The 143,802-nt window shown below is 46.9% G+C and overlaps 1 protein-coding gene and 1 long non-coding RNA gene across 22 annotated transcripts; one reads left to right on the top strand and one right to left on the bottom strand.

The window, feature by feature from the left end:
* The first annotated feature begins 26,687 nt into the window (after positions 1 to 26,687).
* Positions 26,688 to 125,257, top strand: LOC128104724 (uncharacterized). Of its 21 annotated transcripts, XR_008216071.1 has the most exons (14): positions 68,068 to 71,304; positions 73,814 to 73,898; positions 77,783 to 78,017; positions 83,139 to 83,443; positions 84,341 to 84,500; positions 87,474 to 87,816; positions 101,737 to 101,880; positions 102,229 to 102,355; positions 106,422 to 107,691; positions 111,825 to 111,960; positions 113,761 to 113,944; positions 114,787 to 114,883; positions 117,853 to 117,916; positions 121,139 to 125,257. It is a non-coding gene; the product is annotated as an uncharacterized LOC128104724 (long non-coding RNA). The 21 variants fall into 21 exon arrangements; XR_008216066.1 differs by lacking the exons at positions 68,068 to 71,304; positions 73,814 to 73,898; positions 77,783 to 78,017 and adding an exon at positions 54,390 to 54,741 and having other exon boundaries at positions 121,139 to 121,756; positions 121,850 to 125,257; XR_008216065.1 differs by lacking the exons at positions 68,068 to 71,304; positions 73,814 to 73,898; positions 77,783 to 78,017 and adding exons at positions 54,394 to 54,741; positions 117,431 to 117,574 and having other exon boundaries at positions 113,761 to 114,104.
* Positions 39,551 to 54,230, bottom strand: Sall1 (spalt like transcription factor 1). The gene is made up of 3 exons (XM_052729735.1): positions 53,735 to 54,230; positions 41,558 to 44,982; positions 39,551 to 40,397 (listed from the first exon to the last, which is right to left on the bottom strand). Exons 1-3 carry the CDS (start codon positions 53,808 to 53,810, stop codon positions 39,957 to 39,959), a joined length of 3,942 nt encoding a protein of 1,313 aa, XP_052585695.1. The 5' UTR covers positions 53,811 to 54,230; the 3' UTR covers positions 39,551 to 39,956.
* Positions 125,258 to 143,802: the final 18,545 nt, after the last annotated feature.

Below are 143,802 nucleotides of genomic sequence, written 5' to 3'. Positions count from 1 at the left end.
TAAACCAATGTAAACTGGGATAACAAAGTCCCCTTGTTAAGCATGTAAGATGTCAAAACTTTGCCTTCAAAGGACTCTTATTCAAAAACATATCAAAAGAACAAATGTTGAAGGATGAAGACATGAAGCCCAGGATAGGCGCTCCAGCCCAGGACAGCAGGAGAGGGAAGAGGCCACGGACAGCTGTGTTGGAGGCTTGGTCATGGTTGGGGTGGGGTGGAGCAGTGGTATGGGCAGCTCTAGGAGGGATGTCTCTTGAAAAAAAGTGGGACTGACACGTTAACTGACAGATGTGACCGGGTGTAAAATTGGATTGAAAGCTTTTGTACAGAGCTACTGGGGGGTGTGGGAAGAGTCACCCAGTCTAAGAAAGCTAAGCAAAGAGACTCAGCAATCAGCAAAGAACGACACTCACAGAGGCCAAGAATAATATTTTCCCACTCGTAACAGCAAAAAATTGACAATACAGCTCTAATGAGAAGCTAGAAGGAGGGAGATGGTGGGGTGGGGCGGGACGTCACAGCCTCTCACTTGTTTCTATTTAGAAATAATAACATGAAAGTGTTGTGTATTAAAACCAAGCGATCAGAACCCAAGCGTTATCACTGAGGGAACAAGCCATAAGAAGTTGCTAAGGGACTGATGGTATGTAGCTGCTTCAGAAGCTGCCATTCGGGGCCTGGAAGGGTAGCAAGGACCTGCTCTCTGCTCCAAATGTGTCCTGATATTACTCAACTACATATTAACCAATGCTTACAGATTATTTCGATGCAATTTTTTTTAATGAGTTGAAATACAATCAACCTAGAACAAAACCATTGGCTTTTTGCTAGAAACTGCTGTTTGTCCAGATCCCTGAGACTGAGCCTGTGTTCCGCTGCACGTTAAGAAAAGTGAGATGGCAGAGGGAGCATACACAGCATCTCATGGGCAGAAGGAAGGTCGGCGTTTATTCAGACCCCTAAATCCCAGGGCTTGTTCAGGGTTGGCTGGGAGTCAGACCTCCTAGCCCAGGACTTGTGGGAACAGCGAGGCAAGGACTTTGATGGGATGAATTCTGAGGAATCTTGGGGTGCACGCTCAGTGATACTTCCTTGAAGGCTTGATGTGTCTTTGGGAAAGTTCCTGGAATAAACCATCTGTGTGCGATATCTCTACCTGAGGTGCATTGGCCCACATTTGAGAATAAAAGAAGCGTTATAATAAAGTGTTATTAATGGACTTGTTGACTACACTCTGATGATTGTTAGATTTAAAAACCTTGGTGACATAAGCCTTGTTGGACTTATTGCTCATTATATGACAGAGACAGAGACAGAGAAAGAGAAAATAAGAAACTTTAAACATAGTCGGGCGGTGGTGGCGCACGCCTTTAATCCCAGCACTCGGGAGGCAGAGCCAGGCGGATCTCTGTGAGTTCAAGGCCAGCCTGGTCTACAGTGCGAGATCCAGGAAAGGCACAAAGCTACACAGAGAAACCCTGTCTCGAAAAACAAAACAAAAAAAAAAAAACAAAAATACAAAAAAAAAAACTTTAAATATGTCCTTTATGAAAACCTACATTTTTAAAGTTCACTAAAAAAACACTGAATGGTGGGGGCTGGGGAGATGGTCAGTGGTTAAGAGCACTGGCTGCTCTTCCAGAGGACCGGGTTCAATTTCCAGCACCCATGTGGCAGCTCACAACTGTCTGTAACTCCAGTTCCAAGGGCTCTGATGCCAATGCACATAAAATAAAGTTAAATAAATAAATGAATAGTATGCTATACTATATTCAAAACAAAACAAGAAACACTGAATGGAGGAAACTATGCAATGGAAGACAAAGGCTGCCATGTGGCTCCCCACACTTAACACGCACCAGACTAAAGAGCCGGGATACCAGCCACACCGGGGCTCCTGTGGCCCACAGCTGGCAGCCCCTGCTTTCTCAGGCCCTGCTTGCCTGATGAATGCTCACAGTCCTGCTTTTAAAGTCCTTGCAGCTGGAGGAGGTTGTGGGGAGGGAGGGACAGTCTTTCTCCCACACAAACTTTTCTGTTGAACTGAACCAGGTCATTTCTTTTTTAGAACCAATCTATGACCTAAATTCTCCCACCTGTGTCTTTAGAGGCACACACCCTCCTCTCCCCTGTCCCCAGAGCAAGCCTCCAAGGTCCCCACCTGCCCACCCCATCTCCCTTCTCTCCCAGACTATGTGGACCAGGATAAAACCATAAGTCTGGGGGACTTTTAAGCCAGCTCTAACAATCAATGAGGCGGGGGTGGGTGGGCAGGGGTAGGGGGTTCCAAAGAGTCTCAACCACCAATCTCTAGGCTCCTTTTTTTTCTCCCTCAGTTTGGCTCTAGGTTGAGAGGCTAATAGAAGATGTTTCAAAAGTACAAGGGCTGGAGGGAAAGGGTCTGGAGGAGCTCAGATGCCCTCTACCATTGCATAAAATAACAAAATGATTTTTTTTTACACAGTGTCTCCTACACCAAGCAGGCCTTATACTCCTCCAGCCTGTACCTTGGAGTGTTGGAATTACAGTGTGCAACACCACACTTGGTTTTATGCAGTGCTAGAGATCAATCCCAGGGCTTCCTGAGCACTAAGCAAGCACTCTACCCACTGAGCCACATCCCCAGCCCTAAAACCTTGATGGAAAAGCAGCCATGTTTGCATTGGGAGGATGGACCAGGGTGAGCAGAAACAGTAAATCTGTTGCTTTGGGTGGTGCTACTATGGCCTGGAAGTCCCCACAGGGCGGTGGTGACTCCTCACCTCCTCGTCCCCGCCCCCACCCCCCACCCCATTCCCAGAACAAGACAGGAGATTTGTTACTGCTGATGTGTGGCCTGTCCCAATGAAGGGGGCTTTTCATTAACAAAGTAGCGGCCGGTGTCATCTTCCCTTGGGTCAGAATCATTCACTATTTGCACAATGTGTTATTATTGTATTTTTAATTGAAATGTAAATTCTGGGAACACTCTGACCCAATTTACTCGCAGGGAAAAAAGGGCAAAATTCTCATTTTCAAGGTTCCAGAAAGGCAAGTTAATGTTAGTAATGATTAAGCTCCTCTTCCTCCCCTGCAATGGGGTGGGGGCCGGATGGGACCTTCTTACCCAGGCACAATAGTAACATTACCCCATCCTCTGGCTGCATTTGATCGGGAAGGTAGCCGACTTGCAAGGGAGGGGAGCTCGCATATTTCCCCCAGCCACCCGTTCTGGGGTTCACACCTGGGCCAGGGGAATGGCCAGGGTATGTAGATGCAGTTTCAGGTTTTAAATGACAGCGATGATTGATGCATGATTAAACGATTGATTTAGAGGGGAGATCATTGTTCCATTTATTTCACAGAAACTCTCTTTGTAAAGACAGAGCCAAACGGAGACAGGGTGGCTCAGGGACTCGGACCGTCCACACACATCACACACTCACACTCCTGGCTAGAGTTTCTAGAACTTACTCTAGAGCTCCAAGTCAATGAGCGTTTGCAGCAGAGTTGTCTTGCACAGGGAAAGGAGAACCCACTAGTAGGCAGCAACAGCTGAGTGCCTACTAAGTGCCAAGTCTTGGAGACTGATGGAAAGAAAACACGAAGCAAGTGCTGTTGTGTTTCTACCAAAAAGTTTTAGTGGCCGGCCGCTCAAAGCTCACTTACGCAGGGAGATGTTCCACCCCCACCCGACTAGCTCTCTGCGCTTGCTCTTGGTCCTTTTGATATCTTCCTCATGGTGTTGATGATTACTGCTGGAAATTATTGTACTGGTTGACTACACGTCTCTTCCATGGCTCCATTCCCATTAGATGTTACGGGATCTCCAGGTGCCTGTCCCTGACTGCTAGGTTTCTGCATGGTATTGTCAAGCCATAGGCACCTGGCACCCCATGGCAACTAACAAATATGTCTCAGTCAGAGGGCACACGTGTCCAGGTGGTACAGAGTTCGTCTGGCTCAGAAACTTGCCGCATCCTCTACTGTGTCATCGTGTCCACACACCTACTGTGTGTCACGGGGTGAAGAAACACAGGCTTGACCGAAGGACAGTGAGAGACAGAGAAGGTCCAGGCTTTGTTGTAACGTTCCGGACTAGGGCTCTCAGTGAGGATGGTCCCTCCTTCCCGTCACCACAGGACACTTGGAATACCTGGAGACGGTTCCGGGTCTACAGCCGGGGAGTGCTGCAGTTGACATTCAAGAGCAGGAGACAGGAGCTCAGGTAATTACCTGACAGTTCACAGCATGGCTCCAAATGAGCCATCCTGCTTTAAGTGGCCACAATGCTAAGGTCAAGACACGGATTCAGATGGGCATGGTACACGGAGTTCATTGCAGAGCCAAAGCTGGAATGATGGGCACCCAGGCCTTCAGTGTGGGTGGGCATTGCTGAAGAGGTGGGTGAGAAGCCTCACAAGGTGGAACTCCAATGTGAACAAGAATGGGGTTTCTAGACTGCCTAGCCCTCTCAGTTGTCAACCGAGGTAGCCCAACTCTGGTAGGCACTCCTTTGTCCACCCATTATCTTGGAGGAGAATGGTGACCCTGGCCATATGATCAGCTAAAAGCCTTTGTTTAAGGAGAAGGTCCAAGTCCCTTGTTAGAAAATCACTTTGGAATGAGGGGGCCTCATTCTTTCCCCAGCGGTAGAGGAAAATGGGTCTGTGCTACTTCAGTGGGGTCACATATACCATCTAGAAAGAACCGTCTCCGACCCCCATCTTAGCATGGATCCACCTCTTTGCTGAAGGACAGGGAAGTAGGAGAGAGAAGAGCCACTGACTCTTTTGTGTTGCTCAATAAAGTTCTTTGTGAATTCCTACAACAAAATGAAGACAAATTAAGACAAATACAAGTCAAGAGATTGATGGATGACACCAAGCAGCAGACGGGACCCTGAGACTTTAAGCAGGAGAGACTTGCCCAAGCCAACAAAAGGCAGCTGAGCACTGTCTGCTGCTATTGGATGATGACCCAGATCAGATCTTCCAGGCAGAGTGTGTGGTTTTCTTTTTAAAGTAACTTGGCATTTTAGACCCTCTTCTTATAGCACATGGACCAGACAGCTGTTCAAGGCAGGAGTGTGATGGGGGGGGATGAGGCAAGAAAGAGGTGTGGAAGGTCTGGATCTCCTCCTTCGCAGGGCTCAGGGCTCCGATGCTGTGTGTTCACAAGACAGGAGCTGAGGTCAAGCTAAAATTGCATCTGCCTGCTGGTAAGAGGACCCTCGGGAGTGAAAGGAAGGACATGTCTGGGTCCCCGTTAAGGCTCACTTCCATTATCAGATGTCTCCATCCACATAGGTTAGGACACAAGACCCTCTTTTTGTAGACACTGAAGACAAAACAGAACTTTCTCTGTAGGCTAGAATCCATCCATTCGTGGATAAGCCAGTTGGCAACAGACCTCAGTCCTATGGGAATATGTGATGAAAGGCTAGTCCTGCCACCCAGGAGCTCATAACCTAGCTGAAGCGGGGTACACATATGTCAAATAGCCCCATTGGTCCACAGGGACAAAGTGACTCCCATGGAGAAGTTAGAGAGCCTGTGGGAGGAGCTGACACCTGTTCCTTCAAGGGCCTTCTTGAAGGCCATGCAGGATTTTCTGGGCCTGTCTTGAGGAACATGCTAAGAAGCAATTATGCTTCAGGTTAAGATGAGGCAGGGAAGAGCCAGCTCCAGCTCTCCAAGCACCTTCAGAACAATAAACTCCCATGGGCAGAGAAGCACTTCAGACCAGCACCTCCTGGTTCAGGACTGTGTCCCACAAGACTGTGGCCTTTCCCATAAAAACTGCTTCAGGGAATGAGACCACTGCCAACCCAGCCACTAGATCAGAGGTGGGGAGGCCTCCTGGCTTCCTCCATTTCTGTCATGTGCTCATCCCTGCTGACCATCTACGATCTCTGCTTCCGGTTACCTCCATCTGCTGTGAAGCCCTGCCTCAGGTTTCTGCCATCTCCTGCCAGATAGCCCTCTCTGTGTCCTAGCTCATCTCCTGCTGCCAGCCTCGATTCTTTCCAGTGTAATCTCCCAAGAGGAGCTTTCTGAAGAGTTAGTCCAATGGTTAAAGAAGCTAGCAGGTAGCCGGGCGGTGGTGGCGCGCGCCTTTAATCCCAGCACTCGGGAGGCAGAGCCAGGCGGATCTCTGTGAGTTCGAGGCCAGCTACAGAGCAAGATCCAGGAAAGGTGCCAAAGCTAAAAAAAAAAAAAAAGAAAGAAAGAAAGAAAGAAAAGAAAAGAAGCTAGCGGTTATTTCGCACTTACTGTGTGCCTGGTTTCAGTATGAACATGTCACCTCCCCTAGCCTTGCAGCTACCCTTTGGCATGAGTACAACTGAACAGATAAGAGCTTAGAAACTTAAGAAGGAGAGACATCCACTAGCCAACGTGAGCAGGCTTTCAGCGAGATAGGTGTCATCTTAGTTAGGGTTTCTATTGCTGTGAAGAGACACCATGACCATGGTAACTCTTAAAAGGGAAAACATTTAATTTGGGTGGCGTATAGTTTCAGAGGTTCAGTCCATTATCATCATGGCAGGTGGCATGCATGCAGACATGGTGCTGGAGAAGGAGCTGAGAGTTCTACATCTTTATCCACAGGCAACAGGAAGTGAACTGTGTTACTGGGCGTAGCTTGAGCTTAGGAGACCTCAAAGCCCATCTCCACAGTGACACACATTCTTCAACAAGGCTATACCTACTCCAACAAAGCCATACCTCTGTGGTGATACTTTACTTGTGCTGAAAGGTGGTGATATTTTATTTGTATGTTAATAAACAAAGCATGCCTGGAGATTAAGGGGGAAAAGGCCAGCCATTTTTAAGTAAACATAGAAGTCAGGCAGTGGTAGCACACACCCTTCATCCGATCACGTGGCAGGCAGGGTCTCTGTGTGTTCAAGGACACACTAGGGAACAGCCAAGCGTGGTAACACATGCCTTTAATCCCAGTACCAACCATAGAGACCTGGAGGTCTGTACAGACAGGCAGTGACAAGGAAGTGAGGTAGCTGGGCTAAGAGCCAATGAGAGGGCAGAACAGCAAGGCAATAAAAGCCTGGGTAGACAGGGAAGCTATGGCGGCGTGGTGAGGTAAGGTTAGCTGGTGGCTCTCACTATTTCACTGATCTCTCTAAGGCTTTCACCTTTATATTTGACTCTGTGTTTTTTATTTAATAAGACCACACAGAAATTCAGCTACATACCTCCTAATAGTACCACTCCCTATGAGCTTATGCATGCCAATTACATTCTAACGACAGGTATCTTGAACCTCTAGTGCCTGTGGCCAGATTCTTAGCTACTATCTACTACTACTGCCACGCTGACAATTTTTCCATTCCAATCTCAGTTCCTAGACATCTCACCCTCCATCTTCCCCCACTGCCCACCATTTTCATGGCCAGGCACCAACCAGTCTAAAGCAGCAGGAGGGACAAACCATGTTCTCAAAGGAGCAGACCAGCCTGGGACACCAACCTTCCCCCACCTGCCTCTTATCACTGTGCTTTAAGGCTTAAGGAAAACCCAGCCTCTCCCACATTTCTCCTGATAAGCATGCTGCCTGGGGGCCACTGCAACCTGCCAGGTCTCTGTCACCAGACTTATCTGGCATTGCAATTGTCTTGATGCACTTGCTAAAACTCATTGTGGGTTTCGCAAACACAGGTGCTTTGGCTTTCCTTTTGCTTAGCACTGGACGGCAGATGGAGGGTCCCCGGTAACTGATTGTTGAGTTGAAGCACACCGCTCTGAGTCATGGCTGGTGAGAATGTGTGTTCAACTGAAAGGTTCGGAGACTGTTCAAAAGTGGGCGTAGCAAGTGGGGAAGGGAGAGGAGGTGAAAATACACGGGTGGATGAATGTGTGGAATGGACTGAATCCTAGCTTCCAAGGTGCTGTTAGTATTAGAAGATGGGACCTTTATGGGTATTTGGTTAGATCACAAGTGTGGAGAGATCATAAATGGAACTAATGTCCTTAAAAGAGAGGCCAGAGAACCCCTTTATCCCTGCGACCATGTGATAACATGGCCAAAAGCTTCTATCTGTGGGCCAGGAAGTAAATCCTCACCAGACACCAACCCTGCTGGTGTTTTAACCCTGCCCGTTCAGCCTCTAGACCTGTGATCAATAAATTTCTGTTAGTAAGCCATGAATCTATGGTACTTCCTTACAGCACTTGAACAGACTAAAACAGTGTCCCTAAAACATCACCAGCTAAGCCACTCACTTAGAATCAGGCTTGCTTGGGGGACTCTATGTCCCAAAGGCTGCAAAGAGACAGTGGAATTCAGGGCTCCTGGATTTAAGCCTGGCATCCCAACCACAGTTCATCACGAGTGTGCCGCTGTCACACAGCATTCGGGACCGCAGGCAAGGCTGACAGTCGCTGTGTGGTACCAAGTCACTTAGTATTTCCTGTCCTCTGTAAGGCTTGGCATCCTAGCCTGCCGTGAGCTAGCTGTGTGACCTCAGGCGTGTTCCTCAACCTTTGTGTACCTCAGCATCCTCGTCTCAAAGTATAGACAATAAAAAAATAGCTACTCTTTGGAGTGTCCTTTACTACAAGATGAAAGCATATTAAAGAAAGAGCCTAATATTGTCATTACATGCAATATCATGGCACATATAGAGGGCTTTTGTTGGTGTTCTGAGAACTTCCTGATGACTCCTCCAATTAGCAGAGAGCTTCCTAGAAATTCCAAGTGTAGAATAAAAAGTCAGGAAGTTCTATATGCAAGAAGCTGTGTCTGCTCACAGATCTATAGCCCAGGAATTAAACCCAATCTTCTAGCATGGAGACAATGGGGGGGGGGGGGCGGGAGGGGGGCTTGTTTTCTTGCTGCAAGTTCAGGAATCATTGGAGACCCGCCATCTTGGGCAGAAGGCAAGCTCAACACTGGGTAACCCAGGATTAAATACCATCAATAGCTTGTGACAGGCACTTCCTGAGCGGCTCACCCCGGTCAAATAGCAGCAATCATTAAATATATGAGGTCCGCTCAATTTAATCTCTTTTCATATAGATTGATTGGATCAGCGGACTAACAGAACCAGGAGACAATTGACATTTCTGCATCCTTTTCAGACAAGCTGGAGCGGGGAGGAGGCAGGGAGACCTGTCCTGGGAACCCACCCCAGCTGTACCCTATGCAGTTCTCACCTGTGGCAGACTCAAAGCTTTATAGCTCAGGGGCCCCAGGCTTGGGGACATTCAAAGGGACAGGAGCCTAACGCATGTGCTGCTGTCTCTGACCTGACAGGGGTACCATTACACTCTCCTCTCCTCTCATGTCCTCTCCCCACCAGAACTGGATTGCTCAAATAACAAATGATGTGTAGAGGACCAGACAACCCTGAAAGCCAACAGCCTGAGAAGTCCCCTCTAACCACGTCTATAGCAACTAACACATGATCTTGGTGTCAGCCTGAAATAGACTGTGGGGCTCTGGCAGGCTACAGAAAAGTTTCTTAGCTGGCCAGTGTGGCTCATGCCTGTAATCTCATTGGTTAATAAACTGAGACAGAAGGATTGGTGATGCTTATAGCCAGAGCTAAAGTATGAGATTCTATTCAAATGAATTTTGAAAAAAGATTCTTGAGCTAGAATATGCCCAAGAAGACATAGGGTGGTAGAGTTTGACGAGAGAGGCTTGGTGGGGCAGGAGAAGATGGGTTAGAGGATCCCAGACAAACTCCATTCCTTACCTTCACGTTGGGCAGCCACACAGCTTCTTGTCTATGACTTAGCTGTGCTCAAATGTCTCACAGCTGGAAAGGATGTATTCCCTGGGCCACTTCTGAAGGCTTGTCTTGGGTGATACAGAGATATTCAGCCTCTGAGCCCTGAATCACACAGCGAGGAAATGATTCTCTGGTTTTCAGTTTTTGCTGAATCCCATGGAAATGAGCAGAAAGGCCCTGCTCGGTTCTAGTCGGTCTTTAACACGGGCGCTTCCCCAAACTTTCTCCGTGTGTGTTTCACAAAGAGAGAGTAGACCTCACCAGGCGATGGTCTCTGGCTAGAATTTCAGGATTCCATTATTTTCTCAGAGCTGACTTTCAGATTGTCTTCTTTTTGTAGCAAAGAAGGGACAAAGTCAATGTATGCGAATACCACACCCTTTCTTCTGGGGGGAACACTTGTTAAAGTTAAAAGAAATGCATTTACTTAGAAGCATGATGCAGGGGTTCTCAACCTGTGGGTCATGACCCTGGGGGGGTCCAACAACCCTTTCATAGGGATCACCTAAGATCCTCTGTGTAGCAGATATTTAACCACAATTCATAACAGTAGTAAATACACAGTTATGAAGTAGCAACGAGATAATTTTATGTTGGGGTCACCACACCATGAGGAACTATGTTGAAGGGTCACAGCATTAGGAAGGTTGGGAACCACTGCATTAGGGCCTTGTTGCTCAGTGACAGAGTGCTTGCCTGACGTGTCTAAGGCTCTAGGTTTGACCCCTGCACTTGGAGAAAAGAAACCTACTACATAACTGGTTGTTGTACATGCTCTGAGTTCTTTGGAAACACCTGAGGTCTGGGAATCACGGGTGGGAACTCCTCTCTGTTTCATAGTCAGTTGTTTGATTGGATGATTCAAATGGAAAACTTCCCAAACGCAAGAAAACGGTCAGCCTGAGGAGGGTTTGGAGACCCGTTGCTATCTTTCTTGTGCTCAGTTTCCCAGTCTTTAAAATGGGCGGATGTTGGGTAAGACTACCTCTCATCTCTATAACTCTATGCATCTGATGGTCTAGCCTCATCAAACCGTATGACTACCATGTCCTGGACCCCAGCCTCACTTCTCCCTTACTGAGCCCCAAACCTCAAACACATCCCTCTCAGACTAGTCCCAGCCTCTTCCCTTCCATGTCTCCTTGTCCCAGTCCTGGCCTCGTAGACCATTCTTGAAGTTGGATCCAGTCCTGCTGAGACAACATACCACGTTCTGTGAGAGCTGCCACGGTCTGTCTCCTCCATTGCTGCCTCCTGCTGCTACGGCTACCACCCTTCCCTTGCGTCCACCTCTTAGGCCAGCCAAGCACTTTTGCTCACCCTGTTAGGGATTCTCTCTCTCAGCATCGCCTCTTCTGTGAGGTTTTTCTCCATCAGCTCCCATCTTTAGGCTGAGACAGGCCTCACTCTGTTGAGCTCCTGGGCCACCGTGGTTTTGCTTTTATTGGATGGCGTCATATGTGAGTGTTTGGCTCCCACACAGGACTCCCAGCTTCCTTGTGTGCTCAGTGGTTAGCACAGGGACCAGCACGGAGTAGGTTCTCAAGAAATACATGACAAATCCCTGAATGACCTCTCGAACTATTTACCTTATAACTCTAGGTGGCTTTGGCGCGCTCTCTCCCCGCTCACTTCATGGTCTTTCTCATGGCATCTCAGGGTCTTCACGGGCCACTACCTTGTGAGGACATGTGAATTCATCATCTAGTCTCATACTGTATTAGCGACTTTTGCATCACTGTGACAAAGGACCTGGCCGAGGTGACAAGGGAGGAAAGATTTCTGCTGGTTCCTCATGGCAGTCTCAGTCCAGCATGGCACAAAAGGATAGGGTACAGCGGCTCTGTCTATGGAGTGGGAGTCAGAGGCAAATCAGGAAGCAGAGATGGTACCAGAACCAGGGTTGGTGTAACCTTTAAACCCTTACCTCTAGTGACTTATCACCTCCCCCACTAGACCCCACCTCCTAAAGGCTCCCCAACCTGCCCAGCTGGGGAGCAAGTCTTCAAAGCAGGAGCCTGAGAGGGACAGTCAGATTCAAACCAAAGCAGTGTTCCTTCCAGGAGGCCCTGGGCTTCTGCCTCCCCTCCCCCACTCCCCTCTGGGCAAACAGCAGTCTTCCAAAGAGACTCCCTCTTCAGGAGCTCTGACAGAGCTTCTCAAAGCCCCTGGAACTCCACCAGTTCTATTTTATGCCTTCCTCTGTCCGGCGCATTTCACCGCTGTTAGGTCTTCCACACCAGCCATATCGCGCCGTGCACCAGATCCAGTGATATGTGGAGGAAAGAAATGTCTATTTTAGTCTCAAGAAAAATCATGTGATTTTGCTTAAGTTCAATTTTAAAACATGGAATATGACTGAACTTAATGTTAGTACTTAGGAAAAATGTTCACAGTAATTATAGATGAGGATACATATATGCAATTTATTTCAAATTTAGTAATACAAAAAAAAAATTCTGGATCCAAACGTAACTATTTATAACTTGGCCAGGAGAACTCTGAGACTCCCAGTTATTTCCCCAGAATAGGGTATTCTTCATGTATCTTATTTGAGCAATAATGCATGACAGAGCATGAATTATGGCATATTAATTCTCACCTAGTGTGCTATTAGGCTAACGCTGACGGCCGAAGCTGTCAGTGCAACTAGGCATGAATTAATATCTAATATTCCCCTGCTGAAATGTCTTATTGAGATTATTTTATTAGGAAAGGTTATTCCTTTAGAAATACTTTTGTATGCTAGTTGGGAAAGGGGCTCTTGGCCGGGGGGGAAGCTTCACAGCTTCCAACAGTCATTTCTGAAATTTGTGGCATCTCCGAAAACTATCTCTAGTGACATATATATATCATCTTTGGGAAGCTGTCTCTAGCTGGGTGCAGTAGAGGCCCACAGGAACAGGAAATGGACACCATCTCGTGCCTTAGTTTGAGCTGAGACACAGTGGTAGAGTGCCCACCTAGAACTCACAAAGCCGTAGGTTCCATCTCTAGCACGGAGAGAAGAAAAACGGTGAAAGTAAACTCAGCCTTGTGGTCGTGAGCACAGCACAGCCTGGTGCAAATGTAAGAAGATGCCAGCAACGTTTCCAGCATCATCGAGGATGCCACTGTGGCGTGACGTAATGGGAACCAGCAAGATCTGCATCTGAGGGACCGGGTTCGAATCCTGACTCTACCATTTCCTAATAGCATCACAGGGGCCCAAGTAATTTAGCCCTCTCTGGTCCATACTTCTTCTGCAAAACCATGGAGGGAACTTTGGGTAGCCCCCTGCCTCACAGGCCTGGTGTGATACAAGAGCTTCAGTTATCTGCAGTTCTGCAGTCTCCCCACCCAAATATTCCCTGTTGCAATCATCCCTCCCACCCTCTCTCCTGCCCTCCCTCCTGACCTACCTCCTTTTCTCTCCTCCTCCTCCTCCCTGCCCTCCTCTGTTGTGGATGAACTCGACAGCCTTGTAAGCATCCCCGTCCCATTCCTTTGCACATACACTGAAGTAGCAGAAGGTCCCCACAGAAGCCAAGAGGGTACCAGCTCCTGGCATTGACAGCAACAAGGTGAAAAGTAAACCTCTACGTTTTATACATCACCTGTTCTCAGGTATTGTGTAATAGCAACAGGAAAAAGGACCTCCTGTCGGCATGCTCCTTCAACGTGAGTGTTTTAGGTTAGGTATTTGTTATTCAGTTGGTGATGGAACTGAGTAGTCAAATGAATCTGTAGGAAGGAAAGAGAAGCACTTGGGAGCGTATTTCCCTAGTATGAATTTAGTAGTTCAAAATATCAGTAGATGGGTTCATCCCTCTGAGCCATAAGCTTTGTTTAAAAATTGCTGTGTGGCCTTGAGCAAGAGTCTTCCCCTCTCTGGGCAGGTCATCTGGGTTGGGACCGCCCATATATGACATACACAAATAAATCATGCCCCGTGGTGATTGGAGACTAATAGCATCTTTAGTGGTCTTCTCCAGGCCTACAGCAGTGGTCACCTCCAGATGTGCTAATCACGGACTCTGCAAGCTGCCCAGTCCACCTGGCACAGCACCTCCCACTAAATCCTCACTGAGATGCCTTGCGGCAATGCCCGTCGTACAGAGTTACCCACTGAACCCTCCTCACTAGGCATATTGTCGGGTTTAAAACGTATGGAGCTAGCTTCCTACAGCAAACGAGGGAAGGCTTGGAGTGTCTGATCTTTGGAGCCCTAGAAATCTTTCTATTCCTCCCACAGCTGGAAAGGATCCTAGTTGCGAAACAAGGGCAGTCTTTGTGTGTCACACAGTCCAGGCCCTCGGCTTTAGAGCGGTTCTCTGCCCACACGTGGACAAACGCTGAGAGGTGCTGTTGCCCACGTGTGCATCACACCTCTTCACTTCGGTGTTTGCAGTTTGCACAGCTCTCATTGGCATGTGAGCACACTCCAGAGAGGTGCCTGGAGGGAACAGCCGTGCTGAAGGCTGGGGAGTGGTCATGGGCTGAATGCTGCTCCAAGGGCCACCTGCCTCACATGGTGAGCTGACCTGGAGCCTATGATCTCCAACAAGTCCTTGAGGCCCTTTCACTTGGAACCTCCATCTCAGTTCTGGGTTCTCTGGGGGGACTTCCTGTTTGACTCTGGAGTTGCCAGTCTGTGTTTACTTACCTCAGTAAAGAGCAAGGGAATCCGGTGTCCTTTCTGGATGTCTGGGGGCTGGCAGGAGTCTGAGCTTTATCCATCCTTGTTCTGGCTCCACAGGAAGCTAAAAGAGCTGCAAGCTCAAGAGCCATGACAAGGCAGAGCTCAGTCACAGATATCTCTAAATGTCCTCCTAACCTCAGTGACCTGGTCTTTACCTGTGAGATAGGGTTTGGTTCGGTTCTGGTCTTTAACGTACCCACTGGTGCCTCAGACATGCGCTCTTCGACACAGTCCAGAACAGAGCCATGGGTATAGCTTGACTTACAAAACAAATTCCTGGGAGGCCAGGAACTGCTGTGTGGCAAAGGAGGTTACTGTTCATTTATCCTCAGTACAAGACATTTGCTGATTAGCTGGCACAGCAGCCTTCCCAGGTACACCTGTTAGAGCTTTCTAACTTGCTGTGACTGAGTAGAGTGAAGTAAGAAAACCCATTGTAGAGATGGTATTGCTGAGGCCAGAGAATCAAACTTTAAGGAAATGGCAGGACTATGGAATCTTCTACACTTGTGGAAATTTGGGAACTAGGAAGTTGGTCTCATGCTTTTGCAAGGCACACTCAGCTGAAGTGCTTGTGATGATCCAGGAAGGCCAAAAATCTTTGTAGGAGAATGGCATCCACACCATCACCCAGGACCTCAGAAGAAGACAGACTTGGACATTTAGCACATGGGAGTTGAAAAACGCACTTTTAAAAAGTCCTTCCTTTGGCATGGCATTTTTCTGGTGGTGTTTTTGCTTTGTTAAAATTCCTTGTCCAAGCTTTAATCCCAGCACTCAGGAGGCAGAGGCAAGTGGATCTCTGTGAGTTCGAGGTCAGCCTGGTCCACAGAGCAAGTTCAGGACAGGCTCCAAAGTTACCCAGAGAAATCCTGTCTCAAAAAACAAAAACAAAACAAGACAAAAATGTCTTGTCCACTCATGCACACCAATTCCAAGGCTGGCCCTAAGGGGAGTAGCTAGAGCTTACCAACTGTTAGACTACCTTCTCAAGGAGGTACCATGTATAAAGTATGGGCCTGGGTTTAGTTCTTGCCTCTAAATGGAGAATGTCAATGTCTCCTTCTTGCCTGTCCGGAAGGTACTGGGATTCCAGGCCTGAGCCTCCTTGGTGGTATGCATACCCTCCTGTAAACAGCTGGGCCCTCCTTGGCAGCTGCTGCCGATTAGTAAATTACAAGGTCAAGATTAAAAAAGAAATGACTAAAGAATAAAACCTTTAGTTAGGCAATTTGAAGTCAGGCTGCCACAATGAACACCTGTTGAGAAAGCCCATTATGAGGAGCCAGGACTCTGGGTGGAAAGAGCACTGTGAATTAATTTTGATTGCCTCACAGAACTTTGCATAACAAATGATCTCCGATGGGGGTGTCCAGGGACTTGAGCTTGGGGGAGGGGGGCAGATTTCACTTTTAGCAAGGTAACATAAGCTCTGCTAGGACATTAAAATCTACCATTGACTGCCCTTGTCTGTATCCCTCTGTTTGAAACAGATTGTGCATGCTAAGGTTACCATGTATTATGCTTCTGGGGAAAAAGAGTAACAATTGATATCAAAATCTTTTCAAAGAAGTTGAGAAAGCATGAGGTCAGAGACTCGTGACTCCCAGATTGTTAAATCATTTATTTATGTCTGTGTCTGTGTAAATGGAGCTTGGGGGATATGCTGTGTGTTTTAAGCAGCCTGCGTTTTATTTTTCAAACACACCATACACACACACACACACACACACACACCCCTAATACTTTTTTGTAAGACAGGAATAGTGTAATAGATTTGCTAAAAGCAGATTCGCTTGCTGTTCGGTGACCTTTGTGCTTTGTAATGTCATCAGAAATGAAAAATAAAAGTTAGGCATTAGCAACGTTGAGGTACTGTGGACTAGATCGTGGGGGTGGAGCAGTGGATGCACTGAATATTAAGCAGTTTCATTCTTTCCTGAAAAGAAAGAGACTTCAACTAAAAGACATGGTGTTCTACCTGTCTGCCAGCCCCTGATTAAATCTAGAAGCAGGCATCCCATCTGTTTGCCCAAATGAAGAGTGCAATATTCTACTAACGACTTTCTATTATCGTTCAACTTAAAGGTTTCTCGGGAAAGCGATCCTCGGTTCATTTGAAGTTTGTCTGCCACACAAAAGGAAGTTCCCGAAAGCCTAATGCTGTTCAGCTAATCGGCAGCACATAAGCAGCTGGTGAGTCGGCTGTGCGCTGTGTTCTCAATACCTGATCGCTACTATCACAGGGATGCTCATGGCGGTAGACCCCCATTTGTTGTGAGTCAGAAAACCTAGAAATAGCTCAAGGACAAGGCACAACTAAGAATATAACACAAATTAAATTAAAACTACTGTAAATTTCTGTCTCACCACAGTCCAAATGGCTGGCCTCATGAAAATAACAAATGCTGTTGAGGGGCCTGGGGGAGGAATCCTTAGACACTCCTGGTGGCATTGTGAATTGGTGCAGTCCCTATGGAAATCAGTACAAAGGCTCCTTAAAAAACTTAAAATAGATCTGTCACATAACCCAGTTATTCCACACCTGGAGACAGTACCGGAAGGAATCTAAGTCAGTGTTTCATTGAGATAGTTGTGCGTCCATGTTTGTGGCTACTTTCTCCTCAACAACCAAGATATAGAACCAGCCTTGGTGCCCACCACCAGATGAAGGGATGAAGAAAGGGTGAAGAACACAATAGAGCTTCTGACCCAGCCATAAAGAACAAAACTATGTCATCTGCAAGAAAACGGACGGAACTGGAGGTCATTGTGTTAAGTGAAGAAAGCCAGACTCTACTTTCTCGAATATGCATAATCCAGATTAAAAAAAAAGACATTAAAGTAGGAAGAGGGTTGTTTGGAAAGAGGAAGAGGACCGAAGTACATGATATATGTGTGTGAAAATGTCATAGTGAAACCCAATGTTTTGTACAATGAATAAACACCAATAAAAAGTAATAAATTAAAAAAAAAAACCTATAAGCCAAGTCTTGATTTTTTTTCTCTAGGATTTATTTCTGTGACTAGGGATGTTTAAAGTTACCGTGTTGAGTTGTATGACAGTATTTTTCCCACTATCATATACCTTTTTACTAAATGAATCAAATCTGTTTTTTCAAACGGTTGCAGCTTAGCCTCCAAGTGTGAGCATCACACACACGTTCCCCACCCACACTTCCAAGCCCCAAGGGGGTGAAAGTTTGAAGTTGGGTTGTTCCTCATTCTTGCCTTTTATAATCGAAACGATGGGATAACCCAGCTGAGGGCAAATCTACCCAGCTTGCTTGCAAATGCTCTCCCCCTGAGCACCTGCTTGGAAAAAGAATTCCAATTTCGGTACAGTTCGGAAAGTCTTTGGGGGTTCCTCGGCTATATTAGATAATTGAATATAGCTTTCTCTAGTTGGAAAAAATATCTCACACATGCAACTTCCCCCGAACTCCCAACTCCCTCAGCACACTAGTCAATTCTATGACAAAGTTAATCTGGAGCGTGACTTATGGAGCCCCAGTGGGAGGTCACTGGGGCCGGTAAATATGTAAACAGGGCTTTTTCAGTTTCCGTTTCGCATGAATACAAAATAAACTGCGGCCCTCCGCACGCTGGAAAGTTCTTCCTTAAAGTTAATAAAATCTGTCAACTTCCATAAAGGCCGAGAGGAAGGGGGTCCACAGGTGCAGCCGGTCGGCCGAGGCTGGGGAAGTCGGGGCAGCTAATACAAAGCCCTGGGCACCGCGCGCCTCTTCCCATCAATTCTCATCAAGCGTTATTAGTCATCTGCCGCCTCGGAGGTGCGTCCGCGCTCGCCCCGCAGAAGCGACAATGACATTTGGCCGCGCTGCAGGTGCGGCTGTGTGTGGCCGCGGCCGAGTGGGGCCGCCTTTGTGGCGTTCCGGTCCTTTGATCTGGGCACAAAGGGCGGCGGAGCTGCAGCCCCCAGCTTTCTGCTCGCAGCTCCGCCCGCGCGGGAGGGGACGAGCCAGGAGGAGTGGCAGGCTGAGAGAAGGGGCCTCGGGAGGGGGGAATCCATAATATTTATTTCAACAATAGCTTCAAATCTTTTTAAACATCATAAGAACACGGCTCATTAAGCCCACAACAGCCTTGAAATTGTATTATAAAACCGCAAAACAGAAATCAATACATTTGCTAGAAAGGAGGTAATGAAATATATTGAGTTGCCTGAGAAGTGGTTTGTATGAATCATAATATTATTATGTGCGCATCAATTCCATTCCAATACTTAAAGTTAACCAGCTAGCGAAGAGCACCCTGAACCCTCGTTAAACAAACTCTCTGTTACTCCCCAGGCCGGCGCATCCTGTAATAACCGAGGGAGGAGGCCAGATCAATGTTGCCCACCCTGGGCTTCAGCTGCGCAGCTCTATTGCTTCCTGGCCTGATCAATACTGGCTCACAATGGCCGGGGGAAAGCCGGGGGCAGGCCCGGAGCTTCAAGCTGGAGCTTCCATCCAGAGCAACATCGCCGCCGCCAGCTTCTGCGAAGGGGGCTCTGGCCAGCTGCTCAGCCCCTCCCAATCGAGGCTGCAGCTTCCCTCCGGCGCACCCCTCTGGTCAGGAGCTCCTAGTGTCTAGGCTTCCTCTACCCTACTAAGTGAGACCATTTCCAGTGGCCCCAGCACCTGACACTTAACTATGCAAGGGGTGACCTCTAATTTGTTTTTTGGTTTTTATTCTACTTGCTTTCCGTTTGCAAATAGATATCGGTTTCTTCCTTCCAGGGGGCGAATTGAAACTTGATGCGTTTTATCCTTTCTTCTTACTATTTCTCCCAAACAGGACCCGATTCTGAAATGTGGTCTACAGGAGACTGGAAATCATGGAGGGTAAATCACTGGAAATCATGGTTAGAGGGTTTGTGGCACTTAAAGCTTATGCAAGTTGAGGAGGAGGTTCTCTGAAAGAAAAACTATTTGGCTTTTCCAAACTTAAAAAATGGGTCTTAGGGAGGCCTCCAAGGATGGAGGCCTTACACCTCCTTTGGGAACTTCACTCAATTGACAGCCAAAACCCACGGGAAAAAAATGTCGTATACACGTATACACGCAACTCCAAACTGCCTCCAATCATGGTCACCCAGAGACAATTGTTGGAGTAGGAAGATCAGAAAGTGCTCAGCTCAGCCCAGCTAGCCAGTCAGAGGGTCCTCTGAGTCTGTAAGATAGGGTTCCTCCTTGTCCACCCCCTGGCTCCACTTGTGGCCCTCGCTCTGTGCATTTGAACCAAATGTTGAAGCAGGAAGAACTGTGGAGTCCTGGGACACTGGTCACTTTGTGGACACAGCCACACATAAATGTGTTTGCGTGGACACACACACACACAGAGACAAACCCTCACCCGTGCATAGATGCATACACCCATCCAAGTCCAAGTTCTGGGACAGACTTTTGCCTCAGCAAACACCTCAAAGTACAGCTGGACTGGACGGTCCCAAACAGTGGTTCCCTGCCTCTCCAAGACATTTGGCTATGTTTGGGGATATTTTGGATTGGCGTCACCTGGAAGAAAGGGAACAATTGGTTTCTATCAGGCCAGGGAGAGGTACTACTAGTCATACACAGGGCAGCCCCTCCCAACACCCCTACCTCAAATGACAAAGATGTTGAGAGGTGGAAGTCTAGCCTAAGGCTGTACCCCACTGTTTCTTTTCATAGTTCACAATGTTATGGTTACTGTTTCAACCCCAGTGGCTTTGACATTCTATCCAGAGAAGGGGTAAGTGAGGCTGAGACCCTGCTCTCCTCTCTCCCGTGGCTGGGAAACAAGCTTTGTGTTTCAGCCTCCATCGCTAACCACCTAGAGCCATTGTCCTCACGTTTGCCTGTGGCTCCAGCGGGGGGCCCTTGCTTGGGTCAGGGACTCTTGTGCACAATCTCTCTCAGATTTTGCCTTTAGAATGTCACTCTAACACAGCTGTTAGTGCCCAGCTTTGCCAGGGGCTGGCTGTGGGGGTCGCTGTCCACAGCTAGCCCAGAATCACAGAGGAGTCAGACATGGAGGCTCATTTTGTCTCCCTACCCCTCCCCTTATTCTTCTTCCCCAACCTCCTTTTCCTTTCTTTTCCCTCCCAGTGGCCTGCTGTCTCCTCACGCCCCTCCCCCACTGCCTGCTGTCTCACGCCCCTCCCCCACTGCTTATCCCAGAATTGATCACCCCTGCCATCTTGCCTGCTTCTAGAGACAGGCTTTGCAATAACCCCAGTTTTTGCTCTCCCTGGCTGAGAAAGAACAGTGCTCATCCAGTCAGCATGACCACCATGTCTTTGCTTGAAAAGGGAGGGCCATACCTACCACACAATCCCACTTACACACAATTAGATGACTGAGGCCAGTGCTGGCCACCCATTGACCAGGCAGATGGCCACCTGACCCATGACTGAGCCACCTCAGAGCCCCCAAACTGGTTTATTTTGGACACAGAACACTAAGTCAGAACCCTGTATTTCTGCATGAGCTAAAAACTTACATAAAATGTCCTGACTGTTTTGAGAGCCAAACTAGAAAATAATTGGTTCTGGGTGGTTTTTGTTTGTTTGTTTGTTTGTTTTTTCAGATTTTCTTAAATTATTTTTAAAAAATTTGTTCTCACATCAGGCGTGCACCCGAGGAATGAACCAAGAAGAAAAATGTAGTGATACAAAACTCTACTCACTGTGGTGCAGAAATGCCTATGAAAAATTAGCCCTGATGATTTCATTTTGAAACTTCAGAGGAAGAAGTTCAGTGACAAGAAAGAAAAATTGCCCAGGCCTAACATATTAAACTAACTTAAACAAAATAACTCAATCATCCCGTGAGTTAGGATTTGCCATAATTTGGTTTATGGAACGAATATTGAGTAAGAAAGTCAAAATGATTTCTTTCTCTGTAAATTTTTTTGGGGTTTGTTTATAAATGCAGAGATTCCATCATAAAATATATGAGTTTTCTTTAAACCAAGCATGCAAAACATTAGGAATTCCTCCAAAATGGCAAGCAATTTATTCTTGTTTACTCTATTTATTGCCTCCAGGGTGTCCATAAAGTCTGGAAACACAGGCAAATATAAACAATGTGATCAAGGACATCTTTTGTCATAAAAAGCAGCTAATAATATCTAGATCCCCAAGCCTTACGGTCATCTTTGATTATCTCTGTCATATAGAGGGTGAATGTGAAAATCCAATTCACATTTCCCAGGTTATATTCAGATACACAGTCTAATTGAGAGTAAATATGTCTTCCTCTACATAATAATGAATTCCACTTGTGCAAAGTTTTCTGGAGGGCAGCGCAAATTGAAAATGAGTAGTGCAGAAGATAGTTTCTTAAAGTGAAGAATGTTCTCGAGAATTTATCGGTTTCTGAGGTGGTTTTCACAGTTTCTTAAATCAAGACACGACATGATGAGTTAATAATGATGAAGACGAGGGTGGCAGTTCAAGTTCCTTGGGCTCTGTTGCATGGCAGATGCTCAGCTACGAACTTGACGTGGTCCATCTCAGTGGAAACTCCTGCCTGGTCTGCTGGGGTCGGGGATGTCTTTAGGCACACCACAGAACACAGCAACGCTCTTGTTCTGTTTAAGTGAGTCTAGGCCTGGGTACTCACTATGGATGAAGTATGCCGGATGGTGAAGAATATACAAAGGCAAAAGTCTTCAGGCTGTGTGACATTGATTACAATGTTCTTTCTTCCTCACTTCCCTTAGTGCCAGGCAAAATTTCTACAGGAGCAAAAACATCCCAGGATGAAATTCCTATCAACTCCATTGTTGGGGAAGCTCTCTTAGTTTCCAAGATGCCAAACTCACACATCCAGTCATCCAAAGGTAAGAAAAATGCTCACCACTGGGGCTGACTGGTCTGCTGGGAGGGTCAGAGACACCAAAATTACTTGAAAGGTATCTTTGGGGTAGTCTGGTGGTGGTGGTGGCACACGCCTTCAGTCCCAGCACTGCAGAGGGAGAGGCAGGCAGATCTCTGGGAGTTCTAGGCCAGCCTGGTTTACAGAGTGAGTTCCAGGACAGCCAGGACTACAAAGGGAATCCCTGTCTCGAAAACAAAAACAAAAGATAGAGAAGAAATCTTGGGAGCCACATTTGAAGTTCTGAATCAGAGTTGGGACATCAGATTGGTGACTTACTCCTCGGGTGTTTGATATGATTTCTAATTTTTGAGGGTAATGGTAAAGTAGTCTCCATGTGTTGCCATGATATCTGAGGGACAGACAAATGTGCTTTAAGTTTTGTTGAATTAGTGATGATACTGATTGTAGTAATAAGTCAGGACTTACGGAGTTAGAGTCAGTAGTCTGTGCTGGGAAGTATGCTTGTCCCCATTTTAAAGCATGACTCATCCCCTCAGCCCCCGTTCTTGCCACTGGCTCCATACTCTCCTACTGCACACCAAACCATCTGAATCTGAGCTTCAGCTGAATGTAAGCAAATCTTGTTTGCCACACTGCCTAAGTTTATAATAGCCTACACACACACACACACACACACACACACACACACACACACACACACACACACACACACACGTTGGGAGGGCCTGGGTCCCAGTACCACCATGCTTCGGGACATCTGTGTTTGCTGATGTGTGTGTGTATGTCTTGCCAATAAGAGAAAGACTGGCTTTTCTTTTACACCCCTGCAAATCTTGGAAGTATTCAAACTATCATTTTCAGCAACTGAAGCAGTATTTTAACAGAAAGTTGCAAAGAAAAGAGTATTTGGGTACCAAAAGTTGGGACTGAGAGCCGAAGGAGTAGTATGATGGTAGCTCTCATCTAAAAGAGAACCAACTCCCATCCATCTCTGCAGCTCCTGCGCTAACTTCATAGCCAACATTCTCGTTCAGGCCCTAATTGCTGGTTTTAACTGTCCCCCAGTCGCACAGCTCTGGCTTTCTGGCTCTAGGCTGCCTCTTTGCACCCTCCCCTTCTCCGAGGCATGGGTCATTAGCTGATGTAACTTGCTGGATGGCTTCTGTTCATACAGCAGCCTCTCCTGACTGCTCTCCACAGGGCTGCGGCTCTGGAGAGGAGGCAGGTAAAATGCGGAGGCAAAGCTGCCCATAAGCAGTGCTTCAGAGTGTTCTCTCCTCACCCGTGAGAGCAGAGAATGCACCCCCACGGCTGAAGCCCACTTCTTCTGGTTTTGCTGAGTTTGACAGCTCAGACCTGACACCTCCTTAGGAAGGCTACTGTAGGTTTAATACTTTCACTATTTGAAATGCAATTCCAAATATTTCCGAGTTACACTCCACTCACAATCAATCTAGAAAAGAACGTGAGCCCATGGGAGGGGACAGCAGACACTCCTTCTGTGTCTAGATCTTCCGTGGTGAGTGTGGAGACATCATAAATTGTCTCTATACCAATTTTCTCTGCAAAGGTCAGGCAAAGTCTCAAAGATTTAAAACTGGGGGAAAGGGCATGTGGATTTCTTAACTGAGGAAGGAGGCTGTTCCAGTGTCTGCATACTAGGGTGGGGTTCCCAGTACCTCCAGGCCCTGCTAAAGTTATCAAAGATCTAATCTCCTCTCCTTAAGAAAAGATTTGGGTTGGGGGTGGGGGACTGGATTCCAAACACCCACCTTTAACCAAAACCTCTTTTGGAATTCTGAAACTCTAGTTCTGTAAGGACCAGATCCCTTCTCTGCCTCAGGCAGAAAATGTTTCCTGGGTTCAGGTAATTTTCTCAGGGTTTGCGACACCGACTCTGTGTCTTGGTGTTTACAGGAAACCATGGGTCCAAAAGGAAGAGCTCCAGGAATGTTGCAAGTCCTCCCTGAAACTTCATAGTTATAAGACATCTTCAGGCTGAGGATGTGGCTCCCTGGTAGACTGCCTTTCTAGCACCCTAGCCTTGGTTCCTAGCACAGCCAAGCAAGCCCACAAGCAAGCTGACTGCTTCCACTTTCGGGCGCTCGGTGGAAGTTAACCAACTGTTTTTCCAAGTTCTTGGAGCAGTCACCCAGTTTCCTGAGACCTGGTTGTGAGGCAGAATCCCGGGGCAAAGTCCTACAGGCTGATGGCAGAATGCTAATTGGAGTTTTGAGTGGCTGTTGAATATTAACCTGACACTGTCCTGGACAGTAAGTTTCTGGCCTGTACTGTTGACTTTGAGCTGGGCAGTCCCTTTTGACGCCCTGTGTCTCGGGAGGCTGGGCAGCATCCAGGTTCTACCCTGTACTCATGTCCTCTCTAGTCATGACAACCAAAGACGTCTCTGGGTGTCTCCAGTGTCTCTTCTGGGGCCAATGTTACTAGTTGAAAACTGCTGCTCTCATCAAGGGGAAAAGCCATGTATTAGCTATTTCTGCTCCACTTGAGAGGGGACTCCTGCAAAAGAGTGCCTTTCTGAACATAAAGTAAAAGGGGAAAAAATAATGTATTTTCACCTTGTAACAAAATGTTAAGCAGCCATTAAAAACGCTTTAAAGACACTTTCTAGGCTCTAGAATATGCCCACCCTGTGATGTGAAGCAGGGCATGAGAATGTGCGTGCCACCTGTATTCTGTCCAGTGTCCACATCTGAAAACACTAAAAACGTCCCCAAAGGTAAAAGCACAAAAATTAAAGCCGTAGTCATTTCTGGGCAGCAGGATAATGTAGTATGTACTTTCTTACTTAAGCTTTGTTTTTTTCCAAACTATTTACCTGAGTCTTGCATTGCCCATCAGACTAGCCCAGGCTGGGAAGCTTCACACTGCCATCCTCTGCTCTAAGTCTGGCTTTCTTCCACGCCGGAAGCAACCCCTTTCCTATTCCTGTTACCGACCATCCTACTCATTAAACACTCACATCATCTGCTTCACTCCGGGGCTAAGGTTCCAAGGTCAGAATTGTTTACATACACCTTGCTTCTCAGACCGAGCACTCACTCACACACTCAGCCCTGACCCCAGCACTGCACTAAGGGCGGGGAAATTCATCGATGGAGAAGTAGGTGGAGTCCCTGTCCTTAGGAAGAAGACAGGAAACCAATAAACAAATACAATAAACATATACAATGAGGCAAGACAACTGGTCATCCAAGGCCCCTCTAGGGAAGTCGTTTCTGAACTCGCAGCAAAGAACAAGTTGAAGAGTGGAAAGACTTGGGGGAACAAATTGACGAAGCCTGAAGCTGCAGTTTTGCAGACAAAGAGGAGAGCTGTGAGGAGTGGCGTTGAGGCGTGGGTGTGGGTAGGGATTGAGGGTTGCCAAGGGGCAAGAGGCAGCTTCCAGTCTCCTGCGTCAGGCCTGGGTCTAACCACAGAGGTGGCAGAGGTAAATCAGACTTTGGAGCCCGGGGCCCTGGGATCTGTCTTCAAAGTGATTCTGGGATACTAGAAAATTGTATACCTAAAGCAGAGAGACCAACGTGCCAGACCTGTGTTTCATTAGCGGCATCTCAAGTGGTCTGATGGCTGGCAAAGTATGAGAAGAGTTGGTCTCGACCAGTACATTGTACTTCACAAGGGAGTATGGACAGGAGCTAGGCATAATGGGACATACCTGTAATCCACCATACTTGAGACCTAGGAGGATCTCAAATTCAAGGTCAATCTGAGGAGTACAGTGAGACTGTTTCAAAAAACTATCTACACCTAGAGGGGATGGGTACTATGTGATTTTATTTAGTGATAAGAGATAACTGAGGCCGGGCGGTGGTGGCGCATGCCTTTAATCCCAGCACTCGGGAGGCAGAGGCATGTGGATCTCTATGCGTTCAAGGCCAGCCTGGGCTACAGAGTGAGTTCCAGGATAGGCTCCAAAGCTACACAGAGAGACCCTGTCTTGGGAAAAAAATAAAATAAAAAAAGATAACCGAACAACAAAGGATCTGATTATACCATCATTTTTTCTCTGGGATGAAGGAGCCATGATATAGAAGACAAGTGTAGCTATGGTTGAGTACATGGCTCTTCTCCGTGGACTGAATGGTGGCTCTTCTCCGTGGACTGAATGAAGTACGGCCGTGGACCGCCACCTTAGAATCTAGACATGGCTTTACAAAGATTCATCTCGGGGCAATAGATAAGGCATTTTTTTTTTCCTTTTTTTGTCTTTAGTTGTTTTGTTTTTTAAAGAAAGGAAAGTTCCTTATTAAAATAGGTATTTATTTGTGAGTGTGGTGGTTCACACCTTTAATCCCAGGATTCAGAAGACAGAGGTAAGCTTACCTCTGTGAGTTTAGACCAGCCTGGCCTATGTAGTGAGTTCTAGAACAGTCAGAGCTACATAGTGAGATCCTGTCTTGAAAGAGAGAGACAGGCCGGGCGGTGGTGGCGCACGCCTTTAATCCCAGCACTCGGGAGGCAGAGCCAGGCGGATCTCTGTGAGTTCGAGGCCAGCCTGGACTACCAAGTGAGTCCCAGGAAAGGCGCAAAGCTACGCAGAGAAACCCTGTCTCGAAAAACCAAAAAAAAAAAAAAAAGAAAGAGAGAGACAGACAGACAGAGAAAGGAAGGAAGGAAAGAAGGAAGGAAGGGAGGAAGGAAGGAAGAAAGGAAGGAAGAAATGAAGGAAGGGAAAGCTATTTATAAATATTTACTATGCTGGGTTAGTGCTCCACATTTTTAAAAATACATGTATATCTTGGGGCTGCTGCTCAGCAGATAAATACAATTGCCACCAATCCTGAGTTCGATCCCCTGACTCCACTTGGTGAAAGGAAAGAGGTGACCTCTGACCCTCTGACCCTTTGACCTCCACACTCCCGCTCACCTATGCTCACCCACTCTCACCGCCCCTTTCCCAACAATAAATACGTTTTAAAATCGCTCTGCCTTGCCCCCTCGTGAATCTGGCTTCTCCCTTTTTTATGCTCTAGCTTGTGCTGATTTCAGGACAGACCCTGCCTCCTTCCAGTTCTCAGGGAAAAGGCCACAGTGCGGTGCACCTTTGTCTACCCTGCAGGGCTCCCTACTCAAGCACGTCCTTCAGCTGACCTGTGGCCCCTGACGGCCTTGTCCTTGGAGCTGGTGAAGCTGTTATTTCTAGCAGCCCTCTCTAATCCTCGAGTAAACGTTTTGTTTCCTCCAGAGTGTTACAGAAAGACCAAGAGTTAGGAAAGGCCCCATCTCCATCAGCATTCTGCTGTGAAAGGAAGCTAAATGTGGGTCCAACAGGGCCAAGAACAGAAGCAGGGTGGACACCTCCAAGTTTCCCCCATGTTGGTCAAGCCCCCTGACCCACGGACTTTCTCAGCTTTGTGTCACCACTCTTCAAGGAGGGGCAGAAAGGAATGACTCGCTAAATTTTCTCTGAGGGACAAGAACTGTGTTCTTTTGGGGCCTGCATTGTCACTGAGAAGTTTTCTGCGGAAGGAAGGCTCCCAGTTCAGGGCATGGCCTTTGAAGGCGCAGTGTCTGGTCTCACGGCTGGCCCTGCTCTGTGCTGAAGGTGCAGAATGCCAGCGTCTTGCAGCGGCCTCCAGGGTCTCCAGCATTCATCCCTGCTGGAGCAGCAGCTCCTTAAGAAGCAACTTGGAGCCTGGAGGGCTACTCCTGTGGGCAGTCTGCAGGACTGGAGTCAACAGGAGCCAGCTTGGCTTTGTGGCTGATGTTTCCCTGCGCAGCAGACAATGCCCCGGGCAGGGGAGGTGCTGGATATTTGTCATACCAGGACTGAGAAGGCTTTCATGAGCGCCTTCCCTGAGTGTGGCCATACTCCAGTGTCCTTTGCACTCTTCTGGACTCTTCTCTGCACTCTTCCGGCTTACACAGTGACCTCCGCTGTGTCGTGAGCACCAGGGAGCAGTTCTCATGCCTGCCAAGCTGCCTGGCATTGAGAAAGTGTTTAATGGTTTACTAATTGTCTCAGTCTGTTTTCTGTCGCTATAGGAGAATTCCTGAGACCGGGCATTTTATAAAGAAAAAGGGTTGACCTCAAATAATGGCTCAACAGGCTTGGAAGGTGCCCCTCTCTGCCTGGCTGTCAAGGGAGGGCCTCGTGGTAGAAAGGGGAAGTGAGGTCAGGAAGCAGGAGAAAGCTGAGGAAGCCACACTTCTCTCTCTCTCTCTCTCTCTCTCTCTCTCTCTCTCTCTCTCTCTCTCTCTCTCTCTCTCTTTCTGAAACCTGCTTTTGTGCAGCTAACCCATTCTCGAGGGAACTGCACCCATCCCTTCATGAAGGCAAATTCCCCAACACTCCAATGCCTCACAAAGGTCTCAGGCCCCCCAGGATCTCTCAAAACCTTCACGGGGACTGGGTCAACATTTTCGACGAGGACAAACCACTCTCAAACTTCAGCCTAAACTTTTTACTATTTGATGACGGGAGGTGAGAGGTGAGGACAGAGGGAAGCCGGGAGTCAGGAGTGGGAGGGGAGTTGTGGGTAGAATCTGCTCCCTTCAGTGTGAGCATGAGGATCCCTGGTACAGGGCTCGCCTAGCCTGTGAAAGGCCCCGGGCCTGAGCTCTGCACCATAGAACACAGTTCTTTCTGGATTACTTAACGCCCTTCTGCGGGGAGCTAACCTGTTTATGTCTTTGTTGTGATTGAGTCTGAAGCGAACCTGCTAAAGATGATACAAGTTTCTTGCCATAGGAAAGACACAACTTCTGGAATAGGTACTCTCTGGTTGTAAATACCAGGCTTGGAGAGCGGAATCTCAGATTTATTCATATTTGTTAATGTATTATTTGTGTAAAACAATGACTTCCATTTAAACACTTCCATACATGATAGATACGCTCCACTTTGATTCTATTTACCCTCTGTTGCTCTCTTTTGTTCCCGCCTCTCCTCCCATTGATCTCTTTCTGCTTTCATTCATGTCTTTAAGATAAATCTAGATCACTCATGCAAGACAGCTCATACAGTATTTGTCTAAGTCTGGTTTATTTTGCCTAATATGATTATCTACATTTTCATCCATTTTCCTTCGAATGACATTCTTTCATTCTTCTTCATGGTTGAACGGTATTCTATTGAATATATCTACCACATTTTATTTATCCTTTCTCCTAGTCTGAAAAATCCAGGATATAATTCTCTTTAAAAATATATTATTATGTGAGCAAGGGGCTGTGCATGCCGTGGTGAGGTCAAAGGACAACTCTGTGGCGTCAGTTCTTTCCTCCCACCTTTACACGGGTTCTGGGGATTAAACTCAGGTGAGCAGGCTCACACACCAAATGCCTTCACCTGGTGAACCATCTCCCCAGCCTAAATCCTGAATAGAATGATTCTCCGCTGTTTACTCAGCCGCTCCAGACAGATCTTAGAAAAGTGTCAGTTCCCCAGGCCTCGTCTCTTCATCTGTGGGGAGGTGTGGCACTACCGTGTGTCCCTTCCCCTTCGGCAGAGTTAGAGGGACAGCTTTGGAAAGCACAGCCTTGGGGCGGGGGGGGGGGGGGGGGCAGGATGATCCCCACAGAAGGCCTGGCTTCAGGAATCCTGTTGTTTTTGAACATCTCCAGGGAGAACTCCCTTCTGCAGGAAGGTCCTGTCTGGTTCCTCCCGAGGGTACCTCATGCTACCAAGGGCCTTGGTGATGTGTTGGGCAAGCTACTTGGACAGCTTGGGAGGAACTGTAGGAGTCCCCCGTAGGAGAGAGAAGCCCTTAGCTCCCTCTGCCACGGTTGTTGAGATGTGGGAAGGAGACAACACTCAACTGACTGGAAAAAAAAAATCCCTGGAAACTAGAGCGTTGGAATGAGACCTTCAAGTTTTAAGTGCTGGCGAGGCTTTCACATTTGTTAGCCAGGCGACAGGCGCCAAGGGAAACACGCACTGAGTGAGTGGCGGGAGTCTGCAGGCTGCGGCTGCCTCCCCAGGAGCTTTTGCAGCTCCGAACACACTGCTTGTTGGGTTGGTGGAATCTGCTGGAAGTCCCCCAGGGCCCCTTCCCCTTGGGCTTTTTCCCTCAGGTCCTCTTGGAGTCTCACCTGGGCTACTGTGATGGGCAACTGGTAGTTGTGCCCAGGGCTGTATGTAGAAATAAGGTCTTTCCAGGTGGGATCAAGTGAAGAGGAGGTCTAGATGCTGCAACATGGTGGGCGTCCTCACAAGAGAAGTGGATAAACACGAGGAAAGGAGACAGTGTGAAGACAGCAAAGGCTTGCTATGTGCAGGCTGTTGAGGCAGAGGTTGAAAGGCTGTATCTGCAAGCCCTGAGGTGCCGAGCCTTTCAGGCAACAGCAGATGCTAGGACAGGCAGAGTAAATTCTCCCCCAGAGAGGGTACAGCTCTGCCAATGTGACTTCAGACCACAAGTCTCCAAACCAAGACAGACCCTCTGCTGTTTCATCTCCTGTCAGGCTCAGGTGGGCGAGCCGTGGGTGGATATAGCTTGCCATCCCTGAAACATCCTGATTGGTGCTTTTACTGGGGGGGTGGGGCGAAGAGGAGAGCAGGCCCTCAGGAATGAGGTCCTTGCTGGGCTGTTGGAGGATGTCTGTCATATCTGCTTCTGCAATGGCTGCCATCCTGCCCACTGTGGCCACACAATCTTGGACTTCCAGCTCCTGGAACCGCAAACCAAAGGAGTTTGATAAACCTCCAGTCTTACTGTTTCGCATTCTTTTGTCCGAGATCAAGGGTCAGTGTTGGACTGTAAGGGCTTGCCTCACACCCTGACCCCCAAACATGCTTTCAGTTTCCGATAGTCTGTTGTAGCGACGGAAACCAGATCAAGACACCCATCCTGGCAATCTTCTCAGGCCCTGTCATGCCCCCATAACACATCTCTTCAAGGGACCTATACTGTCAGAATCCCCAAATTTCCTAAATGCGAATGCCTCCTCTAAGCACATCCTTGATTTTCCAGGAATGTTCAAATCTAGCTTTGTGCAAATGAGAACGTGTGGATTGCAGTGACTGTTTTTACACAGAGTCGAGACACAGCAGCTGCTCATGCCTGCAAATGTTCCCCTCCCAGTGACAGCAACTTGTAATGACTAGATGGCGTGTAGCCTGAAAATACACAGAAAAAGAGGAGTGTGCCAGCAGGTAAAACCCCACACACACATTTGTAGCTAGCTGGAAGGATCATTTCCTATGGAATGTATCTCTAAATTTGAGTCAGGTCTCTGTGAGTAGGTAATAATTATCACATGCAAAAAGCACCCCTGGACCCTGAAGGAAGATGCTGGAATTAGGGGGAGAAAGGGTTTACCCAAGCCGTCCTGGCTGACCTGGAACCCAGGATCCTACTGCCTCAATCTCCAGCCTTCTGGAATTTCAAGCTTGCACCACCACACCCAGCTGAGCCCCTGTTCTTTCAGTCTCCACTGTGACACTCAGATAGGAAGTTGCTTCCTCAGGCGGGTGTTTAGAGGACAGGTCATTTGCCTGTGGGTCCGAGAGAGGGCTCTTAGCAGGAAAAGTGAATGTCAGACAAGGGCACTGACTTATGACGTAACTCTGAGCCTGAGGCCTAGCCAGGGAGGGACAGGTAGCAGGTTCCTAGGGAAGATGTGTGACAAGGTGATAACAGCTCAGTCTTTAAGACTCTGTAAGTGCTCTGGGGCCAGGCAGGGTTCTGTTGTTGCTTATCAAACGTGTGTCCTTAGGCATTTAGCAAACCTCTCTTTTCGTTAGTCTCCTTATCCACCAAACAGACGCTCCCACTGTACCTCATCATGTGGGTGTTTCAGATTCGAAGAGTTAATTCAAGTAAAGTATCTAGGTTGGTGACATTTTGTGCTACTAAACACATCTTACAGAGTGAGGTGGCTTGTCAAGGATGTTGAGAAATCATTTCCAAAATCAACAGCATAAAACACTCAGGTGCCTGTGGCTGAGACTTGGCTGATGCAGGGCTGGCTTGGCGAGAGAAGGCTCCTCCAAGCAACCTTTTCCTTCTTTCTGAGGCTAGCTGGTCGCAAGATCACATGCAGAAATATGTCATGTCCTGAGACCCAGGCTTGGGACCAGCACACAGCATCTGCCTTCTCTCTGCCAAAGTGAGTTCCTTGATGAAACTTGGAGGCCGCTGTGGGCAAGAAGCCCAGCAAAGGGAAGGGAGGCAGAGAGGGAGAGATGATCCGGTGCTGACTCCTGTGGTAACTTGCTTGTCCTTTAAGAAAGGCTGTGCTGAGAAGCCAGGCTGAGAGGGTGTGTTCTGACCTTGAGTCTTCCAACTGACTTCGGTATCACGTCTGCCCTCAGACTGTAAAGGGTTAAATCTAAGAAAGTGAGGCGCTGGACCTTAGACAAACTTCTATGCAGTCAAACAAGTTCCTTGCTGGTCAGTCTCAGCTCTGGAGACCAGGCAAGTGGACAGATGGGGTGGTACATTCCTGAGAGCCCAGCTTTTGCAGGCCAAGGCATACATTTTGGCAGTTTGAGACCAGCCTAGGCTACATAGCAAGACCTTATTTCAGAAGAACCAAAGGGGAAAAGAGCAATTTAAGTGACTGTTGCTGTGTTAGAATCCTATGTGCTGGAGTCCTCACACAACCTCTTGGAGCAGTGTTTCCTTTCCCTTCCTCCTTTCTGCTGTGCTGGGGATCTGAACCCAGGGCCTAGTGCAAGCTAGGCAAGTCCTCTACCATAGAGTCACCAGCCCAGCCCCCCCCTGAGGAGTTGTTCCTAAGGACTCTTCCCAGCATGCCTTCTGACGACTCTGCTCTTAGGCCATGGTAAACTCCACACTGAGTACTGTGACTGGGATGCTTAGAAATGGCAGGATTTGGGAGGGATGTTATCTTAGTTACCCAAGAGCTGGGCCCAATTACCAATGGGGGAGGGGTCTTAAAGGGACAGTGCGGCGTGCTGTGTAATTAAGCGTTCCCACTCACAGTTTTTGTTTCCTCTTTTGCATTAGTGTGTGTTTAAGGAGAAATCCTCTCCACAACAGAATGCTATTAAAACCCTCCAGTGGAAGCAGCCTGGGCAAGAAGAACACACACCACAAGGCAGTACTGGGAGCCCAGCTGATGGCCTCCTTCTCAGGGACAGGAGCGGCTAGAAAATGCTACCTAATGGATGAGTGTCCTCAAGAGAGCTTAGGTACCCGGACCATCTGCCTGTGCCTTCGTCGTCTCTCTGTCCCAGCCCGGTTCTGCCTGTCCTTGTTCTACCGCGTCAACTGAAAATCAGACAGGAGACCTTCCTTGGTGACCTTCCAACTTCTGTTCCTTTGCTTCCCCCTCCTAACGGTCTCCCTGTGTAACACGGGAATGGCCTGTAAGTAGTGATCCTCCTGTCTCAGTCTTTCGGGTTCTGGGATTGTAGGCATGTATTACTTAACTATACCCTGGAAAACTGTTTATTCTTTAAACAGGAGGTCACTCTGCAGCTGGCCTGGAACTTACAGTGATCCTCCTGTCTCTGCCCTCTGGGTGTTCTAATTACAGGACATTCACCACCATGCTTGGCCCTTGAACTTTTTTTTGTGTGTGCTAACAACCACACTAACAGATGCGACGTTGGGCACACCTGTGTGCACATGGACACACAGGTGAGACCTAAGCTTCAGGAGACAGTCACATTCGAACAGAGCGCTGGGGAGGGCCTGTGGTACTGATGTCGCCACGTCCTGAATCACAAGCCAGGCTGAGAAACCCTGGTGATTTCAAGTGTGTGTGGTGCCTGGTAAGGAAGTAGGGATGAGGCCTCAATAAAACCTTCCAAGACCCACAGACTCCGTGGACGGCAAGTGGCAGCAGTGTAGAAGAAAATGTAGCTGAGGGGCAGAGCAGGGCACGCTCAGGTTGTTTGATTTGGGGCGTGTCACTGGCTTGGGCACTTCAGCTGTTCACCAGTTTCTCCTGTGCAGGATTCTAAGGCTGTTGGGGAAAACCGAAGCTTGCGTTTCCCATTCCTTTGGGCATGAATCCACTGGAGCTTTAAAAGGGGACTCACCTAAATCACTGAATAAGGAACTGGAGACACTTCATCACAGGAGGCTGTGACAGTAGCAGGAGTCTGGAGGGACCAACGGCTTGATGAGGGCTGTCTAAGCTTGTACAATGCAGGATGGGGAAACCAAACCACTGTCGGGTCAACACCCCAGAATGCCCAGGCAGGCTCTCAAGCTAGGGCGGCTCTAGCTCTCCTGTTAGTCCAGCTGGCCGCTGGGTTTCTGTTTGTTGTTGTTGTTGTTGTTGTTGTTTGTTTGTTTTGGCCTGCATGTCTGTGTGAGGGTGTCGGATCCCCTAGAACTGAAGCTGTGGGCTGCCAGAAGAGCAAGCAGTGTTCTTAGCTGCTGAGCCATCTCTCCAGCCCCCAAGTCACTGCTTTTGGGACCTCAGTTTTGCCATCTGTCAAATGGATTTTTGTGACTCACATACAAGATAGACACTTAGAAAAGCCCAAAGTTTGGGATGCAGAAGGAGAACTACAGGCCCATCGGGTCAGCCTTTCTTTTCCTGTTGTGAACATCAGGAATTAGGTGGCCACAGTTACAATCTCCCCCATGTTCACAGGGGCCATCTAGGCCTCCTACCAAAGGGAGCCATGATTATGATCTGTGTGACTCCAGTCTCTCATCCATGCCCTGACAGACTGCTGTGTCAGGATTTAGCTATGCTTCCTGAGGCTGGGTGAGGTCCACTCTGCCTCCAACAGAGAGAGACTTCTGTGGGACTTCCAGCTTTGTGATTTGTGCATCTGCAAAGCCCTCCACAAAAACCGAAATAAACGGTTGATCCCGGAGTTGCCCTCCTGGAGGAAAAGGGAGGGCCCCACACAGAGGAGCGCCTGTTCCTGGGGGTGTCTATAAGGGCTCCTCACATTCAGCACCTCAGTGTCCTGATTCGCAGAGGGCCCAGCCAAGCCAACACATCATCTACCAGTCTATTCAACTTGAGCTCAGATGGATGCAGAAACCCAGGGAAGCCAAATCATATGTTTAAACAGTTGAGAGGAAACCAGACACAGCAAGGATCTAGGGCCCTGGATTTAGCCCGGGTGAATTTTCCTTCTCTGGGATTTCCTGTCCCTTTTCTGGATGTTTCTATCCACCCCATGTTCCTTGGCAGTTGGTTTAAAGGCCATCAGCTCGGCGGTGAAAGAACGTCTTACACAGACTTGGGCTTAGCTGTTAAAATATCAGCCACTGCTGAATTGTGTGGATCCAAAGCTAGGTTTATAGACATAAGCTCTCAGCCTCTGTCAATCTCGTCTTTCAGTGGAAAACGACCAAACTTTAAGACTAAGCTTAAAAAGCGCATACACACCCAACAGGCACTCAGGGGGCAAGCCACAGGGACAGGAGGACTGCTTAGGGAGACAAAAAAAGAGATGGATCCTTAAGGAATGTAAAATAAGTGCTTCCAAAAGAAGGCCTCCTGCAACGTTCTTAGACTGTAGTTAAAATTTAACAATTTTTTAAAATGTAAATTATCTGGCATTTTCAACTGCACAGGACGTGGTGGGGGAGACGAGGAGGAAGGGACAGTGGGTTAGGATTAGATAATTTACTTAGTGCTAAAATTCCAGGACGTTTATGTTGATCTGGGCCTGCATGTTGTTACTCTTGAGCTCAAATCTAAATCGTTATCTTCCTATTACAGTTGAGAGGACATTTTTCTACTCAGTCGTTTTTACAGTTGTAATTTTTAGCCCTCTTTCATCAGACCGAGCTGGCTAGATTGGCACTTCTTAGCACCGAGATGAAAATATCGGCAGGGCCCAGTGGGTCCTATTTTGTTTACTCTAACAGTACAGCCTTTGATCTCAACATATTTCCTGGGGTCTGGACCAGATGACCTCATTCCTGTCTTATCCTCTCCCACTTTTCCGTGGATCTCAGATTGCTGCCTTACGGAGGGTCCCCTTGAAACTCCCTTGACGCTGCTTTCCCCGTTGTTACCCCTCTGTCGTCTGTTTCATCCGGGGTGGAGTGTGTCACTCCTAGCAGAGAGCCCATGGCTTTGTTTTTTCCAACAGAACTGCGAAGTTCGAACAGAGTGGGAGCTCTTTGCCTTTTCTCTTTTAGACTTCTCTTCCTTGACATTCTCAACACGCCAAAAACAATAAGCAAATAACCTACTGCTAGAAGTCTATGTGAACTGCAAATCATCTCAGACTTTCTGTTTGAACGCTTTTAAAAAGCAAATATATAACTTAAAAATGTCGTTGCCTCCTCACGCCCTAACAGCGGTTTATAACTCTGAACTGGGAAGTGAGGATGTGAACAGCCAAAGCCCCAAGCTCGCTTCGGTTTATCTCCAGTAGATCTGCAAGGCCCCTTTTTCCATATCCCTGCCCCCTCCTCGCAGACCCCCTACTTGAGGATCTTTAGGTATTCTTCCGCCAGCATGGGTGGTAACTTCTTTTCCTTCCCAGGTCCCTGTCAATCATCAACTGCTTTTCCAAGGGTGTTTTCCAGGAAGGGAGGCCCTTATTGGGGGAGGAGAGGAAGCAGGACAGGGAAAGGGGTGGAAGGAATCATACAGGAAGAGAAGGGAAAGACAGTGACACAGCGGTCAAGAAGCATAAACAAGTCCTTAAAGTTGGTAAATTTTGGGCCATTGGCACCAGTGAATTTTTAGGGATCTTCACAACTCACATTTTTTTTTTTTAAAAAAAGTCACCAAAGTGAGTATATTTAGTTTTAAAATTTTGTGAACTTAATTGTAGTTCCAGTCTGCAACCACCCTTCTTAGTTCAGCCAACCTGGTTCCAAACTAGCATGCTGTCCTGCAAGGGAAAAGGAGGCTCGGTGGCAGAACCGGAGATGGGCAAGGCACATTTGCATCTTCTGCCGGAACCCACCCACTTGCTCTATGAGTATCAAAGGCCAAGCTTGTTTATCTCTGGGCTCCGCGCTTTCTGGGTTTGGAATGGACTTGGAGAGGAATGGGCAGGTAGTGATCGATACATTAGAATGATAATCAGTCGATACACAGATAGGTCTGGACAAAAGGCAGGAGGAGGGGCACAGAGACACCGGGACCGCGACTCTATCATGGGGGCCTAGGTGTCCTTCGAAAACCTGGCTGAACCCAAAGTTACTATAGTTCGCCTTAACTTGCAGAAAACGCTGTAAGGGAGGTTGGAGGGATAGAGAAAAGCGCCCGCCCCTGCCCCCTCGCGGAAACGGCCTCGCAGCCCCCTGGGAAGCGCGCGGCCAGCGAGACTTGGGGACCCGGGCGGCCTGCGGCAACCTAGGAGCGCGCGGGCCCAGCTGCCGCGCGGTGGCCGGGGATGGTGGCCGAGGCGCTGTCACTGCCTGGCCCCTCGCGGTGGCCGCAGCCCAGGGATCGCCCCGACATCCCCAGGCTTCGAGCGGGAGCCCGGAGCGCTGCCCCAACACTGCATGCGAGACCAGAGAGACCGTAGCCTCTCAGCAACCGAGGAGCGTCTGGCCTCTTCATCCGGTGCTCACTCTTGGGAGAAATAACTGTCGCAGGCAGGGTGGCAGGAAAAGACTCCGAAGGTGAACGGGAACCAAGGCATCTGCACTGTACCCCCACTCCGCCCACTCCCTCTAGTTTGGGGGCCCCATCCCGCGACGTCAGATCCAAAGGCAGGGGCTTTCCCGAACTCCCGGCTGGACGCTGAGGCTGAGTTGGCGCTCGAACCACGCCCTCGTGGCTTTGGAGTCTAAGGACAAATCTTGGGTAGGAGCGGCAGGGGTCAGGGTAGCCTTGGAATGGCCCAGGCCTGATGGGAGCTGCTGCTCGGAGTCCTCACCGGGGCACAACCAGGTTCAGTGAAATTCATCACCTCCCTGAGACAAAGGGTTCATCGACCCCTGTGCAGACAACTTCTATACTGTGTCTACTGCTCACCCGAAAATTGTGTACAGAAAACATGCCCCCAGAACAAAAGACAGAAAGGAAGAACTCAGGTGAACTTGGATGGTGAAATGTTTCAAGTTGTTCCTACAGATCTGAATTATACTTTTTTCCTTTTAAATATGCATGTGCTTTTAAATGCCTAAAAGACTAATTAAATAAAGAAAATGTTGACCTCCTGGGTTGAGGCCCAGTTTCTGAGTGAGGTTATATAACCCTGCTGCATGGGGAATTCTCCAGCAATGCAGCTCTCAGCTGCCTGAAAAAAACATGCCACAGGATCAAGTGAAATGGAACTAGAATAGTTAAGGCTGAAATCTAAGTTCACTGATCATGTTGGAGGGAACTTACCTGTCAGGATGAGGTCTCCAACCACAGCTTATTTTTCCCCCCTCTCTTGGGAGGTGGAATGGGAGAAAGGTGGAAAGTAATATACATTCCCAAACAAGAAATGGATATTGGAGAAATAGGTAGATCACCAGATCTTGCAAGCAAGTAAACAAAAACAAACAAGGAAACAGAAAAAAAAAGGTCCAAACCAAACCAAAATGCAGGCTCATGCATGCGCGTTTCTGTTATGCCTTTTACTATTTCTTATTTAGAGGAGATACTCGCTCACACACGCAATTTACAACTACCTGGGGAAATGTTAAACTACCTTTAGGGATCTGGTTAAATAGAAATGCACTCTAAAAACACAGACACGGTATGTTGTTTTATCTGTTGCAAAAAAAAAATGTATTTGATTACTTGAGTAAAATTACAGTATCTCTGTTGTTAGTAAGTATTAAATGTTAAAGAAATTGGAATCCCCCCTTTCAACTTTCCAAGAAAGTGCATGTAACAGTCCATTTTTTTTCCTTCCATACCTAATACAAAATAAACCAACACTATACCTGCTCTCGATCAAGAAGCATTTGCTCTTGTAAGGAACATATGTACATTTTAATGAAAGTGATATTTCTTATTGTATATACAAGAGCATCTACATTTCTCCACTGAAGGTTGTTCAAGATGCTATCGTTAGCAGCATTGTGAAATTCCAGCACACGTTTTCTACTGTGAATATACCCTACAAGGCAAAAATGCTACGTCTCAGTTTCAACTACCAAAACATTTGTGTTTTTTTTCCCATCTAAAGAATTCTGCGTGCTTATTACTGTACAGAAACTTATTAACATTGAAGACGACTCAAGTAGAAAGCACAATACAAATAGCAGTTCAAAACGGAAATGGTTAACTCTATAAAATAACCAAAAAAAGCAGGTTGAAGCTTAGAATAAAAATGAAACAAAACCAAAAACAAACAACAAACAAACAAACAAAAATCCCAAACCTTTCAAATGTTCAGCCTGTACTTAAAAGTCCTTCCCTTAAATCTGTTTGGAAAGATTCGACAATGTGTTTGCTGATAAAAGTTCCCAGCAGGATCAAAGTGTACATTTATATACAGACTTTATTAGGGATCTAACGCATCACGGAGGCATTGCATCAACACCAGATTCATATTAAACTGGATATAGAAAATAAGTTAATGCCAGATTAAGACGCCTAGCAGGGCAACTTGCGATTGCCATAAATGTTACAGCAAGCTTACAGCACTCTAGTCCATTAGTATTTAGTCCAAAATACAGAAGACCAAAGTTAATGCTTGCATTCTGTTTGCAAAGCAAGGTTATAGCACTAATAAATAAGCTTTCTTAGAACTCTAGGGGTTGAACAAAGTACAAAAGAATGTCTTCATAATGTATGTAGTTCATAGTCCCAGGGGCCAGAAGGTAAGGGGCTGGCTGGGGCAGGAGGCAACCTCGGGCGGCATTCTGAGTGGAAATGCTCTGGCAGCTTTAGCTGGTGACTATCTCTTTGCTGTCCTCCACGAAGCGGGTGAAGCGGAAGTTGGTTCCGTTCTCACTGCTCGCCATTTTCTCCAGGCCTGCCAGAGGAGCACTGGGTTCGGAATTCCCCAGCTTTTCCACGTTCCCTGTCAGCCCGCTGATAGGTGAGCTGCTCCCGCTGCCCAGGCTTCCAGGAATTGGAGGGATGCCACCATTCTGAATGACAGAGATCTCGTTGGCCTTCATGGCCAACCCGTTGGACAGTGCTGCTGTGTACTGGTTCCAAAAACTGGACGGATCCCCACTTCCTGACCTCGCCGCCAGATCCTTCTGGAACATTTCTGGAAACTTGACAGGATTGCCTCCTAGAAATGTCATGGGGCCATCCACGGAGAGCCGCCGGCCCCGGCGTGCAGGGGTGCTGTTCCACATGTGCGTGCCCATGTGGACCTGTGATGTGGGTTGAGGAAGAGAGAGGAGAAAAAAAAAGAGAGAGAAAGAGAGAGAGCCAGAAGCTTAATAGCTGAATCTGTCTCAATTCATATCCCAACACTCGACATTGCAAGTGGCCTAAACGTCTATTCTTATTACATGACAGACAGGGGGAAAGATACCAGGAACCATCCACTCCCAAGGTCTAGTAATAACGTGTTCGCTCTCTGCAGCCCTGGGCTGGCTCTCCTCTTCCTGGGCAAAGAAGCCTTACTTACTCTTTTTTTATTACCCGTATTTAGCTTATAATGGCCTCAAGCAAGCCAGGCAGTCGCAGATAGCGCCTTTCAGGGTTAGAATTGTTATGTCCACTCTCATTGCGGTGGTAAGTATTGTATCTGACACCCTTTACCCTGTAAATGTCCTTTTCAGATGGGGAGAAAGTAGCCCTCACTGATTGCCCATTGGAGGGCCTGCACAGAGAAAAGAAAAACCAGAACGTAATTATTCATTTCACATTTCTGGCAGCAACCTCCAGAGAAATACTCTGTCAACAGAAGAATGTACACAGCGAGAGTGCTCAACTGTTGCTCCAGAACGAGTATATTTGCTTTATTTCCAACACATATCAGTAGGAAATGTCGTGTAATCAATTATCATAATGCCCATTAGCAGAGGAGTAATGTTACCGTTTCTAGAAAAACAAACCATGCTAGACGGCAGTTATGAAAAATAGCTGCATACGCCAAAGAGAGCCGTAATTATTAAGTGATATGGGCAGTACGCAGGCCACATGGAGGTCTTTAATCAATACCCCATGGCAACGCCGGGCTGTCTGATTTGGTAGGTAAAGCAATTCATTTGGTGCACTTAGCGAGACAGCAGAGAGAGGCTGCTACTTTGCTTAGGTACCAAATTATTCAAGGCGTGGTGACATGAAGCAAGCTACAGGCTGCCCTTGTCCCTGCCATGATCCTGACCTAATAAGGCTCCTTCACATCATATCATCCCCCCCACCCCCCACCCCCTGCTCCATCAGCTGCCTGCAGCAGGTCCCCTTTCCAGAACCTTCTCCCTGACTATGCAGCTGAGGGCTCCAGGAGCATGCGCATGCACTAGCATCCATCAAGGGCATGAGAAAGGGCTGGTGGGTGGTGGGGTGCAGGCAGAGCAGGTACCTTCAGATTGCCTTTTGTTGTGAACGCTCTTCCACAGATAGTGCAAGCAAAGGGTTTCTCTCCAGTGTGAGTTCTCTCATGGATCTGCAGCGCGCTCGAGGAGGAGAAGGTTTTACCACATGTGTTACAATAGTGCTGTTTGGGAGTTCTCCGGGGCAGAGCTGGGAGCAGAACTGGGGATGTTGAAGAGGATGACAGAGGCCCCGAAGGGACATGACTGGTGGGGGCATCCTTACTGTCCTGAGGAGAAACGTGCACAAAGCCATTGACCTCCGTTTTGATGAGAGATGACAATGAGTTGGCGGGAATCACCGCAGAGTTCTGATTGGGGCCAAGGTTGGAACTGGGCTCAAAGAGCTGTGATGGCAGATCTCGCATCTGATGTGTCAACATGTGCTGCTTCAAATTACCCTTTGTGGAAAAGCCACGATTGCAAACTGTGCAAATGAACGGTCTCTCTTTGGTATGACTTCTGTAGTGAATGTCCAAGGCACTCTGACAAGCAAAGGTTTTACCACAAATGTCGCAAGCAGTGTTTTTAAATTTACCCCGGTCTCGGAAAGGGAAGAGGATTCCCAGAGCATCTTCTTTGATGATTTTCTCTGCATGACTAGAGGTCAAGTCCAAAGCACCCCCATTCACTGGGGTGGGAGACAGACCATTGGCAAACTCGCCAGGCCCCACTCTCTGTGGCTTCTCCTCGACGCTGGGTGACTTGTGAAATTCTTGGGTGCTGTTGGATGGGGACAGAGCCTGCATGGAAGAGGTAGACTCTGAGATGGCGGGGCTGCCGGCACTCTGGCTCTCCATATCGCCACCCACTGAGGACGAGTCATTGGTCAGCACGTCCCCTTCCACGGACCCATTCTCCACCGACTTTAGGCTGGCCTGCAGTTGCTCTGCCAGGCCAGCATTGATCATCTTCATCTGATTTTCCAAAGCCGCGATGCTCGAGATCTCAAGGGGCAGAGGCGAAGATGACAGACTGTCTTGGGACGCGTCAGCTGACTTGGGTGTATCCGGGATGCTGCCCTCAGGACAATCTTCCATGTTCTCATCCGAGAAGTTGTCTAAGTCATCAAAATTTTTCTCATCAAAGGAGCCTGTGTCAGACTCCATGGACTCGGGGTAGTTGTCAGGGACTGGGGTGTTAGGGATCTGGCCTCCCATGTGCATTCGGATGTGCTGCTGAAGGACCACCGCATTCGTGAACTTCTTCTGGCAGATTGGGCAGGAATGCTGGACTCTGAGTGGGGGCATAGCCCGGTGGACACTGTAGTGGGTCTTAAGGTTCCCTTTAGTGGTGAAAGCCCGGCCACAGATCTTACACTTGAAGGGCCTCTCCCCAGTGTGCGTCCGGTAGTGCATTTTCAAGGCGCTCTGGCAGCTGAGAACCCGGTGGCAGATGATACACTCATTGGGGTCAGTGGCTTTCTTGTCAATGTTCTCTACCAGTTGCTGCAGCTTGGATGTCTCCGAGGCCTGGGCTGAATCTAAGAGTCCCCCGAAAGGAAACTTGGCCTTGAACTGCTCAGACATGAGTGGCAACAAAGGGTTGGTGAAGGTGGCCCCTCCTGGGCCACAGTCAGCCCCTGGGGAACTCAGAGCACTGCTGCCCGCTGTGGGGACTGAGCCGGTGGTCACGCCAGTCTCTTCACTCCTTCCACTGAAGGGTGGCACAACAGACCCTTCAGCTTCCTCCGGGAGCCCACTTGGGTTTCTTGTGGCCAAATCAGGGGCCCCAGAGTCACTTTTGACTGAGCCTTGGGGGCTGGCAGCGGAATGGCTAATAGGGATGGGGGCTGGCTCTTCCGTCTTGATGAAGGGTGTGAGGCTTGGGAGCGTTGGGGGTAATGGAAGGCCGACGGAAGTGGTCAGAGTGGGCAGGACCGGCTTAGTGTCTAGCCAGCTGGTGACTGGCTTCTCCGGGGGGATGGACATGCCATAGGGGATGCCGGTGCTCGTGGGGATGTTGTCCAAGTGCTCCGGTACAGGGTAGGGGTTCATCTGGATGTGGGGGTACTTCTCTTTGTGGCGTTGGAAGTGGACCTTCAGGTTTCCCTTGGTAGAGAACCTGTTCCCACAGATGTTGCACTTGAACGGCCTCTCTCCCGTATGGGAGCGCAAGTGGATCTGCAAGGCACTGTCACTCCCGAAGACCTTCGCACAGAACCTGCACTTGTGTTTAAAGAATGCCTCATCTGAAGTACTTTTTGCTTCAAAGGCAGTGACATTTGGTGGCTTGCTTTTTCTTTGCTGGGCCAAGGCAGACAGGGAGTTTAAATCCTCTGCAGTTGTTCCAACGTTGGGCAAAGGGCTGGGGAAAACAGCGTTAGCTGGGGTCGGCTGAGGTAGAAGTGGGTTAGATGCAGGACTTAACAGACTGCTTATTGCGAATGCTGGTGGCGATGAGACTGCCGGGGAGCTGACGTGGGAGGCACCAGCACTGGAAGCCACTTTGTCTGAGGATGGGGTGGGAACGGCCGCCGTCACTAGGCTCATGTTGGGAGAAGTGCCACTACTGGGCGGGTCGATGGTGCCGGAGCTGCTCTGAGGTAGCTGGACTGGGGGGAGCTGTTTCACACCGCTGATGCTGGCAGATTGGCTAGCAAGGCTCTGTGCTAATCCAGCTGCCGCCGCCAGCTGCTGAGATAAATGGGAACTTAGTGTGGACAAGGGGTTGGCAGATGTTCGTAAAGTACCTTGAGAAGGACTAGAGGATGTTGGCAGGTCTGCGTTCTGAGAAGCCAACAGCAGTATTTGGTGACGAATCTGCTCTATGAGTTGCAGCTGGTGGATCTGCTGCTGCTGCAGGGCTAGGAGCTGTTCCATGAGGGCTGGGATGGCCAGCTTGCCTCCGGAGGCCCCCCCACACCTCGCTTCCTGGGAGAACTGGGCCACTGCCACCTTGGTGCTCTGGAGATTCTCGATGATGACGTTGCTGTTGATCACCGAGAAGTTGCCCAGTGTCGTCAGGTCCCCGAGTTGAGGTAGAGAGGTTGTGATCGCTGAGGTACCCGTGGAGGAGCCGCCGTGGCAGCTTGGGGTGGTGCTGTTGGTGATGCTGCTCAACGTATCGCTGCTGCTGCTGCTGGTGCTAGTGGTGGCAACTGTGGCCTCCACCTCCATGGACTCTTCCCTGTCAAGTCCCTTGTGTTCTGAAAGGTCGCTGCAATCTTCTTGGTCTGTTTTGTTCACTGCGTCTTTCATTTGTTCATCAGGATTATTGAGAGACGGGTCAGGAGGGAAGGCTTTGGGTGGGGAGGCTGGACTTTCATTGACGATCAGAACTAATTGATTCTTAGTGCAGTTCTTTTTGTGGAGCAGAAGATCTGATAATTCAAAGAATTCAGCGCAGCACCGGCCACAGACATGGGCATCCTTGCTCTTAGTGGGGCGACTTGGTTGACCCTTCTCTGTGTCCCCTATAAACATCAAAAGGTGCAGGGTTAAAACGAAGCCAGGACAGATTGTTAGCAGGACAGATTGTTAGCAATGACTTGAAAATGAGAGAAAGGGTCATAAATGCTTTCTATCTGCAAAACTCCAAATGGAGCCCCTGAAAGCTAGGTTGTGTTACCTGAGTTGTTGAGGGATTCCTATCCAGCTGGCATCTTGAATAGTTATGGCCTTCAGATAATTCATCAAAATATAAAATACCATGAAAGGAGGACATTGGTACATAATGAAATTCCATAGTGAAATATTGATTTCCAATATTTTATACACTGATTGTCTACTTGCCGGGAGAGGGGCCCTCAAGCAGGCTGAGGACTTATTAGGCTCTTGAGTTTCTGTCAACCTTATTCATTTTCAACTGATGCAAAGACATCTGTGACAGTTTGTTCTGTCACTAAACTAATTTGTAGTCATTCAAGTTCCAATCAGTTGTTGACAAGGGGGAAAAATGCGTATCACCTAGCTGGGGACCGACTCCAGAATCACCTCAAGCCCCTGCCTGGAACCTGAGCCCAGGCTGAGTAATGACAAGCACAGTTCAGTGACATCACTAACAGACCCGTTTTTGACTTCAAAAGAGAAAGCAAAACACACACACACACACACACACACACACACACACACACACACACACACACACACACACAATGAGAACACAGGAACATAATCCCTCATAGGCTTGTCTGGTACCTATGTATCACCCCCCAACACATTCATTTTTAAAATTCAGGAATGAACCCTGGCGATCATTCTCCTAGCCAAAGAATATCTGCTATTGTGCCCCAAGTGGCACTCTTCTAAATACCTCCTCAAAAGTGGTCTTTCTGTCTATAAAAATTGCCATGGCATCTCCAGTTCTGCTCAACATTAACCGAAGAAGAATGTGGTGAGAAGTGCCCCCATCCTTAAGGAATCGTGCTTGAAGGAGAGTTTGCCAATTTTTGCCTGAATGTCTTAAAAAAAAAAAACAAAAAAAAAAACCTCTGTTATCAATTGTTTAACAGATCGTATCAAACCCTTTCATATATTTGATATATATATATATATATCCCTAGATTTCTTGTTTGTCTTCACTGGTTGCTCAGATGTCTTCTCACTAAGATCCATTTGTAAATTAAACACCAAAATCTCCAACTCCAAGCTAACATCCTATTCAAAGACAGGATGGCGTCCCCTTGTTTGCTCAGCATGGGGAACACCAACTTCTGTTGTACAAATGGTGTGTGGTCATCTCTGAAGGCTGTGAAAAAAACTGTTTAATTCAAGGATTACCTCCCTGCATGCTTTTCTACAAAGCTGAATCAGATAATAGGTAGTTTCCATGACTTCCAAATTGAATCTTCTAGAAAACTTGCAAGAGGAAAAAAAAAAGTAATTGCAGATATGAATGCATGCAAAATCAAAATGTTGCTCACCACCCCCCAGTCAACTCAGAGTCTACTCAAAAGAGCCAGAGGTTACCTTTTTGGATTAAGCATCTAACAAGCTTGAAGAGTTTTGCATTTCAGAAAATACAATTAACACCTAAACAGTCACTTGTGAAAATTCCTTAACCCTATCTGCCTGGAGTGATGCGGAAGTCGATTAGGGCCCCTGGTAAAGTATGCCGAACGTATACACGCTCTCCTCACTGGGAGAGTTATTTTAGTAGCTAAGTTATACTTAATAAGCCAGCTTTCCTAATCCCCATCTTTAAATCTACACAGGGTTATAGTGCAAAATGCATTAACAACACCAAACAAATCGCAGTTGTAGCAGAAAATACCGATAATGATCCAGTTTTAATTTAATGTTTAATCATCCTAATTGGCACCAGATTCCCATGCACACTGAAGGTGCTGTTTTAAGCACTTTCTGTCTCTCCTCCTGCCTTGAAATAATACAAACAAAATATTAAATGAAATTTGCTAAAGTTACACTGCTTCACTTGGGACAAAAATGATGTGACAAAAATTCTGTTTAAAGCTTCGTATTTTGACAACTGATTTTAAATGATGCATCCATTTCAGATGCTTATTTTAAACTGGAAATGCAACTCCTAATAGATTCAACAGAAATGTTATTTCTTTCTCTTTGCACATTTCCATATGTAATGGTTATGTTTCCATCTACTTTTACAGCCAATTATGAAGGAACAAAAGCTATTCTGTTTGTTCACACATTTTCAACAAAATGCATTAAAACTATTATGTCAGCATGTTCTATTAAGCTCTGCATTCAGTGGAAAATACTTTTCAACCAGCTCACATTTATCAAAACATAAAGCCACTTTAAAACACAGTTTTGCTTGGTCAGCTGGGCTTAGACAAATAATGACAGATTCAGAACTAAATAACCAGCAAGGGAAATCAGAAAACTGACTTCATCAATTGTACACATTACAATGTGGTTGCTTCAAATATTTAGCACATCTGTGCTCACGGTTAAAGGGCATTTTAATTCTTTATAACTTGCAAGCATCTGATATTCTCATAACATATAGAAAAAATAAGAGGAGGTTACTTTGGAGGGCTTAATGGATTATTATCTCCCTGCACTGGGATTCTGCGTTCGTGCGGCTTCAGGACTCACTGGAGAATATTCAAGTTTTTCAACCTGAACATTTTCATATTTAGGATTATGCTAACAGGATAGAGAACAGAGATGCTTCAAAATAAACGCCTGCTTGCTTCAGAGAGAGCCCCTGTCTAAAAGTTGCCCATACTTGAGCTTTGATTTTTCATAATTTACTAAGTTGACATTCGATCTCACTGTTCAATCAACTAATTTAATTTCCTGACGTTTATGAACATGTTGCCCCCACCCCCAAAATTGTGGTATCTCTTTTGACTCGCTTCCGAAGCAGGTGCTGCTGCACTCCAAAATGCCTAACTTTAAACCCATCTGCACTGGGGACACAATTCCAGCGAAGCAGCTTAAAGAGAAAGAAGACAGGCCAGGAAACCAGCATGCATCTTCAGCCCCAACTGCTAAAAGGAATACTTTAAGTTGCAATTAGATAACAGGCAGGCAGGCAGGCAGGCAGGCGTGCGTGCATGAGCACACACACACACACACACACACACACACACACACACACACACACACACACACGCCTGTGTTCTAATCCATTTTTTTCTCATCCTATCCTCTGTTATCTTGTATCTCTCAACAATCTGTTAGACTGGATAGCAACTGGTGACCTCATTATAGTAACTACAGTTAGTTGCCTTGTTCCCCCTATTGTGGTGAAAATCGCATTCCGGATCCTTTTCGAAGGATTTTGCATTCACATTAATTTTGTAATTCCAGTCAGGTAGGAACATTTACGAAGCAAGAGCTTTTTTTTTTTTCTCAGCAAACAGAAAAAGATGCTTAGTATTTCTGTTCTTTTTTTGGAGGAAGGAGGTGTGTACCAAATTGTTACCAAATCGACACTGAAACTCCAGATGTTTAAGCTCTTGGTGAGCTATTTAGGTACCCAATTCAAATTTGTCACTTTTTCATCCTCTGAACCAAACACAGCAGACTCGGAAGGAGAAAATTGAAGTGTTGCAGCCTATCTGTCTACTCAGAAAACAAAAATAAAACTATGCCTCGTACAGAAAGGTTTAGCCAAGCAGGAAAGGAAGAAAAGGAAAAAACAAAACAAACAGAACAAGAAAAACTAGAAACCAACCACCAGGCTCTACCAGATTTCGTTTTGTTTTTTGGAGCTCTTTAGAAAGACCCTCCACACTACTTCCCATTACCTTAAGACCACATTAGCATTTCTTAACAGAATTCAAACAGTGGTGGAGTTGGGGCCCCTCACTTTAACAGGCTGTTCCTTCCCATGGACCTACTTGCAAAGGTGATCACACACATATTTGATTGAGTGATTCTATTTTTTTTTTTATTTTTTTAAGACAGAATCTGAATGTCCAACTTCAGGTTCCAGAAAAACTGTAAACACAACATATGCTGTGCATATTTTCAGTAATGTCTGAAGTTTCCTTTATGCAGTATGCAACCAAACGACAAACTCACTGGCCTCCTTCAAGTCTACAGTGCCAGCCCTGATTCTGTGAAACGATACAGGAGAAATCTCTGGAAAAATAACATGGACAAGATACTCCATCGAAAGCACTGCTCCCGGCCCACCTCTTGCCCACAATAAATAAAAGGGGAAAATGTCTTCCCCACGGATGAATCAAACTGAACACTAGATGGGGTCCCAACTGCAAGCGTTTGTTCAAAAACTGCTTTGTGGCTTTCCTATTCCAGTGACGCGTAAAAGAGAGACTCCTTAAGGCGAGATCTAAACGCTCACTACACAAACATTGGCGAAGTCACAAGAAACTAAATCCCGCTGTTGGAGGGCGAAGCTCAGCTATGGGAACTACCTGTCAATCTTCCCCTCTGGGGGTCTGGCATCTGGGGGTGGCAGGGGAATAAGGTTAGGAAAAGAAGCCAAGCTGATAAGGAGAAACTAAAATAAACTACTAACTTCCTGCTAAGTGACTAGCAAGACTCAAATTGGGGGTCACTGGGAAGACACTGAGGGACATATTATGATCTGGACCTTGTCACCTCTGCAGGGGAGGAGGCCGGCCAAGGTTAGAACAGCTCTACGCTCACAGGTTTTCTAAACCCTGGCACAAACTTTTTTTCTTTTTTTTTTGTGTGTGTGGGGGGGGAGGGGTGTCAAGTCTTAGGTTAATAGTTTCTTCTCTCTCCTCTAAGAATATTTTGGAACACAGGCTTTCAGCACTAGGGACGGTGTTAGAAAAACCATGTTTAAGCTGTAGAAGAATTTTGATTTTCTGGTTACTACACACTGAGCTTGGCTGACTTCGGAAACCTGGAACCTGTCTGAGTCCCTTCCCCCACCGCCCTAAAGGTTCTCAACTAGAAGAATGTGGGCTGTTGCCTTCTGAAGGAGACTGTTGGTAAAGGACAACTTGAAGCCTCCAAACGTGGAGAAAAGGAAGAGCTTCCCAAAGAGCACCCTATAATTTGGTACTTGTGCCCATGAGCCATTGCAGAAACTGGCTGTAAACCACACCACCAAACGCTCCATACCAAAAAGCCTCCTTCACACATTTTATCTCCTGCCTGATCCCGCTTTGCTGTGTGTTTGTTTTCAACATTTTAGAGAGTATCTGCAGCCTGAAGCAAATCTCAAAACAAAATCAAACAAAGCAAAAAAGCAGTTCACTTGTTATCATCCAGAATCTTCCATTTCCACCAAATTTAAAATAGGCTTCATTAAACATGAATTCTTTCCAAATGCCTTATCTTGCAGGTGTCAGTTGTTTTTTTTTTTAAGCAATTCATTACAGTTCTCCCTAACCTTTTGGGCCCAGAAATCAATGTGTGGCCATTAAGCTGCTTACAATGAGTAAATTACTTTGGTAAATAATACAATTTCTTTATTAATATGAGTAAGAGGGGCTTTCAGGATACTTCTTAAGAAGTCAATGTTTTATCTCCAATTCCTGATGTTTTAATTTTTTTTCCTTAAAAAAGCTGAGCAATAAAAATACTTAAACGAATCAAGTCAGAATGGGTCTTCAAGTAGCTGCAAGAATATTGAAACCATCACCAAAAGGAGTGAACACACACACACACACACACACACACACACACACACATCCTGGAAATCCAAACTCACAGAAAAGTAACCACATTTTAAATCATTCTCTTTTCCAAGAATTATCTATCTTGGTAAATAATCTTTCCAAGGCCAGTTATCTTTCTACAAGTAACTTAAGACTTGTTGAATATCTTTTAAGATATGAATCCTACTTACTATAATCCTGGTTTCTTAAGAAACAGAAAAAAAAAACCAAGTAGAATAAACTCTCAACGGTCTAAGATCAACTAAACAACCCTTAAAAATTAAAAAAATAAAAACACACACAAAACCGAAACTTCCAAAACTTCGAATAAAGCTGTTGGAATGGCTGCTTAGCATGGCATGGCTTTCTTTGTAAGACTCAAACACAACATATACTACACATACATGAAGTAGGACATACAACCTAACGGGAATGGCTGCTTCAGAGCCACTGTGGTTGGGTCTGCAAACTTTTCTAGCTTTTGCTCTGGGTAGAAGTCAGACAGTTTTGAGGGACAACATGGGAGGGCATAAACCCGTTGTACTTTGGTAAAATCTGGTGTTTCTTTTGCTACAGCAAGACCCTCTTGTGATAGAAGAAAAAGTAAGGCTGGCATTTGAGTAGGGGATTGCTCCCAAAGTAAAAATATCAAATGTATGGGCAACACCTTCTCAAGCGCATGCTCTATGTAGGTAAATGGATTGAGACTGTTGGACTCAGTGCAGAAAAGCTGACTTTTTAAAGCAAAGCTGAGCTATGTCATGAACTTTCATTTCTATCTGTCTCACAACTGTTCCCGAATGAAAAGAACGGGGCTATGGGAGGCCCTCCTGACCGTCAGCTGGTGGGGAGGGTTCTTGTGTAGGAGTACCATTACAGCACACTAAATCCTGTAACCCTGTTACAAAACCTACCCTCTAGGCAACTTCTTCCAGACTTATTGTTCAACCATGTAAAAACAGTCATAACCTAAAACTATTACTACTGAAGAAAAGGAGGGAGTAAGAAAAAGGCCTGAGTGGGGTGTTTCCTAGGGTGCTCAGAATAATCACTGCTTTGTGGACAATGAACTAGCTTTTAGGAAGAAAAAAGGAGAAATTAAGTGAAGAAGAAGAAAGAGAAAGAAAGGAAACTTGATTCAGTTCCTTAATTAACTTACCTCAAAGCTCAAATAAACTAAAAAAAATTGTACTAATAAATAATAATAGTAAGAGGTAGTGAACTCCTTTAATGCTATCGCTTTATGAGAAGCCTTAACTATTAAAAATTCCAGATCCAGACTCAAAGCGGAGAACTAGCAAGCATCATTTCTTCGGAAGCCCGACGAGGTGGTTGTTGTTTTCGAAAATTTTGCGTGGAAAATGTAAACAATCAGTACAAATTTACAAAATAAAAAAACCCTCTCTCCTCCCTAGTTGGTTTTTTCGTATGCAAATTGTTAACTTTAACAGTATTCCAGCGCAAAAAAAAAAAAAAAAGCCTCCTCAGAAACTTTGAGAAAGATTGGTGTGGGGGCGGCAGGAGGCCTAAGAAACTAGCTGAGAAACCACACAAAAATAGTCCGAGTGGTCGCTGCGGCCTTGGTTAATCTCATCTGGTTTACCCTCGAACCGGTTCTTTTGGGGTGGGAAGCCGGGTGTGTTTCAAGGGATCTTTCCGAAGAACCGAGAGAAGCAGACACTGATATGGCTTCGAGCTTCAAAAAGTGCTGGGCAAACAGTTGTCTTAATGGGTCTTTGGTCTCCCGAAAAATGTCCAGGTATCTCACGCCAGGACTGCCCTCTCGCAACAGCGGGGAGGAAGGAAGCGCTGGACCCTTCTCGCTGGGGCTCTGCCTGCGCGTCCCTGCACCCAGAGCTGCTCAGTCAGGCCTCTGGGGAAGGAGCCTGCCATGTGGGGCTCATCCGTCCGCAAAGCGGAGTGGGCAGAAGCGCGGATCCCAGGTCACGCTTCGGAACTCTGCTGGGGTGTAGTTCCCACCTCCACACCCTGCAACGCCTCCCGGGATTGGGGATCCCGAGGGGCAGCAGCAGCCGTGGACCCACGCAGCAGAGTCGGGCACTGCGCCGGGTGACCCGGGAAGCGGGCGGAGGCTCCGGCCTGGGAGCTCGGAAACTCTGCCCTGAAACAGCTCAGGTCACGCTGGGGTCGGAGGGGTCTTCCCTCCGTAGCCCCGGTTCCCTGCACGGGTGTCTCCTACTCTAGGCCATAGTTCCCGCACACAAACTTTTCCCGACTTGCCCATTCCTTTCTGGACCCTGCCTTCGTCGTCTGCTAGCTTCAGGGGTCTGGTGGGCTAACCCCCAGACCCGAGAGAGTGTCCAACGAAAGACCCTTTCCAGGACCGGTCTGGAAGGATGGGACTCCTCAATAGGTGGGGAGCACACACGCAAGCCCGAATTTGAGGGATTCTGAGTGCAAATGTTGGGAGAAACCGTGCAGGGGATAAACTTGGAAAGCCGGACCGCGACACTTCCCGGTCCCAAAGCCCAGTCTCCAGAGCCACCGGCAGCACACTCTGGCCGCGACCCCAGCATGCCACTCCTCTACCCCAGTCCCCACTTCTCACAGGTCGAAACCCCCAAAGGCTCCACATTTCTCTCGCTAGCCGAGTGGGAACGAGAGATGGGGAGGGGGTACAGCGAGCTCCCCACGCGCTCGGCGTCCAGCCACCCGCACGAAGTAAACTTCTTTAACGCTGGCGGCGGCGATGGGCTGAGAGGCCCAGGCGACAGAGGCCCAGCCCAGGGACCCGGGTGCCGCGAGGGAAGCACGAGGGACCTCGCGTGGGCAGCCACGGCCGGCCTCTGCCCGCGCGATCGCCCCTGGGGCGACCGGGTTGTGGCCCGGGCTCCTCGGACCGGCGGGGCGGAGGGGAGAGCCCGGCCGACCCTGCTCCGCCCAGCCGAGGACACGGAACTCCGGAAAGCTCCAGCCGGGATGGGCTGGCTCTCCCGGGGCAGGGGGAAACCCGGCCCGGCAAATTGAAATCGAGGAAGCATGAAATAAAATCAGACGCGCCGAGTGCAGAAGGCGAGAGCGGCGGTGGGCGCGGGGCCCGCCGCGTGTGCGTGGGTCCGAGTGTGCGTGTGAGTGCGTGTGTCTGTGTGTCCGCGGCGCGGGCCGGAGCACTCACCATCTCGCCGGGGGAGCGAGGCCACTTCGGGGTCGGATTGGAAATGTTGAGGCTTCGCTTGCTTCCTCCGCGACATGCTGGCTCAAACATCAGCTGGGGCAGAATAAAAAATTACTAAAAAAAATCTTCTCAAAATTACGGAAATCGAGCGGCGGCGGCGGCGGCTCCCCCCGCCCGCCGGCCCGCCCGCCCCCTCCCCGGCTCCCCGGCCCCGGGCACAGCGCGCATGTGTCCTGCTATAATTATGATTATCAATAATGCATTGCGATTAATCATAGAGGGGCTCTTTGAAAGGCGATTGGCACCGGGCCAGCGCTATTCAAACCCGCTCGCCTTAATCAATTAGTTCGTGATTTGCTGCAGACCCCTGTCTCTCCGCGCGCTGGCCCAATAAGCCGGCCGCGGGGCTGGCTCTGCGCGCCGCGCCGCGCCGCCCGACTCTGGGTTAACCCTCTTGGCGACCGCCCGGGACTCCACGGCCCGGCCGCCGGGGGCCTGCCTCCTCGCCACTGCGCGCCCGGCGCCCCGGCCGGCGCCCCCCGCTCGTTCCCCTCCCCCCTCCCCCGCCCTCCATCCCGGGCTGGGCCGACCCGAATTAGCATGCCCGCCCCGGAGCCTAGCGGAGCAGGGCCGCGGGGGGGTGGGGCTGGCGGCGGGGGCTGGGGACCCAGGCTGCGGGCGCGCGGCGAACTTCCCAACTCCCGCGCTGCGTGCCGGCCCGCGGGGGGAGGGAGTCCCGTGGCGGGATTGGGGGTGGGGAGGGCGTCCCGTTTCGTGAGTATTCCTTCGTTTCTTTAAGAGCTACCAGAAAGCAGCCCACCCCCACCCTCATTAAAAAAAAAAAAAAAGCGAGTGGGGAAGAGCCAGCCCCACGCCGGTCCGCCTCCCGCCCGCTGCCGGGCCTCCCTCCCGCCTGCCCGCCGCCTGGCTCGGAGATCCTTCGCCCAGAGTTCTCCATTCCCAGGATCCCGGGCTCGCGGGGGTGCGGAGAAGAGGACCCAGGAAAGGTTTGGGAACGTGATGGGTTTGGGGCCTGGGGGGAGGGGCAGTTTTTCTCGCCACCCCATCCTCTCCCTGCCTGGGAGCTGCGCTCCTCCAGCCTCTGGCTGGCTCCTTAGCTCCCTTTCTCTACCTCGGACATTCCCGGGACAATTAGGGCTGAAGTTTTCGGGAGAAGCGCCCCGAGCCCGTGGGATAAGGGGGCGGCTCGGCTCCGCCCAGGACCCCTCCCGAACCTCCCCCCGGCCGCCCCGGTTGGCTGCAGGGCGCGTCACTCCGCGGGGAGGCGGCGGCCACCGTGGCGCCGCTAAGCCCCAGGCGGGTGGAGAGCACGGACCTGCCAGGGCTCCGAGTTCAGCTTCGGCGGGAGGGAGGGGAGGGGCGCCGCTAATCCAGTGCTAGGCAGCGTGCCCCCGGCCTGGGAAGCCGGACCCTAGGCACCGCCTCTACCCGGGACCCCATTACTCCCTACCCTAGCCGCCTCGTCTGCGACGAGGTGGCTTCCCTAAGCCAAGAGTGAGTGAGAAGGGAGGGGGTCCTGTCCGCTGCCCCCTAGCTACGCCGCAGCTCGCCTTCACTTTTTTTTCCGACACTTGCCACGCGCGGCGCCCAAACTTTTCGCTCTATCTCCATCTCCCAGAGCTGGGTAACAGCCTCCCTTACCCGCGCACGGGACCCCGGAATCCGGGCCCTGCACTCCTTCTTCCGGGCTGAGGCACCCGCGAATCTGAGGCTTGGTCCTCGGCTTAGCCTAGATCTCCTCCCGCCTCGGGGTTTCCGCTCGCCGAGGTTCCCGAAGTCCTGCGCTCGAAGGACTAAACTAACTAAACTTCGGCTGAGTAATGGGGGTGGAGGCGGGGGAGGGGTGCAGATACACAATCCTTGCCCTATCTCGCGATCGGGAGAGGAGAGGGCTCATAAGGACGCCCCAATTCTGGAGCGCCTTTGAGTCTGGATCGTGCCACAGTCGGCTCGCGCGAAGTGGGCACCAGCCTTCGCAGCAGAGCCTCAGAATTCAGGACCCATATCGCATTCTCTTAAATGACCTTTTTTTTTCCCTTCTCCGATTTTTTTTCTTTTTTCCTTAATCTTTTGTGTGCTAGTTGAAAGTATCTTTTCCATCTGCTGACTTTATTCTTTCTTGGTATAACTTCTCCCTTCTTTCATTCTCCCTGTTCGCTCTTCCTACCTTTTCTTAGTTTTGCCCTTGCTCGCCCACCCCTCGTGCGTCTCCCTGGTCTCCCGCTATCCCCTCGCACCTCGCTCTTTCCCTCTCCCCAGGTTCTGTTGGGTACTGTAGATTTTGATAAAAAGACAAACGAAGCTATCAGTGAGCCTGATGTTGAAGAATGAAGATAATAATGTTTCCATAGGTGGTGTTTCAAATGCCATTATTTCTCACTGAATATTTAAAGAGATCCCTCGGCAAAGATGGATTTGCGCGCTCCTGGGGTGCGAGCCGCTCGCTTGCCCCAAACCCCCGGGAACGTGATCAGACCTGAGCATTTTTAAATCTAGCACTCTCCCCCACCCCGCAAATCGGCGCACTTGAAAACACACGACTGCGCACCCTTCGGGGTGCATCGACGCTTCCAGGCGCACTGGAGCCTTTCTTCCCCGAATCTGCCGGTGTTTGGAGCAGTCGTGAACAGTCGGTAACGCTCTTGGCTTCTTGAAAGTCCCTACCTCCAGGCAGTCCAGTGGCCAGAAACCCAGTGGAGCTGGCGGTCCCACAAACCCTTCTCACGGTGTGCTTCTAGGGAAGCTCGGGGGAGAAGCTTCACACGTGCTCGCTGTAGGCTCTATGTGTGATTAAGGGTGGGGAGAATCTCCCCCCCCCCCCGCCCAATACAACAAACGAACGAAAACGCAAAAACTGCTTCGCGCTGTTTAATTAAAAATGGGCGAGTAGAGACGGATTAATTGGTGGTATCTAAACTTTGATAACTTTTTTCGTTCTTTTGAGTCCTCGACGACGTAGAGGCGGGCGCCTGGCTCTGCGAGCGGCATCCCCCGCTAATTTCTTGTTTGTTTTCTTTCCCTTTGGCCCGGAGAGAGATGAGGGGAGGTGGAGGAGGGGGATGGGAGGAAGGGGACGGTTGGAATGGCCGGGAGAGGAGAATTGGTCTTTATTGTTGGTGGCGATACATCAATTACAGGCCATTGTCTCGCGCCCAAGTTATGCGGTTCGCTGGTGCGGTCGCCGAAGTGTCAGCAAGCTGGCAAGGCACCGCGTGCCGCGGATCAAGGACATAATTAAATCAATAAAAATGGACATAGAGTGGGGGTTAATTTTTATTTTTGAACGGGTCGAGAAAGCGGAGGCCAGTGAGGTGCCACAGCTGGGGTCCCTCCGGCCGCTCAGCACACCTCCAGGCCAGAACACTCCATGGGGTCGCGCCCTCCCAACCATGGATGGGGGCTGCTTCTGGGAAATAAGGCGAAGAGCTTGTGGCTTGCAGGTTCCTCAGAAAGGCCTGGTATTTGGGGACAGATACCCAATAGGGAATGGGGGTGGCCCGAAGTGAGGTGACAGCTGCGCCGGGGTCGCGACCTCTGGGACCAAGACGAAACGCACCCTGGGGAGGCTCTTAGCAGTTGTGCAAACTGCCTTTGGGGGGCGGGGGTCTCTGTTCCTTCCACTCTATCACCTCAGTTTCCCGATGTCTAATTTGTCCTCGGTGAGTTGGCTGGCCCGAGGGCCGTGGCCTAAGGCCGCTGCCCCAGCATAGTTCTCAAGGAAGGGGTTTCGGTGCATCTTTGTTCAAGCTCCAGTTTTAGGAAGGGCTGGTGGCATGAAGGCCTTCCATTCTGAGGCCTGTTTCTTCAGCCCGTAAAGTTTTCTAATTATGGCCCAGTCTGACCCCGGTGTAGGATGGGGCCTGGATTGGGGCCTTGTGTGAGTCCCCGACTCTCTTCCGGGTTCCATCGGTGTTGGTTGAGCACCCTACTCCAGACGTGGAGATGGTCCCTAAGCGCGCTGCCTATGCCCCAGCTTCCGAAATCTCCAGCCCAAGGCCCCAGGCAGGGACTACAAGGGCAGTAGAGGAGGTTTCGTTTTCCTGCGCCGGGCAAAAAGCGGCAAAAAGGCGGCAGCGGCGCCCTGGGGGCGGGGAGCAGGCACGTCGATGGTATCAACATTATTGATGGGGAAACGTTCAGGGCAAGAGCTGGGAGATCAGGTTCCCGGTCCCTCCCCTCCCCAGAGGTGGGTGGGACCAAGTAGGTGGTGAGCTTGGGGTGTGTGTGTGTGTGTGTGTGTGTGTGTGTGTGTGTGTGTGTGTGTGTGTGTGTGTGTGTGTGTGTGTGTTTGGGGATAGGGCGCCTGGATGCACCACCATTAACCACCTGGGGTTTATTTGTGTTTTTCTTGCCTAGATGCCTGCCGGGTGTGGGTGGGAGGAACAGGGAAGAGAGATTGAGGTGGCTTGTTCTCCTGCCCTTAAGGGTTCTTTTCGGGACTTAGGGGTTGGGGGTGGCGGTGGTGATGACATAAAACAAGACAAATTTGGGAAGCATTCCATAGGTTCGGCCTTTTCCCAAGTTTAGGACTCCGCTTTCCTGGGAATTTCACAGACTGTTTTCTTAAGAGAACTGCTGTAGTTCAAATCCTAACCTCCCATCGGATCTTGGTGCAGCTTCGAACCCGAGGCCTTGGAGAGCGAACTGTGTGCTATGCCCAGAAGGGGACTCCTGGAGAAGTGGAGAAGAGAACAGATCCCGGGGGGTGGGGGTGGGTGGGAGCGGGGGAACGGACCGCTGTCCACCTGCAAGGACATCTCTAGTCCCATGTTCTCGCAGCGCGGGGACAGGGTGCCCAGGTGCTGGCTCTAGGAGGAAATTCAGTCGCATGCAAGCGCAGTGGAGGCAGGATTCCATCCTGGCAGTGGATCCCTTACTACTAGTGCGTGGCAAACTTCGTTTTCCTCTCCTTGCAGGGCTATTTTCATACCGGCATTTAAAAACGGAATGGGCAGGGGACCGCAAATGCTCCTCCAGGTTGCGTTTAAGTTCTCCGTGCCCCGCATGCAACAGTGCCTCGCTAAGGGGTGCCTGGGTATAAAATTCCTCCCGGAGGAAATGTCCCGAGGCAGAGAAAGTGGAAAAGACTAATCGAATTTATAAAAAGAAAACCTTTGCTTCCTTTTAGTTAAATCCTTTTGCGGTTTTCTGAGAGAGGAAAAAAAAAATTACTACCAAGCAATAGCGTGTGGCTAATTCTTGGAATGAGTAACCAAGGCGTTTAGAAAGCCCCGCGGGGTGCACAGGTTCCCTGAAGCGCAAGAAGTAGGTCCCCAGGATCCGAAGAGTGATTGGCTCTCCTTAAGTGCCTTCAGTTGAGATTGACAGTGAGGTCTCTAGGGCCCCCCGGTCTGGTGTAGATGTGCGTGTATTTGGGGATGACGGGAACATGCCAGGGAACAGTAAAGGAGATCGTCTCCAACCTCGGGGCGCCCAGACGTGGACGAAGCAAACCTCCTTTAGCAACAATTTTTTTCTCTTCAATTATGCCGTCACTTCCCCCACCCCATCAAAACTTTCTAAACAACCGGTAAAACGTTTTCAAAGATGTTGGCTTTATTAAGAGGCTCTGTGCCTTGAAAACTTGCCCGGTGAGGGGCTTTTCCCCAAGTAATTTTCATGGGGGGCAAAGAACCTTTTGGTTTCATTTTGATAGAAGAACAGAAATGGCAAGGTCTGGTTTCAGGGCTCGTCCTGTCGGGAGGGCCTGCTTGTCACTCACATTGATGGTAACTTGCAAATCCCACACGAGTCAGCTGAGCACTGGCTTTCACAGGGAATGCTTTGCTGGGTACCTCTCTATTTTCAAGGGAAGGTTTTTCTCGTAAGGAGGAAAAAAACAACTGTCTTGTCCCTGGATGCTAGCTTGACTCAGTCATAGCTTTACAAATTCTCCTTCAGGTCCAATCTGGCTGGCAGCCTCTTCAGACCTGCACCCTTAATTAGTGCACTCTAACATCTTGCTACAGCCGCAGCAACAATCCGCTTTTCCTCAACTTGACATTCAGTTTAAAATGCAATGGGGAATTTGAGATACGTATATTTCTCAACTCCAAACCCGTACCGCCTTGCTTTCTCTCAGGATAGAATTCTGAAATCATCCAAGTTCCCAAGGCAATGTGAAGAAGGAGCTCTTGTCTTCTCCCTTCACACAACTTGTCATTCTGGTCTCTACCTGTCTTTAAAATTTCCCTAACTTGCCCTAGACTGTTTGGCATATTTTGTATTAAAATACAATCCCAAGAAGATCGCCCCTTGCATGTTGCTAGTCTGTAACCTATCTAACCTTTAGATTCTGCAAAGATTTGCATAGGTCTGGCTCCAGCTTTCGCTTGGGCTGTGCTGCATGCTCAGAACCAAACACCAACACTGCCAGGGGATGGTTTCTTTTGCACCCGAGGTACGTGATTTCAGGGGGGCTGGATGGATTCCGTGTTTCCCAGGTTTGCTTTCATTTTTCCTTTCCACCTTGGGCCTCACAACACCTTCAGTCTGGGAAAAGCATACTGAGCAAATCAGCACCCACGCTCTCAGCTCCCCCTCCCAATCTTTCTTTGGCTCATCTCAGATATTTGCAGGGCAGCCTTTTTGCACGTGTGGTGTTTAGGTGTTGAGAGTGTGGAGTCAAAGCTGGCTATTCAGGTTTCACGTTTTGGATGTGTCATTTAACAGTCACCAGGGAAGGTAGCCCTAGGCTTGGTTTGTGTTCATATCTTGGCTAACCTCGTTTAAATTAATATCACGACCCTCTGTTCCCTGCTTTTCTTAAGTATGCAGTAGAGAAGCAGCATAATCCTAGCCAGTGTCTAGCAAGGAGCCAGTTTTGCCTCCTGTAAGCAAATCTGCCTCCATGAATTCCTTCGTTTGCTAAGTGGAGATAATAATAGTCCTTATTCCATAGGGTTCCGGGGTGGTAAAGGAGTTAATATGTATGAAGATTTTAGGATGATGGCTGGCATGTAACTACAGTGCAACTATTAGCTATTATTGTCATTGACCTCACAGGTTTGCTGTGGGGATCAAATAGTATGATGTGGTCAAAATATTCCCACTTCATCTGTCCATCCACCCACCCACCCATCCACCCATCCATCCATCCATCCATCCATCCATCCATCCATCCATCCATCTATCCACGTATTCATTCACTTCATAGAGAGAAGTGTTGGGTGGGCATGGGGGATGCCACTGGGAAAGACTGGCATTCATTTTCTTGCTTATAGTAGTAAATCAGAAGGATTGTTACTTTGACAGTGCTATTGCCTGGCTCAGTGTTAAGGGCAGAGGGAACAGTACGGTGGTGAGACGTGGAAACATGCTTGATCTAGGAAGCTTTTGCCAATCTAATAAAGATACTGGAGATTAGAAGAGGCTGTCCCCGAGCCACACTGACTTACCCAGGTGGAGGCAGATCTTCTTCATGCTTCTGGGAGGTTGTGAGCGCTGTAGACACAGGAGTAACTAGCTGCTCAGGTGCCAGGTTGTGCTTTCTTCTGGGTCTCTTGATTTGGCTTTGTTGTATGGAGTCCCCTGAGTCGTGTACAAACAGAGCAGAGCAAACAGGACAATAAGATATGCAGAGCTTCCTTCGGCCCTAGATGGTATCAACCAGTTATGGTGTCCTAGGCCTTGCCTCTCTGCCATCCTTCCCCCTCTCCATTTTGTCAAATTATGAACATTCACCTTGGCCATGCCAACAGAGCATTCTTCCTGTTGCCTGCCTTGCCCTCTGAGTAGCTGCCTTTTGGTATAGACTCAGACCCTCCAATGGCTGCTGCTCCTTCTGTTATTGGGATTATAGCCATGTTGTCGCTCAATGTAATCGAACACCTACCGGCAGCGTGCAAAGTGCCCTTGTGAACTCACTCCCTGTGCAGTGAGATTAAAATGCTCTTTATGGCTGGAACCTGGAAAAGGAATCCAGTGTGTGCAGCCGTACCTGCTAGCATAGAGTGGCTGGCACGGCAGGTGTGCACACTGCTTGTGACGCCGGCTTCCTTAAGAGATGCCTGGCAGCAAATGTCCTTAAGAAGCTCCCAGATGTCAGCTAGTGGAGAGTGAGGCTTACCTCCCAACACCCCCCACCCCCACCCTGTGATGGGGAGACAGATAACATTTAATCTGTCACTTGATGTCCTTCTACTCAAAAATCGTGTTGGGGGCTACGGGGGTCTTTTATTGAGAGGCTCTCAGGAGCTTGGCAGTATGTAAATTCTGTGTGAGTGTCTCTCTGGTTCCTGTGGCTAAGCCGGGAAGTTAAACATGATCTAGCATTTCTGACAATCTGTGGGAACATTGTAGTGGCGGGGAGGGCACTGACATCTCTCGCTTTGCATACCATAAGCTTCCAGGTCTCGGTGGCTCTGTCCATCTGGACTGCTGACCTGGTATAGGAAAGCACTCCAGTGTTGGTGGGTGGCCCTCTGAACATCTTCATTACTTTGGGGAATGCAGGGATTTTCAGAAGCGGAAGGTTTTTGTAAGTTAAGAAAACACAAGTCTCCAGTGGTCCCTCACCTGCTCATCCGTTCATCCCTTTACTCACAAATCCGTGGAAGTGACATGGACTGAGCAGCTTAACACGCCAGTGGTGATTTTAAGCATGCAAAATGTAATAATGGTGACCAGGACAGAAAAATACTATGTTTAGTAAAAACAAAATCAACCACTAAAAGGGTACATACTGTGTAATTTCACTTACATAAAATTCTAGAAGTTCAAACTGATCCATGTGCCAGAAAGTAAATGATGGGTAAGATGATTGCATGAGGAAGAGGAGGGGGTTGGTAAAGGGGATGAGGAAACTTTTGAGAGTGTTAGAAATGCTTGTGAACTTGAGTGGAGCCATAGCCAGCCATGTCCTAGGACTGATGTTGCTATTCTCTTTAAGTGGGTGCTTGGCAGTGCACATTAATTGTGTTAATAAAATGGAAAGTGTAGGGCCTATGAGATCTCTCAGCTAAGCCAGTTAGAGGACTTGCCACAAGGCTGACAAACTTTCAATCCCCAAAACCCATGTAAAGGTGAGAGAAAAGAACCAACTCTAAGTTCTCTTCTTCTTCCACACACACCTCACAGCATGCACACCCTTCCCCTGTGTGCATGCATACACACTGGTAAAAATCAGGTTGAAGTTTTTCATTGAACGATTACTGGAAATGGCTATGGTATATTAAGGATTTGAAGGGGGAGGGACATTGCAAGTGCCATGTTTAAGCACTTGAAGGCTGTCTGGGGCTTGTCACATTTGGCTTGTGGACAGCACAGCCAGTATGGAAGTGGGACTGGGTTGTCACCAAGCCACCTGTCTTGGTTCTGGAAGGAGCATAACGTTTTGCTCAGGCGTTGTTTTCTGGGGAGTCCTGATGCTTTCCACTGGTCTCACTAGAAACAAAAGACTCCTGAATGTCAAGAGCTCATGACTCTGACAACCAAACTTGATACTGGGGAAGGAAAGGGGTACAGCTTTCTGAGGCAGGGAGTCCAGAGAGAACTCAGATCTGTGGCTAGACACTCTGAGTCCCTGGCATGTGACACACTGACCACATGGTTGTGTTGGCATGCAATCCCCAGTTGTGGTGAAGGTGAAGGATCATCTTTGGTGGAAGACCAGTAAGTTTCTTTTTCTCCCGCAACCTGTCATGGACCAATATTTTCTCAAACATAATAAAATATATCACCATAAAAGTGAAATAGAAGCCGGGCAGTGGTGACACACGCCTTTAATCCCAGCACTCGGGAGGCAGAGCCAGGCGGATCTCTGTGAGTTTGAGGCCAGCCTAGACTACCAAGTGAGTTCCAGAAAAGGCACAAAGCTACACAGAGAAACCCTGTCTCGAAAAACCAAAAAAAAAAAAAAAAAAAGTGAAATAGAAAACAGTCGCACAAAATATAACCTCAGAGTTTCTTGTATTGTCTGCCTCTCACCAGAACCCATTGTGTATCATGGACTCTGATGGGCTGTGAGAAGTATCCATGGAGCAGAGTAGAGAGGGTGGCAGTGGGCTTTCTATGAGGAAGCAAACGCTGGGACACTTTCCTTAGATTCTTAGCTACCTACAATCACAGAGTCCACGTTAACAGAGAACATTCTCATGGAACTGGGGAGTACACCGGTTCTACAGGAGGGTCAGGAAATCAGAGACAGCCTGTCCAGAGTTGGTCCCCAGAATGGCTCAAGAAGGTCCAGAATAAGCTCATGATAGCTTCTGGAAGCAAATCCCATTCTGGCCACACAGGAGCCAGGAAGTACAGCATCAGCACCATGATGTTTTCATACAGGTCTTGGCTGCTGAGTCAAGCCTTGCTGGGAAGCGTTTTTTGGTCATGTCATAGCTGCAAGGGAAGCGGGGAACATGGATGCAGAACATATTCAGCTTTGGTGCTGGGAAGCATCTAAAGCGCATGGGGTAGGCAGGTCCCTGAGCTAGATGAATCAGAATAAGGTCAGACATCTGTGTGGGCTCTTTCAGCCCCATGTCCCATTGGAGCATTTCAGAGCCCTCTGAGCATAGTTGAGAGCTTCCTCAGACAACAGAGCCAGCACCCCTCACTCTAACCCCTGCCCTTCAATGGACTGTGACTCTGTCACACTCCTCAGCTCTGCCTGCTGGATTTAGGAATCTTGAAGCCCTCAGAAAAATCTTGGGATGTCCTGAGGAAAAAGGGAATGAGAAGGTGGCTACCATTCATTGCTTACTTTCCTGGATCTAGAAAGATATGGTTCCAGGTTAGCTCATTGTACCCTCAGAGCCCTTTGAAGTGTTTCTGCAGTTTCTAGATCAAACATGGGAGTGGAGGCATGTGGCCATTTCTTTGGGCTCTCTGAGTTGTGGAGCTGCTTGCTGCCTACAACCATGTGCCATTTTTTATCAGAAAACAAAATTCAGACATGGTGGCACCTACCCTGCACTCTGCAGGCTGAGATAGGGACCAACAATTCAGACCAACCTGGGCTGCACCATGACGTTCTGCCTCAGTCCCTACACTTCTCCCAACAAAACAATAACAACCTTAGAACTAAGTGAGGCTAAATGTCTGGCAGCCCCCCAAAATGTTAGAGCCCCCAGGAAAGGAATAATTTGGGGTAGGGCTTTTGGGACTCACAGCAGAGGTGTGGTCTGGACTTTTTCCGTGTGGGTAATATCTAATCGAGGGTACAGATTTGCTAGGCTCAGGGCTGTGGCTGCTTTGTGGTTTTTATGTGTGGTCTGTAAATGCCTTTGATTTCGACCTGATGAAATGGTGGAGAGCTTGGAGTAAAGCTAAGCCTGCCCCCCCACCCCCCCACCCCCGTGAATTAAATTGTCTTTGAACCTCTGATTCCTGATGAGTTGGTAGCTGGTGCCAACCATCAATCTGTATGACTCCAGCCCCCACCAGGCTTCCAAGAGCTGGACAAGCAGAAAGTTCTGCTTTTTCACCCCAAAGAGTGTAAAGCAGGGCATGTGTTGAAAGCACCAGGATTTGGGAAAAGGAAGTCTGCGTTAAAACCTGTATTCTGCCTTTAGCAGCCTGAGTGTTTTCACCTGGCAGAACTTCATTGTAGTCCTGTGTGAACTGAAGGACTTCATCTGTGCACTTACCTGCCCAGTGAGTGTGAGACACCAGGCTGTCACCCCCAGGGGCAGGCCATCAGTGTTGTTGAATGAATTGAATATAGAGGAAGGTTGCGGGTATCTGTTTTGTGCACACTATGACAGTTTACATTTGGAATATCCTTAAAGGCCTGTGTGTTAAATGTTTGGTCCTCAAAGTGGGCTGCTGGGAGGTGGGGAACCTGTAAGAGGTGGGGCCTAGGGGAAAATATGCAGGCCACTGGGGCATGGCCTTAAAGGAACCCAAGACAGCTCTGTTTGTTGGTTTGTTTGTTTTGCTTTTTTTCTTCTTTCTGGCTGTAAGGTAAGCAGTTTACTTTGTACATGGCCCCACTATGCCACCCTACAGACCAACGAGCAAGGGGCTGGAGAGATGGCTCAGTGGTTAGGAGTAGTTGCTGCTCTTGCAGAGAGGACCTGAGTCCAGTTCCCAGCATCCACATTGGGCAGCTTATAACTGCCTGTAACTCCGAGGAATCCAACCTCTTTTGGTCTCCCCGGGCATCTGTATATACTCTTCCCTCCCTGCATCCCTCCCTCTCTTCTTCTTTCTCGTCTTCCCTCTTTTCTCTTATACACACACATTCACACACACACACACACACACACACACACACACACACACACACACTAAAATACTTTTTTTAAAAAGGCCCAAATAAACTTTTTCTCTTGCAAGTTTATTGTCCCAGATGTTTGCTATGGTGGGCGGGAGCTGACGAATGGGCAATGCCAAGTGCTGATGGATGCTGCTTATTAGAGGCCGCTGATTACAGCACAAGCTGCCATTACAGAGAAGACTGCAGACTTTAATGCCGCCTCAGATAAGCCGGGGGTCTTGGTAGGATGAAGGTTGTGAATTAGAAGGTCAAAGGTGGGGCCTGAGATTCCAGATTTCCAATGAGCTCCTCAGTGGGGCTGCATGGCATGGAGCACTCTTTGTAAAGTGTTAATTGCACACAAGTGGCAGATGCAATTGGCAAGCAAGACTAGGTAGGCTAGCAGGGTGCTCACCTTAGCTGGTGACCTTCAAGTTGGATGGTGACCCCTTCTCTACCTCATCCTGTATGAACTATTCCTATGGACAAGAGCACAGCCTCTTCTTTCCCTAGGAAGTCCCGAGGGTAGCCTAGCTGTGATCTCTTATGGTTTCTATATTTGGTGCACATTATGGGTCTGGTGGCTTCTTCCTCTGAGTCACCAGCCTGTGGTATGACACTTACTTGAGATGATATCGAGCGCCTGGCACATGGGGAGCCGGTGCTGCAGGTGGCTGCCCTAATGATGCTGTGTTATGAGGTTCTCTGGCATCTTCTGGAGTTCTCTAAGCAGTCCAGGGATTTTAAACACTAATTGTATAGGCTCTGGGGTGTTCAGGGCCTCAACGTGCCAGTTCTGTTAGTCAGTTTTCCTTGCTGTGACAAAATGTCAGATTAAGACCACTTCAAGGGGGAAGAATTGATTTTGGTTCCAGGTTTCAGAGGTTTTGGACCAGCGTGGGAGGGAATGCCTGTGTTAACAGGCTTCCTACTTAATTCATCGGGGCCTAGAGGATGCCATTCACATTCAGGGGACTACCTCCTGAAAACACTCTCATAGACACTCCCAGAAGTGTGTTGTGGGATAATCTTTTTGTGCACTGTGAAGATGTGTCTGTTTTACCTCATCTGCCTAAGGCACCTTCTGATTGGTTTAATAAAGAGTGAAAAGGCCAGGGCTGAAGAGATGGCTCAGAGGTGAAGAGCACTGACTGCCCTTCGAGAGGTCCTGATTTCAATTCCCAGCAACCACATGGTGGCTCACAACCATCTGTAATGAGATCTGATGCCCTCTTCTGGCATGCAGGCATACATGCAGACAGAACACTGTATACATAATAAATAAAATAAATCTTCCAAAAAAGAGCTGAATGGCCAGTAGCTAGTCAGGAGAGGATAGGTGGGACTTCCAGGGAGAGAGAGGAACTGGTGGTGGTGGGGTGTCTGAGAGGCGGGGGATTCGCTATGGAGAGGCAGAGAAAGTTGGACAGACAGTACTGAGGAGAGTATGTGGCAAAATGTGGATTAATATAAACAGGTTAATTTAACTGTTAAGAGCTAGTTGGGAACAAGCTTAAGCTAAGGCCATGCTTTCATAATTAATAAGTCTACTTGTCCTGTCATTATTTGGGAGCTAGTGGTCTAAAGAAAGTCCAGCTACAGACGTGTACTTCACTGATCTCTCAATCCGTTCAAGCCTCAATGGGCCATCAATATTAACCACTCCACCAGCAGTGTTCCTGTCTCCAGGCTTTTGCTTGGCGCTGTAATTTCAACCAAGGGTAACTTCCAGCCCAGTGTCAGTTTATAACATCTGGAGATGTTTTTTATGGTTACAACTGGTGAGTGCTAGCGGTACTTTAAGATCTGAGACTAGGGAGGATGCTGAGCACCTGCAGAGCAGAGGACAGCTTCCCACAACCAGCTGTGTAGGGAGGCCAGTGTTAGCGATGCTGGGCACCACAGCCTGTAGCTGAAGTGGTCACCCCTGCAGGACACCCTTTCCATTTCCACCTTGCAGTCTCCTCCAGGTTTCCTGAACTGGCTTGAGAATGAAAGTTTTCATTGTTATTTTCCTAATTTGTATTCTTTTTAATCTGAATTCAAGGCCAGTGAGTGGACTTTCCTGACTCCTCATGCTGTCTAGCTGTCTTCTGTAGGATGTTGTGAGTATGGCGCTCCATATTCTCCTTCTCAGGCAGTATGTTGGGGTGGGAGGGAGAAAAGGACTCCTTTGGTTGTCCGTTTGTGCTACTTTAAAATTGGACATTCCTGTCTGCCGTTTCTGACTGAGAGCAGTAAGGGATGTCTGTCCATCCAGAATTCGGGATGTCCACCCAGAATTGGGGACAGACAACCGAGACCCACTCTGCTTGCAACATCCAGACCAGTTACTTTATTTTGTCAAACACAGGAGAAAGGATTAAAAAAAAATAGTACTCTAAGCAACTAGTTTGGCAGAATAAGCCCCCCTCCCCTCTCAACAACAACAATAACAACAACAAAACAAACCAAAACAAAAAACTTGAGGATGGATGGACAAGGTGTGGCTTTCTTTAAATAATTCAATTTGGAATAGAGCTCACACAACAGCACGCAGGCCTTCAAAACACCTTCCCTGGCTTCCCAGGAGCCAGTATTCCCCACAGACTCCCAAGGAGCATTCTGTCATACACGGTATACAGGCACACAATGGGTCCGTCCTCAGAGGAGGCCCTGCATGTTGCCTCCCGAAATGGTTTCTTTGCTGCAGGCCTGTTCAGGAGATGTTTATCAGAGAAGGGGTGGACAGGTCTGCGATGGACGGGCCCCGTTCTGTCTCCAGTGGCCTTTTATGGCTAGTGATAGGTGCCATCAGTGTCTTGCCTGAGAAATGGCCATGCTGCAGGCACCTCTGTCGGAGCATCTTATTGATCTGTGCTCTGCCTCCTTCCAGAAGACAAGAGTAGTAAAAAAGTCAGAGGCTGCTGGCTCGAGCAGAGCGGCCGTGGCACCGTGGGCTGAAGCAGCTCTCTGGGGTGAATACAAGTGTCATCATCCCTCCAGCTGCTCCATCCAGCATTACAGAGCCTCGCTCCAGGACGCAGTGTAGCCTGGGCTGCACAGTGACCATCCAGCAAGATGAATGTGGCTTCTGAATTTTTTTTCCCATTGAGGCTGTATGGCTGAGATTCATTTTCCCACCATTGACCCATTGGACCTCCATAAAATAGGACTGAAAGCAATTAATCTGGGGCAGAACGCCCCTAGAATCTCATTCATAAATAATCCTTCTTGGCCCCCAGCACTGGAATATAAGTAGAGATTTATAAGCTCAAACCTGTAGGCCAAACTGCAGGAAGCAGGGTGTACCCAGCCTCTGGCTTTGCACATGAGATTAAATGGTTATGATCAATATATTGCCATAAGCACCAGGGGACATTTTTATGGCGTTTACATAAGACTTTATAATGTGGAAGAGACAGGATCTGCCACCAGCCCCAATCCGGGCATAAAATGTATCTTATAAATAAAAATACAAAGGCACTTTGGCAAAAGTTCTCCTGTATAGCTGCTACAGCTGCGGAGAAAGTAGAGAGGAGGATAGGATAGGCTGAAATCAGACTCAGAATGTGCAAGAGTATTGCCAGGGGCGGGGGCAATGGCATTGATGAGTTATAGCTGTGTGGCTAAGGGCTCTGGTAAGAGTCTGGGTGCTGAACATGACCCCCCTACCTTTGAGCTACACGACCTTGGGTTACTCAAGTTCCCTCTCATCAGTTTATTGATGAAAATAATAGTACCTGCCTTCATATGGTTGGTTGTCTTCCCCCCCCTTTTGGTGATGCAGGGGGTTCATATCTAGGATTTCATGCATGCAAGCTAGCATTTCACTACTGAGTGACAACCCTAGCCCCACATAAGCTTCCCTGAAGAATTCAATGAACTAAAGTTTATAAAATGTATAGCTCATCCCTGCAGCATATAACAGTTAGGAAAGAGGAGAAGATGCTGATGGGGGTGATGATGTCAGGGATGATGATGATAGCAATGGTGATGATGATGGAGATGGTGATGATGGCAAAGTATAGCTAAATATCCTACTCATTAGCCTCTTACCTCTGTCAGGTAAGAAGCAGGCTCAGCTAGTGTGGTAGTTTGAATGTCATTGGCCCCCATAAGCTCATAGGAACTGGCACTATTAGGAGGTGTGGCTTTGTTGGAGTGGGTGTGGCCTTGTTGGAGGAAGTGTGTCACTGTAGGGGTGGGCTTTGAGGTCTCCTATGCTCAAGCTATACCCAGTGTCACAGTTCACTTCCTGTTGCATGTGGATCAAAATGTAGACCTCCTCATCTTCTTCTCCAGCACCATGTCTGCCTGCATGGTGCCACGTCCCACCACGATGACAATAGACAAAACCTCTGAAATTGTAAGTCACCCAAATTAAATCTTTTCTTTTATAAGAGTTGCTGTGGTCGTGGTGTCTCTTCACAGCAACAGAAACCCTAACTAAGATGGCTAGTCACTCCCAGGCATGACTGGTAACAAAGAGGCCCAGCCAGGCAATCACAGCTGTCTCTGAGACAGTGGCTTGTCCTGCAGAGCTGGCCTTGGACCTCTGCCCTTGCTCTCTCTGGCTTTGTTGTGCTACCATTGGCTGTGCGTCCTGAGACTACAAACTCATTTTTGCTATGAAGACTAGCAAGCTCTGGGTTGCTGTGCCAAACTTTGATATGCCAAGAAGGTTTTGCCAGTGCCATCATTCAATATTTCTGTTTGTTTGATGTTGGTTTTGGAAGGTCCGAGTCTCCATATTGTTGTCTTCATCCAACACTGCCAGTTTACAGTGAGTATGGCAAGTTGGCAATGCAGCCAGCATCTAAGTGTAGATGGTGTTAGTTAGAGAGCAGGATTCTGGGTACCCTTTCGGGGAACAAAAACCCATGTTTGACTCCAGCCAGTCATCCCTTCCTGAGGCCATGGGAGCCTGAAACCATCTCAATAGTTAACTTGTACTGAGTGTGATTAGTGCCAAGCATTCAGGGGAATGCTTTACAAATGTGACCACACTAAAGCTTGGCAACAGCCTGCAAAGAAAGCCCCGTATCTGTCAGCATTCTTGGCTGGAAGCAGCAGAAGCTGACTCACTGTCACAAGAAGAGGAGGTTTATTGGAAGGGTGTTGGGGGCGTCTAGATTTGTCAGATGGATCGAGGACAGGGCTCTGAAAGGACTGAGCACTCGAGGAGCCCCGAGAGCTAGCTAGGCTGTAGCTTCTCCTCCGGACCTGGTCTGAGGCCTGTGCTCAGAAGATCTGCTCCTCTGCTGCCCTGACTAACTGGTAGGAATCAATTAGACTTCTAGCTCTCTCCATGCTGCCTTCAAGCAAGATAGGCTGAGTATGCATCAGGACCTGCCCTGGGGCCTGGGGAGAGGTATGCTCTGTTACTTGTCTCTAGTGTCGGGCAGCTTGCCCTTTGCCAGGATTGTATGTGCCTAGGGACTCGCTAAGAAGAATTTTAGAGATGGGAGACTAAGATGGTCCAAATGGGTAACTACCTTCACAATAACATGCATGTTCTTGTACAGATTAGTAAATAGATGTTCCGAAAGGCTGGTACACTGCCCAATTTCATACAGGAAACAAGTGGCAGAGCTGGGCTTGCATTCAGGATTCTTATATTCAACTGCTAATCAAGGCTCTGTCTTTGATTAGCACAGCGTGCTGGGTGGAGCAGGCCAGCTGGCCAGTCCTGCAATAGTCTAGGGATTGACTGATGGAAATTTAGTGCCTCAAGTACCTGGGTTTCTTTAATCCGGGGCTGTCAGTGTGGTCTCAGGGGTCTGCTCGGGTTGGGCTCCCTTGTAACTGCAGGGCGTTGTTCTGCTCATCAGGGTTCCTATATGCTTGTCGTATTCCACTGGGAAAAGCCACAGTATATTTTGATATTCACTTTAAAGCACATGAAGAAACTTTCTCAGATGCCTCCCATGAACATCTCCTTGAGTCTCGTTGGATGGAAGTGGAACTTGTGACCACCATTCAAATACCTGCTGGATGCGATTAAACTCAGCTTTAGCACTGGGGCTGGAGCAGAACTCCAAACTGCATGACCTGTAAAGGTGATGGAGAGGAGAGGGAAGGCTGCAGTTGTACAGGACATGGCTTATGTTTGTACACTGCTTTCTCCCACACGTGACTCCAGACTCCCTAGAGGAAATGGGCCACCTAGAATAATCCACGCTTCACTTAGAGGTATTGGATGCACCTTTCATCTCGATTTCCTAGATTCCTGAAAGCTGTCTGCTGATCCATGTGGTCCAGGTCCCACCCCAGCCCAGAAGCTACATTGAGCTTACAGATGACTCTCTGGGTGACCCTGCAGGGTAATTCCTAGACAAGGCGTCCTGGGCATAGTCCCACGGAGCCACCATCATCTGGTGCTGGGCAGTAGTAGCTGTGGTAGGAGCAGGAATGGAAATCTCCCTGGTCATTTGTGGATTTGGCTTTGCCATTGTCTTCAGGGATCCTGGAAATCTGTTCTCTCACCCCTCACTCCAGAGGATTCTCGGAGAAGGGTGTAGGGTCTTTCAGTAGAGAATGGTTCCCAAACCATGCAACTGGATAACACATCATATCTACTAACAGAAAGGCCATAGATGGGTATGCAAGTCAGAGTCATACCACTAGGGTTGTAAGGACATCTACTGTCATCCTGTGCATTGTGGCAGCTGCATCTGCATGAACTCCCCGAGGTCAGGACTATGTAAGAATCAACTCTGTGGTCTGGAATGTAGTTCTCCTGGCACAATATAAGTGGAGGTTGAAAGGTTTCTGCACCTGATATTCAGTTTCTCCTCTGGTTGGGGATTTAGCTCAGTGGTAAAGCGCTTGCCTAGCAAGCGCAAGGCCCTGGGTCCAACCCTCAGCTTAAAAAAAGAAGTTTCTCCTCTGAGGTAGTAAGCTAAATCAAGCCAAATTAAAAATAAAAGATGAGGTCTATTGGGAAAACACTCCTGGGTGGCCTTTTCCGACCCCCCAGAGATGAGACAGGGAGAGGAGACTGGGAAAAACCATGTGGCCGTTCTCTAGGAGGCAGTTTAAATACCCGGCAGGCCCGGCCTTGAGTGGTATGTATTTTTGGACTCCCCAGTATTAGGTTTCTCCGTGGACGTATTAAGCCAGATCAAGCTGAATTAAAAGTCCAGGTTTAATGAGCAAAGCACCCCCAGGTGACTCTCAAGCCCCCCCGAAGTGAGGCAGGGGAGGAGGAGGAGGAATCACAGGGCAGGTCTAGGGACTTGAGTTTAAATACCCTGAAGGCGCTGTCTTGAGCAGCTCCAGGGGAGGGGCCACTGTTTGGTGGGCTTTCTGAGAAGGTCAGGGTTTGGAATGGAGGGAGAGTGAGGCCAAGAGGCGCTTCCAACTGAACATCCCAACCTTCTTGGATATATGGTCACCGGTTCAAATCTGGCTACTTCCTGTTGGCATGGGACAATGTGGGGAAGGGGAGTCAGGAGTCAGTGGGCTCATGCTCAGTGGGAGGTGTTGGTGAAGAAGCATTTGGTTAACTGCCATCATGGAGAACCCAGGGATCTGTTTCTTGAGGAAGCAGAGGAGGCAAGTTGCTAGGAGAAAAAAAAAATAGATTATTAACACTTACGAATGGGACTAGCCATGGGGAGAGTAAAGACTGCCAGAAAGAATTGAACGGAGGTGTGCCCTGGTTGTACAGAAAAGGTAAGAATGAATGAGCCAGACACAAGAGCAGACAGGCCCTTCATTGGGACATTCTGAAAAACCGGAGGGTAGAGGGTCCCAGTTGCTGGACAGACCATTCATCTTGAATAGGTGCCTGCTTGATCCTGGAGAGGTGGTGATAGCACTGATGTCCCAGGAGCTTGGGGAGATGGCATGCCAAATCGAGGGATGATGTGTTTCAGGTACCTGAGCCATCACATCTGCTGTTTCCCTGGAGGTGGGGGATGCCTCTATCCATCCTGTAAAGGTGTCAACAAGAGTTAAGAGGTAATGGAGTTTTTTATGAGTGGGCATGTGGGTGAAGTCAACCTGCCAGTCCTTGCCTGGTTGGCGTTCTTGGAGCTGGTGCAGGGGCTGGCATATCTGGAGGGCCCCCTGTGGATTGGCCTTGGCACACATCTGGCAGGAGGAGTGGACCTGTAAGGATGGGTGGGATCAAGGACGGGCTCTAGAGCCTGATGTTAGTTTCCACCAGGAACCTGCAAGTGTCTGTAAAACGGCTGGAACAGACATATGCCTTGGTGTCAGAGCAAAGGCTATGTCTTTGGGTTAAAACATTTTTTCCTAGGGCCTGGTTTTAGCCCCATGAAGCATACCTTTAAGTCCATACTTAGAAGACAACCAGAGGAAAATCACTGAATGAAAGAGGTTGAGCGAGCAAGCGAAGGAGAGGGAGGGAAGGAGACTGAGGGGCAGGGGAGGGAGAACAGAGTTGAACATATCTGCAGGCTTCCACACCCTCTTCAATGCTAATCTGTTTCAGAGGGGGAGGAACTGATTAAAGCAGAGTTTTGCCATACGTGGGTGGAGACAATATAGTAATGCTGAAAAAGTCTCTATGCAGTCCTAAAAGCTGGAACCAGTGAAATCCACAGAAATTTAAGAACTTCTAAAAACTGCTTGTAGTCAATGCTCTGTCAGTTTATCAGAACTGCATTTATCAATGCTGAAACTCTACCTCCAAAATTCCAGTGTAATAATAGCATAGAAAGGGGATAGAAGTTTGAAACCTCTTTACATACCTTACGTGGGAAGTTCCATCTGAAACCTGTTTATCCTTTACTATGAAGGCAAACCTTGTGAACAAGGGGGGCGGGGGAGCTGTTAAATGGGTAAATCTATCAGTACCCTACTCACCAAACACCATCAGATCTGAGAAGCATAAATTTCACCCGAATAAGCAGAAGCGAGACAGCTTTCCAGCTTCCTAGGCAGCTATCCCAGGTTTCTCTGTGGTCTTTGGGGACAGGGATCCAAGGACAATGTAAGTTTTCAGCTGCCAGGTCCAGAAAATCTGAAAGACTTTCCTATGGAGTGGGAATTTGGGGAGATTGGCCAACGCTGTCTTGGTAAAGCAGGGAAATGAACTCCCCAGTGTTTGTCCACAGTCTCGACAGGGTCTTAGCAGCAGTTAAGGTACAAAGCAGTTTCCTGCTCCGTGACTGGCTTTGCTACATTTAAAGCACGATCCAGGTGGAAGTTCTTACGTGGCCATCCATCTTCCTTGGAGGAGATACAGGGTGTTGCTAGGAGCTGGCATATTTCCATCAAGAGAAGCTTTTTTTATTAAATGCCATATTCTCAGATCTCTGAAGCGTTTGAGGATCAGGGGATCATTATCTGTTAGATGTAAGCAGTTTAGTATCTCTAGAAGGCAAAAGTCAGTTTTCACAGTGTAAATAATTTAGTGTTTCTAAAATCAATATCAAGGGTATTACTTTTACGTTACAAAATTTGGCTGCCAGCAAGATACATCCCTCTACATGGATGTATGGAGGTGCAGTTTTAATACTTCATTAAACCAGCCTTGTTTTAAATCCCATCTCTCATAAACCTTAGTTTGTCTTTTTTTTAGGGCAGGAGCCACAACTTGGTGGGCTTTCTGAGAAGGGAAGGTGTAGACGAATTTCTAAACAGTCTTATTAAATAAGAAACACAGAGCCAAATACGGTGAAAGCCGTAGAGATCAGAGAAATACAAATAGCCATCAACTCATCTTAGCTCACCATGCCACGGTAGCTTCCCAAGGGAACCAGCTTCTTTGTGTCTAACCTTTGCCTTTGTTGCCTTGCTATTCTGCCTTCTCATTGGCTCTTAGCCCAGCCACCTCACTTCCTCATCACTGCCTGTCTATACAGACCTCCAGGTCTCTATGGTTGGTACTGGGATTAAAGGCGTGTGTCACCACTCTTGGCTGTGTCCTTGAACACACAGAGACTCTGCTCGCCATGTGATCGGATTAAAGGCGTGTGCTACCACCGCCTGACTTCTGTTTATGGCTAGCTTTGACTTCTGATCTCCAGGCAAACTTTTTTTATTAACATACGAATAAAATATCACCACAGGCAGGGTTTGGAATGAGGTGATGGGTGTGGCCAAAGTGGAGCCTCCAGCTAAACAGAGGTGAGTGAAGGAATATCCAAAGGTTCTTCCTTCAGGGCAGAAAGAAAAGTGCTCAAGAGAGATGCATGAACGTTGCTTGGATTTTGAAAGGTTGGCTCTTTTGGCCTGGCGAACTTCGAAAGACATTGTCTATGTGCAGCTACTGAGCTGTGCCATGAGGGACAGTCAGAAAGGCCAAGGAGGAGGTCGGTTCCATTTGCATGGGCTCAGGCTTCTTAGTGCTTCTGTTCCTGGCCTGGGCCTCACAACCAAAAGTGCTCTCTAGAATGTCATCATACTGTGGAGAGTAAACGAGAATGTCCCAAGACGTCAGCAGCTTTGTGGTGGTTGTGTTGACTTTCTAGAGCTCCATGCATTCCAACTAGACAGCCTCATTCCTTGCAGTCACCAGAGGATCAGGAGAGAGAGAGAGAGAGAGATATCAGGGACAAGTGGTGGGGGTGGGAGGCTAGGTCTCTGAGGTTTCAGACAGCATCCTTGCAGCTCTGCCAGACACATACCATGTGCCAGACACATACCCTGTGGCCCTAAGCAAGCTTATCTTTGTGTGCGGAGTCCATGTTTCCATATATGCATGAATAGATGGATTTATTATCCCTGGGGACTTTGCAACCCCAGCTCTTCATCCTCCTACTGTGTGTCACTGATTGCACTGAATTCCTAGGAAGGACAGGGTTTTGCTGAGTCACTCAGCAAGTTGGGGAAGGAGCTCAGAAGTGAGCCCATTGTAGGAATAAGATCACAGAGTTTCCTGCTGCCACAGTCAGAGTGGATTCTGGGTAAAGACTTGCTGAATGAATGAATGAATGAATGAATGAATAAGTGTGTGTTAAATTTCCAGAGTTAATGTAGATTGCAGAGATGCTGCTTCTATGAGGCCTTTGGAGGGAAGGAAGGGCTGGTCTGAATGGTTAGACACTTTTTCGTTTTGTTTTGTTTTTTCAAGAATGGGTTTCTCTGTGTTGCCTTGGCTGTCCTGGTAGACCAGACAGGCCTCGAACTCACAAGAGACTCATCTGCCTTTGCCTCCTGAGTGCTTGGATTAAAGGCACGTACATCACCTGGGAACTTGCTAGAAAGGCAGGTTTCCAGGCCCCACTACGCTAGTAGCATTTCTGGGAGCTTGACCAAGTAAGTCTTCCAGGTGAGCTGAACACTCGATAAAATGTAAGTGTGGGATTCTAGAGTCACCTATTCTAAACAACAACAACAACGGTAATAATTGTTATTTATTAAGCCGTGCAATGTTATTCATTAAGTGGCACTGTTTACCCTGTGAGAAAAGCCACAAGGTACAACAAAACCCACTCTAAGAGTTCATTAAGGGGAGGAAGTAGAAAGGGGTGCTTAGGCCTATGGAAAGATTGTTCAGGAAGAGGAGGAGGGATATGTGGAACCCGCTTTTATGGATTCCCCAAGCACATGCGCATATGGGTTTATGTAGCTACTCCATGCATGAGCATAGATTACATGATCACACACAGCTCAGGGATTATGTAGGATGTAAGGCCCTAGGGATGACTAAGCATCTTGCCTGGCTACTGGACAGAGCATGTGCGGTCACGTAGCTGGGGGAGTGGCTGGGAATTCTAACAATAATAAAAATAGAAACACGTAAGTTTAGGTATAGCATGAAGGAGGCTCCCCCTAAACCTCTTACAGGCTGCTCATGGTTTCCTTGTAGCTCACTTCATTTCTGCTATACTTTGCCACTCCAGCTGGCCTAACCCGTCTGTGGTTCTCTCCAGAATCTCTTGGGTGCTGGCCCCTGCCTGGACAGCTCATCACCAGGTGTAGCCTCTTCAGGGAGACTTCCCTAGCTAAACTGCTGTCTTCTGGATCTAGCTCCCCTGAGTGCAAATGGGAATTGTCTCCTTGCCACATCAACTGGCAAGAACAGCCCCTGGAATATAGTAAATCCTCAAGGCAAACAGAAGTGGAGCGATCCTCCAGCAGAGGGATCAGCATACACTGGAATGTGAGGTGCGTTTACAGGCCACCACGCTTTGCCCTACCCTGCACCTGGCATGGCCTTTCCTTCATCCAGGAAAGTTTGCCATGGTACTGCAAGAGCAAGGACAGGATTCCCTCCTGTAGGTGTTTCTTGGCTCTGCTACCTCCCATAGGTAATATTTTACATTTGTTTGGGTACCTGATTCGAATGTCACCACTGATAGAACTTAAGAGAATGCCAAGAATGCTGTTTCTCATTACAAAGGATTCTCTTTCCTCCTAAGGTGTGAGCCACATCTTCAGACTCAGCCTCTGGCACGTAGAAAGAGTGAGGGTAGGAGGGGCTTGGAAGTCCATTGTAGAGCCTGGAAATAACATCTAAAAGGAGCCTGAGTACAAAGAGGGTTTGGAGTGATTTGTATAATGATTTGCATAGGGCATGCAAGTCATTGGAGCTTGTGGAAATGAATGTATGGCTTAGGTTCCATCCTGCAAGCATCCTTGGCTTCTGCTTGCTCGCAGCCTCACTGCTGGAGCCCTTCTTAGGCAAGTGGTGGCTTTGGGTGGTCCCCGAGACCCTCCTTACCATTCTTCTAGAAGCAGGCTGGGGACCTATGCTGACCGGAAGAGTGCCTTGACTTCCTGCTGTGCTGTTTGCTGGATGGCATTATGACTGAGCTCTCACAGCTGAAACCATTAAGGGCTGTTCTCCTTTTAATTCTTCATGGTCGCTCTCATCCCTGCCTTAGAGAAACCTCTGATTTTCACTTGTGAGATGCTCGGCTGAGCTTGTCATACCCTAAAAGGTGATTTTAGTTCTCTGATGCCAAAGAACCCTTTTCTGCTAATCAAAACACAGCTGCAGAGGCCCGTGTGATTTGCTAATGGGCACCCCAACTCGGGGGTATGTCTGTCTATACCTGGAAAATAGATGTAATTAGGATAACAGATATCATAAGGATATGCTAATGCATCAGGTAAAAATGGGCTGGAAAGGCGACAGGCTCATGCTGCTGAATCCCACCAGACTAGCTGCGCAGCTTAACCAGAGGCCAGCGCCGTCATCCCCAAGCCTGCTCCAGTACCAGTTCTAGAGACCTCTCTGCATATGCTTCATCCCGTCTGCTGGGTACCTCATACAAATTATATTTAAAAACAATTTTTTTTGAGATTTCATTTTATGTGTCTGAGTGTTTATCTGAAGGTATGTCTCTTCTGTGTGCCACGTGCACTCGGTGCCCTCTGAAGACAGAAGAGCTCATCAGATACCCTGCGACTGGAGTTACAGATGGTTATGAGATATCATGTGGGTGCTGGGAATTGAACCCCCATCCTCTGAAAGACCAGCCATTGTTCTTAACTACTGAGCCTCACATTTCATTTTTGATATCAATTTAGGTACCCCTAATTTTCTGAGGATAGATTTTCAGTCGTTCCAGGTTTGATGAAGTTGCAGGAGGTGCAGCATCTTAGAGATGTGTGAGGCCAAGAGAAGAGCGCCGTTTCAGTGCTTGGCCTTTAATAAGCATCCTATCCCTAGAGTGACAGTGTTGTGACTGACCTGGTATATCCTACCAATTCAGCACCACCATCAGAGGAGGGCAGGGAACTTGTTGGAAGGGGCGGGCTAATCTCTGTAGCAGCCTCTTCCTGCTGTGCGCACTTGGGAAAGGGACTCACCCTTCTATGCCTTGGGACCCTCAACCTTAAATGGGCTCAGTCCTATGACCTCACTCAAAGGGCCTGGCATGGTGGAAGCTCAGATAACATTACTTTGGGCACAGCTGTGGAGGGGTAAAGAGAGTCGAGGAGTAGCCCAGACCCCTCATTGCATGATATCACACCATCTCCCTCCTCTTAGATGATGTCTGCCCACTCTGAACCTCAGCTTCCTCATTGGTAAAGTGGACTAAGGGCACCAACTTTCCTGGACTACTGTAAATTGATAGTCAATCTAAGTAGATAGGAGACAGATGTCTCGGGGATTCAGACCAGTTAACAACAGTGCATCACTGAACAGGTATAGCCATGCATATCAGGTTTGGACTCTACGCCCACAGAGAGCTGAGTCTGATGGTACTGGAGAGACCCTCAATCTGGGAGCTCTGTTTCTTGCTCATCTGCTCTACACAAAGTGACCGTTTCCTACGGAAGGACTAACTACACTTCCCAGCTTCCTTTGTGACTATGAAGGTCATTTCTGCCCCTTTAAGATTCCAAATCTTCCCCTGTAGACATTTTGGCCATTTGCACATTTGAGTGACAAAGGCATACCCTCAGTATGAATAAACATGGTCCCACCTAAGGTCAGACCAAACATTTCTTTCTACCTTCTCTCTACAGCAGTTTTTTCCCCCAGCTTTTTAAAAATGATTTATTTACTTTTATTTTATGTGCATTGGTGTTTTGTCCTCATTTATGTCTGTATGAGGGTGTCAAATTACTTGGAGATGAATTATAGACAGTTGTGAATTGCCATGTGGTGCTGGGAATTGAACCTGGGTCCTCTGGAAGAACATCCAGTATTCTTTTTTTTTTTTTTTAAAGATTTATTTATTCATTATGTTCTGCCTGCATGCAAGACAGAAGAGGGCACCAGATCCCATTATAGATGGTTGTGAGTTACCATGTGGTTGCTGGGAATTGAACTCAGGACCTCTGGAAGAGCAACCAGTGCTCTTAACCTCTGAGCCATCTCTCCAGCCCACATCCAGTATTCTTAACCACTAAGCCATTGCTGTACCTGTTTCTCGAAACTCCCAGAGACTACCAAGGAGCTGGTTTCCGATGCAAGCACACAAGGGTCCTTTTATTGTCAGGTTTGAACCTGGGCCACCGCAGGGCAGATGGAAGGAAATGTGGCAGCACCCACGAGCCCAGGTGTAGAGAGTTTTTATAGGGAAAAACCGCAAGCCAGGAATTATATGCTTTGGCATTTTGAGATTGGGTAGAAGGGATATGGAGCAAGATGAATTTTTTGAAACTATTGGTCTAGACTTTTGGCGTGAAACCACATTTGAAACTATTGGGTTGGACTTTGGGTGGGGAATCACAACTTGCTGAGCAGGGTTACCTGGGTGGCTCAGAAGGATTATCTAGATATCTTCAAGGGCCATAAACCGCAGACAGGATGTCTACAGGAGGATACTGCTCTGTATCTGTTCTAGTTGTCATGGCACATTACTGAGGTCCTTTCTGGAACTGAGTACAGCAGGTGGTCTAAGATGGTGGCCCTATCCTAAGATGGAGTCTATATTACCTTCACACCATCTCTCCAGCTCTAAGACTGGTTTTTTTTTTTGTTTTTTTTTTTTTAAAGATTTATTTATTTATTATGTATACAGTGTTCTGTCTGCACATATCCCTGCAGGCCAGAAGAGGGCACCAGATCTCATTACAGATGGTTGTGAGCCACCATGTGGTTGCTGGGAATTGAACTCAGGACCTTTGGAAGAGCAAGCAGTGCTCTTAACCTCTGAGCCATCTCTCCAGCCCTAAGACTGGTTTTAAAAATAATGTAATATGTGGTGCTAAAAGGCTCGAGATGGAAAATCCGAGCCTCCTAGCAGCTGAAGCCCACCCACAGACCACCTCCCTGACTCTCATACAAGCTCTGGCCCAGAAGTGCCCAACTAGGCCATCTCTCAGGCAGCCTGTTCTTTTCACTCTCTGTCTCCGCCTTTTCTCTCTTACCTTACTACCCTGGCACAGTCTGACCGAGGTGGGCAGTCACACTGCGTCAGTCAGAACATGCATGCAGCATAGCAAAACACTGGGACAAGGTAATCTGATGGACCTAACTCAGAGGGACCTAGTTAGGCTTCAGGGCTCACTGGAGTTTCCTTAAGTTGAAGTGGAGGCCTTCCACTGGGTACAAGACACTAGCCCTGCAGCCCCTCAACCCCAGAACTGTAGTTGTTGGGGACTCCCACTTAACGTTCTGGGTGTCCCAGAACATAAGCAGCTGGTGGTAGACCTGTTTTTACCTTGGCCCTGGGCCCATATGACTTCCAAATTCTCTATCCAAAGTACCCTCAGCCTGACTGCAGGCTAATCTAAAAAGCTCCATTTGGGAGACCTCATATCAGGTTCACTTGTTCAGCTCTAGGTTCAAATCTGTCCTCAAGATACACTGGACATATGGCCACTGTTGGCCCCAATTTGGGAACTTTTGATTTCTAATGCCTAAACTGATTTAGGTAACTCTAAGATGGAATGGTAGCCTGGTCCGAGTCCCCATCCCCCATAAAACCCATAGTTCACTTTAATCTTTCTTAAGGCTCTGGCTTACAACTACACCAGAGCCAGGATGCCCATAGCCATTTCTGCTGGGCTCCAAACTTGCATCTTTCCTAGCTCAGGTAGCACAGAGCCCTTCACCTTATGCTTGTGACCTGGGAAGTTCTGCTCGTTTCTTCAGCAGCTAAGAGGCAAAAGCATTCCAGGTTGTCTGCTTCCATCCGCAGACACACACCAACTGGCTATGGATATGTAGATCACCAGGTTCAGTCTTACAGAGATTCAAGTGTCTTTTGAGTATGGATGATATTGAAAAATTGTTGCATGCTGTTCTACTATACTATAGAAGGCTGGCTCTGGAGTTTGAATGTGGGCCATCCGCCCTAGACCCAAGTATGTTTGTTTAAAAGTTTCTTCTGGCCGGGCAGTGGTGGCATACGCCTTTCATCCCAGCACTTGGGAGGCAGAGCCAGGCGGATCTTTGTGAGTTCGAGGCCAGCCTGGTCTACAGAGCGAGATCAGGAAAGGCGCAAAACTAACACAGAGAAACCATGTCTCGAAAAACCAAAAAAAAAAAAAGTTTCCTTTGAAGTCGTAGTCCTGGCTCAGGCTGGCCACCTGACTCTGTGGCAGGGAGGAGAGAAAAACAGAACATCCAGGAACAGACACTTTGCTCTTGAGAACAACCAAGAAGTAAACACAGGGGTTACAAATGGCAAGGTGTTTAAGTCTTTGAATTCTCTCTCTTTTTTTCTTGGTTTTGTTTACTGTCTTTAAAGCTTTTGCTGAAACTTTCACTTTCTGTATTTCAGCATTTCTAAGTTCATTGAGTGTGATTTAAAAAGGATGTATAGATAATCTTAATTTGCTATGACACACCATGAATGTAACTTGGATTCAACTCTTGTTTAGGAACAGGGTGTGTGCCTGATGGATTCCCTTGGAGTACCATGCCACTTGCTGCCATCTTGGCTGATGACCTAGGCTCACCTTGGAATACCATGTGACTTGTGGACATCTTGGAAGTCATGTGATTCAGCCAACATCTTTATTAAGGTTAAAAAAAGGGCATGCCATGTGACTTCACCATCGTGGTTAAGGTGACCAGTGGTATAAACCAATCAGAGCAGCACCCATAAAACAACTACATTCACTGAGCTCTCTGCTTATCATGACTTTTATCAGACTAAGGAGGCAACACCAGCTTCCAAGATAAGGTTTGTTTTGAATCTGAGTCATAGAAAAAAACTGGCATTTTGTAAAACTAGACTAAAAAAGGCCAATCTCTCTGTGAACTGTATTTATGGTTTCAAAGTCTATTTTGATACTAATGGATTGATCTTTAATTCAAGACTTATAATTTTTAAGGCTTAAAAGGAACCGGGATAAAATTGTAAAATCCTAATCTTATAAAAGAATTACTTACTAATTGTAAATTGTTAATTAGGATATACAAGCTAATGGTTAGTCATGCTAAGTACAGATGTAATTTAGAGACAAGGTGTTATGAATTATGCATACGGGGACCAAAGGATGGCCAGACCAGGGCCCACTCATGGGAGAAGACATGCTGGGCAGATGAAGCAGGGGTGGGGGTGGGGGGTGGGGTGGCAGCGGCATGTGGACAGTCTTTCACACCTAGGTGCTGCATCCACGTGGAGAGTTTATTATAATAGAGAGATGAAGAGAAAGATAGGAAAGAGGGGGAGAAGAGAGAGAGGGGGGGTGCATGCCTCGTGGGAATGGAGAGAGAGAAAGAGAGAACGCGGAAGAGAGAGAGGAAGAGGGGGGTTCCTTTGTGTCAGGATGTAGGGTGGCCCCAAGGGACAGGATTTCAAGGGGCGGGTGGGTCAGAATATTAACACAAGGTTGGAGGGAGAGATCAGTTTTTAATCTATCTTCCATCCCAGAGTCTCCTGTTACCTTCCATCATATAGTATTCTGCATGTGTTATCAAGGTAGGCATAAAGCAAGTAAAATAAAACAAGTTTAAAGGGAACTTAAAGTTTGTTTAATGCAAAATAATATTCAAAATCAAGTATATTTTAAAAATTGGTTATGAAAAAAATGAATGCTTGAGTAAACTGGGTTAAATTTACACAGTACACTTGCAGGCAGGAAAGCCCCAGGCTCAAGTAGTCCCCTTGGATGGAGCACACGTTCCCTTGAATGGAGCACACGTTCCCTTGGATGGAGCACACGTTCCCTTGGATGGAGGACACGTTCCCTTGGATGGAACACACGTTCCCTTGGATGGAGCGCCATCCCACCAGGGTAAGTTGCATGCTAGCCTCCTTACAGGACAAGGATGCATGGAAAATAAGACTGGAGAAAACAAACTAAACCCCTCCTCCTTATCGAAAGAATTATTCCTCATGTCTTACATGAGAGGGGGATGGATTCCCTTGTCCAGAGGAGGATCTCAGAGTCTGCAACCACATCCTAAACATCTCACACAGCAGAGAGGCAAATATCAATTACTCTGCCCTCGGTGTCTCCTGAACTGACATGTGAGGATGCTGTGAACAGAGGAACCTCGTACATAAGCCTACCACCGACTGGCGTGGGACCTGCATGATAGTTCAACCTTTACCCCAGCATTCAATTCCTCCTCCTAGCAAAAACTAATTTCAGGGTCTATACCCTAGTCACCCATATTCCCTCAATGTAGAAGGATGCCAGATACTGCCATCAATCTCACAGCTTTGGAAAGTTATTCAGAATATCCAAATGGTGTCTTTGACGGTCGGTTTTGTGTCTGTTTTGTCAGCAATGATTCTATTAAGTGATGTCCCAAGCCCTCAGGCTCTTCAGGAGGAGATGACTCAGATGAAGGAGTTTCTCTCCAAGCTGGGCTAAGCTGTGGTACTCTGAGAATATAACCCAGTCTCTACCCAACAGAGAGCTCCGAGGCCAAGCCTGTGCTCTCACCTTGAAGCCTGCAAGGAGCACAAGGGCTTCGGCAGTGAAGTCAAGTGCCTGAGTGAAAAGAGACCTTAGTGTTCTCCAGGCCTTCAGTGAGGCTTGGGGACATTTTCTTAAACAGTTCCAAAAGCCAGCAGCTCATTTAATTTAATCTTGCTTTATAAATTATGCTTCTGAACAATCAATCTATTTTTAAATAGACTGATGTTAAGGAATATGCTTACTGCTGTCAGTGTGTGGTGACCTAGAGATTTGTCCTTCTGCAGAAGGAGTAAAGCGTTGGCTTTAGCCGTCTTTGTTAATGCAGTCCATGTTACATGTAAATTATTTGTTACAGATTTGACGTGACTGACTGCTTCATCTATTGGTTGAGTGTATGGAATGAGAATGCAGAGGATTTGTTTTGTTTTGTTTTGTTTTTTTAGGTTTCTGTTAATAGGGTTAATAATTTACAAAACTTTGTAAAGTGAATCATTTACATTTGACAAGACAAATTACATTTGTCTCTGGAAGTAGTTTTTAAATTGGAAATTGGAAATCATTTCTTTCTGAGGAATACAACTTAGAATTAAATTGTTTCTTTACACGGCCTGACAGTATAAAATATATTCACTATATAATCTTGGAATATAACTATAACAATTTATGTTAAAAATATGTATTGTCGCCGGGTGGTGGTGGCGCACGCCTTTAATCCCAGCACTTGGGAGGCAGAGGCAGGCGGATCTTTGTGAGTTCGAGGCCAGCCTGGTCTACAGAGTGAGATCCAGGAAAGGCGCAAAGCTACACAGAGAAACCCTGTCTCGAAAAACCAAAAAAAAAAAAAATGTAATGTCATGTTTTCAAATACTGGATATGGCTTTTTAAGGTAATAGTCCTAATTTTTAAAATTTCACCTTATCAAATTGTTTCTAACCCAAATTTTTGTTTTACTTGAGATATGGCTTTTGTTAATCAAATAATAGCTGATGTTGTTAATATTTGAAACAAATATACAAAGTTCATCATTCTTGGAAGCAAGGAGTATCACTGAGACACTTTCTGTTCAGAGTCATCCATTGGATGCTGACTTTAACTGACTTCTTTTAGTAACCTTCCAGGAGCTTGTTCCTCGTGCAGGAGACTGATGTAATAAACAGCTAATTAGTCACCTTATCCTTCCACAGAACTCTGGCACATGGTCCAGCCAGTTGTACAGTTGCATTTAACCTTATGTCAACCTTATATTTAACCTTATTTTATATAGACTCCCGTTAATCTCAATGTCAACGTTTTCTCCATGTCACTTTGTCTCTTAATGTTCCCCACAAAGTTGTACAGTTATTACCTCCTGACTTATGTTCTGGATCTTTGCCAACTGCTAAGTTCTCTCACGGCCCCTTGGATGGACCTTCTTCTGGGGCTCTCTACCTGCTGCTCCCCTCCCTTCTGCCAGCCTTGAAGCAGTTACCAAGAGATCAATGTCCCCAGACCTTAATAGTTCAGAGGACCTATAGAAGGGGACTAATGGGTTATGGACCACCCATCTCATCCCTCTTCTTGTTGCTCTGGTCATGGTTTGGGGACTCAGAACTGAAAGAGCTGGACTGAAGCCTCCTTTGCCTCAATTACTCTCTGTCTCACTGGCTCAGATCAGCTTAACGTCCTTCAGGACCAGCTGGACTTCATGACTGCTGCAGTACTCCAAAGTTAAAAAGGACAGGATCTGACTCCTGCTAAGGATGGGCTTTGTGCCCTCCCAGAACAATCCTGCTTCCACACCAACAAATCCTAACTGGTTTGAAATGGGGTCTAAAGACACAGGCACTAGACAAAACTTCCTTCTGGTTCCCTCCTGCTCCGGCTCCTCCCCTGGATCACTTTCCTCCTTATTACCCTCACACCTGTGTTGTTACCCTGAATTTAAATGTTTTACTTTCTGAACTTCACCCTGTACCCAGACAAATGTTCCACGTCAGCTCTCCCAATAGTGCTTACCCTCAACAATTCCATTTGCTCCTGATACATCTGCAACACATTGCATCTTTTAGCTGCCATGGAGAAACTCTGGCTAGAAGGGTCATCCCTTTCACCCCAGGCCAGATACAATCCTTTACACCAGTCCTCTGTTTTCTCCTGTTCCCTCCTTTGATGCCCTGTCCTCTGTGCCGTGGCTGCTGGCGCAATGGGACCAGTCACTGTCACCCTGAATCAACTCTATGCCGACTTTCACCCACCTCTGTTCCTCCCTATCCCTCAACCTTCCTGGAAAATCTCTGTTTTACTCTGTAGTCAAATTGCCGGCTTTCAGTGCTCTAATAATTATTTTCCAATTCTCTTCAGGAGTACAGGACAGCCATTGCTTGACCAATCACAGCGGATCAAGTTTGAGACTCCCCTCCTGCTGCATGACCAGAGGCCCCCCTCTTCGATGGACTGAGAACTACGCTGGCTGACATGGACCCTCCTCAGCAGAAAGTAGCTCTAACACCCCTGCCCCACATTTGTCTCTTTCAGATAGGAATGGTAGTTTCCTGCCGAAGGACTACACTTCCCAGCTTCCCTTGCAGACTTCAGAGGTCATTCCTGCCTCTATAAGGGGCCTCAACCCATCTTCCTCTGTAGGCATTTTAGCCACCTGCACATGGGAGTGGCAAAGATGTGAATAAACGTGGTCCCGCCTAAGGTTAGACCGAGCCTCTCTGCCTTCTCTCTTTCTCTACACCTGCTTTTTAAAATAACACAAAGGGCTGCCTAACCCCGTGGGCACACCTCACAGTATGACTGTTGCCCTGCCAGCAGACCCTTGGTATGGGCGTTCAGCGCTCAATAAGCCATGAGGGCCTGCGTGTGCACTTTCAACTTGGGGCCAGCGACAACGCTGCCCCTGCTTTTTTTTTTTTTTTTTAAATTTGTCTCCTTGGCTCGCCCACAAATCTCAATTCTCCCACCTTAGCATCCTGATTGCCGGAGTGTACCACATGCACAGCTCAGGCCTTTACTCTTTTTACTTTTTCTTTGTTTTGTGCCTGTGTGTCTGCAGAAGTGAGTGAATACATGAGCCATCCAAGTGAGTGGATAACTGGGAGGTGAATTCTGCCATGAGAGGTTTCTCTGTCCTGTGGTGCATTGAGGAGACTAATGAGACCCTGCCCCACAAGCAGTGAGTGAGGTGACGTGGGCTCATCTATCTGTATCTCAAGGTCCTTGCTTTCAGTTGGCCTCCATGGCATTGACAAACAGATGATATGGCTTGACTTTGGGGTCATATCTTGGTTTTTGCCTTTATTATTTCTTTCTTATTTAGTTGTTTGTAGTACTGCGGATTTGAACCCAGGGCCTCTTACATGCTGGTTAAGTGTTCTACCACTGAGCACTAACTAGTCCCAGTGAAATGACTGATAAATGGTGCTGGTTACTGAGTGAAAAGGTCACGAGGCAGGGCCACGACTACCCAGTATCAGAGCTTTATTAGGAGAAAGAGGGGTGGGGGGAGAAGAACCAGGCCTGGGAAGGAGCACGTGCAGAGAGAGGGAAAGATGTGTGGAGGGGGGAGAGGGAGCAGAACAGAGAGAGGGATGGGGTATGAGTCACGGCTCTTTAAGGCCCAGGTGGGCCTACAGAGCTACATCACACATGCGCTGATTGCGTGACCACACCTCGAGCATGTAGTCACCAGCGCACACTGATGTCATAAGACGCAACACCCCTTACTTAACTCCTGAACTGCGCATGTGCAGACATGCAGCTGGAGTGAGGGCAGAATTCTAACACCTAGTCATTATTATTATTATTATTATTATTATTATTATTATTATTATTATTTTAATTTTTAATTTTAAAACATGGTCAGTAGGTTATGCTGGCTTTGAACTCACTCTGTAGTCCAGGCTAGTCTTGAACTTGTGATCTTTCTGCCCCTCAGCCTCTTGAGTAACTAGCCTGGTTTTTTCATATCCTAGCTTTGACCCTATTTGAATTTCAGCTTCCTAAAACTGGCTGAACTTGACTTCTTAAGACTCGGGTGCTGATTCTGTAGGTCCATGTGTCCAGGCCTGGCATGTGCTAGGTGGAAGGTGGAGAGTGTCTTACTGCACCCTCCTTTTCGAACCACAGAGCTAGGCTTCCTGTTTCCTATGCAGCCTGTCTCAAGCCCTAGAAGAGAATGCCATTCCTTATCACCCGCAGCATTGATGGTTTTATTCTGCTGAAGGCATCAATGTTTGCTCAGTGGTGTAAGTCTTAAATAAGCATCTACATGACATGCTGCAGATGATGCAAGTTGTCTGTGGAGAGATCATCTCACTCGATCATGTTTCCATCATTATCTGGGGCCTCTGCAGCGGGCAAATCTCTGCAGCTACTAAATGATAACATTAGTCCTAATACCATGTAAAATGACTAGTTCCTCCGGGTAGGTTTATTTTTAATAGTCTGTGTCAGCAGCAAATAGCTGGGAAGACCCCAGAGGAAAAGCCCCGCTGCTCTAGCTCTCACTGAAGTGACGATATGGATATATTTAATATCTGTATTAAAAACCTTTTAGGCGCCGTGGTGATATTGAACTGGATAGTTAGAAGCGTGGCAGGAAAAAAATCCAGGGCTGTTTATAGGCACTCAGCGGCGTGTGTGCTGTACAACTTCTTGAGGTTGTTTAAAGTCAAACCTGGGCTTCAAAAATCTTTGACAGGCATTTGACTCCTGCGGTAAAATGCTCAGAAACTCAATCCCAGAGGGTCGGATCCCTCCCTTCCCGCTTTTCTGTAAGTCGGTTGGTGAGTTTGCAGCACTATTAAACTGGTTACTCACTCACATCCAGCAAGGGTGAGTGAGCGTGCACCTGAAGCTGCACTTCATTTGCGCGTCCACAACACACTTGCTGTTTCTCCAAAAGATGGCCAAGGATTCTCAAATGGAAAACACTCCTCCCCCCCCCCCCTTTTGTTTTGAAACCCGGTTTCACAACGTAGCCTTGACTAACCTGGAATCTACTACATAGATGAGGCTAGTCTTAAACTCAGTGGTTTGTCAGCCTATGCCTCTCCAGTGCTGGGACTGAAGGCAAGCACCACCCTACTTGGCAACAAAATCCTTATTTATTTATTTGTTTGTTTGTTTGTTTTTGCTTTATGGCCCAGGCTGGCCCAAACTCTCATGCTCCTGTTTAAACCTCTTTAGGCTTGGGCCCCTGCCTAGTTACAGACCGCACGTTACAATCCCACACAGAGTGGTGGATGAACGTTGATTTGGAGTTGATGCGGAGGAAATGGGAAATGTACTGCTTTCCCGTCCCATGTGCCTGGACTGTGCTTATGGTGTGCCCTTCAGGCAGTTGCTGAAAGGATGCCAGGGCTGGTCTAGAAAGGAAGAAATGCTAGTAGGGGAGGGACCGCTTGCTGAGTCAAGGAGAGGTAGGTTCGGGCAGAGATGCTCCTTCCCAGGGGCAGAGGACAGATGCCAGGATTCAGGACTGCGTCAGCCAAGGGCCCTTCTCCCTCTGTGGCCCCCACGCTGGCCTTTCAGTTTTAACCCAAGGCAAAGCAAATTCTGGCTCCAGGGAGGGCACACCAGCAGACTCGGGTGGACTATGGCTGTCCTCTGTGATTTCATCCCATGGGATGCTGTTACTCACAGTCAACCACCATCCAAACATAAGAAATCCCAGAAACAACCAAACTGTAGTTTAGCTCTGAAAATTAGAAACAATTAAAAGTTTTAAATCGTGGGCCATTCTCTGTAGGGTGAGGAATTCTCATGCTGTCGGACTCAACCCCACTGGTGCTGTGAGTCATGCCTTCTTCCAGATTATCCGCACTGTTCACATCATCTGCCTAATCCCCTAGACGCCGTCCCACGATGGGGAAAAGGATTCTGTGCATGTACTTTAGATGGTGGCCAGCGTCTGCGTAGAGATGACTTAATCCAGTGAAGTTTTGTGTTCCCTCTCTGGATTTGAAGGCACAGTCTTCCCTACCCTCTATAATCAGGAGGATTTTGTTTTATTTAATTTTTAAAGGCATCACTTTATTTATGGGGGGCGGGCACACACACATGCCACAGTACGCATGTGGAGACCAGAGAACAACTTTGTAGAGTTGGCTTTCTCTTTCCGTCTTCATACGCATTCTGGGAATTGGACTCAGGTCATCAGGCTTTTGCCACAAGAACTTTTGTCTTTTGAGCCATCTTCCAGGTACATATTATTTTATTTTTATTTTTACTATTTGTTTAGGTGGAAGCCCTGCCAGCGCCATATATACCCAAGGAATCTGGGATGATAAGGTGGAAGTCGCACCTCTCTTTCTCCCTAGACCCTGCCCCTAAGAAAGCCTGCTAAGAGTCAGCCCCTCTCCTGGGCGGCTCAAGACCAAGCCCACAGGCTGCTTGAGACCCGGTCACCATACCTGCTGTGTGCTCTCCTGCTCTCTCCCCTGCCTTCCCTAGTCACCTAGGAGTTGCTTCACTTTGTTTTTTAAACCTGGACTTAATAATTCAGCTTGATTGGCTTATTGCATCGCAGCAGAAGATACCCAATAACCGGGGATCCAAAACTTGCCATTACTTTTCAGACAGGAACTTCTGTAACCTAGGTGGTCTGGAACTCCCATATAGCTGAGGATGGCCTTGAACTTCTCCTGCCTCCACCTCTTGAGTAGTGGGGATGACAGGCGCATGCCACCGTGCCAGCTTTACAGGATTTTCAGTGTCGCAGAGTCCTTCCATCTACCCCAGCTCTCAGCTTTGGGCAGGGCAAGTGTCAGGATGCTCACCTGTCCGTTTCTATGGGGGACTGGCTAGACTGAAGGGCTCGCCTGAGACCCTAAGCCAGGAAACAGAGGCTAGGGGGTCTTGAATGAGACTTCTGTGTGTGTGTGCTGCGGGATTAGAGGTTTCCTCTGCTCTCTTTTGCATTCAAATAGGAAAACCGTGAGTATTTGGCAAGATTGCTGTTGGGAGCTTGTAAAAGAGGTAGAGAAGAAATCCAACTGCCTTGTCAGAGAGGCCTTGTCTTCAGCTGATCACTGACCAGAAAAGCTTGTTAGGAAAAAGCCTCCCAGCTGTGAGTCAGAGGCAGCATGTGGGGGTGGGCCCTGGGTAGGGCCGGAAGTACTCTGCTGGGATGCTTGATTAGGACGAACTGGAAAAAGACATAGCCTGTGATACTCTGAGAGGAGCAGTATCTACAGGTCGCTTGCCCTGACCAGTTCTGGCAAAGGTGGGGCCTTGAGCGTATTTCTTGGGTCTGGCTTTCTTTGGGAATACCAGAAGTCTCACCATGCATGCATGGCATCCTCCAGCACAGTGTCCTCCCCATTTCTGTCATGGAGAAGTGGAGGTTAGTTCAAGGTCATACAGGATCTACCACACACAAACTCTCCCTCTCTGTGTCTGTCTGTCTGTCTGTCTCTGTATATGTGTGTGTGGAGGCCAGAGGTTGATAGCAAGTGTCCTCCTCAATGGCTCTTGACCTAATTTTTTTTCCAAATTATTTTTATTTTATGTGCATTGGTGTTTTGTCTGCATGAATGTTTGTGTGTGGCTGTCTGATCCCCTAGAACTGGAGTTACAGGCAGTTGTGAGCTTCCGTGTGGATGCTGGGAATTGAACCCGGGTTCTCTGGAAGAGCAGCCAGTGCTCTTAATCACTGAACCTTCTCTCCAGCCCCAACCACCTAATTTCTTTGAGACTAGGTTTCTCACTGAATCTGGAGCTTGGTGATTCAGCTAGGCTGACCGCCTGGCAACCCCCAGGGATCCTCCCGCCTGGTTCCCAGTAGTGGGAGTATGTGGGCCCTGGCCCCCCACTGCGAGTGGCTGCCGCCTTGCTTGCCGACCTTGACCAGATGTCCTCCCTATTCAGATTCCCTGCCGGTTTCCTTCTCACCTAACGTTCTACCGGAGGTTCTTTGTTCCTGTATCCTGCATTTGGTGTAAACAGCTTAGATGCAAGAATGTAGAACATTCAGTAGCAAACTTCTGCCCTCCGGGGATCCGCCATTGTCCTGTAAGTCTGTATTTAAGGTTTCCTCCCTCTTTCAAAAAACGGCATTCGGCTGGCACTCGGCTTTCAGCCGTGGCGAATGACTCGCTGTCTCTTGTCCCTTATTTTTTAATCCACAGCCCCTCGCTCGGACATGGCGAACGGTTGGTGATAGCGCGGGCGTTATCCCTACAGGAGTATAGGGGTAGGCATAAGTGCACCCAACTTCTTCATGTGGGTTCTGGAGATCAAACCCAGGTCCTCAGGCTTGCATCATGAACCATCTAAATCGTACAGGGAGAGAGAATACTGTTGTTAGACTGTTTCCCAGTTGAGAGCATCAAGGCACCAAGATGTTGAGTAAGTAGCCCAGAACACACAGTGGCCCGGTGCCTTAGTTTCCCAGTGATGGTAAGGAATGGTTAGTTAGGACTTCAGCAAGCTGAAAGTGCAGGTCTCACCTGAACACTCACTCAGCTCCAGACCAGGGTTGTAAAAAACGAATGTTGGGCCGGGCGGTGGTGGCACACGCCTTTAATCCCAGCACTCGGGAGGCAGAGGCAGGTGGATCTCTGTGAGTTCGAGGCCAGCCTGGTCTCCAAAGCGAGTTCCAGGAAAGGCACAAAGCTACACAGAGAAACCCCGTCTCAAAAAACAAACAAACAAACAAACAAACAAACACAAAAAACAAAACAAAACAAAAAAGGAATGTTAGGAATGTTGGGGCTCTTCTGGTCCTGCTGGATCATCTGATTTTTTTTACCGATTAAAATAGAAATTGTAAATCTAGAATTTAGAATGAAACTCCCAGATTTTTACTTTTAATGGTTTATTTTTATTTTATGTGCATTAGTGTCTGTGTGAGGGGGGCCAGATCTCCTGGACCTGGAGTTACAGACAGTTGTGAGTTGCCATGTGGGTGCTGGGAATTGAACCTGGGTCCTCTGGAAGAGCAACCATTGAGCCATACGTCTCTCTTAACCACTGAGCTATCTCTCTAGCCCCACCCCCAACCCCACCCCGGCCCCCAGATTGTTGCATAGAGGTTACTGTGAACTGCTGTAGGTGAAGACAGTACACTTGAGACCTTATAACCCCCAACTCAATCAAGCACAAGATTACTGAAAACTGAGGCCGGTGACTAGCCCACACTAAATGACACAGCTCAGGCAGAGATGGACAAGGAGGGAGCCACTTGGAGTCTGAAGAGGCTTTGCAGGGCTGGAGGGCCACAGTGACATGTTCAGTGCCCAGAGAGGTGAGATGATAGGGATGAGAACATTCCAGGGCTGGGGTGGAGGCAGGGCAAGTTGTAGGGAATGACAAACCTTTTCAAGGACTCAGCCACACCTTGACTTTTGAACGCTCATGTGTGTGTTGTTTCATCAGTCACAGTCCCTGAAGATGCACCAGTGTCCCCTAGGATGGGGTCCAGAAACTTGACTGATACTGCTGTGAACTTGTGGAGTTGGGGTAGACTATGCCTGAGCATCCCTGCACCAAAGAGAGATGAGGCTGACACTAAAAATGGAAGTGTCCCCCTGCCGAAGGGTGGCTGGCCGCTCCTCGATGTATCTCTCCTGGCATCACAGTGTTTCCGTCTGACTTAGCATTGATCTAGTGGGGCTCCAGTCATTCCTGGGGAGCAGGGAGAGTGACCAGTAGTTATGGCTCTAACAAACAACCTGAAGAGTTACAGCAGCAGGATGCGAGTGCACGCCCAGAACCCCTGACCTCATGGGGGCTCTCAGGGTCCCAACAGGACACCAGTGCACACCCAGAACCCCTGACCTCATGGGGGCTCTCAGGGTCCCAACAGGACACCAGTGCACACCCAGAACCCTGACCTCATGCAGTCCCTCAGGGTCCCAAAGCACAGAAGGTGACTTTAAATGCTGTTGTGTGGGGGCCATTTGCAGAAAGAAACTTGTGAGGAAGGACATTGGGAAAATTGGTTATGCAACAGAGCAAGGTCCTTTGCAGCAGGAATTAGCAGAATCTTAAACCATGCAATTATGATGGCCAAAGGGCAGCCCTGTGGCCATGGAAACTCTCCTGGTTTACTTTTTTTTTTTTTTTCAATCTTTTTGTGAAGAATGTTATCAAGAACATTCTTTGAGACATTCTGTTTCGTCTTACCTTTGAGCCTTCTCTTATCACTTCTTATTCCATAGTCCCTTTCTCTTGAGGGATTTGTTTGTTTGTTTGTTTTTGAGATTGAGTCTCACATATCCCGGGCTACCCTTGAACTTTAGATAGTCTAGGAAGATGGTCTTGAACTTCTGATCCTCCTGTCTCTACCTCCTGAGTGCTGACATTACAGACTTGCATCACCACCCCTGGATAGGGCCTGGTTTCTGCTGCATGCCCTAGGCTAGCACTCAGGGACTGAGTTCGTACCTAGCCCCCCCCACCCCCGGGGTGGAGCTTTTCAGAATTGTGACTTTCTGTTTTCAGAAAGTGAGTCCTTTCTGTAGATTGATGGTTTAAAAACAGAGTTAGTTAATAAAGCATGGGGGAGGGCACTGTCACCTTCTATCTCTGGGTTCTAGGCTGGGCACAGGTATCCAGCCCTGTCCCTAACTCAGGGTAACTGTAACAGTTGAAATTTCCAACCCGTATTGATCAACATTTACCTTGCGGCAGAGGAGGAAGGGAGAAAGTAACTTTCTCAAGGAAACAATTGCTCTTCTGCCTGGGGACACAAACTGGAGAAGGAGACGCCTGGGGGACAGAACTGGGGGAGGAGACGGAAGAAGAGGAGGAGAGAGCGGGCCCTGAGGGTCTGAGCAAAAGGGGCCCCTTTTATGGCCTTCCTGTTTATGGTAAGAAGTAAGCAGTTTAGGAGCCAGGTTGTCTCCGGCAACAGCTGTCGGGGAGCTTCTTTCGGGATGCCAGTGGGAGTGGGTCTGCCACAGGCCTTGCTGTCCTGAGGTGCACTGTTTTACATAGCGCCCCTGAGCCTTTGCTTCTCCACAAACCAGCTTGGTTTGTGGTGGGTAACCTTGGGGAATCTGTGTGCACAATTTAGGTCTGCTCTCAGTTCCAACACTGGATAGCTGTGTGACTTCAGGTGAGCCCTTACGTCTCCGAGACTCATTTGTAGTGAATGGTAAGCCTCCCTCAACGGGATTTGGGAGAACACACAGCCCCATGTGTCTGGCATGTGGTAAATGTCAATATGGTTTTACTGCTGAGATCCTTCATCTTCCAGCCTCAGCCTGAGGCCTTGGGGATGGGGTGGGGGTTGTGGGTGGTGGTAGGGTGGTGCTAGAGAGGAGCCTGCGGCCTACATGTGTTGAAGCTCTCCCTGGCTGGGCACACAGAGCGCTCTGCCTCCCAGGAAATGCAGGCTGGGGTGGATGGACCTTAAGGTGCCTAACTAAGATGAAGAACATGGTGTCAGGGCAGCAGACAGCTGGAGAAATCAATAAACTATAATTATCAACAGTGTCTGCAGGGTGGGGGTGGGGACAGACACAGACAGAGGGCCAGGGCCTGCCGGAGGGAGAGCGGGACGCACACATTGACGTGCAGAAGTGCTCAGCAAAAGAAGCTAATGGGAAAAAGCAAGGTGTGACTGCCTGTCCTCCTGGTGGAGGGGTTTAGGGGGGCTGGAACACAGGGCCAGCATGGTCCTCACCCACACCACCCCTCCAGCTTATGAGCACAGGAACAAGAGTAGAAGGCCCCAAACACAGTATCTAGGAAGGATGCTGCTTAACTCTGATGCAAGGGTCAGATTCACTAACCTCCACTTACAACATCCAATGTAGGAATTTAATCATGCTTAGACACTGAACCAATGGAGATCGTCACCATTAGGTTAAAACAGAACTTTGGCCTACCAGGTCATCACCACCCCTGGAGGCTATGCCTCCGGCCACCATTGACACAGGTTTGCTTTCCTGCCTGGAGCCCACCCGTGAGACTCTTGCCCCACTCGTACCTGCTGGCTGTTCCTGAATACTGCCAGCCTGGCACTCTGAGATTCTGCCTCTTTCCTAAGACTTCAGTTTTTTGCTTTGTTGTTTTGTTTTTAAAGAACAGTTTAATTTTACAGCAAAATTGAGAGGCAGGCTTCCCATATACTCCAGCCTGGCATGTGACCTGATTGCTTTTAAAAAGCGACCCTTGCCCTGATGGCCAGCACTTGCTATTTGGATGTCATTCTTGGGGAGGGATTGCAGGATATGTGCGTTCCCTGGCCCCGCTTCCTCTCATTTAGTCTGGTTCTCTTTCCCAGCCTGCAAGCCGTAGTGTTCAAGGGTGGTGGGGGCCTCAGGTCCTCTTGGGTCTATGAAAAAGCCTCCCAGGAATGCTCTTACAATTTCCGAGCATGACAGGCTCCTGGTCTGTTTTTTGGTGGTCCTGGGGACTGAACCTAGGGCCTCGTTCATACCAGGCAAGCACTGTACTACTGAGTTATATCCCCAGCCCTCTTTTTACTTTTTATTTTGAGAGAGACAAGATCTTACCAACTTGTCCAGGCTGGCCTTGAACTCATTCGGTAACCCAGGGAGCCCTCCACTAGAGCAGTGGTTCTAAGCTTGAGGGTCGAGACCCCTTTGACTACCCTCTATCTTCAAAAATATTTACATTGCAATTCAGAATGGTAGCAAAATTGCAGTTATGAAGCAGCAATGAAAATAATTTTATGGAGGGGGGATCACCACACCATGAAGAACTGTATTAAAGGGTCACGTTGAAAGGTTGAGAAACCCTGCTCTAGAGCATCAGGATTAAAAAGTATTCACCAACAGAAGAACCACACCCCTTGTCGATCTGGGCATGGAACCCAGAGCCTGGTGCATTCAAGGCAACCACTCTATCACCTAGTTACACTCCAGCTTTGAAGGGCAGTTTTGATTCAGCCCAAATATTCAAGCAAAGTCCCTTTACATTTGGGCTTGGCTGTGTCCAGGCGCTGGGCCCAAGGTTTTCCCAGTGTTGTTTCATTGGGGGGCCTCATCCTCATAGCACCCCTGGGGACAGCTTCTAGCCCCTTCCGTGGGCTGAGCTGTGGATGGAGGCATCCCTCTGGTTGGACTTTCTTTGGACCACTAGCTCCCAAATAGTGACACAAAGATTTCTTATTAAGTATGAAAGCCTTATCTTAGGCTTGTTCCCAACTAGCTCTTAAACCTTAAATTAACCTGTTTCTATTAATCTACACACTACATACTGCTCCTTACCTGTCCTCGGTGCCTTACATCCCACTTCCTCCGTATCTGGCTGGCAAATTTCTTGCCTCTCAGATTCTTCCCAGAGTTTCTAGCTCTGTCTCGAAGTCCTGTCTATCCTCTCCTGCCTAGCTATTGGCCATTCAGCCCTTTATTAAACCAATAACAAGGTGCCTTAGGCAGGTGAGGAAGGATAGACACATCTTCACACAGTGTGATCAAATATCCAGCAACACATCCCAGCACCTCCCCCTCTCGCAGTGTCTAGGCAGACGGTCAGTATGTTACCATGCCTATAGTGTCGTCCCACCTTCTCCAGTGAGGAAGCTGCGGGAGATTCCCTTCCAAGACTCACAGTGATGACGGAGAGCCAGGGTTTGATCAAGAGGACAAAAGGAAGGACTCCTGTAGAACTCCTGTGTTGGGAGTGTCCAGGGACAGTGGCTGCCACTGCCTCTCTCTGCCTGGACACCTTCCTTCTCTAGCTCCAGACTACACGTTTTACAAAAGGGTCAGCTTTCTGGCTGGAACCACATGGCCTTTTAGCTTCCTGGGAGGTAGAAGGCAGGAGACAGCACAGGGTAGGCCGGATCCATCTGGACCTGCTCAACCGCAGCAGCTCCTGCGCATCCCCTCAGTATTCTTTTGCAGGCAGGCACTGTCCAGGGAACAGAAGGGAGGGGCCGTCTGCTCATTCACTCTGTCATGGCAGTGCTGGTGAGAACACCCTTCTTTGGGGCAAAATTCCTGTATCCGCTAAACGTCAGAAGGGAAAGTCTGGTCTCTCTGAGACCGCTCAGGCTCTAGTTCCCCAGCTGCCCCGCCTTTTGGAAGGAGCATTTCTTTCTACTTTGTTTCTATTTTTTGTTTGTTTGGTTGCTTGGTTTGGATTTTTTGAGACAATGTTTCTCTGTGCAACAGTCCTGGCTGTCTTAGAGCTCACTCTGTAGAGCAGCCGGCCTGGATCTCAGAGATCCACTTGCCTCTGCTTCCCAAGTGCTGGGATTACAGGTGTGTGAAACCGAGGCCTGGCTCTGTTTCTATTTTTATGTTACTATCTTCAACTTGACATCTGACCTAGGGCAAAGGCAGCTGGGAACTTATCTTTTTTGTTTTGTGTTTATGTTTCACACTGTAGAAAACTGCTAGGCAGCTTAATTTGGATACAAGGAGCCAGATAACAGAAACCTAACCTCCTCTGTGCATGCATGCCCTGCACGGCTTTCCTCCTCTGAGCACAGGCCTGCATTTTCACTTAAAAAGTTAACTTTCCTACTCGATAAAGGATGACTAGAGAAAGGATGGTTAAAAAAAAAAAGTGATGTATGTTTTTCCACTCTAATTAATGGAAAAGGTAAGTCATAGAATGGGCATCTGGAACAAGAATCCCCACAGCTTGGCCCATTTCACTCTACCCCCAGGCTCACTCACACTCAGGTCAGGGGCCTGGGCTTTTCTCCTTTCTTCAACTGCAGCCCCCATGTTCTTATGTGATGTTCGGCAACAGGAACTTGGGAGTCTACAAATGATTAAATGAACCTTTGGCTAGAAGTAGCTTGCCTTCAAGCTGAGGGAATCTTTGCCTATTGGTGTCTCTCTTCATACCAGCAGAGGGATGATTTTCTTACCGGCTCTAGGTTAAAGAGAAGCCTTAGATAACGTGGGGAGAAATAACGCCATTGGTAACTTCCACCTCTACCTTCTGTCTCTCTGTAGTCCCACTCACTAAGTGCTCTGATCCCTATTGTTTTCATGCTTTGCTTCGGAGCCAGTCGGCCAAGGAGCTCACTGGCTTGGATGCTCACGGGTGGTGGGGGTGAGTAGTCTGAGGAGAGGGAGGTCTGGCAAGCAGTTTTCCTTGGTAGAATCTCAGCTGAAACCCGCATGCCCAGCAGAAGACCAGCCACCCCCACCCCCTTCTTTTCTGATCCTGAGGTGGACACTCCTAGACCAGAAGGAGCTCCCATATTCTGGATTCACTAGGAAATGGTTTATAAAGCCCATGGCTGAGAGTTGAAGAGGAGAAATCGAAGTATTTATTTTCCTGGAGCATATGAATCTGATGAGAATATTCTGTGGGAACCTGTCAGAGAGACACGTAGGAACATCCTCCTCCTCCAGCCGCTGCCGCCCCTGCTGCTGCGGACAGGAGTTACTTTGCAAATTGGTTTTCTCTTTGGACTGCTAAAATTTTCTCCCATCTTGCTAGCACATTTTTATTCTCTCCCTCACATTTCAATGTGTGTTTTTAAATATGTGCGTGAGGGTCCTATCGCTTAGTATCTGTAGCGCTTCCTTTTCTCCCCTGTCAAGATTTTGTATCTCTGCCTAAAACTCAGGGATTTCTGCGCATGCTTGGCCCGCTTGTGCTGCCTTCTCACTGGCTGGTCTTGCGGTTCATGCTCTGCTCTGACCTCCTCCTACTGTGGGCGGTCTCCTGAAGGGCACGTCTGGGTAGGTTTGATACAAAGTTTTAAGCTTGCCCCAGGTTTCAAGACTGTTTCTCTGGTAATGCTCCCTGCCTGTTAACACGTACCGAGTTCCTGCTCTCTGGACTGATTTATGGTTGTATTAGGGAAAACTCTACCTGGGGTATAAAATACAGTGTCCCATGCCTGGGCCCGATCTTAGGCGCTATCGGTGATTGCAAGTGCATTTTATAACCCTGTGCCAAATCGAAATCAAGGTGATTTGTGCATCAATCTCCCGGATAAAATCAGGGTAAGCTCTATTGCAGTCTGACCTTCCTAGTGCCTTTGCTGGTGTGGCTTGCCCATGCGCCTTGGATAATTGCCAGAATTGTATCACCAGCTTAAATTGTATCAAAAGGCTTAACTGCTCACCCTAGAGTCTCCCCAGAAGAGGAGGCTCCTGAGAGCTTTGTAGTATGAAGATGCTGCAGGCAACTCCTTGGGCCTTCTCATACAAGCTTTCAATAACCCTGACCTCCCCCGCTGTTCTAAGAAATGGACTCTTACTGCAAGCTGGCCGAAGCATGTCCTAGAGAAAGCAGGCATGCCACCGGCTCCCTCTGCCTTGTACATACCCCAAGAGCTCAGCTGATGTTGTGGCAGAGAATTTATCCACTTTTAAAATGAGCAGGAACAAGAAAATCACTTCTTTCACTCTCGCCCAGGACTTTGAGAAACACCTGAGTCCCTCTGTAAAGTTCCAGCCCCTAGCTGTGCTCTCCATTATACAGTACAAGTCTGGCAGGGTGACAGCAGTTTTCAACAGATTGGTGGAAATTATAGATTTTTGGGAAGTGAAGTCTCTTCATGCTGCTGGTGGTGGGCGGGGGGTATTTATGATAAATATTTTTAAGTTAGGCTTTTGTAACTATAATCTGAGTTTCTCAACTTATATTTAACCCAAACTTATTTTTTTTTTAAATTTATTTATTTATTATGTATACAGTTTTCCATCTGCATATATCCCTGCAGGCCAGAAGAGGACACCAGATTTCATTACGGATGGTTGTGAGCCACCATGTGGTTGCTGGGAATTGAACTCAGGACCTTTGGAAGAGCAAGCAGTGCTCTTAACCTCTGAGCCATCTCTCCAGCCCCCCCAAACTTATTTTTAAGGTAATTTCACCTCTTGATTTCATAGCCTTTCATAGCCGAGGGAGGAGCTCAGTTGTCTCTACAAGTGCCACGGCCTGCTTTGTGAAACCCCTTTAAGATATGCTAATGGATGGGATGATTATTAAGATAAATGCCTTGTGTAGGAAACCGGACTTAATTATAATATCTACAATCAGTCACCGGTCAGCCTAGAAGTTATAATTTATTGTTCCCTAATTTGCCTTTACTACCAAAGATATTTAACTTAAAGGGATTAAAAAAAAAGAGCCTGATTTGAATAGTGAGCGTTTAGCAATCTTAAAAACTGTTTCTTTTAAACTTTTGTAAACTCCTCATGTCTAATTTTAGGAACTAATATACCAGCATGAGGGAGTCATGTTTGTACTTGTTGGTTTAAAAAATGGGAAAACTACTTGTCAGAAGAAGTGATGATGATGAAGGCTTTTCTTCCAGACCCACATTTTTGGAATGCCAGGTAAACTTATACAATAGATTCAAGTCTGGGTGGTGGGAATATGGTGTTTTCCTGGCTAGGGAGGTGTCTATTAAACAGAATATCTAATGCTCTTCCTCGTAGATGATAATCCCCTGCCCCCAGTCAAAAAGGGAGCAGCATTTGCCAATGCTGTGGCTTTTCATAGGGCTTGCTCCACACAGCTCCACTGGCCTTCTAGACAAAGGACTCTGCACTCTCTCCCCGACCCCCGCCCTGACAGGACTCTGGGGTCCTTGGCCACACAGGCATGACTTCCTTGCGTCTCTTTGTCTCTGAATTCATGTGGGTGTTAAAGGGGCCTTGGCCCCCATGTGGGATGGCGGTGTCTGCTCCCCTGCCTCCCAGGAACCTTTTAATAAATGCAGTTGCACTTTGACTTGCCGTGCGTTAGTCTGAAATATATCCCCAGGGAAGTGACATGGGGGATGTCAGAGACATTCTTCCTGAGATGCAGGAACCACTGTCCCAGGGTGATGTCAGTATTGTCTGCATGGGTGAAGCTCCCACGTTCCCACATCTGTGGCCATGATCATCCTTGAGCCATTTGGATGGTACATTAGAACTCACTAGAAGCAGAGCTCGGAATGTTGTTGTCTCCACTCTGCTGTCTTCCCAGGTCAGAAACGAGGTGGGGTGTGTGTGTGTGTGTGTGTGTGTGTGTGTGTGTGTGTGTGTGTAGTTTCTGTAAGAGTGCAGCAGTCTGAGGGTTGCTTGAATACTCTTTCATGGGATGGAAACTGAGTTCTTCTATTGAGGTGGAATTGAGAGTAAAGATGGGCCAACCTTTGAAGACGAGGCCTCAGATCACCCAGTGTGTTTGCAGGCTGTTAGGCTAGGAGAGCGCTGATAGACAGACTGATGTACAGCGAATGAGACATTTCCTGGTCGGTCCTGCAAGGGCCTTTCACCAGGAAACTCTACTGGGTAGCGGTGTGACCACGGCAGTGTGACCACAGCAGTGTGAGCACGGCGGTGTGACCACGGCAGTGTGACCACGGCGGTGTGACCACAGTGGTGCGCAGTGCAGTGAGGGGCACACTGGATGCCAACAGCTAAGGGATGGAGTGCTACCTAAAAGAGATGGCCTGAATATCACCAGAAACCAGCAATGGCAGGGTTAGTGGCTAGGCACTGGCATGCTGCAGATGGAACTCACCTTCACACCAGAGTTCAGTGTGTATACTAATACGGAAGCCTGGTCCGGAACCCTTTGCTGGGTCAAGGATCAAGGCACTTACTCCTCAGCAGCTCCAGAGGCTCAGAGTGCCACCTCCCTTCAAGAATTAGACCCACAGTCCCAAAGTGGCCCACAGTGCACAGCTGGCCCCCACTGGAGAGGTGATCCCAGGGGCACTTGTGGGGATCTTCATTTCCGTCAGGCCAGGCTTAGGCTATACTGAAGATCACAGCTTCGCCTGGCTCTCCCTCCCTTCCCTCTCCTTGCCCTCTCTCTTAGTCATGACCTCAACCATTTCCAGGCACTCAGCTTCCTGTCTCAGGCTGTGCTACTGGGACCCTACCCCCCACTCCGCCCAAGTCCTGAGACCTCATGAGCAGGGATTTTCTGAAACAACCAAACCTAACCTCTCCAGTCTCCCTTGCCCCGTCCCCTCAGCAGGCCTACCCCCAGATCCCGAAGCGTTTGTAAATCTGATTTCTTCCTCGTTTCAGGTCCACTTTCCAGGTTCACTTATTACCACCCATGGGTCTGAGTTACAAAACTCTAGCCACACCAAAGATGTCACAATTTCTTACTCAGGGACTGTGTTTAAAACTCATGCCCAGCCTCTGGGAGGCAAGATGATATGACATTTGTGTAGGAGCAGACCTGGGTTTAGCCCTGATTGGTACTTGGCTCCTGTGTAGTACGGGACAAGAGAGCAAGTCCATCACCACCCTCACCCAGCTGGTGGACTAAACCTAGGCGATCTAATCCTGAGTCCCTGCTCTTAACCTCTAGCCTATGTAAGGATGCAATGGTGCCAATGTGTTTGTCCCAGTTCTTGGCTACTCAAAGTGGGAGCGGTGAGGGTGATTCTCTATCATGTGTCTCTTTGCTGTCTTTTGAGACAGAGTTGATTTGTAGCCTAGGCTGGCCTAGAACTCTTGGTCCTCTTGCTCCAGTCTCCCAAATGCTGGGACCACAGACATGTGCCACCAAGGCTAGCCAACGATTGCCCCTTAATGCCCTGGTGAACAGGATGACTATAATGATGGTGACAGGGTTGAGAGAAGCCTTGCACATACAGGTTTGGGCTGCAGCTGGGTGGTAGGAGGCCTCCTGTGCATTCTCTAAGAGCCCAATCCCAAAGAACCCAGACTGAAGCAAAACAAAACCTTCAACCAGCAGAAGATGGTAGACCAGTGACTTCCAGATTCTTCCCCAAATGCTCCTACTGATGCAAAAAGCAAAACCAAACAAAAATCATCTGGAATTAACCCCAGTAGGCCTTGGAATAAGGTCACTCTATGAACCTGAGATGCTAGTCTTGGGTATGTCCATGTCAGGATAAAGTAGAAAGAGATCCCGACTGGACCTGCTTAGTACTCTACCTGGAATAAAAGGGGTCTCGTGGGTGTCTGGGGAGAGGAAGGCCTTGTGTCATGGGAGGGGACTTTGGAAGTCTCTAGAAGGGAGTAGTGTGTGGCTCCCCCTCCCTATTATTTGAGCTCTGTCCCAGGAGTTGGTGGGAAAGGCTTGCCAGAATGTCCTGGGTTCCTGCAGACAGAGGTCTGCTCCACCAATGCAGGGGTTGGCATCCCAGGCTCCTCTCCTGTCCCCACGTCCTGTGTTCACAAATTTGACCTAACTGAAAGACAGCTCCAGAAGCAAACACCCATGAGAACAGGGTTTTTAGTTTCTCTTATTTATTACTGTTTCCACAGTGACTGGAATAGTCCTTAGCCCATGCTAGATATTAAGGAAAATATTGTTGGGAAAATGAATCTTGTCAGAAATCCAGAGGCTTTAAGATGTATCTGCTCTGCTCTGTGGCTGAACGAAACTGTGGACTTCGCTCATCTAGTTGGCTGTTGATGCCAGTTCTTCTGCCTTTCAAAACAGAACAATGTCAGTTGAGTTTCCTGTAGCTTTGAAACGTGAAAGCTATGAAATTGATTCAAAAAGGACAGTTTTAGGAAGTTCAGTTGATTTTAGAATTCACAGGAGATAGTGTTTCTAGAAAATACACTACAGACATGCTTTTTTAGAATTTTCAGACCATCTTCCCAATTAGCTCTTGGGTTGAGAAGTTAAAAAGAAACCAGTTGGGAATGAGTGATACCCCATACCGGCATCTTCAGAATGTGGCTAAAGAAATTTCCAGAGGGCAGCTTATAGCCTCCGTGTGCTCATCAAACAGAGCACTGCAAAGAAGATGAACCAAACATTCCACTCAAGAGGCCAGAGAACAAGCACTAGTGCCCACCTCCCGGACGTGCACACATGCACACACACATGCACACATGCACACACACAGAGAAGAAAGACAAACTTCACCCAAACTTTTTTGTAGCCAGGTCAGGACAGTGAGGTCTATTTCTAGCAGGGTATTTTTTGAACATTGTCACTAACTGGCACATTTTCTACTAGTCAGTGGCTGCCACCTTGCAGAAGATAAAGTCTTGTTAAAGACATGGCCACTCAAGAGTAGCTAATCATGCTTTCTTTACCTAGGGCATTCTGGGAAAGCGTCAGTGGAAGAAGACGGAGGGTGTGGCTTGAGGAGGTGGTCTGAGAGAGAGAGCAGGGTTCGTTCTGGTCCTTTCTGGGTATGATGGTTAATCTCAAGTGTCATCTTGATGAAATCTAGAATCCTCTGGGAGCTGGGTCTCTGAGGGGGAATTACCTTGATTAGGCTAACTGATGTAGGAAGACCCACCCACTATGGGTGCATCATTCCTGAGCTAGGATCCCAGACTGTATAAAAAAAGAAGGCACCCGAGCATGAATAGTCACTGTTCTGTTTTTCTGATTGTGCTGGACTGAGTGTCCTTGAACTGTGAGCCAGAACAAACCCTTTCTCCCCCAACTTGCTTTTGTCAGGACATTGTATCTCAGCAACAGGAGAAGAAAGGACGACACTGGGTGATCTGACTGGTTAGCTGTATGACATGGCAACAACACTGATGGGACCTGGAGCCTCGTGTGTGATAGGCAGGATCCTAAGTCACGAGCAGAGAAGGCAAAGGGACAAAGAGCTGACTCTTTCTTCTGCCTGTTTGGGGGTAGTGATTCTGATAATCAGTAGAGACCAGAATATCTCTTCTGAGATGGTGAGTAGAGCCCCTTAGCCCTGGCTGGAGCCGAGACTTCCTCTGTTCGTCTCTCTCAACAGGTCCTGACTCTGGGATCCTGTTTAGAGCAACTCAGAGAGAAGGCCAAACCCTTTTCTGTCACACCATCTCTGGTCAGGGTGCTGGTCTGGCCTTCCCTACTGCCAAGGAGAAATACCTAGGACACGGGAAGACACTAAGGCCCAGACTTCAGCTTACCCGAGGCTACTGCTCCAGACCACCATCAACTGTGCATCAGGCCCTGAGTGTCCAGGGGGTTCGCTCTGAGGATAGGTGCTCAGATGGAGGCTCCCCTGATTTGCTGGCCACTTGAAGCCTTGTTTGGTTCAGTTTGGTTGGTTAGGTTTTTGATAAAATGATAATGGGCACCTCACAGGTTGGGGTGGGTTTTTTCATAGGAAATTAGTAAAAGTTTATGCAAACGCAAGCTATACTGGAATGACCTATAATTGGCCTTTTGTGCCATTTTTCATACTGAAAACAAAATAGGCAGAGACCATGATACCCCATTTCAGAAGGGAGCTTAAGTATATAATTTTGAGTCCTATGAAATTGTCAATATTTGATCATTTCTCTACCTATAAAAACAGCAGTTTCATGCAAGTCAGCCCGGTGAAGCTCTGTCTGCTGATCATCCCTTTAGACTTAGAGCCTGTCCTAACTGTGAATTGTTCTGTTGTCCTTCTCTGTCTAGTTCCACAGAACAGCAAGAAGACACACAACTGGAGCTTTCTTTCCCTCGTATTATTTTCTTCTCTGCACACCTGCAATGTACTCAATATCCAACTCTGCACGGCGCTGTAGGGGCGAGTTCTGCTAACCAGAAATCCCCTATAGAAGATCACAGATTTGTTCATTTTTGCGTTCAGCTTGTCAATTGATTTGATAATTGCCTGGGAGACATACACAGGCATACAGACACACAAAACAATGTCGGTCCACAGGCTTTTTCCCTCGACAGTGGGATGAAGATGTTTTACTTACTGGAACTCAGATGTCACCTGGAAGAATAAGAGGAGGTACTAGGGAAAAAAAGAGAAAGGAGTGGAGATGGCATGGTGTGGGAGGCAGGTGGTCCCTCTTGGTTACCAAGTGTGATGACTCCCCGAATATGACAATAAATCACGGCAGGAATCAATCTGTCGGGAGGCTACTGCTCCATGCTGATAATGCATCAATCAATATTTAATGTTTACACTTTAATTAATCCACACACGGGAAGCATTCTTTCAGTAACAAAAATAAAGGGATGAGAAATAAAACACCTTTTATATCAAGGAGCCGCGAGTGCACGGCCTGTCTGGGTGCTGTCATTGCAGCTGTCATTGATCACTGGGAGTCTCTCTAGCCTTCTAGTCACATTTGGATAGCAAGCTAATGTGGGGGAGGGGCCCAGGGGTGTCAGAATTCAGCCTGGGAAGATGGTGACATCCTCAGAACTGCTGCCGAGTGTGGATTCTGGCAATGGCAGCACAGAATCAGAGGCAGTATTGGATTCTTAGCATTGGTGTCATCTCCCAGAAAAGACTGCTGTCCACAGATGACAATCTGTTGCTTGGAGCCTAACGGCCCCCTCCCCTGATGATGACCAGAAGAAATCACCATGCCTTCTTTGCTACCCACAGGGCTATCTCTCAAAGTTTAGTGGAAGCAGGGTAAGCCCCAGAGGCATTTTCTTTTCTGATTTGAAGAGTGCCAGGATAATGTTAGATACAGAGATCCCCATATCAACCACTGGGACCATGGCTTGACATTCCTAGACCTTCAACCCACCAGTGTGCTCTTCTGAGCTGCCCGTAGCAAGGGCTGCTTTAAAAATGCCATGCCCAGCATTAACTATGGTTCACCTGTCTCAGTGGTTACACGTGACTCTGTGGCTGCAAGGTGGCCTCACACTGCCTTTTGCATTCACCTGGTGAGACACTTTACGGAAGGTTTTGAACTGCCTTCAGAGAGCTGACCATCAGTGCCTTTTGCTTGGCTCACCAAGTGGCTTCCAGTCCTCAAAAGGCAATGAGTGGCAAAGGGCACACCTCTAGTTGTGTTTGAGAAGAGGGCTTGATAAATATCGCGGGATCTTGACCCTTGATACACCCTAAGTATTTGTTGGAACAGCAAGGTTAAGTTTACAGGTATAAAAAAGCAGTAGTCGGGACTGGGTGCATTCAGGTTCAGGCTGGAGCATGAAAAGGGCCCTGGTTCCAGTGCTAGCATACACAGCAGTACTTAGAAGAGAAATGTCAGAGCCATGATTTGGGTTACCCCAAAAACAGATAAATGAGGAGGCAGGTAAAGGCATTTGCTGCCAAGCTCGACAATCCAGGTTTGATCCCTGGGACCTGCACTATGGAAGAAGAGAACCAACTCCTAATGTTGTTCCTTGACCCCCACAGGAGTGCTATGCCAAGCACTCTACCACATGTATGCACACATATGCACAGAAAATGAGTCAATGAAACTTAATATGAAAGAATGTGAGGAGGGAAGTGGCCAAGGAAAGAGGAACCTTCACTGTGGGGATTGGGGTTCAGTCAGGATAGAACATTCATTTCAGCCTTGTCTGTCAGACAGGACAAGGGAGCTAGTGTACACCCAGTCACCTCAGGCTTGCAGCTGATGACTGCATCTAGGGGTGTTGAAGACCTACCTTCTACTCCTCAGGCCAGAGGCTCCAGTAGAGTCATTTTCTCCTTCCAGCAGCATCAGTGGCCAAGTTCAATGTCAAATGCGGCTGCCCCACCAGGGCAGATGAGTAGTGACTGGCATCCACTGATGGTGAAGTGTCTGAAAACAGCTCCAAATGCTTTTAGGCCCAACTATTTCAATTACTTTCCCCATCATATCCATCAATCCAACCACGTTATTTCTTTCCATGCTGGAGGAGGGTGCTGTCACAGCACGCATGTCAGTCTATGTCATGCTGTTGTGACAACGTGCCAGAGTCTGGGGGCTTCACAGAGGTCGACTGGCCCAAGTTCTAAAGGCTTAAGAGTGTGGAGTTGATATGTGAATGGTTCTGGTGAAAATCTCATAGATAGCATCAAGATACAAGCAAGCTTGGCATGGGGCTCAGGCCTATAATCCCAGTGCTTGGGATGCTGAAGATCACTACAAGTGTAAAGTCAGCCTGGGTTTACATAGTGGGCTCGAGGCTAGCCTGGGCTATAGAGTGAGACCCTGTCTCAGAACAAAACTCAAAATAAAATAAAAACCCAATTAAACACACACACACACACACACACACACACACACACACACACACACACACACACACCCAAACAAACCCTCACAGCCCTCCAAAACCAACCAAACAAAACCCAAATCAAATCAACCGAACATCTGGTCGACCAGCTAACCAACCAACTGGAGATATATAGAAGTTGCTGGCGAGTGTGAGGGAATGCACTCCCAAGGGAGAAAAAACTATTCCTGGTAAAGACCTAGTTACCTGTCCCCAGCCCCCAGTGCCTCTAGGCTGAAGACCACCTGTCACCACCATAACCTGCTTCTAGAATGTGACCTTTTGGGGGTCAAGTCATGAAGCATAAAGCCCCTAAACGGGGCTATGAGTGAACTTCTTAGGGCAAGGTGTTCACTGAGACACAGAGACTGAGGCTGATAGAGTGACCAGTAGGTCCACATCATTTTTTTTTCCGAGACTGAGTTTCTCTGTGTAGTTTTGGAGCCTGTCCTGGAACTCGCTCTGTAGATCAGGCTGGCCTTGAACTCACAGAGATCCACCTGCCTCTGCCTCCTGAGTGCTGGGATTAAAGCCCTGTGCCACCACTGCCCATTTCTTTATTTTTCATCTCATCTTTTTAAAATCATTTCTTCTCTTTTCTCCTTTGTTTCTGCCAGACTTGACTGTCTCTGAGCCAAGCAAACTCTCACATGACTCAGTTCTTACACATTTATATAAAGTCTACTTTATAATGCAGGAACCATATTGTACCCCACTAGCCCAAACCAGCGGAGTAATACACTAAAGATGATTCATGTAGAACACAAACTACAGTCATCCAATGCAGACACATTCATTTCCCTTCTTTTCTACATTTAACTGCATGTTACCCTCCCAAGTTCCCCTGCAGCTTACTCCGTTACTTCCCTGGCATGCATCGTTGATCATATTTCTAATTGGATGGGTAGAATTGAAACCCTTTAATGCCGCTGTTACAGGAAGCTGGTCTGGTCTTTATCATTTTGATCTTAGAGACTGTTAAGGAGTCTTTGGATACAAATGGTAGCTTGGGCTTTGCTAACAAGTGAAGAAAAGGAACCAAGGGAGGGCTACTGGCTGGCCCACGGCATCTCTGGTGACCTCAGTAAAACCGCACTGAGCACCTGCTGTGTGGCTGGCTCTTGGTATAAGTAGAAGCCCTTCAGTGTGAACTCACTGTCTAGTCAATGTTTTCAGTTCTTGCATCCCTTAGCACCAAGGTGAAACACTTTCCTCATCTACACACTCTTTACATTGTGCAAGAACCTCCGAGGAACAGTTTCATTCAGAAATTTATTTGCAACTCAAGGTGACTTTGCTTCCTAGAAGGCACTTGGCAGAGTCTGGAGTCAGCATGGGAAGGAGCCACAGATCTCTCGAGTAGAGACAGAAGAACTCCAACATAGCCTACAGTGCATTTGGTGACTTCCCACAATATTGTGTTCTCTGCTTCAGAATCTCCACAGTGTCATATTTCAGAATCTCTGTTTTGATCCCTGTTTCCTCCCTAGAGTGGCCCTGCCAACTATAACCCAAACATCCATTCAGGAGAACAGGGATGCTGAAGATTATTAGTCCCCTGCAGCCTTGTAGCTCCACCCTTTGGTACCCATCTCTGCCAGTGCTCAGTGATGCCCTGCAATGATGTAGTTCATACACACACACACACACACATCTTTCAAGGTTCTCCCCTGGAGACTGAAACTGAGCCAAGAGGCCTGACCTGAGCTGTTTTTATTGGAGCCATGGGCAGATTGCTGCAAAAAGAAAGAGCCTGAAGTCTAGAGCTTGGCTGTTTTTGGAGCTGAATGTTATCTCCCAAAGCAGAATTAACCCTATAGACAGACTCCCTAAGTGAGTTCCTTGGTGGCCAGATTTAGAATCCCCATGGCGTTGTTTTTTTGTTTTTTTGTCTTCCTGCTCTGTCCCCAGGGTTTCGCCACGCTCATCAGGACTGGACACTATATTCCTTCTGCCCCTCTGTTTGAGAGTTGGCCACATGAACTGAACAAGCACTACGTGGGTTCTGCACACCAGAGAGTGGATGGCCTTGTGTTGGCCTTCACTGGTATGTGTGCTCATCAAGCTCTCATGCCCCTGTTAAATGCCTGGGAGAAGCAGTTCAAAAAGAGGAAGGATTGCTTTGGGCTCGTGGTTTTATAGGTTGGACTGAGCCCACTGTCACTGGCTCCGTTGCCACAGGAAGTGGAAACAGCATGACAGTGGCGGGGAATGTGACTGAGTGGAGATGTTCACTCCAAGATGGCTGGGAAGAGGTATGTGGGGGAGAGATAGCGAGAGGGCTGGGGACAAGGTATAGTCTTCAAAGGCATGGCTGCAGTGGCCCACTTCCCTCCGCTATACTTTACTTCTTTAAAGGTACCATTACTTCCCAAAGTAGCATCACTATCCAGTGACCAAACCTTAACCACACGAGCCTGGGGGCCATTTCCTATCCAAACCATGGCTGGGCTGGTTAGGTTTTCCTTCATACACTTAAGTCATGTGTGTGTTGTTCTTAGGATTTTTGTCATGTCTATGAACCTCTTAGACTCTTATGTATTTTCCTTCCGATTCACTAAATTTATCTTATACATTTTTTGGAAAATGAATTTTTATTCTTTCATAGATAGAAATAAGTTTGCACAAAAGGAGATAATAGAAAAATAAGCATAACAGAAAAAAATCTTTTTATTAAATTCTAGCTAAAGGCTGCTACTCCTTGAAGGGTCTAGGCATTGTGTACATGTCTATACCTGTATTCAGGAGGAAGGTCAGAAGCTTAGGGCCATTATTAGCTACACTGAGGCCAGCCTGGGATTCACAAGGCCTCATCTTATTTTAAAAAAATAAAGTCTAGTACAGAAAGGGTAATGGGATTAAATGGGGCAGGAGGCCTCCTTTAAAATTCTGGAAAGGCAGTACCAGTATTACTGGAGTTCTTGATCTCTGCCCCTTTCTATGTTTCTGGGTGATCCTTCTGGGTGGTGCCAGTTAATCTTCTGTCTCTTTAGTTCCCAGGGAGCCAGGCATTTCAATCCCCCTTCAGTGTGTACACAGGCACACAGCTGATCAGGCAGCGAGAGCACTGGAGTGTGCTGGTTAGCTCATCTGGCTCCCCACAGTGAGATTCTCCCGCCCTCTGGTCTAGGGTATGTGCTGCAGCTAAAATTCTCTGAGATATGGCTGGGGATGTGCTATAGTTCTTGCCTGGCATGGGACCCTGGGTTCTAACTCCAGCACCAAAACAAAATAATAAAAACACCCTAAAAATGTGCCTCAGTGGCAGCAGCCAAATCCATACAGAAAGCAGCCTTTAAGGGGCCTATACAATTCAAGCGTACATTTCCACGGCCAAGCTGTCTCACGGCCACAGCAAAACGCCATGTTTCTTCTCTGACTGCTGTGTCCAATTCTGTCTTTACATACTAAAAAAAATCAAACAAGGGAAAAGATAGATCCTAATCCTATTTTGCATTGAAGTCTCAATTTTTTAAAGCTTTTTTTAAAAAAATGGTAATTGAAAGAAAACTCCCTGCAGAATTGCTATGAAGTGGTACTTCAAAAAGTAGATTCAAGATATAGATGATTTTAACTTCAGCATTTCTAGAATAATAAAAATGAGCCCTAGGAGACTAGTGGGAAAATGTCTAACTTTCTTACTTAATAAGTCTGATTTGCCTTTCCTTAATAAGGGCTATGCTTTTTTTTTTCCCATGATGGCAGAGTTGAAGTCTGTGTGGTCTTTATCATTCCTAGAAAAAAAATTATCATGCAAAGTAGACTGTTGCCTCAATAGCCAGAAAATTAAGGAACGTTGGGAATCTGTGAACAAGCGTTAAATGATGGTATTGCTCTTTCCTCCCAGGCCTTGTGTGGAAGTCAGCCCTGCTCGCACCTCTCATGGCTGAATCAGAACGAGAAACGGAATGTCCGAGTAAAAAACAAAACAGAGTTAAAATTCTGAAATTAGAGGAAGCCATTTCTGTGGTGAAATCTCCAAGAAAGGATCTGATTTTGGACTAGACTATCTTAGAAATGGAGAGTCAGGGGTGAGCTCTGAGTTCTCTTCCTGTGGTGCAGGGGTACTGATGACCGGAAGAAATTGCCATGCCTCTCTGCTATCCACATGGCTCTCTCTCAAACTCTAGGCACTCCAGAAGGCCTATCTACAATGTCCTTTTCTGTTGGTAACAAAAAATGAAATTTAAGGTTGGTGGTGGTGGCCTACACCTTTAATCCCAGCACTTGGGAGGCAGGGGTAGGCAGATCTCTGTGAGTTTGAGGCCAGCCTGGCCTACACACCAAGTTTCAGGACAGCCAGGGCTACACAGAGAAAGCCTGTCTCAACTGCCCCACCCCCACCCCCAAGAAAAGAAAGAAAATTAAATTCAGGGCTAGTTTACAGGGTGACAGTGTTGGGGAGAGATTAAATTATTTTTGCCCCAAAATACACTCTGAGTATTAATGGGCCACTGTATAAACTTCTTACAAAAGGGGGCTCTGAGTTGTGCTAGGATGTTAGCAAGATTAGGATATTGTGTTTAGATAATAGTGGTTAGGCCGTTTTGAAAGATTTGGTGAAGAGTTCTACTAAATTGGCTTTTAAGATACAGGGTTAATTCCACCAAATGTACTGGACAAGGTTGGACAAATCCATTTACTCCTAGGATAACACCCTAATTAATACCTAGAGTTCATTTAGATGCTGTGGTACTTTGAATGTAATTGGCTTCCATAAGCTCACAGGGAGTGGTACAATTAATAGGAGATATGGCTTTGTTTGAGTAGGTATGGCCTTCTTGGAGAAAGTGTGTCACTGTGGAGGTGGGTTTTGAGGTCTCCTATGCTCAAGCTATGCTTCATGTAGACAACTCCTTTCTGTTGCCTGCAGATCAAGATGTAGGACTCTCAGCCCCTTCTCCAGCACCATGTCTGCCTGCACACTGCTATGTCCTGCCATGATGATAGTGGACTAAACCTCTGAAACTGTAAGTCACCCCAATTAAATGTTTTCCTTTATAAGTGTTGCATGGTCATGGTGTCTCTTCACAGCAGTAGAAACCTTCACTAAGACAGATGACCATTTATTACAACCCATGAATGCTCCACTTGATATTGATGGTAATGTCACCATACTAGTTAGATAGGGGTACATGGAGGAGTTGGAGATGGAGTCTTCTGGATTGTCAGTTGAGTGTTTTTTCTGGGTTAACCATCTAGGATATCAGTCTGCCTCATCAGCTGTACAAAGGCAAATTGCTCTAGAGCCATCATTCACCATCCACCCATGTATCCTCTACCTATCTAAAAAAGTAATGGTTCGTTCTCTTTGGGCATTCTCTTAGGTCCTAGGGTTATGAGAGGGAAAGATGGTACCTGTGTCTTCAAGAAGCAGGCAGTTATGGAATGCAATGCCTTCCTACAGTAAATCTGCTCAGACTCATATGGGACCTGGGAGAATATGTGTGGAAAGCTGATGGGAATCAAAATGGATACACAGCCAATCTGACACCTGTGGTGTCTTGGAGCAAAGGAGTATCCGTCCTTCCTTTTCAAGATTATTGCCAGGGCCTAGAGAGATGGTTGGGGGCTGGAGAAATGGCTCAACAGTTAAGAGCACTGACTGCTCTTCCAGGGGACCCAGGTTCAATTCCCAACACCCACATGGCAGCTCATAGCTGTCTGTAATTCCTGTTCCAGGAAATCTAATGTCGTCATATAGACATGCATGCAGAAAAAACATCAATGTACACAAAAAAATAAGTTATTTAAAAATATTATTGGCTACTGTTCTTTTACCTTTGTGCTTAAACTTTAGAAGCAGCCTGTATCTGTGGAAGGCATAGGTGCTGTACTTTTCCTGGAGGGAAGGAACAATCCTCACTGTTCCATTCTTGGCTCTAGCATTTGAGTCTTTTCTCTTTTTTCTTGTTAGTCTGACTAAAGGTTTGCCAGGTTGGTTGATCTCTTCGAATAACCAACCTTCAACTTCACTGATTTTTCTCTGTTATTTTTTTAAACTGGGATTCATTCATTCCCCATAATCTTTATCCCTTTTTCATACCACTTTCGTTTCATCTGCTCTTTTTCTAGTTTCTCAAGATAGACCTTTAAGTCATCCACTTTTAGATATTCTTGTAAGATATTAAAAAATTATGTGTATGGGTACTTGCCTGCATGTATGTATATGTACCACATATGTGCCCAAGGAAGACAGAGGGTGTTGGATTCCTTGGAATTGCAGCTGGAATTGGAATTGGTTGTGGGTGCTGGGAACTGAGCCTGAATCCTTTGCAAGAGCTGGGCCATCTCTCCATCCCCGGGATCATTAAAAAATATTTTTGTTCCTTATTTTAAGTCGTATTTCTTTATGTGTAGGCTTGAGCACATAGATATACAGGAGGTTGTCGGTCATCACATGGTGTTGTGAAGCAAAGCAAGGGAAGCATCTTTTACTACCAAGTTGGCTCTCTCCAGCCCTATACCTTTTTAAAGAGCTGTTTATAACCACCACGAACCTGTTAGCAGTGTTAGCTCCACCCTGTAAGTTTTGTGGACTGTAGATGCGATTCATCTCTATTCATCTCCAAGTGTTTTCATATTTCCCTCGTGGTTTGTTTGTTGGCCATTGTTTAGTCCTGAGAGAGTTGATTTCTAAACATACATGGCTTGTTCAGGTCTGTTTTTGTTACTTATTTTTTTTTTTTTTTTTTTTTTAAGATTTATTTATTTATTATGTATACAGAAGAGGGTTGCCAGATCTCATTACAGATGGCTGTGAGCCACCATGTGGGTGCTGGGAATTGAACTCAGGACCTCTGGACCTCTCGAAGAGCAGTCGGTGCTCTTAACCTCTGAGCCATCTCTCCAGCCCCTTGTTACTTATTTTTAATGGCATTTCGTCAGAGTCAAAGAACAGTTTGTGTGTCGTTTCAATCTTTTCAGAAGCTCTGAGATCCAATATAGGAGCTGGCACATGGTGTACCTTGGTGACTACTGCGTGTCTGCTTAAGAGGACTGTGTCTTCTGTCACCTCGGGGTGGAGAGTTTTGTATAGATGTCTGTCAGGGATAGCTGTTCGGAGTGTTCTCTGTGTCTTCTAGCTCCTTGTTGATCTTCTGCTTAGATTCTTTTTACACAATGTATGGTGACATTATTATTAATTACTTAATAATATAATCAACCAGTGACAATATTATTAATGACTATTAGTTAGTAATAATTACTTTGTGACATTATTATTTAAGTAGTTAAATAATAATAATAATATTATTACTTTTAGCTGTCCTCAGATTTATTGAACACATTACAGAACAGATTCAAATGGTTCCACGTGGTATTTTGAAATTCATCCCAACTGTAGGCCGAGTGACCTGCAGATGGGAGCAGCTGTGGAAGTCCAGAAGTTTCAGCATTTCCTTAGTGTCAGGATGTACCTCAGAGATCTCCTGTCCCAGGGCCGAGGCCTCAGGAACATAATTATTCCTATATAATAATTAGCTTTCCCCGTCTCTGCCCCTTTTACAACTCCATAGAACTAGTGCCCCAGGACCTCTCTGAATCTTCTTCACCGGCTGTGTGACGACGCCTGCTAGCTTGTCACGGACCTTCTTGCCAGGGATCACGGTGCTCTCCACGCACACACACATGGCTGTTGGTGTGGAAGGCCTTAACTAAGTGTGTGTAGTACTTCTTGATGGTGATCCAGGCTGTCTTCTCTGCCTTCTTCACAGTGATGGTGTAACTTCAAAGCCTTGATGTAGATGTGACTCATGTTGGCGGATCCTGGTGAAAGAGAAACATAGCTATTATTATTAATAATACTACTATATTAATATTATTATTACGTTGACTGTTTTCTCTTCAATTTTGTCAGTTGTTGCTTTGTATATTTTAGGCTCTCTTTTTGGGTTCATACATGTTTATAGTTGTATTTTCTTTTATTCTTATTACAAAGGTCCTCCTTGTGCCTATGGACTGCCGGCCTTAGTCTGTGAATGATGCTGTCACCTCTGGCAACCGTATCCTAATGCACAAGCACACCCATGATCCTCAGCACTAATGGCTTGTTCCACGGCTTTCTGAACCAGTCACTTAAGCTCTGTATATGACAGCATCCAGAACTTACTCTGAAGTTCACACCCCCAAGAAGAGCCTCTGTCCTGAGTGTTTTCCCTTAGTGCTCGTGCTGGGTGACCTCTCTTAGCACCCCAGGCCAGATAGCTGGAGCGATTTTAGGCTTTAGTTCTCCTAAACTAAAACTGTTTGTTCAAAATGAAGCATTGGAGAGAATCTCCTATAAAATGAGAGCCCTTACACAGCTGTAAGTATATCCAACTTTGTTTTATCCAATAAGTAGTTTTAGGGAAAAATAACCTAGTATTCAAGCATACGTGGTCTCCAGCTGAATACGCAGTTTTTACTCTACATCATAAAAATTCAGCTAGCACGTACCATGGCATGTATACTCCTCTGGCTTCCTGGTCTTTTGAACCTGCCCAGCCCAGGGCCCTAGATCTGACCAGTGAAGTCTTGGTGAGCAGCTCATGGGGCCCAGTTAGATATGTTAGCTGTTTGCTTGGCACCTGAGGGACATTGGCTGGGTTTGCTGTTCTTTCCTCCATTCAGCACTGTCAGGGCCTCCTCAGAAGCAAGAGAAGCATAGTTTTGCTCTTCATAAGATTCATTGCTTTCCAGACATCAAGGATGTTGGGTCATTTGGGATGGCGTCATCATCCTGGGCCTATTGATATGGATCACTGGCTCTGTACCATTTAGAAACATTTTCAGAGATATGTTTTTAGAAGAAGAGCCCATTTTTATAGCCAGATTTCACACACACACACACACACACACACACACACACACACACACACACACACACGCATCCACACGGCACCTTATGTTCTCCCTGGAGTCTGGAATCCTAGGAGTGACAGGGACCAAGTTGTTCTCTCAGCACAAAGGTAATGAATGCATTCATGTGGAAATGTGGCTGGGACCAAGGAAGGATACAAGCTTGTTTTTCTTTTAATGTGCGCATCCAAACGTGACCGAGAAAGGTACATTTTGGAAAGCCAGACTGTCTGGCTTTAAAACACATTGCAAGTGAGAGTTCTGGCAGCACTGGCAGCTTGTGCTGTTTTCAGACTTTCTAGCTGCTGTCTCTTGGTCTCTTCCTACTTTTCTTCTACCCCTGGGTATCACTGTCTGCTTTTAGGAGACTGAATGAAGAATAAACATGTTTGACCTTGACTTAAAAAAACTCAGAAAAGCAGTGTGGTGGTGGCGCATGCCTTTAATCCCAGCACTTGGGAGGCAGAGGCAGGAGGATCTCAGTGAGTTCGAGGCCAGCCTGGTCTACAGAGTGAGTTCCCGAACAGCCAGGGCTACACAGAGAAACCCTGACTTAACAAAAAAACAAACAAACAAACAAACAGAAAAACCCTCAGAAAATCCAAAGAGACCGGAAGCTTGTGAGCTGGAGACTGTGACTTGGCCGAGGATGCAGGCTCAGTATGTGTGATGCCATAAGATAACCCCAGCCCTGGCGTAAATCATCTGGGTTCAGATCTGTGTTTGTAGAGCAGTCTACCTGACAAAGACCTCCAGAGAAGCAGCAGGCTGCTTTAGGAAGCCACGGCTTTCTGGTTCTGGTTCTTCCTGGTTCTGGAGACACTACAACGCAACCTTGACAATCGTTCATCATCATCCTTGTCTCTGGGGCCCAGAACCACACAGACCAGAACTCAAAGCACCTCCAGTGGCTAAGCAGACGCAGCCCTGAGTGGATGGCGCTGCGGAGACTCAAGGAAGACTCCAAGTGTCCAACTTTGAGGAGGCTGCCGCTTGGTGTTGCTGGGTGCTGTCACCCTGGGGGACAGGAGCCTTCACAAGTTGTCCTAGCTGTCATGAGGACTAGACCTCAGCTTTGGACAAGATGGGCCTGGTCTCACGGAGTGTCCACTTGGTTAGTATGCAGAATGTGGACAGTAAACAAGGAAGCAGACCTAGCCATACGTCATAGACCGAGATGGCTGCTGGGAAGGAAGGACACAGAGAGGCTCCTATGGAGCCCGTGCTCAGCTCCCTCCGTTTCTAGGACCGTTTTGGTGGGAAGCCATGGCCCCTCCTGGGTCTTGGTCTCCTAACAATTCTGGGAAAGCCATCCTATGGTTCTATGACTCAACCATGGGAAAGGTTTGACGGTTTGGCTGCCTAGGAACTGATGACAGCCAGGGGGGCCTTTGAGGTTCAGGTAGCTGGCAAGTCGAAACAAACAGCCCGGGGCGGGGGGGGGGGGGGGACGGAGCTGACTCCTGGAACAGCAGGACTCTTGCTTGCTTTGGGTTCTCTGCTCAGCTTAGTCTCCATCAATTGGGCCAAAGGTTACAGTATTGAGATTTTAGTGGATACGAGTTACAGTAAAACATCAACAACAACAGAAGGACTGAACTGTGTTGACACCCAAATTTCCTCTAATGGTGACGTATCGCATGGAATCTAAATGGTCTTATAATAAAACACCCAGAGCCAGATGTTGGGGTAAACGCTGAAAGATCAGGAGACCAAGGAACAAGCCGCTAGAGAAACTTCTCACCACTACCGAATCCTCAGGCGGAATGGAAGGTGAGATCCTGTCTCTGTGAATCTTCTGACTGAATACCTCTGAGTCCTCAGCCAAAAACCCTCTGGTTCCTGTCTCCTCAAGCCTTATATGCCTTTCTCCGCCCAGGCATTTCACTTTCTTCCTTGTACTGGGATTAATGGTGTGTATGCTTCCCAAATACTGGGATTAAAGGTGTGCGATCTCAAGTGCTGGGATTAAAGGCATGTGTGCTTCCTAAGCATTAGTGCTGGAATTAAAGGTGTGTGCCACCACTGCCTGGCTCTGTTTCTCTCCTAGAATGAATCAATCTCATGTAGTCCAGGGTGGTTTTGAACTCACAGAGATCCAGAGGGATCTCTGCCTCCTGAGTGCTAGGATTAAAGGTGTGTGTGTGTCACCACTGTCTGGCTTCTATGTTTAATCTAGTAGCTGGATCTTCAGGCAAATATTATTAGGATACAACAAATTATCACCACAGAAATGTTCTGTGGTTAGGTTAGGATTAGAGCTCCTTATCTGGCCCTGAATTTGTGGGGAGGGCAGAGTTCATCCTAAACAGGTTGTTGGCTTGGCCTACAGTTTTTTTGAGCCAACTTTTAAAACTGTGAGGTTTGACCTTAAAAAAAAAATCCAGATTTTCGGTATTGCTTGGAAAAGCTGGAGATCCATTGTCAAAGGCCGGCTTCCTGCAGGGTACCCTCACCTGGCATCATGAAGCAGCTGCTTCCTCGGAAGGTGACCACCGCAGTTCATCCTTGTGTCTGTCCAGCGCAGTGCGCTCGCTGCAGCCACCTGCTCTGCCATGGGAGCTGATTGAGTTTTTGGACATGCTGTTGAGTTCCAGTCCTTGACAACCCTGTCACATCAGTAATTTGAAAAGCAAAGGTATCAGGGAACCCTGAACTCTCAGAGCTGAAAAGACATTTAAAGAACCACCCCCATCCTTGTCCAAATCAAAGCCCAAGAGGACACGAGCCCAAGGTCATGTACTTTTGATGACACTGGTGACAAACTGCTCATAGAGGGACGTCCCATTGCAGCCATTACATCAAGTTGAATCCAAAGCAACCTAAGAAAGCATTCCTGTATCCTGAAGATGTTTCCATATCAAATGCATTGGAAGGCGAGAAAGACAGTGATATGGAAGTCTGTGTTCTCTCTCAGGCCTGTGTGCCTTTTATCAACCTTACAAACTGGGTGCAAATACTGACCCTCCCACCCTGAGCACCGTCTTGTTGATTTGTGCTTTGCAGTAAGTCTAAAATGTCAACAACGACCTTCATCTCTTTGGTACAGGAGTCCGGGTGGGGATGGCATGGGAAGAAATGCTCTCTTCTCTCCTCAGGCGCTGAGAAGGAGGAAGCTCCCGAGACTTGGTGAAAACATGGACCGTTCTTTGCTCACACAGGGTCTCTCCTTTGACTTTGGAGTCTGGACCGTCATGGTTCCACTTTGGCTTCTGGATCAAGAAAATGGTCAATATGCTGCCACGGTAAAGCTTCAGGTGCTGGGGACTTGGTGTAACCCCAGGCAGGATGCTGACATGTGCTGCCCCATTAACAGCTCCGACAGAGTCGGGATCTGCTCAGTCACTTCAGACAGTCACTGTCTAATGTCTCATTCTGTTCTTAAACAACCATGTGAATGGGGAAACTGTTACTGTCCACGGCTGACAGATGAGGAACTGAGGCCCCAAGAAGCTAAGTGTTTTATTCAGTGCCTCGCAACCGGACAGGCCAAAGCTGTGTGCGTTGTTCCCAGGGACATCTCACTGCTATATTACTTCAAGTCAGGTATTGAGGCAAAATGCACCCACATTCTGACAGGGCATCCCATTTCCTAACAAGTTAGAGCTATGCTGCTCAATATAGTACTCGCCAGCCACATGAGGCTACTTAAACATAAAATCATTAAACTTACTGAAATTAAAGATCTAGATCTTAGCCACACTGTATACATTCCATACGCTCCAAAGCCCCACAGTACTAAATCCCAAAGTATATTTTGAGCACTGAAGGTACAAAACACTAGAACTTTCCATGGAAATTGTACGAGAAAGCACTGTAGCAGATGAAGAACTAGAGAGTCAAAGAGACTTAAAAAACACACAGCGAGACCCAGGGTTTGAAACGCACACTGCTTAGATGTCACATCTAAGTCCCTCCCTGGCTTCCTGTTCCTGCTTCCAGGACAACTATTTATTGTTTGCAACTAGACCCCACATCTGCCCATGGCAGGCAGCTTATCTTTGGTTTCATTTATGCTCTGTGCTCTGAGGGTTGGCACGTGAGACGTGGCTATCAGGACCTGCACACTCACTCGGCCTTGTAAGAGTCTTAAACAGAGACGCTGCGAAGAGTGTAGTCCTTGAACTGCAGGTAACAGCTGTAGACGCTTGGGCAGCTTGTGCAAACTTGGACCTGAGTGGGATCACTTGTAAAGGGATGTTTGACCTCAGAGGGTCTGGACGCACCTGCTCGAAGGTCCTAGCCAAACACTCCACAGCCACAACAATGGTCACTACCTTACTCTAAATGACTTACGTGTCACTGCACTGGAGTGATGTTCCTCAAGGGTGTGCTTCATGTCCACCTCCTGGTCGTTGCTGTATCCTTCAGGCTAGCTCCCATTGATAGTGAGTTCTGGAAGAAAACAGTGTCCGGTTTAGTCTCAGAGAAAGTTTTTCTATAAGCTTTATGGTTTATGAATCTGTCCCCCTTCTTTGAGTGATTTTTTTTAAATGTGGGATCTCACTATGTATGTGTTGGTTAAACGGCGCACATGCCGGCGGAGGAGAGTGCTGGTCGGAAGAATCCCAGCCATGGTTACCTTTTTAGAGCTTTATTGGGAGAGAGGGGGGAGAGAGGGGAGAGAGAGAGGGAGAGAGAGGACAGACGGAAGGAAGGAGCAGAAAGGAAAGAGAGGGATGCACAGAGGGCCCACCCGCTTTTTAGGCTGGGCTGATGACATAATTAAGGACCGAATCCTTACAGTATGTAGTCCTGATTGACGTGGAACTCACTGTGTAGATCAGGGTGATCTTGAACTCACAGAGGTCTACCTGCTTCTGCTGCCCGAGTACCAGTATTAAAAGTGTGTACCACATGAATGCCTAGGGGGAAAATCCATTATAAGACCTTTGTGGATACCTGACACTGTGAGGGAATGCAGCTCCAAATAGTCTGCATATTCCCATGAAGAAGTTTGATCTATAGGTTAAACATGGTGAAGAGTAACTAATAAGACAGGACAGCTGTAACAATGCATGATAATCCAAGCTATGTGAATGTGCTCTCCACCCACCCCACCCCCTTACTGTACTGCAGACATCCTTCTTCTGCCCAATAGGACGCCCACATGATGAAGTGACACAGACTTATGCTCCATGTAAGGGCCACTTGAACACAAGTGCTGCGATGTCCTCATAGTGGACTCAATGAGCCAGCTGACCGTGTGACTAGCCAGCAGGTAGTAGATACAGCAAGGATGGCTGGTCGGAGGATGATTCGTGACCAGCAGGCAGGAGCAAGATTTCCTCATACTACTCACAAAGGCATGCAACTTAAAACGTGTGAGATTTTTCTTTCTAGAATTTTCCATCTGAAATTTGATCATGGGTAGCTGGAACCATGGTAGCAAAAGTGACACACAGAGGAGCGTAGTCTAGTTCAGTTTCCCATCAGAAGCACACGTCTCTAGGAGCAAGTGTCTCTGTCGTGCCGGTCTGGATGCTGCTTGTACATCCAGCAAAGGGGAATTTGCTACCTAAGGACAGTGCTTTGCAGCTTGGACCTCCTTGCCACAGACAGAAAGGGTCCTGAGCTTCAGGCCATCCTTCCATGCCACTCAGCATCTGAATCTCTCGGCCTTTGCAGAAACAGGGCAGTGCAAAGTGTGTCTCCAGCTAGCTTTGGGAAGTTTCATGACTATCACTGGGGGTAGGGAGAGGTGGAAAATGAGCCGAGAGAATCTGGCTATTAAACACATTACCTGTATTTATGGTTCTCGTGCCCCAAGGCCTGGGATAAATCGGAGAAGGAAAAACATTCCGCTCCGGCTCTCAGTGACCCCTGAAGGAAACCCCCCATGGAGTCATTTAGGATAGTAATTTGAGCATAGACTCCAGCATGCGTTCCCAGCCTTCCCTCCATAAACTCAGGAGCCTCATGATAATCGGCACCAAAGTGCTTGAAAATGTGGCCCAGAACCCTTCCAGATGAGGGTCGGGCTCAAAGAAATAAAAAGTTAAGGGCGCGTTGCTATGGCATTAACATTGAGGGAGTGTGCAAGGACTTCAAACTGTGCGCTGAAAGTATGTTCTTTCTGTGTGCCCGGCCCATGAAACGCTAAGCCAGCAAAACCATTAAAACGTCAGACGGGGAGCCAGGTGGAAGAAATGCATGTTTAATAGTAAACATGTAGCCCACGGTAATTGTGTCCGTTGAGAAGTTAAAGATGGGGGAGACAGAGGAGTTGAGAAGAAAGCAAGCTGGGGAAGTGGGGCCGTTGGGCTCCTTCTGCCCTGCGCTGAGCAGGCGGCCCTCCTTACTCAGCAAAGCTCTCAAAACCATCCCCGGTTCCTTCCCTTTCATTAGCGCTCTGCCGCAAGTTAACCGGCAGGCCTCGAGTCCCAACTTACTTCTAGAATATTAGGTTGAGTTCTACAAAGTGGCCGACATTACATCTTCTTTGGTCTATGGAAAGTGTCAACTCTATGGCTCAACCTAATTAAATCTCAAACAAGCTTGTCTGCCCATCTCCAGCGTCACCGTCTTGGTGTAAGTGGCTTCATTCTCTTACAAAATGAGTTCAGGATACCAGTGCACACACAGGCAAGTGTCGCTGAGAGGGAGAGACGGTCTGGAGACGTGGCTTTCTGATTTCCAGTTCTTGCCTCTGAACTGGAAAGAACAGATTTCTTTGCTGGGCGGTGGTGGCTCACACCTTTAATCCCAGCACTCCTCCAGAGGCAGAGACAGGCAGATTTCTGTGAGTTCTAGGCCAGCCTGGTCTACAGAGAGAGTTCGGGCTACACAGAGAAACCCTGTCTCAAAAAAATAAAATACCAAAACCAAAAAAAAAAAAAAAAAAAGGTACAGAATTCTTGCTTGCTGCTGCCAGCCTCTCTGGGGGACTTTACAAGGTCAGCTCCTGTTTTGTCTAACGCTGATCTCAGGTGAGAATCAGTGTGCTGGAAAAGGAGCAAGTTCTTCAGACTCAGGGCAAGAGATTGTGGGTAGAGAAGCAGTGCCATCTAAGAAGAAGCTGGGGTTGAAATTTAAGGGAGGCATTGCCAAGGGCACACACGGTGGCTGGAGAGATGGCTCAGTGGTTAAGAGCACTTGCTGCTCTTCACAGAGGACCTGGGTTCAGTTCTCAGTACCCACCTTAGGCAATTCACAACTGTCTGTAACTCCACCTCCAGGGATCTAATGCCCTCTACTGGTCTCTGTAGGCACTCATACATACTCATGTACACACACACACACACACACACACACACACACACACTAAATTGAAAAAAAAAAAAAAGAAAGACAAAGAAAAAACTTCACACACAGCCCTGAAAACACATGGTCAGAGAAGACCTGAGAAGACTTTAAGATTTCTCCTCTGCTCCCCTAACTTAGAAAATTAGTGAAAGACATCCTTTGTTAATTAATTGGCAAAGGTTGGCTGTCATGGCTGTTTTCTATCAAGCATTTGATTTTCAACAGCAAACTCACCCTATGTACAGGAAAGCACAGCCCACCAAAGGAAAAAAATAAAGTGACACAAACTGTTCTTTTAAAAAAAAGTATTAATTAATTAATTAATTAATTAATCTATTTATTTATTGTGTATAGTGTTCTGGCTGCATGTTTGCCTGCAGACCAGAAGAGGGCACCAGATCTCATTACAGATGGTTGTGAGCCACCATGTGGTTGCTGGGAATGGAACTCAGGACCCCTGGAAGAACAAGCAGTGCTCTTAACCTCTGAGCCATCTCTCCAGCCCCACAAACCATTCTTGATGAAGCAGAGACTTCATATTTATAAGCAAAGACTTAAAAGAATGCCAATGCCATCATCACTAGGCCTGTGGGAGTGAGTCCCAGAAGGAGGGAGAGAAAGAGAAGAAAGCTTGTTTGAATAAATAGTGGGGTTAGAGGGCTGGCTCCACAGCGAAGAGTGCTTGCTGTTCTTGGAGAGGACCTGAGTTTGGTTCCCAGTACCCATACCAGGAAGCTCCCAACTGCCTGTAATCCAGCTCCAGGGGATCCATTGGCTCTCTTCTGGTCTCCACAGGTGCCAATACACACATGTACACACACAAGTACACAGACACACAAATATAAAATAAGTCTTTAAAAAGGAGAGAACAGGCAGGGCAGGTGGCGCACGCCTTTAATCCCAGCACTTGGGAAGCAGAGGCAGACGGATCTCTGAGTTCGAGGCCAGCCTGGTCTGCAAAGTGAGTTCCAGGACAGCAAGAACTATACAGAGAAACCCTGTTTGGAACAACAATAACAACAACAACAACAACATCAAAACAAAAAACAAAAAAAAAGAGATAACAGCAAAATGCCTTCCAAATTTGAATAACTGGATATACAAACTTTAAAAGTTATTAACCTTCTACTAAGATAAGCCCAAAGAGACTCACTTCAAGATACATAATCAAACTGCTGGATGACAAAGAGAGATTCGTAAAAGCAATAAGAGAGAAAGGATTTGCTCATGTAAAGGATTCTTAAACTAGTTGCTCAGTGGAAAACCAGGGTGTTGCAAGGCAGTGGGTGATATCTTTAAGGTATGTGATGAACTACCACCAGTACTATCCCTACCATCAGCAAAGACCCATTAACCATAAATGAGGGGAAAGTAAGACTTTCTAGATGAACAGAAGCTGATGAATTAATTGTGTTCGCTTTCCTAGGGACATAAAACATCTATTGTCCACAGACAGGGCTCTAATAACCACCTGTTTAAAGTTTCTACTCAAGTCTAGCTTGGTGAACCAACAAGTCTAACTCGGTTTACTTACTGAAGCTTGAATGAAGGTTACCTACAGGAGCATGGGCAACTCACAGGTGGCTGTTCCACTAAAGAAGAGTCCCTACCCTCCCAGTAACTGCTAACCCCCCCCCCCTGCTTCCTTGCGGGAGAGCGGTGGCGGGGGAGGGGTGGTGGTGGTGGTGGTGTGGGAGGGTGGTGTGGTGGTGGTGTTGGGGGGTGTGGGTGGTGGTGGTGGTGGTGGTATGGGTGGTGTGGGGGTGTGGGGTGGTGGTGGTGTGGGTGGTGGTGGTGGTGGTGGTGGTGTGGTGGTGGTGGTGTGGTTGTTGTTGTTGGTGGTGGTGTGGGTGGTGTGGGGGTGGGGGGTGGTGTGGGGGGTGGTGGTGGCAGTGGTGGTGGTGGTGTGGGTGGTGTGGGTGGTGGTGGTGGCGGTAGTGCAAAAAGCTTTGTGTATCTCAGTAGCCACCTTATGAATTCTCTGTCGCCCCTAGTGTGCCACTCTGTGAGGTACTTGTGTACAGCCGCATGCATCTTGTGAGACCGCCCTACTCTCCATAATGGAATGTTAGTAGGCCCAAACTTGTGATGGTCTCACTCCAATTTAAATATAGCAACAGTGGTAGTTTGAAAGAAAATGACCCCCAAAGGGAGTGGCACTATTAGGAGGTGTGATCTTGTTGGAGTAGGTATGGTCTTGTTGGAGGAAGTGTGTCACTGTGGGTTTTGAGGTCTCATATATGCTCAAGATACCAGCCAGAGTCTCAGTTTACTTCCTGTTGCCTGCATATCAACGTGTAGCAGCTCTTTCTCCAGCACCATGTCTGCCTACACAGCACCATGCTCCCTACCATGATGGTAATGGACTAAACCATTGAAGCTGTAAGCTGCCACTACAATGAAATGTTTTCTTTTATAAGAGTTTCCATGGTCATGGTGTCTCTTCATAGCAATAGAAACCCTAACTAAGACAGTCACGTTATGCTCTGAGGACAAAAATTCATTCTTCCTCTTCCCCAGCCCTTACAATCTTTTTGTCCCCCTTTCTGCAATGTTTGGTGAGGCTTGGAGAGAGTGATATAGATGCTCCATTTAGGGCTGAACATCCAATAGTCAGTTACTCTTAACACTCAGACCACTTAGCAATCTCTGCAGTAACTGCTTCCCTCTCTGAAAAGAAGCCAGTGTGACCAGCGACACAGGAACTGTAATCTACGGGGAAAACCACAAATGTTAAGAAGGAAATTTGATAGGCATGTCACATCCACTCAAGAAAACAATAGCAATTGCTTCCCCCTCTTAGGGTTTATGGCCTCTTTAACTAAACGCTTTTGTCCTGGTTTATAGTAGAAGACATGAGTTTTCTCTGCGGAGTAGGCCTTGAATCCAGAAAGCAGTTGGTTGTGCCTACAACGATTGTGCCAGTATTACACAAGTGAACACATTTCATCTGGAAGGTTGATGGTGCAGCACTCAGGGTCCTCAGCTGAGAAGGACTTTTGGTTACAAATCCCTCTTAGTGCCTTTTAGCTCTAACCAAGTCAGTTATCAGGGAGGAAGCTTCCACCTCAGTCCCAGCTTGATTTCTTTCATTTTTAAAAAATTACATCTCTATGTGTGCGTAGGTGTGTATGTGTACATGCACATATGTGGAGGTCAGAGGACAACTTGCTGGAGTTACGTTCTCCTTCTACCATGTGGGTTCCAGAGATCAACCTTAGGTTGTCAGGGATAGAAGCAATCACCTTTACCTGCTGAGCCATCTCACTGTCCCCTAGCTTGATTTCTTTGTGTCTTTCAACCAAAGCATGTGATGTCTTCAACAATAGGTCTTATTATCTAGCTCTGGCATGCAGCTGACAGTAATGATAATAGCCTTTATGGTTTGTGGCCTTAGGGTCCTCTCTGGTTATTAGCTTATGTCAGTAGGGAACTCAGGTGCTGGAATTCCCCCCACCCCCCAACAATCTTATGGCTCCTAGAAAGTGTCTTCTGCCCACACAGTGTCAGTGCGCTTTATTTCAAATCCTTCAATTTATTTTTCAGATGTTTCCCAAAATGTGTAAGACATTCAAGAGTTAGCACTACAGGGGAGGAGTTAGGGGTGAATACAAATAAAATATATTGTATGGAATTCTTAAAGAATTAATAAAAATATTTTTTAAAGCAGCTAGCATCACATAATGAAACACTTTTACAGAGAGTAGGCTCTTAGAGCTCATTGGCCCATTCCAAACAAATGCCAATTGGTCTTGGGAAACTAAGGGGATAGTAACAGAAAACATTAGTAAGGGCTAAGACAGCATGAAAAGACCCCATCCCTTGAATCAATTGTTTCCTTAAAAGAGCATATGGAGTATAAGATCATGGATGGGAGACACTGTCTCCATCCACGTTCTCCATGACCCATCCGGCCCTCTCATCCTGGAGTGCTGCCTTGGGGCTGCCATGCATCTTAGCAGGAATAGCTTTCGCTACTTGGCCTGGCCCAGGGCCAAGGGGAACAAAGCTGTGCTCTGCTGGAATTAGTTCCTGGGGTCTGATGGGTTCTGGCTGTCACCATGGCTGCCACCTCTCTGGAAATGGCTTCAAGCAAGGTGAAGTCTCCAGCCCCAGTCTACTTTCCTGCAGGGAGAAAGGTACATAGCTACGCTGAGGGGGGAGATAATTGCTCCCCTCCCCCCACTCAAGACAAGCATGGTCTTTTCCTTCTGTCATTTACTCCTTCTTTCACTCCTTTGGTGGATGGTTGCTGAGGCCCTAAAGCCTTCCAGAGGCTCATCTGCAGGGCATTTGGCTTTCTATTAAACTTCCTGGAGGCCTCTGACTCAACACAAGTCTCTCTACATTTGAATGACCCGGACAGACACCTTTTCTGCTTTCCCTTTTCTTCCTTACTCCCTGGAAAATGTGGTGCCTTACTGTGGTGGTTTGAATAGGAATGGGCCCCACAGACTCATGTGCTTCAACCTTTGACTCATAGGGAGTGGCGCTATTAGGAGGGGAGGCCATGTTGGAGTAGGTGTGGCCATGTTGGAGTAGGTGTGGCCATGTTGGAGTAGGTGTGGCCATGTTGGAGTAGGTGTGGCCATGTTGGAATAGGTGTGGCCTTGTTGGAGGAAGTGTGTCACTATAGAGGCGGGTTTTGGGGGTCTCAGATGCTCAAGCCACACCCAGTGTGGCAGTCTCTTCCTGCTGCTTGTGGATCAAGATGTAGAACTCTGCTTCTTCTCCAGCACCATGTCTGCCTTCATGCTGCCATGTCCTGCCATGATGATAATGGACTAAACCTCTGAACTGTAAGCCAGCCCCAGTTAAATGTTTTCCTTTATAAAAGTTGTTGTGGTCATGGTGTCTCTTCACAGCAATAGAAACCCTAACTAAGACACTTATTAACTCAATTATACAGTGATCTAAGCCATTCAGATCTTCCAGGAGTCTCCTACTTTATAAAGAGTATTGGTCCATGACAAGGCTCAGCAGAGCCACTGAAGCTTTGTATCCGGGTCCCAAGAGCCCTGCTGAACCAGCTTATTTTTCAGTTCTCCTGTGAACACAGCCCTACAAGCCCAGTGAACTGGGCATCAAACACTACTCTTGTAGCCAGGTTCCTTAGTAATGCTTGTCCCTTCTGATACTCAAGGGGACTTCAGCATGTGGTAGCTAGATGAAGCAGTCCGTTGGGGTCTGTGCAAGGCTCTTTCATTTCTTTTTTAGAATTCTTTCCCAGGCCACCAAGATGGCTCAGTGGGTAAAAGCACCTGCTGCCCTCAAGCCCGATAATAGGTTCGAGTCCCAGAACCAACTTGATGTTAGGAGAGAACTGACTCTCACAAGTTGGCCTCTGACTTCTATGTGTGCTGTGGCATATGTGAACCTAGACACACAGGCAAACAGGCACACACACAAGAGAGGCACACACACAAGCACATACACACAGGCACACACACACACAGAGGTACACATGGCTTTTCTGATTTCAGGACAGCAGCAACCATGTCATGCATGCCTAGAAGACAGAGGTCTGCAACATTTTGCCCTAGACATGTGCTATTCGGAGTCCTTCAGATTGAAATGAATGGGGACGGTTGAGTAACTCAAAGCTGCATGAAATGTAAAGATCTCTTACAAATATCTGAGTAAATATAAAGATAACAACTAAACCTGAGCATGGCTGTGAATGTCTGTCATCTCAGCACTTGGGAGGCAGAGGCAGGAGGGCAGTGAATGCAAGGGCAGCCTGAACCATGTTCTAAAATCTTGTCCCAGAACAAGCCATCACATGGGCCTCAAGCAACACCAAGCAAAACTCTTGTTATTTTGGTATGTAAGTATACTTTTTTATTTTATATGACTCAAGAGATGAACAGTCATAAATATGGTAGTTATTACATAACACAAAGATACAGTTTGGGACATTAATAACTAGGGACAAGGATGGAGCTCTACAACTCTATAGCTTTTGTATACAGCTTTTGTGACTGGGGCTAATTTGGTATCAATTCAAAACAGATTGTCACACATTTAAACGTGGAAGCTGACTTCCATGTTAACCACGTGTGTGCCAACAGCTTGTAGACTATACACAGAAGGAGGTAGGAGAGTGAAAATATGTCATCAAAACATCAAGTAAGCAAAAACTAATAGAACTAGATTCTCCTAAAAATCAAAGGTAGCTGTAAAGGAGATTCAGACAAGTAGCTAATAGAGAAAACAAATAAAATGGCAGAAGTATCTTCCTTCTCGATGATCACTTTTAAATGTAAATGTATTAAACTTCCCAAAGAAAAGGCTCGCATTGGGAGTGTGGTTTCGAATACATGACCTAACTCTGTACTTTTCATCAGACTCATGAAAGATCAAGAGACACAGACAAACTGAAAGCCAAAGGATGGAGGCGGTCCAATAGACCTGAGGCAGTTAAATTGATATCAGCAAAACACAAAAAAGACAAACCAATGAAACCCGAAGTTGACTATTTGAAAAGACTTACTAAGCTAGCTAAGAGAAAGTAAAAACTCATTACCAAGATTTTCTTAAAAAATGAAGGAAGTCATATTACTACTGATTCTATAGATCTATAGAAATAAAAATGAGAGACAGTACTAAGAGAAATTGTCTTCTTAAAACTTGACTGACTTAGATGAAATGGACAACTTCCAAGCAGAAACATATGCCCAATTAAGGCTGATCAGGAAGAAACTGAGAAAAGACCTACCGCTCAGGAAAGGATTGTCAGTAACCAAAACCCCCCAAATAGAGAAAAACCTTTCTCCAAATGGTTTCACTGGTGAATTCAATCAACCAGAAGATTGATTATCGCCCACATGTATTGGTTATTTATTTATTTATTTATTTATTTATTTATTTATTTATTTATTTATTTATTTTGAGACAAGGTTTCTCTGTGTAGTTTTTGGTGCCTGTCCTGGATCTCACTCTGTAGACCAGGCTGGCCTCGAACTCACAGAGATCTGCCTGGCTCTGCCTCCCGAGTTCTGGGATTAAATGCGTGCGCCACAGCTGCCTGGCTGGTTACTTTTCTTGTTGCTATGACAACATACCTGACGAAAGCAGCTTCAGGAAGGAAGGAAGGGTTTAATTTGGCTCAGAGTTGCAGATGAGGCAGTCCATCATGGCGGCGAAGGAATAACGACAGGGTCCTCACAGCCATCATCAGGAAACAGAGCAACAAGTGTTCACGCTTAGCTGGCTTTCTCCTTTTTATGCAGCCCAGGACCCCAGCCCATGGAACGGTGCCACTCATGATAGGTCTTTCCACCTCAGTTATTCTCATTTAGATAACCTCTCACAGCGACGCCTTGAGGCTTGTCTCTAAGGTGAGTATAGGTCCTGTCCAGTTGACAGTGTGACATCATTCCTCCTTCCTCAAATTCTTCCAAAAAAACTGAAGAGAGGAGAATGTTCCCTTAGTCAGTGAGGCCAAGATTAACCTGACTAAACTGAGACAAAACAAATAAATTACAAGAACAGTTAAATTTGCATCCCTTATGACTATCGATCCTCAAGAAATACAGCAAATGTGATTCCACAGTACTAAAATAATAATAATATACTATGACTAAATGGAGTTCACTCTTGAAATGGAAGGGTAGTAAACATGTGAAAACCTTTGGAATACAAAATACTAAATAAAAAGCCCCATGGCAGAAATGGGTTACCTCTATTGGGTTTATTGGCCAGTGAGGTCCTGTGGTAGTTTGAGTGTAATTGGCCCCCATGAGACCATAGGGAGTAACATTATAAGAAGATGTGGCCTTGTTGGAGAAAGTGTGTCACTGTGGAGGTGCGCTTTGAGGTCCCCTGTGCTTAAGCTATACCAAGTGTCTCAGTTCAATTCCTGTTTCTATGAATTAAGATGTATTAACTCTCAGCTCCTTCTCCAGCACCATGTCTGCCTGTTTGCTGCCATGTCCCATCATGACAATAATGGACTAAACCTCTGAAACTGTAAGCAGCCAATTAAATGTTCTCCTTTATAAAAGTTGCTGTGGTCATGGTGTCTCTTCACAGCAATAGAAACCCTAACTAAAACAGGTCCCATAGATCTCCAAATGTTATAGGCTATTATTGCCTTTGCTCTTGGTTACCCTCCAGAACATGACAGTAAGACCCTATTGCTGAAGGCACCACATATGTGAGTCATAGAACATAGAGAAATCAAGCTAGTATTGACCTGGAATCCTCATTCCTAGTGACTAGCTTTCATAATGCTTGAAGGTATTGTGCTTGCTACTGGAGGAGAAAAGTAATCATTAATCTAGTCCAGCTGTGAACCCTGCGAACTTCAATAATCTCTTCCCTGGCAATGATCAGTGATCATTGTGGTGCATTAGTGGCATGAATGGCATGAGAGTAACCAACCACTTTATGATTGGCTTTTAGGTTCATTCCACAAGTTGGCACCCATACTTTGAATGGTTATCAGGGACAGCAATCTGGGATAGAAAGGTCGTAGGTCCCAGAAGATGACCTATTAGTACTCTGCTAATGGGGCATAGTATTAAACCATCTCCTAATGACTTCTGCTTATACCCATGTATTAGCGCATCTCTCAAACCTTATCAGAGAAGCTTCTTTTTGATTAACAGAGACCCACAAGTACTCACTGTGCAGAGAATTAAGAGACTGTAGGGTGCTCAGCCCTAAATGGGGCAGCTATAACAGACCCCTTCTCCACAGGCTCAGGAGCATTGCAGAAGGGCAGAAAGAGCCAGAGGTGGAGCTATTGGGTCTGAAAAACACTGCTTCCTTGTGGTTATTGGCTGTAGGCATCACAGAGCCAGGTGCACATATAAACTCACAGTGGTTGTGACAGCATGCACAAGACGTGTGTAAGCTAAAGCCAGAAAAGAATCCCAGAATGGGGTCTGGTGGGTGGTCATGAAGTCCCACCCCCAGCTGAGGAGCTATTGGAAATTGATAACTGCCAGAGAAGTGGGGGGCATTCTTTAAGGGTGTGGCCTCGGGTAGATCTAACACACTCCAGGGGATGGCCACACACCCAAGAGTACATAGGTAGCACTAATGAGTTAAAAAGAAACAAACAAAAGACATTAAGGACATAAAGTTGGGTAGGTACGGGTTGGGGGGTGGATCTGGGAGGATATGGACAGATGAATATGCTCTAAATACAATGTATGAAATTCTTGAAGAATTTCAAACAAAATTTATAAGGAAATTCTCAAAGAATTTCAATACAGAAAATATAAGAAAAGGAAAATAAAGAAAGACATTAAAAAAAAAAGAATGCAGGGGTAAAAAGCACACTATCATCTCAGCTGATGTAATGATGCATTTTGCAACACCAACACCCTCTCCTGACAGACACTGAGCAGGCTAGGAATAGAAAGAAACAGTTGATATTGTAAGGTCATGGTTGACTTCAGATTTCAGATTAAGCAGCGAAAGATGACGATTTTTCCCTGTAAAAGATAAAAAAGAAAAGACTCATGTCTCCAATTTCTATTTAAGATGATACTGTGGCTACTGGAAAAAGACATTGGCCCATAAGAAGAACTAGAAAGCATCCTGATCAGACAGGAGGAAGTCAAATGACCTCTTTTTGCAGATCCACTATCACACAGAAAAAAGAAAAGAACCACAGAAGAAAGCAGCAAAGATGGGCAGGAAGTGAACACACGGAAATCATTTGTGTTTGCATGTTCTAGCGGTGAACAGTCTAAAAGGTATGAAAAGAATTCGCAATAACATAAAGTTGTGTAATGGAAGGGAGAACAGGACCACCCACAGTAGAGGAACTCCTAGTGGTGAGACAAGGTTCTAGGAGCTGAGGGAGGAACAGGAGAGGATCTAGACAGAATCCAGCACTCAGGCCAGTCAGCATTCATGTCATGTGTTTCCAGTCTGCCCTGCTGTCTCGCTCTACATACTCTACCTTTACTTAACATCTGATTTAGCAGGCTGGTTTGGTCCTATTCCATTCGTCCCTTATATAGTCACTCTGCCCTCTTTAGCCTCCCTTTTCCTTCCCTTTCTCATAGTCTGGCCTGGTGAGCAGGATCTCTGCCCCTCAGCCTCCTGAGAGCCAGGACCTTGCCATGTGATCTGATTGCATCTGTTAGCCTCTTGTTAGTCCATCTTTAGCCCAGATGTCCTCTTCTGCCATTCTTGTTTATCTGTAAGTGCCTGCTTCTATTTCTGTTCTGCTCCTCCACTTCGACCACCTCAGTACTTAGCGTCTCACTACACTTTATCTCCCCTTTTCTTTTCATTTACTTTACTCTTCTACCTACAAAATGTATGTATTAATACACAAAGGGCCGTCAGTGTCCCTGTACTCCCTATAATGATTAATGCTTTAGAAGTGATTGCCCTTGCTCTGTTTTCACCAGTTGATTCTTGACTAACAACACTTGTTGCAGACAGTATTCTACTCTCAGAGGAGGACAGGGATATAGCCTGTTGCCCTGAAAGCCAGCATAATAGAGGGAATCCTACTATAACCCAGCTCCTCTTAAACATTGCAAACACTTCTATTAAAAGCAGGGTGACAAAAATAAACACCCCCAAATCAACAATCTCAACAAAAGGTCTGACTTCAGAAACACAAGTGTGGATGCAAAAACACAAGCCATATAAAAAACCAAGACAATGTGTTTCCACAAAAACCTACCAGTGCCCCAGTAATGGTCACCAAGGAGAGTGAATCTGACGATACTTCAAATGAAGAATTCAAAGAATAAGCATAAATATATTAAAATAAATCAAAGAGCAAATGAAAAACTCTTGAGTTAACTCCGAGAGAATACAAACAGCTAAATAAAATAAGAAAGGTAATACAGGATATGAACATGGAATTCTATAAAGAGATGGAAATATAGACTGAAAAAAAGTAAACGGAAATGATACTGGAAATGAAAAAAGTCAGTATATCATTCAAAGCCTCTGTAGAAGGCCTTATCAATAGAAAGGACCATGGGGAGGACAGAGTGTCAAGGTTTGAAGAAAGGTAGAAAAACTGGGACATCCAGTAAGGGACAAGGATAAAATAAACAATCAAACACCTGAATGTAAGATGTAAGAACTTAGGGACATCATGAAAAGATTAGGACCATGAATGATAGGAATAAAGAAAGAGAATTGCATGCCAAAGGCCTAGAAAATATTTTCAATACAATCATAGCAGAAATTTCCTCCAATCCAGGGAAAGAGAAGCCCTTCCAAGAAAAGAGGCACGTAGTACACCAAGCAGCAAGGACTAGGAAGAAACTCCTTGTGTTATAGTGGTAATACTAAGTATGGAGAACAAAGAAAAGGTATCGAGAATTGCAAGAACAGAATGACAAAACACAAAGGCAGGGCCCTAAGAATGATAGCTGATTTCCCAATAGAAACTTTAAAGAACACAAGGGCAGGGAACAGTGTGTTTCAAGTCCTGAAGACCATAGCCAGCAACCCTAACTACTATACACACCAAGGCCATCTGTCATAATTGTTGGAGAAAGAAAAACATTCTATGATGAAAGCAGGCTGAAAGAATTTATGACCACCAAGCCAGCTCTACAGAATATAGTAAAAGAAAATCTTCAGACTGAAGAGAATGACTAACACATCTAAGAGGCTACTGAGGAAAAAACATGTAGAACATTAGTTAAAACAACTGAGAATCAGAAAAACACCAAACATTGTATAATTCACAAAATGACAGGAATCAATACAAACTTTTCAAGAATAACTCTGAATATTCATTGGTTACCCAATGGTATAGATACAGACTAGTAGACTAAATCTAGAAATAGGACCATCTACTTGCTAAAAATATACCTTACAATCCAAGGTAGATACTATCCTAGGGTGAAAGGATAGAAAAAAGATATCCTAAGCAACTGGAACTAGTAAATACATGTCAGTATTATAGTCTGATAAAATATGTCAGACAAAAACTAATCAGGAGAGATGAAGAAGGTCATTTCATAAGTGATTAATTCAACAAGAGGAAATTGTAACTAAACATCTATGTACTGAATATAGCCATGCCTAGTTTCATAAAACAAACACTACAAGACATAAAGCCACAGATTGACCTCAGCAAAGCAGTACTGGAGACTTCAGTCCTCCATAATCATTAGTGGAAAGGTCATCCAGACAAAAATTAAACAGAGAACATTGTAATTAAATGACATCAGAGTTCCAATGGACTTCATAGACATTAGAGAACATTCTATCCCAACCACAACAGAATACACATCCTTGTGAGGAGTCTATGGAGTGTCCTCTGAAATATATGACATAAATCAAGTCTCTGAGAACACACGAAAATTGAAATAACTTCATATATTCTACCTGATCAGAACTAAGTAAAGTTTGGAATCAAGAGCATAGGGAAACTACAGAAAATCCACAAAGTCAAGAAGATTAAGCAAGACACTTGCTGAATAATGAATGGTTCCTTGGGTAAATCAAGAAGGAAATAAAAATACTCCTAGAATTGAAGGAAAATAAAGACAAAATCCACCAAAGCAGTGAGCTACATGGAAGGCAATCCCAAGAGACAAGCTCATAGCTGTACCTAGGTATTTAAGATACAAAACAAAACAACACAGAGAAGTCACTTTAACCCTTGGAAAACTAAGAAGAAGCCAACCCCCATAAGCAGTAGATATAAAAATAATTAAGATTAGTGTAGAAATTAATGAAATGGAAATGTATAAAATAATAAAAAAAAATGAAACAAAGAATTAGTTCATTGGGACCAAAACCGGATAAAAACACAACAACATAAAACACACAACAAAATGAAACTATAGACCAATCTCAAATGGAATTCATGAGCACATCAAAAAGATCACTGACCATAATCAAGTTGGCTTCTTTCCAGAGATGCAGGGATGGTTCAACATATACAAATCCATACACATAATAATCACATAGGTGAATTCAAGGACAGAAATCACATAGTCATCTCAATAGATTCAGAAAAGGCCAATCCAACATCCTTTTTTGATAAAAGCCATGGAGAGGCTAGGAATGGAGGGAATATGTCTCAACACAATAAAGGCCATATACAACAAACAGGTAACAACAAGCTAAGTGGGGGTAAAAACTCAAATCATGTCCAGTGAGATGAGGATCAAGCAAATGTGTCCACTCCACCCTTCTTCAATATAGTGCTAAGGGTCCTAGTTACAGCAATAACACAAAAGGGAAATAAAAGGGATTCAAATAGGAACAGAAGAAATTAAAATATTATTTTTTTGTTGCTGTTTTGCAAGAGACCCTAAATAATCCATAAGAAATCCATAAGAACTGAGTGACATTTTTAGTGAATTGGAAGGGTACAGTGTGCTAAGCACACTGAGAAAAGAGTAGGGAGAGCCATTTCATTCACAATAACCTCAACACAAAGCAATGAATGAATAACCAAACTCTTGGACTAAACTTACCCAAGGAAGTGAAAGCATATACAATGAAAACTTTGAAACAATGAAGAAGGAAATTGAGGAAGACACTAGAGGATTAAAAGACTTCTCATGTTCAATACTATGAAAATGGCTGTCTTACCAAAGCTATGTACAGATTCAAGTCAATCCCTAACAACACTGCCACGCCACTCTTCACAGAAACGGAAAAACAAAACAAAAACAAAAACAAAAACAAATCTTAAAACTCGTATGGAAGCACAAAGACCCTCGACAGCCAAATAATCCTGAACAAAAAGAACAATGCAGGAGGTAGTTCCATACTTGGATTCAAATTACACTAAGCAGCATGTGAAAAGAGCATGGCACTGTACAGAATAGACAGAACAGATGGATGGACTGGAGCAGAGAACCTGGATGTATACCATCATAGCCACAGCCACATGATTTGCTTTTATAAAGAATCTGGAGAAAAGATAGCCTCTTCACCAAATGGTGCCAAGTAGGATGTGTCCCGTGCTGCATTGGCGGCAAGTCTGTTAAGGAGGTATCCAACTACCTTCTGATGGGACTAGAAGCCTGCTCCACAGGAGGGATTCATGTAAAAAATCTGTTGCTAGAGAGGCCATAGGCCCTTGTAGGGAAGCTACTTATGATGGTTTGGATGAAAATGGCCCCCAAAGAGAGTGGCACTAATGGGAGGTATGGCTTTGTTGGAGTAGATATGGTCCTGTTGGAGGAAGTGTATCACTGTGGAGGGAGACTTTGAAGTCTCATATATGCTCAAACCATGCCCATTGTCTCAGACAACTTCCTGTTGCCTGCAGAAGATGTAGACCTCTCAGTTACCTCTCCAGCACCATGTCTGCCTGCATGTTGCCATGTCTTACCATGATGATAATGGACTTAACCTCTGAACTGTAAGCCACTCAATTAAGTGTTTTCCTTTATAAGAGTTGTGTGGTCATGGTGTCTCTTCACAGCAATAGAAACCCTAACTAAGACACTACTGCTGTCATTTTGTTAAATGGAAATGATGTTCCAATTGAACTGCCTTTTAAATAATCATGAGAAGCCTCTGTTTACTGTGGTTAGCTGTAACTATAGAGACTTATAACTGGCCAAAGTGATGAGAATAAGTGACTCTTGACTGATCAGCTGTGAGACATCTGTATCATCTTCTCCATGGCTCAGAGACTATCAAGGAAGAAGGGGTGACAAGAATGTTAGACCTGGAGGAAGGGGAAGAATAGCATAGAACATGGACTTCTAGGCATGACAGGGTGGTTGTACTCCTTTAAAAAAGATCTCTATATATTTATGTGTATGAGTGTTTGCCTATTTGTACGTATGTGTACTATGTGTATACCTGGTACCCTTGGAGGCTCGAGGAGGGTGTCAGAGTCTAGGCCTAGAATTACAGATCACTCTGCACTGCCATGCTGAGTCCTATTTACAAAAACAGCAAGTGCTCTTAACTACACTGGGCCATCTCTCCAGTCTTGGTTGTTGCACTCTTGAACTCACGATGGCAGCTATGATTACATGCACAAGGTCTGTCTATAGTTGGACCTGTCAACATCCTGTCATGGAGTGAAAGGAAGCTTCTTGGGTTCTACCCCTGTCTGAGGATTTGTATGTAGTTAGTGGTTGGTTGGGTAAGGTGAACTATGTTTTTTGATGATGTAGCTACTGGTAAGGTATCCATGTTCATGCAAACAAATTCTCACCCATGAACCTGCAAATAACCCTAATGAAACTCATTGAGTTTTTAAAGAACAAAAGCAAAACGTGACAAGAGTTGGCAGTCTATAGTTGAAAAGAGTAGGAGGATTAGAAGGGGTGTGTGGGAAGGCCAGAGATGGTGGTGCACGCCCTTAATCCCAGAACTCAAAAGGCAGAGACAGGCAGATCTCTGTGAGTTCCAGGACAGCCTGGAGAGAGAGAGAGACCCTGTCTCAAAAAACAAAAACAAAACAAAACAAAACAAAACAAAACAAAAAAATTTTTAAAAATTTTAAAAAGGGCAGGAGGAGGGGGTGTGAGGTAAACAAGAAAAAGTAGCGGGAAGAATATGATAGAAATAAAATAGGTATATGTTGAAAATATGATAGCAAAATCCTTTTTTTTTTTCAAGACAGGGTTTCTCTGTGTAGCCTTGACTGTCTTGGAACTCACTCTGTAGACCACACTGGTCTCCAACTCACAGATATCCTCCTGCCTCTGCCTCTGGAGTGCTGGGATTAAAAGCACGCACCACCACCATTTGGTGGAAAATCTATTTTTATGTATAACCAATATATGTTAATAAAGGACATTAAAGAATCTTTTAATAATTAGGAGTTAATTTAACCAAGAATGTGAAAGACTATGTAAGGAAAACTACAAAAACTTGCTGAAAGAAGATTTCAGTAGAAACACATCCCATCTGCACAGATTATGAAATATTAAGATGTCTACATTAATTAAGCTTATCAAAATTTTAATTGTCATATTTTTGCAGCCCTGTTCACTATAGCCAACTTATGGGATAGCCTATGCTCCTATCGATGGATGAGTGGAAAGCACAGCACATACACACAACAGAGCATTTTCTTCTTCATTATTCCACGAAGAAGAAAAATGCACGTAATAGCAGAAAACAGATGAAGCACAGGCCATCATGCTCAGTGAAATGAGCCAGGTCCAGAAAGACAAACGACACATTTTCTCTCACATACAGAGCCTAGATTTCAACCCATGTCACTAGACGTGAACTACCAGGGACTAGGAAGAGGGAGTGATGTGGGGGCTGACCGAAATACATTAGACACAGGTGCGGTACTGTCATAATTAAACCCATTATTTTGTACAATTAGTACTCACTAATAAAAACTCAACCACTCACAATTAAAACAGATTAAGCAATTTTAGAGTATTTCTTTCATTATCAACATCTGAATATTCACTTCCAAACAAAAGGGATATTTAAAAGTCTCTTTTTCCCACCCATAAATTCCAATAAAGTGATAACTGAATAAAAAAGTTCTGGAAGGCAGATTGCCCCACACAGTCCCAGCATCTAGAATAATGATTCTCAACCTTCCTAATGCTGTGACCCTTTAATACAGTTCCTCATGCTGTGGTGACCCCAGCCATAAAGTTTTTATCATTGCTAGTTTATAACTGTAATTTTGCCACTGTTATGATGTAACAGATCATAATGTAAATATCTCTGTTATCTGATGGTCTTAGGTGAGCCCTGTGAAAGGGTCATTCCAGACCAAGGGGTTGTGGCCCACGGGTTGAGAACCACTCATCTAGACCATCAGTAATATTCATGAATGAATGCTGTGGAGACCACTGGCATCTAACTTAAGTGAGGAGGAGCACACAGAGGGCAGACCATTTACAAAGGGGGAGCTCACCCTGCCCACTCGTCCAGGAGACTGTCTAGCAGCCGACCCCCACTTCAGGGAGGTGCTCTTCTTTTATAATGGTAAAACATTCATAACATACATACATTTTACCATTTCAGCCATTTTAAAGTGTAAATTAAGTGGCATTAATTGAATTCACATTGCAATCAACCATCACCTCTGTCCATGTCTAGAACTTCCTTATCCCAAATGGGTATTGTGTACCCACTAAACGCTAGCTTCCAGTTATCCCTGTTTGTTCCAGCAATCTTGTCTACCCCACGGAGTCTCCAAACCTTTGACTTTTACAGCAGTTTCTCTGAAACTGCATCACCCGGGTCTCCAAAAGCCTGGGACTTTTCCAGCAGTCTCAGAGAAACTGTACCACCCGCTGCAGCCTTTAATGCCTGGCTTTGCTTTTTCACTTAGTGTTGTAAAGGGCCGTCCTGTCCTCACCAGCCAGCATCTCCTTCCCTCCCTCTCAGGGGAGAGCACTTGTGCTGATGTGCAGGAGATTTTTGGCCACCGCGTCAATGACCCAGTGAAGCTATAATAGCAATTCCTGGCCCAGTGCAGGGCTGAGGAACCAGCATCAGATGGAGGGAACAGCTCTCAGGGGAGAACACCCTCCTCCTTCCTGTCTGTCTTTTCAGGTGTGGCCCATTTCTCCATGGTTTTTGTGAATGGAGACAGCAGAAGGCGGAGACCTTCTCAGAGATGCTGAGTGACCTCCATGAACCCCTTACTTATTTTAATTCCATCTCACCATCTCAAATAGAAGGAAACCTGGGCAGGTAGGTGAGCTTTGTCACCACGGTAACCAAAGGAACCTATGAACTAGGGCGAGAAGAGGAAGAGCACCATCGGGTGATGGTGCTTTACAGGAGGCCCGAGTCGCTAAAGATGCCTTCCCTCACCCCCTCTGCTCCTCAGAGACAGGCTCCCCGCTCTCCTCACCTCCTCATCTGCAGCTTGTGTCTCCTTCTTCCCCTCCTGTTTAGGATC

This window comes from Peromyscus californicus, unplaced genomic scaffold, assembly GCF_007827085.1.
Source record: "Peromyscus californicus insignis strain IS unplaced genomic scaffold, ASM782708v3 Scaffold_8__1_contigs__length_139910024, whole genome shotgun sequence".
Taxonomy (NCBI): Eukaryota; Metazoa; Chordata; class Mammalia; order Rodentia; family Cricetidae; genus Peromyscus; species Peromyscus californicus.
This window is presented reverse-complemented; position numbering and strand designations above follow the sequence as displayed.

Excerpts from the sequence above, each read along its gene's own strand:
- Sall1 (XM_052729735.1), bottom strand. The coding sequence starts at position 53,810 with ATGTCGCGGAGGAAGCAAGCGAAGCCTCAACATTTCCAATCCGACCCC. Across the intron at positions 44,983-53,734 it reads CTCGCTCCCCCGGCGAGATG|GGGACACAGAGAAGGGTCAA; the intron begins GTGAGTGCTCCG and ends TGATGTTTATAG. Across the intron at positions 40,398-41,557 it reads CAACAAAAGGCAATCTGAAG|GTCCACATGGGCACGCACAT; the intron begins GTACCTGCTCTG and ends CCCACATCACAG.